Genomic DNA, 130,268 nt, shown 5'->3' on the forward strand with positions numbered 1-130,268 from the left:
GGAGCTGAACTGATTAAAATTTTTATAAATTTTAAGGATCAGGCAAGAATTCTTTAACATCTCTCCAAACTCTAATAATGTTTTTACCCAAATAACCTTATAAAATCTTTATTTTTACAGCATAAAGAGTATTTTTATTGCAAACTCCTCCCAGTGTGAATTTCGACACATGAATTAGAAGGACGGTGTAGTAACAGTGTAATAATTATCAGGACCTTCCGGCAGGCAACCAATCAGAATAAGACACTGTGTGAATATTCATGAGGTCTTGCTAGTACACAACCTGCCATAGGGGGCGCTAGGGTGATACACAAATTATACACAAAATGAGGTCAATGTGTATACAATGGACATCTTGTTTTTTTTGCATTTTTAGGGTTTATGGACCAATAGAAACCATTCTACATTGTCAGAATTGCATCGAAATTAGCAGGACACAGCTCCTGTCCTGTTAATACAAAATGTCCTTCTAGTGTGGTGTGTATTCTGACCAAATGTCCTGCTAAAACACATAGACCAACACACACACACACACACACACACACACACACACACACACACACACACACACACACACACACACTGATGGCGTCAAGCTCCATGGTGGACTTGGGGCTCAGTGAGTGAAGTGAGGCTGCCATACACAGGTACCAACAGGCCCTCTGGTAGGCAATGTGAGTGAATACGGTAATAGAAATTGATCGCGTTTCTTCATATCTGAAGATTTATATTCCACCTCTTTTGTATCTGTGAATAAAGATTCCCAGTAGTAGGTTGTATAATTTCTCAGGTCTTACTTTAGTTATTACAAAGCTTTCAACATGTCATACAAAAAGATCTTCTACAGAATGGTGACAAAACTGAAGTATTGGGAAACGCAGCTCTCTTTCACATAGAGTATCTTTTGTTTTCACAGATATCTTAAAAATGAAGGAGTTGGTGCTTTCAACCATCTAATACTTATTCTAAAGGAACCTATGACTTATTTTGATTGCATCAGTTGACAAATCCAGTACATCTAAAATTAGAAAAACACCATTTGTCATTTTCTCAAACTAAAATAGATAATATTCAAATGAGGATCTTACCACACCAGGCCTAATATCATTACATAATCTTATACACTGTACATAAGTTTATAACCTAAACCAGGGGTCGGCAACCCAAACTGCTCAAAGAGCCATATTGGAACAAAAAAGACAAAAATTCCCATCCCTGCATAGGAGCGCTACATGTTCGATCCTCAAATGGTTTGCCATGCTTATAACAAAACTAGCAGAAGTAATGGAGTTTGGGGATGCAGTCCACTTCTTAAATCTATCTCTGCTCTCCTCATAATTTATCTTCCCTGGATTATGTACTTCAATATTACCGTATTTTCCCGACTATAGAGCGCATCTCTATATAAGCCGCACCCGCTAAGTTTTTAAAAAAAACTAGAGAAGTACATATAAAAGCCGCATCGGGGTAAAAGCCGCTGATAACAACTGAAATGGTTACCGGTACCTCGTTTAACAGAACACAACTGAACAGATTAGTTTCGGAATGGTTTCTGTAGCACAAAAGTAAAAGTGCTGATCAAACAAAACAGAAAAGTTATTGATTGATTTATTCATCGTCCTCATGCGCACTGAAACCACTGAAGTCATCTTCTTCAGTGTCGGACTTGAACAGCATCAGAAGAGCTTCATCACATACCTTTTCTGTGTGGATATCAGAGTTGTTCTCTGTGTCGCTGTCATCCCGGGGTGAAGCTGGCTCTGAAGCTGCGGTGCCCTCTTCACGCAGCAGTCCGGCCTTTTGGAACCCGTTGGTGATCGTAGATTCCTTCACGCTGCTCCACGCTGTTAGGATCCACTGACAGACATCAGAAAATGATGCTCTTCGCATGCGGCCAGTTTTTGTGAAGGATTTTTCGCCGCTTGTCATCCAAGCCTGCCATTCACTCCGGAGTGCTGCTTTAAACGCTCGATTCACGCTGATGTCCAGAGGTTGCAAAAACTTTATTGTGCCTCCAGGAATCACAGCAGGAATTGAATTGGTTCTCTTGATGACAGCTTTCACTGAATCGGTGATGTGGGCCCTCATACTGTCCAAAACAAGAAGCGCCTTTTTCCGGTGAAAAAATCCTCCTGGGCGCTTTCCGTAGCATTCCGTTAACCAGTCCTTCATAAGACTTTCTACCATCCATCCTTTCTGGTTGACTTTAACCACTATGTCCTTCGGGAGCTGGTCTTTCGGCATAGTTTTGCGCTTAAAAATAACCATCGGGGGAAGCTTCTTTCCAGAGGCGGTGCAGCCCAGGACGCAGGTGAAATGAGTTCTCTCATGTCCGGTGGTTTTCACCATAATGGATGATGCACCTGTCTTGTTTACGGTCCTGGTCAGAGGCAGATCAAATGTTAATGGCACTTCATCCATATTTACAATCTCGTCTGGTCCTATAGCGTTCTCCGCAATCTTTGTTTCAACAAATTGTCGGAAATTTGCAACTTTTTCCTGGTAGTCTGGGGGGAGTTGCTGACAGAGAGTTGTCCGCACCCTGATGGACAGGTTCTTTCTTCTCATGAATCGAAAACACCAAGACGGTCCTCCGTTGAAATCCTCAATATTCATTTCGCGGGCGACTGATTTGGCTTTCAGCCGGATTTGCACGGTGGATACACCTCAGCCACCTGCTCTCTGAGTGTTAACCCAGTCCTCAAGAACATTTTCAAGTTCAGGCCACCTGCTTTTATGTCCTCTGAAAGCCTTTCTAGTTTTTTTACATTGGATGAGTTCTTCCCGCTGCCGTCTCCAGCGCCGAAACATGGATTCATTCACGTCAAGTTTACGTGCAGCAGCTCTATTTCCTTCCTGTACTGCCAGATCAATGGCCTTCAACTTAAAAGCGGCATCATACGAACTTCTTCGTGTGGTTTCCATGATGAGTGGGTATGGCTTTGAACAAAATTCTCCGTCGTCTCTGCTGCTAACAAGTGCTAAATAAAAATTAGCGCTATCTTCTTCTTTGATTTCCAACTTTGACTTCCCTACCGTCTCGTTTTTTTTTACTTTCTGCTAAAGCGCCCCCTGGCGGGTTGTGAAAAATCCACAGAAAAGCCGCACCACATTATAAACCGCATGGTTCCAAGTATGGGGAAAAAGTAGCGGCTTATAGTCGGGAAAATACGGTACTCTTTTTATGTTTTGATAACTTCTCATTACAAAGCAAAAATGCAGGCAATCCCTCTGTATTTATATAAAAAGTAAATAATTCGGTCCATTCTTGTCAGAATCATCTGCTCTGATCAGGTATCTTCCTTTTTTTCCCTTTGGGATCCATCGATCCAATGATCCACTTTTTAAAAAAAGATGAAATTGTCCAGCGGGTTGTTCCAAACGAAATTTCTTTTTGTTTTACACTGGTATAAACATAATGACAAATAAAATCTGTCTACGTCTAAGTCATGGTCCGAGACACACCCGCCACTTTGTTTGCCTGGCATCGCTCCGTGCTGAAACGTGTGTCGCAGGCGATGACCAATGATCTCTAAGGCTATGATGCAAATTTTCGTTGAAATTAAGCTCTAGCGGAAGTTCAATTGAAGAAACTCTGACTTACCTCCATCAATCAGAAGCCGATCCGTCTCTGAAGCGAGCAATCAGCTTCGAACTACTCCACCACGAAGTCCAATCAGCGTCCTGCTTCCACTTTATAAACTCCCTCAAATCTCACCCCAGCCGCTATCCTGCAATCGCAATGTCGGATTTCGATTCAGACGACAATTCTATTTTCCCTGCTCAGAGAAGCTCCCGTCTAGCCGCTCTCATCTCCTTCTTCCGCGTTACACTCCAAGGGTATATTGCCAGACTCCGACCTAGACTCTGCTCAGATGCCTTAACGAGCCTCCCTCTTACCTCCTCGTGATTCATCTCCCTCGCCTTCCGCTCTTCAATCTGCTCCGATTCCTGGCCGCAAAAAACATGCAAGTCCTCCGCTCCCCTCGCCAGGCGCAGAAGGCCTCCCGGATCTGTCCCAGCAGCAGTCACCACTACGCCCGCTCCTTCTCATCGTTTCCATGCAGCCTTGGACCTTCTTCAGCTTCCTGATTCATAACAGCTCCCCCGTCTAGCCCTTCTGGCGTTTAACAGCTCTCAGCCTCCCTCCGCTCCACCGGACTCTCTCACTCAATCCGTTTGACGCTGTCCGCACGCTCCAAACGTGGAAATCCCTGCACTGCCACGTCATCCCTGCCGCTGTCTGCTCAGACGGACCTCCCCCTCCCCTCATTCATATTAGGGAACGCCCGCCCCGGGCCAGCCTTAGGTAAGACGTATTCAACCATGTTTTCATTCATAATTTTCTATCTATTTGAGTTCGCTATTTATACTTTGCCTGCCTCTTATTCAGGCATACCTTATATTAACATGCATGCTGATATTTCCACTAGCCTCGTTCTAATTATTCAGGGGAAATATTTTAATTTAGTCTTTCTATTCTTCCCTCCCCTGAAGTCAATCAGCAGGTCGCTTCAGCAGGTGACGTCACAGTTTTCCTTAATCATCCGATCTCCGTCTATTCAGAGATCCTCTATTGGCAATTTCCTGCCGCATTCAGCATCTATCCATAACCATAGCTTCCGCAGGAGGCCATTCAATATCAGTCTATCCCCGCCGTGCACGCTTCATATATATCGTACCTCAGTCTTAGCAGCCCGTCATCTTACCACCCCTTATTATTACTTCTGATTATCGTTCTGTCTTCTTCATCAAAAAAAATAAATAAATACAAACTGATGTTCTCCATCAGTCATTTCTAAACGCCAATTGCGATCCTTGCTAGGTCAGCTAATTTGCTATGCGCTTATTTTTCAGGCCACTCTTTCATTTCCCAGTTGCTTGATCCGGCAATTTCCGTCCCTCTCCTTGGTCAGATTACTGAACGTAGGCTGCCGTTCGGATCTCCTGGTCAGACTGCTTCTAAATTGGAACAAAATTTTTCTTTCTATTTCGACATCATCTATCTCCTGCCATGCTCCAAAATTTTACGGATGCTGCATCCGTAGGTTTTGGGGGTTTCTTCAGGACAGGTGGTTCACGGTCATGGCCTCTTTTATTCACACCCAATTATCTGCTTGTGTGAGGTCTTCCCTTAGCTAGCTTGCCATCGTGGGGCTTTGGGAAGGTATCGCGTCCGCCCACTGCGATAACTTCGTAGTAGTTGAAGCCACTAATAAAGTCACTCCTCCTCCCAGTCTCTCATGCCCTTCATCAGAAGCATCACTGGCAGCAGTCACTAACGTTTCATCATCTCGGCGCGTCATGTTTCAGGCATTCTAAGCACTTTCATTTCGCCCAAGGGTTACCCTACGTCCACTCATGGTTCCTTCACCAACTCAGGATACTCTTAGAATCATGTGGCCTTCCCTCTAGTAGGTAATCTGGTCATTCGTTCTGGACCGAGCAGCTGCATCACAGCTACTCGCGGGGTTCTGAGGCTTCCCTCAGCTCTGGGCCGATGGTCATCAGCCTATACCTCATTCATCCGCCCAGAACTCTCACCAATTCTCGCAGCTCAGCGCTCTCTCTGCCTCTAGGTAACTCTATTACAAATACTGGTGGTGGTTCAACTCATTCTCATAATTTTCTGACCTAATCACGACCATCCTCTAACTCATTTTCTACTCCCACTCCTTATCAGTTTTCTTCATTATTCCCTGCTTCATGCAGTCTTCCATGCTGTCTCCTTGCTACATTCATGCTGTCTTCATTCTGGCTCGCATTCATGCAATCTCACCTTTATGTCAGGCATTTACATGCATTCTCCTGTGTGTCACGTCACGTCTGGTCTGTGTCTGTGTCTCGTCATGCATCCTTGTCACCATTTAGCATGCATTCCCTAATGCATCAATTGTTCATATATGTTATCATCCGCAAGAATCATCCGCAAGATTCATTATCAGACTCATCCGCAAGATTCATTCCCTAATGCATCACATGCTCCCTATCTGTGTCTCGTCGTGTCTCGTCATGCATCCTTTACGCCATTTTGCATGCATTTCCAATGCATCAATATGCACCATGTCTGCGTCTCGTCATGTGTCTGTATCCCGTCATGTTATATGTTCTATATGAACTCATCCGCAAGATTCATTATCAGACTCATCCGCAAGATCATTATCAGACTCATCCGCAAGATTCATCATCATCGTCATCATCATCGTCATCCGCAGGATTCATCGTTATCATCATCATCATCATGGGTAAGTCATCATCATCATGATGGGTAAGTCATCATCATCATCATCATCATGGGTAAATCATCATCATCATCATCGTCACCATGGGTAAATCATCATCATCATCATCATCATCATCATGGGTAAATCATCATCATCATCATCGTCACCATGGGTAAATCATCTTCATCATCATCATCATGGGTAAATCATCATCATCATCATGGGTAAATCATCTTCATCATCATCATCATGGGTAAATCATCTTCATCATCATCATCATGGGTAAATCATCTTCATCATCATCATCATGGGTAAATCATCATCATCATCATGGGTAAATCATCATCATCATCATCATCATCATCATCATCATGGGTAAATCATCATCATCATCATCATGGGTAAATCATCATCATCATCATCATGGGTAAATCATCATCATCATCATCATGGGTAAATCATCATCATCATCATCATCATCATGGGTAAATCATCATCATCATCATCATCATCATGGGATCATCATCATCATCATCATCATCATCATCATCATCATGTGTTCATCATCATCATCATCATGGGAACATCATCATCATCATGGGATCATCATCATCATCATGGGTTCATCATCATCATCATCATCATGTGTTCATCATCATCATCATCATGGGATCATCATCATCATCATCATGTGTTCATCATCATCATCATCATGGGATCATCATCATCATCATGTGTTCATCATCATCATCATCATCATGTGTTCATCATCATCATCATCATGGGATCATCATCATCATCATGTGTTCATCATCATCATCATGTGTTCATCATCATCATCATCATCATGTGTTCATCATCATCATCATCATCATGGGATCATCATCATCATGGGATCATCATCATCATCATGGGTTCATCATCATCATCATCATTATGGGTTCATCATCATCATCATCATTATGGGTTCATCATCATCATCATCATTATGGGTTCATCATCATCATCATCATCATCATCATGGGATCATCATCATCATCATCATGGGATCATCATCATCATGGGATCATCATCATCATCATCATCATGGGATCATCATCATCATCATGGGATCATCATCATCATCATGGGTTCATCATCATCATCATCATTATGGGTTCATCATCATCATCATCATCATCATGGGTTCATCATCATCATTATGGGTTCATCATCATCATCATCATCATCATCATGGGATCATCATCATCATCATCATGGGATCATCATCATCATCATGGGATCATCATCATCATCATCATGGGTTCATCATCATCATCATCATCATGGGTAAATAATCATCATCATGGGTTCATCATCATCATCATGGGTTCATCATCATCATCATTATGGGTTCATCATCATCATCATCATCATCATCATGGGATCATCATCATCATCATCATGGGATCATCATCATCATCATCATGGGTTCATCATCATCATCATCATGTGTTCATCATCATGGGTTCATCATCATCATCATTATGGGTTCATCATCATCATCATCATCATCATCATGGGATCATCATCATCATCATCATGGGATCATCATCATCATCATCATGGGTTCATCATCATCATCACCATGGGTTCATCATCATGGGTTCATCATCATCATCATTATGGGTTCATCATCATCATCATCATGGGATCATCATCATCATGGGATCATCATCATCATCATGGGTTCATCATCATCATCATCATCATCATGGGTAAATCATCATCATCATGGGTTCATCATCATCATCATTATGGGTTCATCATCATCATCATCATCATGGGATCATCATCATCATCATCATGGGATCATCATCATCATCATGGGTTCATCATCATCATCATCATCATGGGTTCATCATCATCATCATGGGTTCATCATCATCATCATTATGGGTTCATCATCATCATCATCATCATGGGATCATCATCATCATGGGATTATCATCATCATCATCATGGGTTAATCATCATCATCATCATGTGTTCATCATCATCATCATCATGGGATCATCATCATCATCATCATCATGTGTTCATCATCATCATCATCATGGGATCATCATCATCATCATGTGTTCATCGTCATGGGATCATCATCATCATCATCATGTGTTCATCATCATCATCATCATCATCATCATCATGTGTTCATCATCATCATCATCATGGGATCATCATCATCATCATGGGATCATCATCATCATCATGGGTTCATTATCATCATCATGGGTTCATCATCATGGGTTCATCATCATCATCATTATGGGTTCATCATCATCATCATTATGGGTTCATCATCATCATCATCATCATCATCATGGGATCATCATCATCATCATCATGGGATCATTATCATCATCATGGGTTCATCATCATGGGTTCATCATCATCATCATCATCATGGGATCATCATCATCATCATCATCATGGGTTCATCATCATGGGTTCATCATCATCATCATCATCATGGGATCATCATCATCATCATCATGGGTTCATTATCATCATCATGGGTTCATCATCATGGGTTCATCATCATCATCATTATGGGTTCATCATCATCATCATCATCATCATCATGGGATCATCATCATCATCATCATGGGATCATCATCATCATGGGTTCATCATCATCATCATTGGTTCATCATCATCATGGGTTCATCATCATCATCATCATCATGGGTAAATAATCATCATCATGGGTTCATTATCATCATCATGGGTTCATCATCATGGGTTCATCATCATCATCATTATGGGTTCATCATCATCATCATCATCATCATGGGATCATCATCATCATCATCATGGGATCATCATCATCATGGGTTCATCATCATCATCATGGGTTCATCATCATCATGGGTTCATCATCATCATCATCATGGGTAAATAATCATCATCATGGGTTCATCATCATCATCATGGGTTCATCATCATCATCATTATGGGTTCATCATCATCATCATCATCATCATCATGGGATCATCATCATCATCATCATGGGTTCATCATCATCATCATGGGTTCATCATCATCATGGGTTCATCATCATCATGGGTTCATCATCATCATCATCATGGGTAAATAATCATCATCATGGGTTCATCATCATCATCATCATCATCATCATGGGATCATCATCATCATCATCATGGGTTCATCATCATCATCATGGGTTCATCATCATCATGGGTTCATCATCATCATGGGTTCATCATCATCATCATGGGTAAATAATCATCATCATGGGTTCATCATCATCATGGGTTCATCATCATCATGGGTTCATCATCATCATCATGGGTAAATAATCATCATCATGGGTTCATCATCATCATCATGGGTTCATCATCATCATGGGTTCATCATCATCATGGGTTCATCATCATCATCATGGGTTCATCATCATCATCATGGGTTCATCATCATCCTGGATTCATCATCATCATCATCATCATGGGTTCATCATGGTTCATCATCATCGGTAAGTTTTCGCCGTCAACCGTGGTCGCCATCCTCATCAACAACCTGGCTCGGTAAGTTGTTCGCAAACCTTCTCAGCATTTCATTACGCATTCTTTATTCTGTCCCTAGTGTATGCCCTACGAGCATACGGACTCTCCGGCCTCGACCTCAGCTTTTTGGGGGGAACATCCCTATTCACATTCATCTACTCATGCATGTTAAAGCATAATTCAGCATGAATGTTCCTGCCGAGGTTTGAGCGCCAAAGACTATACTTTCTCATCAATAAATTCTTCTAATTATCTTTTCTCTCTGTGTGAGTTTTTCAGATTGAAATAAACGTTTACACTTTTTGTTTAAATTTATTTAATATACAAATGTTTACTGCATTTGAAACATAATGAATGTTTGTTTGTCCTCCTGCACAACATATCAAAATAAACAAAAAAGAAATGTATTTCATACATTTTTGTAAAAGCTCCAGGGAGCCGCAAGGGGGGCGGTAAAGAGCCGCATGTGGCTCCAGAGCCTTGGGTTGCCGACCCCTGACCTGATATCCATTAACCAATAACCTTTAATAAAACCATAGAGAGAAAACAGTAAAAAATGTGGAGATGGCGCTTTAAAAAATTCTACTGGTTAGCCTACATACAAAATACTTTACGTCATCCTAAATAAAACCTGCCCTTTGTAGGGATCGATTGAGGTGGGAAGATGGTTGAAACTCAATACAAGGCAGTCCTGTAAAAAAAACCTTATTGGAGAATTGAAAAGACTTCAGATTACATTTGAGGTCTATCTACCAAAAGAGAAATAGTTCTAAACCAAGAGATGGGGATGTTTTTTGCTCTAAGAATATCCATGTTATGGAGCTCAGCCAAAGCAAGACCGTAAATCAGTTTAAGAATCTGTGGCTAGACTGATCAGATAAACTCATAATCCCATAGAACTGAACTTGAGCTGTTTTGTAGCGAATGATTGTTTGATTATTTAACTTCCATTTGGGATAAATAGGCAGAAATAATGGTATCAAGAATTTTATTTGTAAACTGAATAAATTATTTCCCCAAATCAACCAAAATGTATGTAAAATATAATTGAGTTTGTGGCTTTAGGGTAAAAACATTTAAGGACAGTCCTGTTAGTGTGAACACATTATTAACTGTATAGGTATACAAGTTGGCCTGCGTTTGAATTCCTACAGCCTGTACACAGAACCCTCAATAACATGTCCTATTCACTGTCTGAGTTCAACCTAAACCGACACGTTCAGTACAGCTTGGAATTTTCTTCCGCCAAGAAAAAGTTTAGAGGCATGCCAACCCACGCCAGTCCTTGAAATGTATCCATCGTATTGACAGAAGAAAAATAAAAAGCTATGGCAAGCTTTACACCCACATTCATCTACAGCAAACCCTTTCAATTTCTGTAAATGTTTTATGGCTTCCTTACTTTTTTCCAGTCTTTTTTGTTACTTATTTTTGAATTAGCAAAACAGCAACCACTGAAAAATAAATTTTCAATGAATCAGCCTGTCTGTGTTGCTTTAGATGCATGCAGGTTTTTGTTTTACATTCTTGGATCAAACAATCTAGTCCAGATAAAATTAATCTATCAGAACAAAAATACAGAACGATACATTGATCTTAATTTTGCAATAAGCTGAAATTAGAAAGTTTCAAAGGACATAGTGATTGATTGACTTTATTAATCTCACAGTGGAGAAATTTACTCTTTAAATCGGCTCAAAGAGTCAAATGAGAAGAAAAAGACGTCAAAGGAAGAAAAAGGTGCATGAGGTACATACAGCACTTCCACATATGACAGCTTTCTTTCATTTTTTTTTTATAGTAGGATTATGATACAGGGTTATTGCACAGGGTGTTTACATTGGTATTTATATAAATGGGTAATTTATATATATATATATATATATATATATATATATATATATATATATATATATATATATATATATATATATATATACATAGTTATTACAGTGGGTGTCAAATATAGAGAAACAGGTTAGAGAAAAAAGTAAGAGAAATGTGGATGTAGAGATGTTTAGAAGGTGTTTACACATAAAAAAAAAGTAAGTTTATGATTATTGGTTCATACAAATGTACCTATTTAATATCCTTTGGATCGTATCTCTTTCAAGGGTATTTTGAAGAATACCCAAACTGTCACGGCTAGTGAGAAGCTGTCCTGTTAGGATTACCCAAATGTTAAAATCTCAAAGACTGAAGCTTGAACTGACAGCTGTTGGATTCCTGGTTACTGTTTACAGTGAAGCCCATTTACTAAGGCATTGATGAAGAAAGAAGATCAACCTGGCAGAAGGCGTCACAGACAAGCCAAGAGTTAGACAAGTGTGGAAACTAAACTCACATCTTTAAAATATATGTTCAGTGAAGACGAAGTCAGACTTTAAGAGGTTGAGATCACTGAAGGATTAAAAGGATTACCAAGAGAGGACATAAAAAGAAAATAAAAGTTAGTTGGAAAACCAGGAGGGATTAAAGGATAAGAAGGTGTTGACTGCAATAAGTCAGTAGGACTGAAAAAATATTTTTTTCCATACCTGTTCAAAATGACAAAACACAAGATTCAAGTTGTTTTGGACTGTGTAGGAAATATTTCTATAGTTGAAACTTTAAGACTGTATACAATTAAGAAAATCTAACCTCATACTGTATATTAATGATTTACATGAAGAAGTAATTTCAAATGATTAAAAGATGATAGTAAGATTACTACAATTAATATGTCTTCACCTCTGATTGCTACTGGAATGAGCTGTTATTGCTTTTATAGTCTGCTTATAATAATTAGGACTCCAGTGATGACTCAGAGGTCTATTAGGGACTGTAAATAGTACAACACATTTAAAGCCTGCAAACCCTGCAAAACATATGATGAGTAAAACACTTTAGGAGAAATAAAAAAAAATGCTTATGGGACTTACCCTTCATATCTTATAGCCACTTTGTAAGCCAAAGCCACTATGGCAGTGAGGATTAAACCGACAGGACTGGCTCCACTAAAGAGAAAAGAGAAAAGGAGAATATCTTATCATTAATCATTAACACAAAAGAGATTATTTTTAACTTTACGTAAACACAGAAATAAAAACAAAACAGCAAAGACGAACTGTCCTACATACCGCTGAAAAAAAACAAGACCCAGATTTAGTGAGAAATATGACGCATTATGAAGAGTTTTCAATATATGCGGGATCTGGCTGTAGCTTTAATAAAAAAGCAGCTGAATGACAAAATAAAAAAAAATAGTACAAAGGTAGACTCACAATGAAAAGGTGAGATTAGAGTGTGAAAATCATTACTTATGAAACAGCATTACATCAAAAAATACACTGTGTGCAGGATTAGGAAAAAAAAATATATATATATATATATATATATATATACCGTATATATATATATATATATATACCGTATATATATATATATATATATATATATATATATATATATATATATATATATATATATATATACACTATATTGCCAAAAGTATTTGCTCACCCATCCAAATTATTGGAATCAGGTGTTCCAATCACTTCCATGGCCACAGGTGTATAAATTCAAGCACCTAGGCATGCAGACTGTTTTTACAAACATTTGTGAAAGAATGGGTCGCTCTCAGGAGCTCAGTGAATTCCAGCGTGGAACTGTGATAGGATGCCACCTGTGCAACAAATCCAGTCGTGAAATTTCCTCGCTCCTAAATATTCCACAGTCAACTGTCAGCTGTATTATAAGAAAATGGAAGTGTTTGGGAACGACAGCAACTCAGCCACGAAGTGGTAGGCCACGTAAACTGACGGAGCGGGGTCAGCGGATGCTGACGCGCATAGTGCGAAGAGGTCGCCAACTTTCTGCAGAGTCAATCACTACAGACCTCCAAACTTCATGTGGCCTTCAGATTAGCTCAAGAACAGTGCGCAGAGAGCTTCATGGAATGGGTTTCCATGGTCGAGCAGCTGCATCCAAGCCATACATCACCAAGTGCAATGCAAAGCGTCGGATGCGGTGGTGTAAAGCACGCCGCCACTGGACTCTAGAGCAGTGGAGACGCGTTCTCTGGAGTGACGAATCGCGCTTCTCCATCTGGCAATCTGATGGACGGGTCTGGGTTTGGCGGTTGCCAGGAGAACGGTACTTGTCTGACTGCATTGTGCCAAGTGTAAAGTTTGGTGGAGGGGGGATTATGGTTCGGGGTTGTTTTTCAGGAGCTGGGCTTGGCCCCTTAGTTCCAGTGAAAGGAACTCTGAATGCTTCAGCATACCAAGACATTTTGGACAATTCCATGCTCCCAACTTTGTGGGAACAGTTTGGAGCTGGCCCCTTCCTCTTCCAACATGACTGTGCACCAGTGCACAAAGCAAGGTCCATAAAGACATGGATGACAGAGTCTGGTGTGGATGAACTTGACTGGCCTGCACAGAGTCCTGACCTCAACCCGATAGAACACCTTTGGGATGAATTAGAGCGGAGACTGAGAGCCAGGCCTTCTCGTCCAACATCAGTGTGCGACCTCACAAATGCGCTTCTGGAAGAATGGTCAAAAATTCCCATAAACACACTCCTAAACCTTGTGGACAGCCTTCCCAGAAGAGTTGAAGCTGTTCTAGCTGCAAAGGGTGGACCGACGTCATATTGAACCCTATGGATTAGGAACGGGATGTCACTTAAGCTCATATGTGAGTCAAGGCAGGTGAGCAAATACTTTTGGCAATATAGTGTATGTATATATATATATTTTTTTTTTTTTTTTTTACTTTTTTCAAGGCTGCATTTTTAAAAAGATGAAATTGTCCAGAGAGTTTTTCTGAACGAAATTGCTTTTTGTTTTACACTTGTGTAAACAAAATGACAAATAAGATCTGTCTAAGTCTAAGTCAAATGAGTATTTCAACCACATCACCCTGTCATACATGTTGTCCTACTCCAAGCTGCAAGGCTTTAGGGGTGGAACGGTTCACAAAATCCACGGTTCGGTTCACAGTTTCTTGGTCACGGTTTTCGGTTCAATTTGGTATGTGTTGATTGTTAGGAAAATCTATGATGTCTTGTATAGTACAACAGGTGTTGCACAATGCTTGCACACTGTTGCACTTTTATCCACAACTTTCTTTCTGCCGTCATCGTAGGTCACTCTAAATGCAAAGCGCTCCAATACAGCAGACCTATAAAGTGCTGCTGGCGCGTCTTCCAACTCCTGTTCTTTCCCACTCACCATACCCACACAATTCTCCACAACAACTGACTTTTTTCTGTTACACCCGGCTACGCTGCTTCGCTTCTTTTTCTTGTTTACTACTGGTGGTTGGCTTTGGTCGCAGTAATGCCACCTTCTGCTCTGGAGTGTAAACGCTTCTCCTGTGAGAAAATGGAGCAGCGCATGAACCGAATGCAACACACGTCCGAACCGAACGGTTCGGACAGTTTTCATTAACCGTTCCATCCCTAATGGGCTTGAAAGCCAACTACCAAATAAATCAGATGGTGTGCATCTCTGTAATGAGAAGGGGTGTGGCCTAATGACATCAACACCCTATATAAGGTGTGCTTAATTATTAGGCAACTTCCTTTCCTTTGGCAAAATGGGTTAGAAAATAGATTTGAAAAACTGAAAAGTCAAAAATTGTTAGATTTCTTTTAGAGGGGTGCAGCAGTTTGGAAATTGCCAAGCTGCTGAAGCGGGATCGTCGCACAATCAAGCGGTTCATGGCAAATAACCAACAGGGGCGCAAGAAGTGTGTTGAAAAAAGAAGATGCAAAATAACTCTCCATGAATTGAGAAGGATCAAGCGTGATGGAGTGAAGATCTCCTCCCAGACCTACTGCCAGTTTCTGGAAGAAAACTTCTTCAAACAGTGGTAAAAGAAGAAGTCGCCATCATTCAAGCAAAACATGATATTCATGCAGGACGATACTCCATCACACGCATCAAAATACACCACAGCGTGGCTGGCCAGAAAAAGTCTAAAAGGAGAAAAAATAATGACATGGCCCCCTTGTTCACCTGATCTGAACCCCATGGAGAACCTGTGGTCCTTCATGAAATGTGAGATCTACAGGGAGGGAAAACAGTGTCTGGGAGGCTGTGGTGGCTGCTGCACACAATGTGGATCACAAACAAATCAAGACACTGACAGAATCTACGGATGGAAGGCTTTAGAGCGTCATGGTGAAGAAAGGTGGGTATATGGTCACTGATTTGTTTTTTGTTTGTTTGTTTTTGAATGTCTCAAATGTTTATTTCTGAAATTTGAGTTGTTGTATTGGTTTACCTGGTGAAAATAAACAAGTGAGATGGGTATATTTTTGTTTTATATTACATTGTCTCATAATTCTGCACAGTAATATTTACTTGCACACACAGACATCCTCATAAAATGGCCAAATAACACATCAACTTCCAAAAATATGAAACTTTGATATTAAGGAGTCTTTTGGGTTGATTGAGAACACAATTGTGGCCCAATAATAAAAATAATCCTCACAAATACAACTTGCCTAATAATTCTGCACACAGTGTAGACGTTCATTGCAAAAAAGTTCAGTATTCCTTGTGCTATCAGAAAATCTCCTATTTAACAAAAATAACTGAAGAAACTGAAATGAATCAACATACAAAACTTATGGCTCATGTTTTAGAAAGTTATCCAACTGGGGCTGAGTTCTATATTGTCAAATATGAGCCTTTCATACTGGTTGATATAAACATAGATTCTTAACTATTGGAAATAACAGGGGCAAAAAATGGCCACATTTAAAATATAAATTATATAATAAAATGTAATCCTTAACCTTTAAAAAAGGTCAGGCCTGGTGCTAATTTTGCTTAGTTTGTCTGGGAAACTAAGCAAACTACTCTGCTTAAATCCCCCAGATTATAGATGGATTGAAGTTTAGTTTAATTATTAAGAATTTTATTGGAGGTATTGATATTGACCACCTGTCTATTATGATATAGATATTAACATTGATATATTAAAGACATTCCAAGTTTCAAAAACTCATTTCAGGGAGATGCTTAACGCCCTCCCCCTGGGTACAATGGATCAGCATCATGCCCCATACATACACACTTAAGGCCAGCAACTTTTCAACAACTGTTTATTAACTAATAGTAATTTCTTAAACACAAAACAGAACAGTATTGGTCTTTCATATTCAATTTACAACACTTTCAATCTTGTTGCCTTGAACATCAGTTGTGCTTTCTGTTTTTCATGGGACTTCAGCATACAGTGAACCTTGCCACGGTGTCAACATCCCTCACCATGGCCGGTTCTAGACAGGGGCCAGAAATTCTAATGATGATATGCGCTGGAATAGACATTGTTACTGATAGGTCCTTTTCAACAACTTCATTCTTTTTCTTTACAAATTCTATTTTAATAATTAAAAAACATTAAGGTGATAGCTTAGTGGGATTGAGATAGGAGCCCAGTTTTCATCTGCTAAATGTTTTTTTTTTTTTTTTCACAATAAAGAAAAACCAATACTAGAATTTTTACAGATGAATTTAAGAGTTTTTCTTGAGTTCTAATTCAAATTTTATAGAAATGGTAGTTTTAACTTCAATTAAGTCAAAAATATGTAAAAATCCTAAATTATAAATGTATATTGACCTAATAAGAAATAGAATTTCTATTGAACCTAATTGAAAAGAAATTTCACTTCATGCAGCTCTCTTAATATATTTGAATCCCTTGCCCTGTTTTTTTATTTCATGCTTTTCTGTGCCCCCCATGAAAACATGCTGGCCCCCTCCTGGCCCCCTGGTACATTTGGTCTAGATCCGCCACTGTTCCTCACCTTCACTAGACGTGGATATACTTTAGTATATTCTGCTGTCAAATTAGTCCTATATTTTCGTTTTACTCGAGGATTCAACCTCTGCTGTTTCACAGGATGCACAGCGTTCAGTGGTAACTAGGTGACTGCCAGAGAGTAACACGAAACTTATCAGACTGATCCAATCAGCTCTCTGATCAACCAGTCGCCTGGAACACTCGTTGAACAGAGCATCAGATACGCTGCACAGGTTTCACAAGTAACCTCCTCCCCACATCCCGCACTCTGATGTTTTTCTTATCCGCACATGAAGCATGAATTATTGCCTGCCCACTCTCACTCACATAAAAAACCTTGCAGAGTGTAAAATACGGGATAATTTATCAGACTCGCAGGCATCCGTGAACAACTATCTATATCAGGGAGAATCCCGGAAGTTCCGGGAGACTTGGGATGTCTGTTATTACCCAGCCCTAAAGTTCTGGAACCACTCAGTAAGGCCAATAAGATGGCCGTTCAAAAAGGTTCAGAAAAAAGTCACATGCCAACTGAAGAAGATGCTCAAATTGTTTCCAAATTTAGTTACAGTTGCTTGCAAAGGTAATCCCCTCTATCGGCATTTTTCTTGTTTTGCTGCTTTAAAACTAAGGCTTATCTGTATTGATATAGAGTTTGCATCGTTTCATTTACAGTACCAGCCTAGAGTTTTAAAGATCAACTGGGTTGTTTCTAGTAAAGCCAACACTAAATAGGACAAAAGAAAACTTCAACGTCCCAAACGATCGCATCTGAAATGAGGACTTTGTAGGGAAATATTTAACAAATACAGAGTGTTTCTTTAGATACATCTCTATTAACATGCCTCTCTCTGCAATTTGGATTTCAGGCCATTCTCTGTGGCAAAACTGCTCAGGCTCTTTTTTTCTTAACTCTGGTTATTCCAACACATTTTTCACTTTAAGCCACTCTAGTGTTGCTTTAGCTGTACAATATGCTCTGTGTTTGTCCGCCTAGAAAATGGACCTGTTGATCCATGTTGGTCGTCTTCCCCTCTTTACATAAAGTCATTGTTTATGTAAACTGTCTTGAGATGACGTGTTTTGAAGAAGCCGCGGTAGTATTTACAAAGTGAAGCAAGTCAATGATATTGCTAGCTTTTCTGACTTGTCATCGTGACTTAACTTGTTATCAGATGCTTTAAGTAGGTGAAAAGTTACCTAACTCACTACAGATATGACGTTGACATGGTAACTTATCAGATGGATTGTATAGGTAGAATACTGTAGCTATTGAAATTTAGGGTGGGTAAAGGTCACAATAACAAACTAAACAACCTTCGAGGGAACCTTAATAAATTCAGTAAACCAAAAGTACAATAACACCGTCTCTAACACAAACATCTAGATGTCCACTGGCAGCGGTCTCCCAAAAGACATGTGTAGCTGTAGCAGGCATAAAGTGACTCTCATGATCTGCAGATCTCATGATCTTTGTGCCCTAAATCTACTACTGCCAATAGTCAGTTTTGGGACACATCATTTTAACGTGTCTGCTTGTCTCTCAAAATCAATATTACACACACAAAATAATAAAACAGAATTTTTATGCATCAAAGCAGAGGTCTTCAATGTTTTCCAGGCCAAGGACCCCCAAGCTGATGGCAAGATGGAGCGAGGACCCTATAATTATAGATATTGCATGAAATTGTGTTATATCAAACTGTACCTATAGTCACTCTATTACAGATGGAGTAATGTAACGAAAGTAATTTTTAATAGTGACAGATTTTAATCCAGGCTGCTGGAGGCTACCAAAAACACTGCAGCTGTCCAGGATACAGAATAAACAGCTGGATCCATTTCATTTTATAGTTATTATTATGTAGAAAAAAAATACACTACTCAAAAAAATGAAAGGAACACTTTGTAATCAGAGTATAGCATCTAGTTAGTTAAACTTCTGGGATATTGTTTCCAGGAGACAGGAATGAAAGGGATAAAATCCTTGCAGCCATTGAAAGACCCTATGCTAATGCAGTGGGTCCTGGGTTCCTACTGATGCACAACAATGCCCGGCCTCATGTGGCGAGAGTATGTAGGCAGTTGCTGGAGGATGAAGGAATTGATACCATTGATTTGCCCCCACGCTCGCCTGACCTAAATTCAATAGAACACCTCTGGTACATTATGTTTCCATCCATCCGACGCCGCCAGGTTGCACCTCAGACTGTCCAGGAGCTCAGTGATGCCCCGGTCCAGATCTGGGAGGAGATACCCCAGGACGCCATCCGTCGTCTCATTAGGAGCATGCCCCGACGTTGTCAGGCATGCATACACGCACGTGGGGGCCATGCAAATTACTGAATACCATTTTGAGTTGCTGCAATGAATTTTCAGCTAAATGGACTAGCCTGCATTTTTTTCACTGTAATTTTTGGGGTGTCTTTGAATTCAGCCCTCGGTAGGTTGATAAATTTAATTTCCATCAAATGATGTGGCATCCCTTTGTTGCTAACACATCACCCAGTCAGGATAAATAAACAGCATGATGTTTTCCCTACTGAGATCTGATGTGTTTTCAAAGTATTCCTTTAATTTTTTTGAGCAGTGTCTAAGCTACTGGAACCAGAATTTCCCTGAAGGAGTAATCCCAAGGGATAAATAAAGTTGAGTCTAAGTCTTTTCTTCTCTAACAGGAACAGCATTCATTCTCCAGCTCTTGGCAGTGACTCCACCCTGGAGAGAAATATCAGCTGTTCTGTTGCCAACAACAACTTTGTTTACAGATGTTGGAGTTTGGCCTGTTTTTCAGTGTAGTCCTGTTTCTCTGACTGTGACTAACTGTATGTGCTCTCTTTATATACTGACATGGTAGCTGGCTCAGAGCCTTTTGTATATTTGCTTCTTTTCATTTTTTTTCATTTGCCCTAGTCACACTAAGCCCAGTTCGGCTGTAGGTTTCTTCCTCTAAAACGGGAGCTTTTTCTCTCAACTAAATATATGCTTGGTTTAAGGGATTGCTGAAAAGCCAATGAGTCGATGCAATAGGCCAGTTTTCCTTAGATAGAAAACTTTGAACTAATCTGACGGTATGATAAAGTGATAGTATGGTAAAGTGCCTTGAGTTTAGTGTGTTGTGAATTGGCGCTATATAGCTAAAATTAATCTATTCCGTAAAAGTAAAAAAAAAAAAAAACAATGCACGATTTGAAGACGTTTCGCTACCTCTCCAGGAAGCTTTCTCAATTCAAATATCTGGATCCGCAGTGAGTTTGAGTCTTTATATAAACAAGGCATTGTATTGCGTGCAAACATGCAAATGGAAACCGATGAGTGGGTCGTTTGGTTCCATTGTTAGCCTGTAATATCTGAAACCAATGGATGGAATGACTATGACCTGGATTACTGAGAATCTTTGTCAGTATAAATTAATCTAATTCTCACAGTCCAAACAGCATGCCCATCTGGTTAAGTGGTGACTCAAAATTCCCCTTAGGTGTGAGCTTTGGAGTTACATCCTTCACATCCATTTGAAGCATACAACTAATATGGAGGTATTTTCAAGACTTGTTTAAGAGTAAATGTTTTAACATACACTATATTGCCAAAAGTATTTGCTCACCTGCCTTGACTCACATATGAGCTTAAGTGACATCCCGTTCCTAATCCATAGGGTTCAATATGACGTCGGTCCACCCTTTGCAGCTAGAACAGCTTCAACTCTTCTGGGAAGGCTGTCCACAAGGTTTAGGAGTGTGTTTATGGGAATTTTTGACCATTCTTCCAGAAGCGCATTTGTGAGGTCGCACACTGATGTTGGACGAGAAGGCCTGGCTCTCAGTCTCCGCTCTAATTCATCCCAAAGGTGTTCTATCGGGTTGAGGTCAGGACTCTGTGCAGGCCAGTCAAGTTCATCCACACCAGACTCTGTCATCCATGTCTTTATGGACCTTGCTTTGTGCACTGGTGCACAGTCATGTTGGAAGAGGAAGGGGCCAGCTCCAAACTGTTCCCACAAAGTTGGGAGCATGGAATTGTCCAAAATGTCTTGGTATGCTGAAGCATTCAGAGTTCCTTTCACTGGAACTAAGGGGCCAAGCCCAGCTCCTGAAAAACAACCCCACACCATAATCCCCCCTCCACCAAACTTTACACTTGGCACAATGCAGTCAGACAAGTACCGTTCTCCTGGCAACCGCCAAACCCAGACCCGTCCATCAGATTGCCAGATGGAGAAGCGCGATTCGTCACTCCAGAGAACGCGTCTCCACTGCTCTAGAGTCCAGTGGCGGCGTGCTTTACACCACCGCATCCGACGCTTTGCATTGCACTTGGTGATGTATGGCTTGGATGCAGCTGCTCGACCATGGAAACCCATTCCATGAAGCTCTCTGCGCACTGTTCTTGAGCTAATCTGAAGGCCACATGAAGTTTGGAGGTCTGTAGTGATTGACTCTGCAGAAAGTTGGCGACCTCTTCGCACTATGCGCGTCAGCATCCGCTGACCCCGCTCCGTCAGTTTACGTGGCCTACCACTTCGTGGCTGAGTTGCTGTCGTTCCCAAACACTTCCATTTTCTTATCATACAGCTGACAGTTGACTGTGGAATATTTAGGAGCGAGGAAATTTCACGACTGGATTTGTTGCACAGGTGGCATCCTATCACAGTTCCACGCTGGAATTCACTGAGCTCCTGAGAGCGACCCATTCTTTCACAAATGTTTGTAAAAACAGTCTGCATGCCTAGGTGCTTGAATTTATACACCTGTGGCCATGGAAGTGATTGGAACACCTGATTCCAATAATTTGGATGGGTGAGCAAATACTTTTGGCAATATAGTGTAGCATGGAAGATGAATACTTGCGGTATTTATGTGTTCACAAAAACACAAGAATCCATCTCATACCGTTCCTGCTTAAAAGACTAGAAGACACGCCTAAAACATGTTGGCCAGTGCTATTACAGTATTATTGTCTAAGACAGTCTAGGACATCTAGTTGTGAGGAAAGCAGGAGCTGCCAAGACCGCAATTCAACCAATATAGACATGGCAGGGCAGAATGACATACAAGTAGATGCGGCCATCAAGTTTTTTCTGACAGAACCCACTAGTCCTTCAATGAATGAAGAATAGCAAAAGCGTTAGAAGCGTACTTTGCTGTGGTTTCTCATGGCGCCTGCTACTTAAGCCATTTGAATTTATTACTGCGATTGGTTAAAACCAAACTTTGGTAGGTGGACACTTGGCTGTTTTTTCACCCAATCAGCTCAGAAAGATTTGCTAAATGCCCATCTTTTCCCTGTAAGGATTTGCTGGGTGAAATCAGATTAATAATACTTGTGGAAATGAACATGATTTCTACACCTTAACAATCTGGTTTGAGAGAATAATTTGTTTGAACAGTTTGTAAAATTTAAAAGAGAGAAAACTATGTGGGGGTGTTTTTTCCTAAATGTGAAGTTATAATGTGAATTTTAGAAAATCCAGGAATGACAATCTTTTTCCAACCATACACAAAAAGCAACCAGCAGTTTGGCAACTGGCATTGACGTACAAGCAGTTTTGTTCTTGTACCTAATTTACTGATTTTTTATTATTATTTTTTTTACTTTGCCCACCACTTTCTGTGAAAGCATTACAATTCAGTTTTTAGCTATAACACCTAAGAAAAAGAACAAATCCACCTTTACTAAAAGCCTGTTTATTTATATCCGATTGTCTGGAATTGCACTTTTGATAAGGTGGTCAGCTGCTTTTATTGAATAAGACAGTGACACAGTTCACTGGCGGCGAACATCAGATTCTATCAACTCTTCCTTTAGATGTAATCCCTCACTCTAAGCAAGAGAAATAACTTTGGAAGAAAGAAAAAAAAAAAAGCCTCTTCTTATTAGAGCAAGGCTTGGGATGCTCTTCATAAATTGTCTGAAACCGCTAACAGAAAATGTTTACTTTGGATATATAAGTTCTTCAAAAATTTGTTTCAAAAATTATGTTTACACTTCTTCCCGTGAAAGGCAGACTTCAGCAGCACTGAAGATAAACTTCCAGGTTAGTGTAAATGTTTTCACATGACTTTGATTTCTATGTCATTTCCATGTAACAGGAATGATTACTTTCACCTCGAGGATTTCTTCAGCTTCAGATGTTTGCCTCCCACTGGATCAGATAGACCAATCTGACGCTGAGTCAGCTGACCCAGTTTCATGGTGCTTCTGTTCTGCTGACCCACTTCCAAACCCTCATCACTACCAACGTTATGACCAATTCTGGTCACCGTCGTGTCACACCATCTCCATTCAGTTGAAGGAAACACTTTACTTAATGGCCTAGAAGACTGGGATGAACGCATGATTGGAAATATCACACAACACAGATCTCCTTAGAATTTACCCCTTTGATTATCTTTAACGCTGGATGATTCCAAGTTGAAGTGCATTATCACCTGATACATAAAGAGCAGAGGTGCTATTTTAGTGTCAGATAAACAGAATAAATTGTTGCATTCTATGGTATAAGGTTTCTATATAAATGAATTATAGAAAGATCAATGTTTCAGTTCATTAATTAGTGTACTGTCTTTTTACATTTCTGCGAAAGTATATGTGCTGGCTGAATGAATTAGCACTCTTGGCCAAACTGATGGTAAATAATAACATCTAGGGCGTAAAGAAGAGGATGTGTTGTGGGAGATCTTCAAAGATTTTATATAAAACCTTTTCAGTCTGTTCAACTCTCAGACTGCACTACTGGCAGTCTGAGAGTGGCTGTAAAAAAAAAGTTAAGCTCTAAGCCAAGGATTTGGAGGTGATTGCGATAATAATGATGGAAAACTATTTAATGTGTACTTTATACTAGGTATGCAGAAGTGATATAAACAAAAGGAAATAAGATTTAAAGGATGAAAATGACAAAAAGTAAACTTAAAAGATAGAATATGAATCATAAACCTTAAAAAGGTGACTTTCCTTACCCGTCTATGAACCCAACTGACAAAGAAGAACCAAATGTCAGATTTGCAGCAGGATTAAGCTCTTATCAGCTAGATTTTGTGAAGGTAGATACAATTTATTTTTTTTCACTGTAATTTTTGGGGTGTCTTTGAATTCAGCCCTCGGTAGGTTGATAAATTTAATTTCCATCAAATGATGTGGCATCCCTTTGTTGCTAACACATCACCCAGTCAGGATAAATAAACAGCATGATGTTTTCCCTACTGAGATCTGATGTGTTTTCAAAGTATTCCTTTAATTTTTTTGAGCAGTGTCTAAGCTACTGGAACCAGAATTTCCCTGAAGGAGTAATCCCAAGGGATAAATAAAGTTGAGTCTAAGTCTTTTCTTCTCTAACAGGAACAGCATTCATTCTCCAGCTCTTGGCAGTGACTCCACCCTGGAGAGAAATATCAGCTGTTCTGTTGCCAACAACAACTTTGTTTACAGATGTTGGAGTTTGGCCTGTTTTTCAGTGTAGTCCTGTAAAACATTCATGGGTTTATTTTAGAGGTGAATATCTGTACATTTTAATGTGAGTATTCGCACAGGAAATATTTTTCTACTTATGCAGGGTTCTCACCAAGATCTTAAGTGAAGCAGTTTTTTTTTGCCTCTTTGCTATTTAAACATATTTCTGTTTCTTTTGTTCTTTTCCGCATATTGGGGCCTATATTCATATTGTATCTCCCTTAAATATACTGTAGAAACTATAAGACTGACCCAGTGAGACAATGCTCTGCTCAACCTGCAGCCAAAGTGCTATTCTTAAATACCTGCAATATTGGTGGTTCAACCCCTAACGTTATATTCCATCTGCTTTTTCAGTTGCTTCAGAACATATTTATTGTGCAGGTATAAGGTCTTAGCTCTGTTACACTGGTAGCCAAGTAATTGACATTTCGTTGTCAAGATTTACCTTGTGTTTTTTTGTGCAATGACAACAAAGGAAGTGTCTAAGATGTTATCATCCCTTTAAATGGACTTTATTACGATAAGGCAGGAGCACGGGGCCGCCAGTGTCCAGGCTACCGTCACTGGGTCGTGTTTGGTCGCTCCACCCCCTGCTGGCTCCCTGCCCCCATCAGCCAGGGTTCCTGGACCAGCCCCGGAGTTCACAGCTCGGTTCTGCTGCACTGTAGTCGACCAAAATCCGCGACGATTTTGAAATTCCCCCCAGACATTTTTTTAGTAATGAAAAGTTGGACATATCCGGGAAAAAGAGGAAGTCTGGTCACCCTACCATATTAACAATTTTGATGTTTCAGTGAGTGAGTGCTTGTTGCTATGATGCGTCTTTGCTCAGCAGATTCGCGAGTTGTAAACCAACCAATCAGTGCATCTAAATATTCATGAGCATACCATAAAAGTAAGAAAACCTGTCGTTTCAGTCTAGGGCTTTTAACCAGGCTGCATTAGGGCTCATAATACAGCAAATATGCCATTTTCAGCCCAATCAATGTTACACACCCTATTCAGAGACCTTAAGGACCAGCACCAAATACCCTATAGAATCATTCTATCACCCCTTTAATTATATTTAGCATGACTATTGGTTTTTGGGGAGAACGAAAGAAAGGGACAATTTAGAAAGAAAAAAGATGAGAAATTATAATTCAGAAAAGAATAAACTGCTTCCTTTTTTCAGAATTTTAGATTAATGTTTATTTGTCAATTATGACTGAAATGTGAAATATTGTTTTCTAACACAAACATAGCCAAGTCTTTTCTTTAATTACAAAGCCTAAAGCCCTTTTTACCGAATGATTTGTAAGGGGTACCTTAAGGCTTGTTATTAAAAGATGGTTTATGGTTTATTTATGTTGAAATCACAAATCTCCTTTTATTAAGTTAACATGGTATATTTGAGGTGAGAGAGTTAGGGTTAGTCTCCTCTTTTTATAAACCTTAAAATATGGGCGTGCAGGTGGCGCAGCGGTTAGTGCGCATGACCCCTGTACAGAGGCCTTAGTCCTCGATGCGGCCGACCTGGATTTGAATCCGACCTGTGGTCCTTTGTCCCCCCCCCCACCCCACCCCCAAAAACACCCTTTCCTGTCAGCCTACTGTCTAAATTTGCCACTAGTGCCGTAAAACAAAAAAAAAAAAAACAAAAAAAAAACATTGTCCTCCTAATTTCAGAAAGGCCAAATAACCTTACAATTAAACATTAGCTAAAACAATCTAATGTTCTGAGAGCAGTCCACTTTACCCTTGGTTCCTGTTCTCTGTGCCTCCTCTGCCCGTCTTTTGCTCTCCACCATCACACTGACGCTGTGAGTTTTTTCACATTTGGTTGCGTCTGCTTGTTTTTCAAGCAGCTTCTTTTTGAAACTCCTTTCAGATTTATCTCTTCATCTAAGATTGTAAAATTGTGCTGCAGGCCAGTTTTAATGTTCTCTGACTAAAGAGAATGTTACATGATCCTGTATAAAAAGCAGCCTTGTGTCAGCGAAGACAAACATTGGGCTACAGATTTTAATGAACCATCTGTGTCTGTCCCTGAATCAAACAAATATCACAGAAAGGTGGTTAAAAGCACCTTTTACCTTTTGCTTGTTAAAGGGAGGGCAATCCTTCTTAACAGCTGGCATAATAGTCCTCTTTTATGAGCAACAAGCTCCGTTTTGTACTCATGGCTGTGATAAAAGAGACTATATGCCACCTTTTTGATTCAAGTCATCAGATGTTGAAATTAGACATTTCCTGGATCAGATTAAGCCAGGGCCAGACCGGTGGACCAAAGCGGCTAGCAGTTAGTGTGGTCAAATTCAGCTAATGTCAACTTTATTCCTATAGCACATTAAAAAACAGCTACATCTGCTCAAACATCTGTACAACAAACTATATAAAGTGCAACAAATGAGTAAAAAGATAATTAAATAAAAAATAACATAAAATAATCTTAATAATTATAATAATACAAATAATAAAAATACATGAGACCTGCTCAGCTTATGTTGAAGGCCTAAGCAAAAAGGTGAGTTTTAAACGACTTAAAAACATGAATACACTGGGCCATTTTAACTTTCAACAGAAGAATGTTCCAGAGTCTTGGAGCTGCTAGGCAAAAGCCTGGTCTCCTCTGGTTTTCAGCTTAGATTTTGAAACTAATCTGCTAACAGATAGAAACATAAGTTCTCTCTTGGCAGTTTGGTGTAAGCAGGAGGCTAATATTTAAGTTAGAGGAAGATGGTTTAGTGAAGATAAGCTTTTTCAGTAAGTGCCCTGCACTACCCTTTAACAACAGAGATGGGAAGTAACGAAGTACAAATACTTCGTTACTGTACTCAAGTAGATTTTTCTGATATTTTTACTTTACTTTACTACTTATTTTTATGGCGACTTTTTACTTCTACTCCTTACATTTTTACACAAATATCTGTACTTTCTACTCCTTACATTTTAAAAAATTGGCTCGTTACTTTAGTTTTGAATCATTTCAATGGAGTTACCGTTATTATTTTTCACGTCATCAATACCAAATTCAATCTAATTGGATGGGAATCTACGTTGCATTTGACGCACCACTACAAGATGAATCGACAGATTCGGTGGTATTCATTCGCGGCAAATCATTGCAGCTTGGTGGCGGTGGCGTTAGCATAGTAGCATGGACGACGAGATGATTGAAAATGAACACAACGGAGATCTAGTCCTATTGGCAGACATCCATTTAAAATGTAGGCAACAGCATGAAAAAAGTGGTTTCTACTTTTACTTTTATACTTTAAGTAAATTTACAAGCCTGTACTTTGTTACTTTTACTTGAGTAAAGAAGTTTAATCAGTACTTCCACTTTTACCAGAGTATTTTTTAACACAAGTATCTGTACTTTTACTCAAGTACGGAAAGTGAGTACTTCTGCCATCTCTGTTTAACAGTTATATTTGTTTACTGCATTGAACTATTGTAGTCCAGCAAATTAATGGAGAACTGTTTTCCAGTCTTTGAGTATTATAACTTCTGTACAGCATTTAAATCTTTAGCTTTATCTTAATCTAACAAGCAGAAAAAATAAAGAAAACTATCATCACAGACACTAAGTTGGTGCAGACACAACCATGAATAACATCCTTGTCTTGGAAGTTATCTTAGGACAGATATTATGGTTATATGCCAGAAACCCTCCTTCTAGGTTCAATCCAGACTTCTGATCTGTTTACCCTGCAGTATGTAACAAGCACCTAAAGGGTAGTACAGAGTTTTTAGGGCAGAACATCTTTGTCCTGTCTTGTTTAGAGACCAAAGGCCCACCACATGATAAATTGCTTTGATGTACAAATTATCTGGAGGGATTTGTCAAATAAGTGTGAACAGGACTGAAGGGTAGGGAATATGCAGACAATTACACATTGTGTGGTGATTAATTTAAAAATTATAGCTAGCATAAATTATTAAGCTTAGTTCCCTTTTCTATTGCTTTATATGCTGTAAAATGATCCAATACTGTTATTCTGTGAAAGTTATCTGATTTTTTGTTTTTAAGGAAACAAACTATGGGGAGACCTGCTTTTTTCCTCATTTGGATTGCTTTCATTTGATTTCCTTTCAGGATCAATAAAGAATTTCTGAACTGGAGTACGTTTCAAAAAGCAGATTAAGTAAAAAAAGTTTTCTAAACCTGACATCAATGAAACTCTTGAGTTTTTTAGTTTCACTCAACCTCTGTTTCTGTCCTAACCTGGTTGGGAGCACGTTTTGTTCCGTAAACTCAGAGTGTCTTCTGTCTCAATCAGGTTGTTTTTTCCCCCCGATTTATTCAGGAGATTTTTGTTGTTGTGAATAAATTAAAAAAAATTATTCACTAGGTCCATTAAAGACATTAGGTTTTAAAAGAAAATATTGCATGTCCTTTTGATGAGGATCTCATTAAAGAATGATTGTTTTTTATAATTTATAGGGAGAGGATTACAACTCAGGTGACAGGATACAAGATTTATTTGGTTTTGGTTTGTTTAATATGAGTGACATGCTGATAATTTCTTAAATTTTCTTTTTACAGTACATGATGAACTATCAATCTATCCATCCATTTGTTGTCACGCTTATCCCAAGCAGCGTTGCAAGGGGTGCTGGTGCCTATCTCCAGCTGTCTATAGGCGAGAGATGGGGTACATCTTGGACAGGTGTCCAGTCTTTTCAGATTACACATAAATAGATTAATTAATTCTGCAGTGTAAAATGAATTACATAAAGGTTAGGATTAGGATTAATTTGGTTATAACAACCTACAGTGTACAGTACTGAGCCTACTGGTAAGTAGGAGGCAATCTAAAGCCAAACTATGGGACTGGTAACCGCTAATAATGGCCATTTATTGTGATGATAACATCCGAAGCGGCTGCAAACAGAAATTTAATATTGACTGTGCAATAAAAGACAGAATTAAAATGAGGAGGAACCCCATGAGATGATGCACAGGTCTTAGCTGTTTGAACAACATTTTTATAGTTTATCTTCTACTACTACCAGGGGATTTTTAAATAGATACATTGATCCACTACCATCCAAGCAATAAAGTAGTTTTCCCCTGCGTGATATTATTTTAGTTACAGCAGTCTGTGGTAGGCGGTTTTGATATGTCTTAGTTTGACTGAATATGTATTTTTCATATCTAAATAAAAATGTGTTCCTTGTAAAAATGATCATTTCTAACAAAAGGACATTCTTTCCGTATAAAACACACATTTTGGATGTTTTAAAATTAATATCAAATCAACATATACCTGTTGCTAATGGCGAGCATTTGAATTATTTGGACTATAAGGAAATATACTTCAGATATCATAAATACATATATTCAGTCAACCTGACAACAATCAAAATGGCCACTTTAAATGGTACACACATTTCTAAGTATATAAACTTAATTCTTTATAGTTTATTTCTTTTTTTTTTTTACTTTCAATTTTTGCTGAAAAACATTTATTTAAAAAAAATATTATTATTGTTCAGTCTAGGAATGTAACTTTGAACAGATCAAAAGTCTCAAAAGAAGAGTGGTGACTTAACGTGGATCCACATAAGATAAACATTTCAAGGTGTCCTTAAACTGGGAACCATGTGACCAAATGTCTCAGACTACAAGCTGAAAGGTAGTACTTTCTACAACACCTTTTAATTTCCTAGATTTTAAATCCACAAGAAGATAATACATGTTGATCATTAAATATAGTTGATGTTCAAATGGTCTGTTGGAACCATATGAGCTGTTGATTTAAAAAAGCCTTTACCACTGTGTTGATACAATCTAAAAATATATCTAGTCACTAAAAGGAAAAACAGCTATTTTTAGATTCCATTTCATCCCATAATGCAACAGTTTTAGTACATTTTCTAATATGTGTCAGCTAATATAATGGCCAGTTCACAAAAAGAGAAAAATGCAATATGTCTAATGTGCTGGAGAGAAAAAAAATCAGAAAGGTTGGCTGATGGTTGATGGATCCTGAGGGTGAACTAAGAGATTTATCTCTTTCAGAAACATCAGATCAGTTAAAAAAAAAAAAAAACTCCCTAGCTGAACCTCACGATATTCTTTAGTTTAACAAGTGATTAAAGAAAAACAAACATTTACAGTACTTTAGTAAATCTATAGAAAAACAACAACCTTACATTACTCAGCAGGTTTAATTACAATTTTGTTAAAACATATAAATAAATACATAAATGAATTGTAATACAGAAAAATACTTTTTAAAGTAGTAAGTGTTGGAAAAACATTTGTTTTTATTTCAAGAAAATAATGGGCTATAATCATTGAGTAGGCTACAGCAAGGAGTGGATATGATTCTTTAATATTATAAGTTTAAGTTTGTTGGTAAATGTCACTTTAATGTGCCTTTCTCTGTTTGTTTTCTCATCATCCCTTCACTTACAGTACACCCCTTTAAATAGACTTGTCACTAAAATATGCTATACATATTCAGTAACATGAAGCAGAGCTTTATGCACTGAGCTCCTTATCGAAAGAATGGCCCTAATTCAGCACAGCCTTACTAGCAAGGACAAAAGAATGATCCAAAAAAAAGGAACAAAAAATTCAATTACAATCTGGTTTATGAAATCCATAAAACTTGCCTGGCAACCACAGACAAACTAGCAGGCATGCTGACATTGTTGTCAAGGAGACGGGAGAGCACGTAAAACTTTATTTTACCCTGCCACTTTTTTTATCAGTTATTTGCTTTGAAAAGAACAAGATTTTGCATTTTAAGTTTGGGAGTTAATTAAGTATGCTTGCACTGTCTTTACTTAGAATGCCAATTGACGTACATCCGGGCTGTTCTTCCCAGCTAACACATTTAATCTGCAGAAGTTAGAATTATCTTGAGGCCACAAACCTTGGAAGTGGTTGTTAACAGAAAACCATTAGTAACACCTCTATCAGCTCAAATGGGCACATTTACTTACATGAGTGCAAGGCCGAAGTAGTTGGCGGTACTTCCCCAATACATCGGATTCTCAATGACGCTGAAGGGAAAACCCGTCACCTTCTCATCCATCAGTATGCCAAAGTAGTCACCTAAACAATGAAACACATCAACACTGGATTAAGAAGTTACTTCATACAAATTCTGTCAGATTTTACATCCCCCTTTCCCTACCCATTGACTTAAAAGTACTGAAAAAATGTTCTGGAAAGATATAGGCCAGACCTTGTGACGCAACAGTATCGCATCTGACTCCAGATCCAAAGGTTGCATGTTCATATCACGTCAGGGTCCCATTTTAGGGTTTATGGGTTAGAGCATTGCACATGGAATCCAGAGGTTCAGAGTTCATGCCCCACTCCCATAGACTGCCACTCTGGGTCCCTAAGCAAGACCCTCAACCCCACACTGCTCCCCGGGCGCCCCACAGTAGCAGCCCACTGCCTCCCAAGGGGATGGGTTAAATGCAGATATTTAAGTTTGTTGCTTTGTAGTTTTGACAGTGTAATGACAATACAAGTTGAGTTCTATTTTCAAACAGGCTTTGGATGAGTTGGAGAAACAGAGAAAGAGATACACAACTGGCCATAAAATGTAGTATGCCCAATTTCTGATTAGAATTTATGCATAATACTGTGGAGTCATTTTGCTTTAAGTTGCTTGGCACTTTAATCAAGTTACCATCCTTTGACCTGGCAAAACAGTGCTTAGACCCTGCTGCTCCCTCCTCCATGTTTAACAAATGATGTCACTCACTGTGAAACCATCCTTTGGCAAAATTTGAAGGATACAGAGATCTTTCATGAACCAAAAGTTTGAAAATTTTGAAACATCAGTTGACACTTTTTTCCAGTCAAAGGTGGTGTTTTATCGCCAAGGCAAGCCTCTCAGTCTAGTTGTGGTGTCTTAGCAACGGCCTTCTTGCTGCAGCTTGTTCTCTCAAACCTGCAGAGTGAAACCTCTTCACAGTTGAAACTAAAGATGCTTAAATATGTCATCCTCCTGCTGCTACCCTGTGAGCCCCCTATTACCTTAGCCATTAACTCTTAGAATGTTCTCTGATTCATCTGTAACTGACCTCTTCCTGTCAGTTTTCCCTGTTTTTGAGTGCCATTTGATTGTCAAAAAAAACATCACTCATTAACACCTTGACTTTCTTTGCAATTTCCCACAAATACATTTCTAAGCAATATACTAGGTTGTTCTCCCTAGTTTTGTGTAGTATAACATTGTTCAAACCGCCATGGCAGAGGTTATGATTAGCTGTAAAAGTATGGTTTTCCTTTACATAATATCCTTTTTTTTTCTGTAATCCAAATTATAGAATCATACTGACCAAATAGTGAAGGTCACCTTTGTGCCTAAAACTGAAAAAATCCAGTCTTCAAGTTACTAATTTGTTGCCTGAGTAAACTGTAATCATCCTTTAATAACAACTATAGATGCAGCTTATATTTACAGTTAATAGTCAATGAGTCAGGATATTTGTAGCTTTCTGTACCTTTAATTGGATCAAAATAAGAACAGTTTTCTTTTTTCTTTTAAGTAGCTTTAAAGTAGAGTTTTTAAGTAGAGTGTTAGATTAAAAAGCTTAATAAACACACATTAGTCAGCTATTTCCAATTTATTTAAAATTGGCTGCAGAGAGGGACGTCTGGGCCTCCCCACTGGATGGATGGATGGATGGATGGATGGATGGATGGATGGATGGATGGATGGATGGATGGATGGATGGATGGATGGATGGATGGATGGATGGATGGATGCTGAATAGTTTCTATTTCACTTCAGGCCTGGCTCTAATAAATTGGAGGCAGATACTCGAGTGAAACTTTAACTTATACAACTGATCACATGCTTTATTATCTAAAGGAAAAACATCAAATTCCGTGTCTTTCAGCAGTTTGTAACCTATACATACCTAACCCTTCTAATGAAACATCTAGTTTTTATTTTAGAAATACAACCTTATTAGAAAGAAATACTGCTTGTCTCAGACAAGAATTCCTCTTGGATAATGGTTACCATCAGCATAATAATCTAAATGCTGGATGTGACAGTAGATGTGGAAAAAGAAAAGAATAATAACTGAACAAGGTCTTAAAAGGATCTATTTTATCTATTAGTGGTCTACTCAAAGTCCAGACTTAAATACAAAATCTAAACAAAATTGTAAAAACACAAATGCTTTCCGCAAGTGAAGGAAAAAAAGGAGAAACCAATCTTTCTAAACGTATTAAGGTCTATTTAAGGTGTTTCTGTATCAGCTTATAAACTGTTTCGCATGGCTTTTGTTCAGTTTTCATCTGAAAGCTTATGTAAGACCTTGTAGATTTCTTCTATTCTGTTGTTAATGACTTATTTGAAAGTCGAAATAACCTGGAAGAATAAAATCTGTTTTTCTATTATGCATGTCTATTTGCAGATTATATTGTTGGATGTCAGGTCAGTCAAACTAGGACACTCCTCACAGTAACCTGTACACTTATGACATTATACTGTGTTATATGTCCCCCAAATTGTGTCGAAGCAAACAAACACAAATACTATCTGAGCGGTTTGGTGTGATGAAAGTAACAGGGTGTGCAGGTTTTAATATTTCTCTTACGTATCCCCTGCACACCTACATACAAATATTCATACACATACAAATATACATAAGCTGCTAGTACGTAAGAGGGGCTGAATTAAGCATTCGTACTGTTTGCCCTGTTTTGTGTTAAAAGGGAGCGCAGTGATGTCCAAATTACATAACACTTCTCATTATGGATGCTCATTTTGACGCCACAGAGAGTCCAAAGGATAGGTGATAATGTAAACATAACTGCTTGGCATTCAAAGGAAAACCAGAATTCTCTGCCTTTCTACAATTCAGCTAACCTCAATTCATGACCTGCCAGTTGATAAAAGGTTTTCTATTCAGATGTCAAAGCTCCTCTTTGTTTCATTTTTCACTCATCACTTTGTTTTCTTTGTTTTATAGAACAATAATGAGAAACTCTAGAAAATAGTGACTGTACTGTTCATCCAAGGCCAAACAGCTAGCAGAGCAGCACCATGATTTCATTTGAACTGGATATTTATCTTTGCCCTGGCGTGGAGCAGTTTGAATTGGTCACTGTTACTCATGTGATTTGATATGGAGCCCACATGATGTCCTGAATAACATGCAACGCATACCGGCTGGGTGTTAAATTATGCAGCTTTCACTCTATGAAGAATGGTTGCTGAAATGTTACAGGAGCTGAAGAGGAATATTTATATTCATACAAGCACTTATACTGAACATCTGGAGCACAGAGTTCAATCACTGAATTAACTTTTTCAAAGGCTGTTGGATATAATAGCATATTTTCACAGCCTTGTTTGCTATTGTCACGTTTGTTAGATATGAAGGTACCAAGAGCCAAAAAAAATTAAATAATTTATAATAAAATAAGAACTTACAGATATCTGCAGGAGGAACCAGTCTTGGAATATAGGGAGTAATTTGGTCAGTCAAATGAGCACTTAAGTACATAAGGGTTAAACGGAAGAATACAGTAATGAACAATGGAAACCATTACGCTTAAATAAAGAGGTAGGAGTGCATGGAATGCAGGGGAGTTTGTCAGTGATATATGAGGAACAGCTGAGGCAGACGTAAAAGAGGGGAACTGATGGATATAGACTGATAAACGAGAATTCAATTAAATTAAGACACAAAGAATCTATCAAACTAAGATAAAAAAGTATAGAAGTAATCCCACACTCTAAAGACTGCTGGGACACTGGATTATAATGTATACTATTTAAACTTACATGTGAGGTCATAAGCACCACAATAACATATTTGGTCACAATAAATGAGAAAAATCAATAGCTGTAACCAGTTGATAAATCCATCAAAATTAAGTGAGTTTTTTGAGGATTCTGTTGCTAAAAATAAAGCTTATATTAGTTTGAAAGGTTTTGCAATTTTGTGAAAGATTTGAGTCATACTTCTAATCATCTAAAAAAAAAAATTGATCGTTTTTTATTGAGTTGATCTTTCAAATATTCTACCTTGCCAAAACATAGTTTCTTTGTCTTAGCATTTTAGTTTCTACTCTTGTTCTCAATGACTTGCACTTAAGTAAATAAGAAAACACAATTTGGATACAGATCCGGGGGTCCTTTCCTCCAAATCAAAACCATACTGGGTGTACTGTGTTTGTTTGTTTTGTTTTTTCCACTGTGACATCAAACTACCACAGAATGATGATAGGGTCACAGAGAGGGATGCTGTCCAGGATACCCTAATGGTACACCAATTAAGTTGACGACTGTGTGAGAAAACAGTCAATGGGCACAGCTGGGGTGAGACAAGCAAATCCGATCCCAGTCCTCTGCCTTCCTGTGCAGGCTACTCCAGAGTAGAGGACAGTCCAGCCTCTCCTAGGGTACTGGATTCCAGAGGATGTAAAATTAACTCAAGTATTTCTGGAAGGTATCACTTAACCTCCAACAAAGGCTCAGGTGTTACCAAAGTCGAGGCAGGTGCTTCAGCAACAGGTTGGAGGACTCCATCTCTAACTGGTACCTGATCCTCCTCACACTGATCCCCTTTGATTCCAGCAAACTCCAATCCAAGGGTTGCTTCAAGGTAAGAGCCTGGTTCTGCCATACTTTATAATAACTTTAGGCTTGGTTTTCTCTTCATGAAGACTAAAACTTTATTTTAAATTAGCCCAAAAACTGTTTTTTCTAAGAACCATGAAAATGTTTCAAATCCTACACCTAAAAATGGTATGATTTTTACCCTCCATTTGTAAAGGCTTCAGTCATTTTAGGTTCAAAAAGAGTCAAATTAATTTCCTTAAACAAATTTCTGGTTTTCTCATTTCTATTGAAAGAGATATTCTAATAAAAATAGTGTCTGCCACTGTATGCTGCTGATGTGTTGAGAATGCACAGGTCAATAAATGTAACTACAACCCCTTTAAGATGCTTAAATTATAGAATTATACTTAAATGAATTATAAAAAGGCTTTAGGCTAAAATGTAAAAACATCATTATAAATATAGACATATTATTTTTAATATTTCGGTCATTCAGAAATACCAGCACCTATTTTTAGATTTCTAAATGATCACTCTGATGTATTATTGCCAAAACCACATCCACACTACTTCTGTTGTTAGATGTTTTACACACAGTTGACTTTCTGTTATGCTGCCCCCATATGAAAGAAACCAGTGATGGACACAGGCAATCCAGGACAGGCGTGGGACTGTCAGTCTGTGTCATGAACATGAGTCACTCCCACTCAGCTTGCTGACCTAGATAATACTTCTCATTCCTAGCAAATGGTCATCTGTCAACATTGTGCACGTGTTTATTTGCAATTTTGCCAGTTTATTTTCATTTGCATAAAAAAAAGAAAAAAAGTCATGGTCAGCTTGCCTCAGAGGCACGGGGCCGCCGGTGTCCAAGCTACCATCACCGGGTCAGGTTCAGTCGCTCTGTCCCCCGTCCAGGAGCTCATGGCTCGGGTTAGGCTGCACTGTAGTCGACCAAAATCCCAGACGATTTTGAAATTACCCCCAGACATTTTTTTAGGTATGAAAAGTAGGACATGTCCTTGAAAAAGAGGACGTCTGGTCACCCTTTTCCCACCTAAAGCAGCAAAAACTCGCGTGCTGCTTCCTTTTTGATGCTTGTACAAGTTTAGTTCTGATGCGCAGCTGAAGCATCTTTGCTGCTCTGGCTGCGCGGTGGAAAAAGTGGGTCTGATGCGTGTTGGGCGGACCTACCCTATCCTTTCTTTGCCGTTAACTGTTAGGAATCCAGTGTGTGGGCTGTGTTTGTTTTTTTGTGTTCTCTCCCTCAACCACCAGGTGGCGCCCCTTTCTCGTTGGTCCTCCCACACACCTGCAGCTGGTTGTGCTCATTACTGAGGACTCTGGACTGCCACTACCTCGTCGCCAGAGTGTTTGCCAGTTTTGGGTACTCTAGCCAAGCTAAGTTTAGCTGAGTCAAACTGAGTCTTTGTGTCTCTGTGTTCTAACCTTGTTTTGTTTTTGCCTTTTCTGCAGGAAGTCATTCTGCAAACTGGATTTTTGGCCTTCTCCCTCTGGAAGGATTGTTTTGAGCTTCACACTGAGCAGGGGATTAATCTCCACACGACCTGTTTAAGTTCTCCTGGAAATCTAAGTGGCAGTCCGCTTCATTGCTCCTCAAGGAACCAACCAAACCTAAAACCTGTCCGCCCTCCAATGAGCCCCCCAATCTCTGGATAAATCCACACCGACTGGAAGAGAACCTTTTTCTGCTAACGTGAGTCCCGTTCATCTCTGATTTTTGCAAGACGTTGTTCAAAATTCACACGGACCCTGAACTAACCTCTGACTTCCCTTCTCACTTCCAGCTCCGGTTCACCAGCTCTCTGAGTTACCCTGAATTAACCTTATTGATTATTTCATTCATTTCAGCTATATTTGCTGTGATCAGTGGGTAAAAAGTAGTTTGAATCTATTTTAAGTGAGAAAGTCCACCAGAAAAACATCCTCAGTGCAATCAGTTCATCCAGATTACCGCTCAGACCCCCGTACACCGGTGGTGTGTTGTCAATAGGAAACCCATTCAACAGCAGCCTCTGGCCCGGTCACCTCCTCGTGGTTCGCAGTGGCGGCAGGAAGGCCTTTTTTATGTACCTAATCCAAACTGCAGGCACCAGGATAATAAAAGCAAGCATGTTTTACCGGCAGATTTCGGCATTTTAAGTTAAGGCGTTAATAAATTGTTTTAGAGGAGTGATCAGACAGCATGCCCGTTTATATGTTTTGAAGGCATGGTTTCGAGGGGTTCGTAGGGAGAGGGCTATGTTGATGTTTCGCATTGTTGTTTAACATGGTACACTTTAAAACATACTGTAAGGATGGCTCTGGAAAATTATAACAAACTTACCTAAAAAAGTTCCAGTGAAGCCAAGAGCAAGAAAACTGCTGACCACCAGTACAGTTCCTAGAACTATGAGGGAGATCCCAAAGTAGAAAACATCTGTCCTCTCCAGCAGCTCCCATCTGGCTTGGTTCTTCATCACTACTGTAATACTGCAAAACAGATAAGGAATAACTTTATTTAGCAGTTCTTCCTAACTGAAACAGGTTACAACATTTTTCTCTAAGTTGCAGCCAATTAATAAAAACATTAAAATAAAAGTAGAAAAGTATGAAAACAATCTTAAGGTTTGATTACTTTCAGAAAAAAAAATAATCAAAATTAAAAGTTTATTGAATATTACAGGGTTAGCAGCCTAAGAAGAGAGCCCCAGACTTCCCTCTGCCCAGCCACCGTGGCCAGATCCTCAGAGGCCAAGGTGTTCCCACGCCAAGTGATACACTAAGTCCCTCCATTGTGTTCTGGGTCTTCTTCTGGGTCTGTTCCTGGTCAGAAGGGCCTGGAACGCCCAACCAGGCAGGTGTACAGGTGGCATCCAAACCAGTGTTGTTTTTGTCAACGATGCCGATAACGAAATTATTCCATTGATGCTTTTTTTTTTCATGAAGATAATGTGAAATTACGAGCTGAACATGGATCTTTGATGATGAAAACATGACTCATGGGTGAGTTTTCATTGATGGGACAAGACTGGGTGAAAATGTTAGCGTCATTGCATGCATCACTGTGCTGCAAACTGTTAGCGAAGCCAAGCAGTATCAGCCGTGCTGCTGCGTCCTGTTCGGTCACGCCGTCCACCTGGCGTGCAGCTGTGCACATTCTGCATGACCACAGATGGACCATGGCATTGGAGGCCGGGGTAAAAGTAATCTGGAATGGTCCGGTACTGAGTGCTCATCTCTGGCAAACTCTCCTCTTCCAGATGTGCTTGTGCAGAAATGCATCTTTAACCTCGCTTAGGTCAGAGTCTGCGGCTGCGCTCCACACCGATGATTCGCTCTCAGCACTATGGCTCTTCCTGCCCTTGCTACTTAAGAAACCATGTGTGGCTATTCATCATCCGTCAACCATAAAAAATCTATTTGTCTAACTATCAACATTTTACATCTTCTAGCTCACAAGAGGTGATTCAAAACCTTCTTTAACTTCTAACAAAATGAATCCCTAATTATAAGCAAATATTTCATTGCATACTGTTTATTTTTGGATAATGATCCAGATGAAAATGTGAAAAGAATACTGCTCTCTTTGTTCTTGTTTCTACCTATTCAGATATGATGTAATTGTTTCCTTGTATTTTTATTAAAACAGTTACTCTTTCCTTTGAATATTTTAACATTCCAATTCACATTGTCTTCAAATCTAGGTCCAGATTGCCATGGCATTACAAGGCAATTATGTAGGTTCTCTGTGTAATTTTTCACATCAGATATGATCCCAATTAATTCGAATGTACTTTGACCCCTGATCAGCGGTAACCAAGGGGAAAATTCTTAGAAATAAAAACAAAATTGCCAAAGTAGAAAGAAGAATGTTTTTGGTCTTTGCTTTTCTGGAGTAATGAAGATTTTATTGATCTGTGTGTAATGCATAATTTATAGTAGATCAGAAAGTGTTTACCTTTGGATGGAAACCTTGTAGGTCTAAAACCATTCCTTTATTGTAAATTTTTGCTAGCTTGTTTTTCCTGATATTTTAACCAATATGATGTGTTGAACTAGACACTTTCAGACATTTTTTTTATAAAGTAGGGCATTAAATTATTAAAAAGTTTACTTGAATTCTATTAATCAAAGTTTTCTGCCCAGCAGCAATGATGAACTGCACGGCAGCATTCTATAATCTGGTTGTTACTCGAAATTGTAGGCGTTAGCTTTTTATGAATTGACATAAAACTGACTAAAACTATAACTTAAAGTTATGACTAAAATCTGACTAAAACAAATAAAAGTTTTAGTCCTGAAGATGAAAACCAAGACTAAACCTAAGACGGCTGCCAAAAACAACCTTGATCCAAACCATATGGCCTAGCCACCTAAACTGGCTCCTTTCGACGTGTAAAAGGAGTAGCTATACACTAAGACCCTCCCAGCTGGCCAATCTTTTAGCTGCCTGTATCCACAATTTTGAGGCTGTAAACAAGAAAGTTCACGCAAACCTCAAATGCACATATGGTTGATTTTAGGCCTAGGTTTTATTCTAATTGGAGAAAATCTTCACTTAGGTAAAACTTATAAACAACACTTGCTTTTAAAACTAAAAGCTTGTTGTATCACCATTCTCAAATATGTTTTTTTTAAATCCCCAAGTTAAGACATCTGAGGTGACTGTTATTTGTGCTGTTTATCATGTTTATTCCTTCGTCTATTAGGCTGTGATAAGCTATTTTTATTTGACTATGAAATTCAACCTCGCACAGTGAAATAGGTTTAAATCAGCCCAATCAAAGTTGTTTCTTTTTTTAGATTCTGCATAAGGGAAGTCAATAAAGGTAAATTGCCATTCCACCTAATAAACATTTAGAAATCAGGCATCTGCACCCTATAAGGAGCTCCCATTATTAGAGGCCAGTTAATTAACACCCAACAGTAAAACAGTATTTGAGACTGGACTGAGTGCTAAAAAGGCATTCCACCATTACTCCTAAATAAGAGGAGAAGAAATAAGCTGCACATCTTTCAGCAACTGATCACCTTCATCCAGCTTTATGTTTTCCTCAACTCCCACAGTTTTCTTTCTATCTGTAAGTGTGTTTGCAAAATTCAGGAGGAAAGGAGAGGGCACGTTTGCTGGAGTGCATTTTAAGTTGTCTGACGTCACACTTGATTGCTCTCTCCGGATGATGTTAGGGCCGTGGGTTGTGTAAGTGCAGACATGCTCTAAAAGCACTTTCATTTTCTATTTAGTGCCTTTGAGTAAAGCTCGAAACTGAATAAAGGGTTAGGGTTAGGTGACTGCTCTAAAAACAGCTCCATTTGATTTTGGTGATGTCTGTTCGAAAACATGTTACCTGCTAATATGTTAAGCATTAAAAACTGATGCAGTTGTTGCTGGACATCAGTATGATTTGGAGCTCAGAAACATTGAACGTGTTGGAGAAATTTTATGGGTAATGACCAGATGTGCATTTCTTTTTCAGCAAGTTTAAAATAACTGACAAAAAAACTGGAGTTGCAACAATTGTTTTCAGAAAGGGCGGTCTAGTGGTTAGGTCATAGAGCTTGGAATCCTGAGCTTCTGAGTTCAAACCCCACTCCTACAGACTGCCAGTCTGGCTCTCCGAGCAAGACCGTTAACCACACACTGCTCCCCGGGTGGCCCATGATGGCAGCCCACTACTCCCCAAAGGGTTGGATTAAATGCAGAGGTACATTTCTCCAATGTGAGATCAATAAAGTCTTAATAATTATTATTATTAATTATCCCTGCCCTACATGTTCCTTCCTATTCTAGCCCAGCTGTCCCAAACAACTGCAGCATAAATTGCTGCAGAATCCTTTGGGTTACTCATAAAAATTTGTTGTGAGGAACCCATGTAGAGAAGGGTAGTCGAGGAGTAAAGGTCGTCAAGGTCACCAGATGTTATGACCCTCAAATAACTACAAAAAAAAATGTTATTTGCCCAAGATAGACAGAGATAGACTGATTATACAGTCAGATGACTGACTGTAGAGTGGCAAGATCCTGGAGAGGATGATATAATGCAATATGAGAGATATGAAAAAAAAAAAGACATTGCATGCATATAAAGCAGCCGTATGATGAGGTAGACATTAGTTCTTTAATCTTGGAGATATTCTTTAGGTCTCTTTTTTATGAGCCTCTGCAGGTTCAGGTCTAAGTCAATAACCACACCTAGATGTAATGCCTGATTGATGGTTTCTAGCTCTGTTAATTGAAGTTATTTGCTCATTTTTAAACACTCATCTTTTGGTCCAAAAACTAGCCTGGTCCTCTTTACTTCATGGTTTTACAGAGAAGAGCTCTTCATAAAATGGAGAACATCGTAAATAAACAACACTGAGCATCCTCTTCTAAAGCCTGGTAAACAACAGAGGGTCCTTGCTGTTATTGTAAACTTTGTTTATCAGGGTTCCTACAGCATAAGGCAAGTTAAATTCAAGACTTTTTAAGACTTTTTAATGCCACTAGAAATAAAAATTTAAGACCAAATTCACAAGAAAAACCTGCTTGTGACAACTTAACCCAAAGGTTCATTTTAACATTTATTATTATTTTATTATTATTTTCATAGGGTTGGACACACACCATGCATGGATGTGGGAAATGGTTTGCAGCTGCGTCTTCTGTGGCAACCAAAAATATCCCACAAGTCCAAAACTAGGTTTCTGGTTAATCAGAGAAAACTGGGTTACGGACTCAGTGCTGTGACAGGTATGGTGCTCTTCCTTTATTAAGGGTGACCAGGAAGTGAAATGTGATGTAGCGTTGTGTTCTGCCACGTCAGACACAAAGACCCTCTGCTGGGGAGGCTGTTGAATAACACAATCTGGAAAGGTGCACTGCTGGGATTTAGATTAGAAAAAACGACAGAAAAAGAGGTCTGGAGGACAGGGCGGTTGGTGGGGGTTAAGTGGTTCTAAATGGACGGACCACCATAACAGCAGGAGATGAGTCAGCTTTAATGAAAGAAAGAAATTCAGACATGTATGCCTGCATCCTCTATAGCTAGAGTAACATAATTGAATAAGGGAATAAGCTTTACATGAGAAAAAATACATTTATAGCATTGAGGGAGAAAAAAAAAAGAGAGATAAATGGTGAAATGAGGAGGAAGAGAACAAGGGTTAAGGGTCAAGGTAGGAAGCTTTTGATGTGAGTGAATGAAACGGCACTTATTCACAGCAGAGTGAAAACATTTGAACGTTTCAGGATTGGGATTTTAAACGAGAAGCATAACTTCTTTTTAATCTTTTTAGGTTGAGCAGGAGAATTGCAGTTAGCCTCCAAATCCAGTTTGTTTTACTGACAACGGGAATAAAATTTACAGATAACAAATATAAAACATACTATTAAGTATACTTTTTAGTGTACAAAAATAGGGCAGAAACGAGTATTTGCCCTCTTTTAACGTTTTTTTTTCTGACCCTGTAGAAAAAAAACAATGTTCTTTAGACCAAACTTGTTCAAAAAGGAAGTGGTCTAAAAATCCTGAACAAACTTAGGCTCACAAACACTTAAGAAAAATATTACTAATATCTATCAATCTGGAAAGGGCTAAAAACATGAGTGGGTTGATAGGAGCAAAATTACAACATTCATGATTAAACCATAAGAAAAATACTGGGCAAAGAATGCTCTAAAGGGGAGATCCAAGGCTAAACCTATTTCTGTCCATTGAGAATATTTGTATCAAACACAGTCTGAAGAAACTTTCAGGGGAAAAACACATGTGGGCAAAAGGGAAGTGATGATCTGAAGATCCTGAAGGAAATCATCTGGCCAAAAAAAAAACTGGTACTGCTAAGCTCAAACACGTTTGAGTTACGCAGATCTACAGGGAATTAAAACACAACAATCTGTCAACACTTGAATAAATAAGAAAAAGAAAGAAATAAGGTTGATAAGTTCGATCTAATATCTAATGAATGGATGAGTGACCTTAGAAGAGTCCATCGGGTTCAAAACTTCCCAGTTGGACAAAATAAAAAAGAAATTCTGCAAATAACAGTGTAGAGTACAAAAAAATCACCATACCGTGAAAAAGTATTACCATTCATCGCAACTACTTGATAACAGTTGTTGTTTTTGACTGATTAAGCAGCTGGTTATTAGTTTTGGGGAGAGCCAAATTTGTGGGCACTAAGGTTTTCTGTGTGTATTTAAATAATTTAGAATTATTTTACATGAATTGTATTTCTTAACCATAATGTTTTTTATGTAATTGGTATTGTAAATTTAGCTTGTGATTTTATACTTGTGTTTATTTTTAAGGTTGCCTTTTTTATATCTGGCTGAGGGAGTACTGATGAAAATTAGCACTCCTTAGCTAACTCGGGTATATTTACATTGTTTTAATGTTGATAAATGTACACTGTCCCTTTTCAAATAAACAATAAATAAAAATAATAATAAATATGCTCAGGAAGAACATGCAAACTCCATGCAGAAAGACCCCGGGCCGGGAATCGAACCCTTCCTGCTGCAAGGCGGCAATGTTACCCACTGTGTCACTGAGCAGCCCGCCTTCAAATTCATTTACAGTAAAAATTGCATTTTGGATTTCAGGTTAGTCTTAAATACTTTTTGAGAAAGTATTTAGTATTAACAAAAATAAAAACAAACAGACAAAAAAAGGAATCTATTTGGGGCAAATATACTCTTCACAGCACTCTCATTGGGCTAGAGATGGATATTTTCCGCTCATGTTTTTCTCTCAGCCCAATATCAATACCTAACAACAAATTTTCCATGAGGAGAAAGTTATTGCCCAGAAATAGAATATCAGCCCTGTTGAACTTCTTTTCTGTTATATCTAAGTAAATTTACCAAAGAATTCATTACTTTTTCTATTCATACCAGACATTGCCGCTGCTGCTACCGCTACATAAACAGAAAATAGAAACAATCACAAGGCAAGTCTTTTTCTTTAACATTTTTGAACTGGGACATATATGTATATTATTCTTTAACCCTCAACTTACTGTTTAACGCCTTGTTGTTGTTTCTAATCTGTACTCACACAATCTTTAAACTCTAAATCAAAGCATAGATTCAATTGCTAAATTTGTTACAGGGTTGACAACAAGCCTTTTTCTTAAGTTAGCACTTTTTTTTATTACTAGTGTCCAAAATGATGATTAAAAACAAAGCTTTAGTTTGGGCTAATCTTTATATTTCACAGTTTTTACTCCTTTTCATGTCATTCTGTCAAGGAGAGCAGCTAAACACCACATTTCCTTAATCACTCCCCTACACACAACGATCAGTTGATTGCAGCACTCTGGTTCGTGGTTTGTTTTGATGCTTAGCTCTGGGGAATTAAATCACTGATCTTTGGATTGCCAGGCAACTGCTTTCTTCACATGTCCTCTGAATCTTCTGCGTAATGCCCCTGTCATACTAATGCTTATATGCCCTGTGTTTCACTATAGCAGGACATGACGCCTTAAGAAAGGATCGCTTCCACAAAGGCCTTAAAACACTGTTGTTGTCGCAATTTGATTACTACTTTACTTCAGAGACAGATTTAGTTTGTCATTTTGTATACATGAGTGTAATATAAATATATGACTATATATGTACAGTTCTAACATTATCATTATTTATTTTTTTATTCAAATTTGATTACTAGGAATATACAATTAGGAAATGACTAATATATAAGCAGAGATGGCAAAAGTACTCACTTTCCGTACTTGAGTAAAAGTACAGATACTTTTGTTAAAAAATACTCTGGTAAAAGTGGAAGTACTGATTAAACTTCTTTACTCAAGTAAAAGTAACAAAGTACAGGCTTGTAAATTTAATTAAAGTATAAAAGTAAAAGTAGAAACCACTTTTTTCATGCCGTTGCCTACATTTTAAATGGATGTCTGCCAATAGGACTAGATCTCCGTTGTGTTCATTTTCAATCATCTCGTCGTCCATGCTACTATGCTAACGCCACCGCCACCAAGCTGCAATGATTTGCCGCGAATGAATTTGGTTGATATTTCTTTGAAAATACATACATTATAAATGGATGACAGAAGCACTACTCAACCCCAATTATAATTTGTATAGGCTCTCTTTTCACTATATTTAAAAACAGAAAAATGTGATATGAAGGAGTTTTACTCTTTATTCAGTCTAACCAAATTTAGTAAGCCCAATAATGAACTGTAGATAGGATTATGGCTGAGAATAAAAGGTCTAGGGATGCACTGAAATGAAAATCTTTGGCTGAAAGTAAAAAAACTGAAACACCGAAGGAAGTTATTATGTTCAATATTAATATCATAGAATCTTGAATTCCATGTGTACTAAGGGTGTGCAAAATAATCGTCATGACGATGCATCGCGATTCTAATTTTTGTGATCTACTGCATCGATTCTTGAAGGCAATAATCGACTATTAAAAAAAAAATGAATAAAATACATTAACGGTTGGCCCACATCAGCCAAATCAAGTGGAATACAACTTCCAGTCCAGCAGATGTCGCTGCGGATGTGTTGACGCCCGCTGCTTTGTGTCACAAGCATTTCCGGCCGTGGGATACTTTGACGAGTCATATGAAATAAAACATGGAGGACACAATGAAAATTCGCCCGGCTCCATCACATTTCAAGTCAGACGCTTGGATGCATTTTGGCTTTAAAAACAAAGAAGGTAAAAACGAAATTGATATGACGCACGTAATTTGCAAAAGGGGAAATGTCATACATTTGAATGTTTTCGTTTCATTGGTTTAAAGGACCACTGAGGCCATGTAAACGGCACTGATTATCCTTATTTTGTTATTTTAAGTTTGATGAATCCTAAGATCTTTTTGTCAGTGTGTCCACGCCAGTAATAGTAATATTTGTGTGCAGTATTTGTTTTCATGGCAACACCTCCAAAAGTCATTTCAATAAATACAGCTATGTATAAATTCAGTTGCTTTCAGTTATTTATCCATTGAAGACACTATCCAGATCATACCCAGCCAGTCAGCCACTGGTAAGGGCTGTATCTTTTTCTTACAGTGTTCAGTGAAAATATCGCGATGCATCGCAATATTTCAAGTATCATGATGCATCGTGATAGAAGTGCATCGTGGCATGTGAATCGTGATTCGAATCGAATCATGGCTTCTTTGCCAATACCCACCCATAATGTGTACCAACTCCTTTAAAAAAAAACTCTTTTTTTTTTTTACTCACAGGATTTCAATCAGTTACATAGCAAAAGTACCAAAATACTCATCTACCACTGATTGTTTTGTTATGAGCTTTATCTTAGAAGAATCAATAGGAGACTTTCTTCATTTTCAAACATCTTGGCCGCAGATGGAGTGTTCAGTGTCTTTTTCCTCGTGTGTGTGTGGAATTCTTCTCATATTTAGAACTGTGATGGAGATGTTTGGATCTCTATGGCACTTGTTCCACTGACCTCAGCGTGCAGTGAGCCCGATATGCAGTGTTTAAACTCACAAATCCTCACTCAGATCCTGTCTGCCGCTGCTCAGTTCTGATAAACTCTGCTCCACCATCTGGGTTCTCTTGCTTCAGTGCTTTACCTGTCACACTTTATAACTGCATCCTAGCTGTGCTGTTTGCTTGTTGTATTATTAAAAATTTTGGTCGTATCGGTTCGATGTTTAAAGTCTAAAACTGAAAATGCACTTTTCAGCTCAAAATTTTAATTGGCTGAATTTTTGGTCCATCCGTAAAAAGCATTTGATTTAATACACAGTTAGCCAGTTTCGCTGATGCTTGATAATCACATTAATGAGTGGAAAGTTCTGAGCCCTGACATATATAGTCATCCAATGCCTTTCTTCCCAAACCTGTGTGTAAGGACTTCCAGACAGCTGATAGAAACGCTTCTCAATTAGGGGTGGGTATTTCCAAAGAAGTCACGATTCGATCCGAATCACGATTCACATGCCACGATGCGATTCTATCACAATGCATCATGATACTTGAAATATTGCGATGCATCGCGATATTTTCACTGAACACTGTAAGAAAAAGACGCAGCCCTTACACACTGACAAAAAGATCTTAGGATTTATAAAACTTAAAATAACAGTGCTGTTTACATGGCCTCAGTGGTCCTTTAAACCAATGAAATGGAAACATTCAAATGTTTACACAAATTACGTGCGTCAAATCAATTTCGTCTTTACCTTCTTTGTTTTTAAAGCCAAAATGCATCCAAACATCTGACTTGGATTGTGATGGAGCTGGGCAAATTTTCTCAGTCTCCATGTTTTGTTTATAAATGACTGGTCGCAGTATCCGCAGCGACATCTACTGGACTGAAAGTTGTATTCCACTTGTTTTTGGCTGATGTGTGCCAACCATTCATGTATTTTATTTATTCCTTTTTGTTAATTAAGAATCGATACTTGGCATCAAGAATCGATGGAGCAGATCACAAAAATCAGAATCGCGATGCATCGCCATGACGATTATTTTGCACACCCGTTTTCTCAATGCTTTCTTCTCACACAAAAAAGACATCTATACTTTTAGTGAATTGATTTAGTTAAAAAGTACACACACAGATGGACACAATATAATCCTATGTGTCCATAAACACCCCTGCTGACAGTTAAATAAACCATCGGCCCTTTTCATAAACTGTTCTAACACAAGCTAAACCTTTTGTGAATAATATTTGCTACATTCCCTCTAGTTTACCAGACCTTCTTTTTAGTTTTAAACAGTTACTTAACATTTGCTGCTTTAGTTCTTTTGCTCTTTGGGTTTTTCTCTGTAGTCTCTAAGAAAGTTTATTTTCTTAATTAAGTTTTTTTATTGATGTCTGCATATTACATGCGATTAACGAGCCACTTTATCAAAACATGTAATTGCGATTACATAATAACAATAAGGACTCTTAACTCTTAAGTAACGAGGGAAATTATGAATATAACTGCTGATTTTCATTGAAATGAATAAGTTACAAGAATGAATAGAAAAAACAGCTCACTGTGTCGATTAGTAGTTTTCTGAACACCGCCTTGGTGAGGGGTGGTATTAATAAAACAACAAATGAATGACTAATCCGGGTGCTGGCGTTCTTGAAGAGCATACCCTCCAGACATATAAAAAATAAACACAAACAACTTCTACAAAGAATCATAGGTGAGGAATGTCATCAAACAGCTGAAGGAGAAAATGAAATAATGCTGTTTCCTTATCTGGCTACACTTAAGCTGCTTTTACACTCAGGGACAGATTAATTTGCCACATTAAAGAAGGCATCACCTATGCTGAAGGAAATGAGGGCATTTTTTAGGGGATTAGCTGTAAACGACAGGCCAAGTGATGACACAGAGGACAGTGACATGAGATAGGGGAAGGCAAAGACAGCATAGTCTCACAGATCCAGGGGGCCTCGTGAATGATGTCATCCATAGTTGCATCACAACAAAAACTACAATGATAATGTCCATAAATAGAAACCATTAGCTACTCATAGTAAAGATATTAGGATCTTATCTTTACACAAGTTAAAAAGTGGCCTTCTGGTTGTTACACAACAGAGTAGACTGGCAGATATACCAACCTTCTGACTAACGAATTTTCAAAGGTTGAGTCTTTTTGACCTTAGACTAAAGTCCAGCAAATAATAATAAGTAAATGTAAAAATACGTGAACAGAAAATGAATTTAGCAAAAGCAAAATTACTTTTTAAAGTTGAAAATATCTTTAAAATAGCTTTTTTTTTTGTCCATTTACAGCAAAAATATTGTTTAATGCCCAGACTGACACTTGAGTAGTTCAGCAATATTGCATTTAAAAGCCTGTGGGCTATTTTCCTGAAGTTAATTCCGATCAGAAGTTCTGTGCTTTTCTGCAGATGTGACGTCAAGCGTGTTTATGTTGAATCTGTCAAAATAGTCAAAGCGTTATATTCTAAATGGATTTTGTGGACCCTCAAAAGCAACCGGCATCCAGCTCAACTCAGACACCAATGGCAACTCACATGTGGCAGTATCATTTCAAAACTCCATCATTCCTCTTTAAATTAAAGTTAGAAAACTGTTCACAATAATTGTAGAAGTAAAATTTACTTTTGCACATAAAAAAGAAGCAAGAGAAACGGTTCATTTTGGTAGAAACAATAGAGGTTTGTTAAAAACCCGCTCTAGAAAATGTGGTATTCAAACAATACTGCCCATAAGAACTCAGAACTCAGGTTTGTAAGCCCCATTAGGGTCTGTGAATGTGATATGATACTATAATAATAACATTATCAGGCAAGAAGACGTGTCGATTTTAACCATTGTCTGAATCCTTTAATGAAAAGAAAAAAAGAGGATTCTTCCTCAACTAAAAAACCCGTAACTTTATCAGTGACCCCTCACACCCCACCATGGACTGTTCTCCCTGCTGCTCTCTGGGAAGAGACTTTGAAGCATTGGATGCAGGTCCAGCAGATTTCCTCAGCAGTTTCTTCCCCACTGCCATTAGATTGCTGAATGTGTTGTAAAATGGGTCATTTTATTGTATTGCATTATATTTTATTATTTATTAAAAAAGAAAAAACTGAAATGTTGGAGCTGTAAATATACAGTCATGTTTATGTTACTGTTTTTATGTTTTTTTTTTTTTACTGTTTTCAAGGCTGCACTTTAACAAAAAAAGAAATTGTCTGGGGTTCGGTTCTCAAATAAATTTATTTTTGTTTACATTCGTGTAATATTGTACTATTGACAACTGATGCTTTTAATGAGCTCTGAGATTAGAACACCTCCTTGCCTTCATCCTGATCTTTCTGTCTACATATGCAATAACATATTCAAGAAATAAGCTTCAGCCCCTTTGTGGTCCTGAAGAGCATTGGGCTAAAAGACACTTATGGTAACATTTCTAAGAGTAATCCATCACTTTTTTTTTTCTATAATCTTGATAACTAACTAACTAACTAACCAAACAAATCAAAACTGCCATTAACATTACATACTTTCTCTTATTCCTTTTTTTTATTTCTTCTTTCAGGTGAAAAAAGGAGAAACATATCCGGAATTAAATTGTCTATGGGAATTGAAAGAACGGGGACAAATATGTCAGAAGTATTGAAAGGAAGTGATATAAGGTGTCACTTTCCTCAAGGACAAAAGGCAGTGAGTCATCCTGGAGAATGTTGGCTCTTGAATAATAATACATCACTGTTGTAAAAGCAGAAACTGTCTTTAAGCTCAGATTTGATCGCCCATGTCTTAGGTAAAGCCTTGTTAATGTGGTGTTTCTTTATGCTTCTGTTGCACTATTTTTACTTATTCTATCTGTTTGATTAAACATTGGTATAGTGCTTTCCTAAACAATTTTGATATCCAATATTAAAATATTACTTTGAATATTGGATCTATAGACAACCACAGAGGTGATGTCTTTGGCACTTAACTGGTTTGGTCACATATTAAAGTATGTTCTAAGAGCCACAAAACAATTTGTGTAGAAGGGCTGGTACCAATTTCAGATGTGTAAAAAAGTAGACTGAAGCTGGACCTGGGCTTATATAGCAGCTTTTAAGTAAGCGTGTTCCGATTGATCAGTCACGGAACGTTATCGGCCGATAAAGGCTTTCAACAGTTTGATCTGCGGTCTCCATCAGATGGGCCGATGAGACGCACTACTTGTTGGATTCACTCCTCCGATTCCTCTAGGGGTGCTGTAGTTGCTCTGCATTGGTATGCGACTGGAAGTGGGGAAGAAGAAGAAAACGGACGGTGGCCCGGTAGTGCATTTAGGTAATCTACGCGCAGCTAAAATGGGCTGCTTTCTGATGTCCTTGCTACTGGACAGGAGCAGCAAAATGGTGAGGCAAGTATTGAAGCGACTGGCACCGAGCCCCCAGAGAAAGTACCACGAGCTGGCTCCTTACACGCTATGTATGCTGAGTTGTTGGATGAAGACGGGGAACATGGTGGCGGTGACATCAGCAGCTCAACATCATCGCATATGAACCTCTACCTATCAGAGCCAGTCATCCCACGGAGCGGACAGCCGCTTGTTTTTTGGGGAGACAATAAAAGTTGTTTCCCCGCTCTCGCACAAGCAGCACAAGCCTACCTCTGTGCTCCATGCACAAGTGTAGATAGTGAGCGACTTTTTAGCACAGCAAGGAATATTGTAGATGAGAAGAGGAACAAGCTGTCTGCCAAAAATGCAGAGATGCTTATATTTCTAAAGAAAAATCTGCCATTGATGCTTAACAAGTAAGCTTTAAGAGAAATGGCTTTACTAGTCTCTATTCCTCTTCTTTCTTTCTCATTGACTCATGATTTCCACGCTGTGCACTTTAAATGTATGTAGATTTAAAGGAGCTAAAAGAACATTTAAAGTTAGCATTTGTTTGAAATTTACAAAACTTTATTACTACTGAAAAATGTCTACAGTGATTAAAAGGACATTTTAGATTTTGAGCTAGGACAAAAAGCCAAACAATTACTGATATATTATCTAAAGATGTGTGACTGTTCCGTTATGGCTTCTATTTTCAGTTAATTACCGCAGGACAAGCCTAAAATACATACCTTATGCCTTTTTATCATGGCATCCCAAAATATTTGATTCTGTTTCCTTGCTCTGCACTTCAAGTTTAAGTACACTTTAAGTTTGTGTAAATTAACAATGACAGATTTTTTGTATCTTATTTAGAAATAAGGCTTATTTGTTAAGCTCTAAGCTGTTTAAAGGAATAGTACACCCAAAACATGATTAGCCTTCATTTTCTACTCACCCCCATGCTGAACAACACTCTGGAGTACTTTTTTGATATCTCAAATGCATCTGGAGATCTGGGAGGCTTCTTGCTGTCTGCTGACATTCAAATAATGGAGGTCTATGTTGCCCGAGGCAGAAAGGTCCATAAAAGTCCACAAAAAACGTGTCAATATTCCTCCATACTGCTCGTCCAATGTATTCCAAGTGTCCTGAGTGGGTAGCGTCCATAATTTACTCGAAACAAAGTCATTTAGAATGTTTTTAGAGCATAAACAGTAGTGTATAGGATTTCCTAAAAGCGCGCGCCTGTGAGTTCACGAGCCTACAGAAACCGCGGCAGACCAAACCAGATGAAAGTGCGCATTCAGCTCGGCAAAGAACTCATGCTCTTCCTCAATACTGAAGTCCTCAGACATTTTTCTTTCGTTGTTTCTTTCTTTGCACAGGTAAACAGCAAATTTCTTCTTCTACGCTTTCATTATCAAGAGCAGATGCTGAATGCGCACTTTCATCTGGCTTGGTCTGCCGCAGTTTCCGTAGGCTCGTGAACTCGCAGGCGCGCGCTTTTAGGAAATCCTATACACTACTGTTTATGCTCTAAAAACATTCTAAATGACTTTGTTTCGAGTAAATTATGGACGCTACCCACTCAGGACACTTGGAATACATTGGACGAGCAGTATGGAGGAATATTGACACGTTTTTTGTGGACTTTTATGGACCTTTCTGCCTCGGGCACCATAGACCTCCATTATTTGAATGTCAGCAGACAGCAAGAAGCCTCCCAGATCTCCAGATGCATTTGAGATATCAAAAAAGTACTCCAGAGTGTTGTTCAGCATGGGGGTGAGTAGAAAATGAAGGCTAATCATGTTTTGGATGTACTATTCCTTTAAGATGTTTCTAAGGAAGTAAAATTTTTAACGTTTTCTGTCAATAAAAGCATACAGTTGACAATTCACAATTCATTATCTTCTGTTAATTTTAATACATTTACATTATTGTTGTTGACATGATAAATAGAAGGCTTCAGATAGACCCAGTGATCGGTGACCGGTCATCCGTATCAACCAATACTGCTTTCAGCAATCAGTGATCGGCCCCAAAAATCCTGATCGGAGCACCCTTACTTTTAAGTTAGAGGCCTCCAAGGGACTTTACACTATATTTGGTTATTCACCCATCCGGAGAGATATTCTCACTTGGATGGTGCTACATTGTAGCCACAGCTGCCCTAGGGCTTACTGACAGAAGCAAGGCTGCTGTACACTGGTACAACCGACCCTTTAGCCACCATTGCTGCCAAGCTCGACCTGAGACACTATCTAGCTGCATGGATTATACCTAAAAATTAGTTTTGTGAAATCATGCTTAGTGTAAGCATTGTTATCAACTGATTGTTTATTTTCTTTTACACATTCCTGTAGTAACATTGTACCAGCTGGCCTGATCTGTTATCTGTCATCATGGCGATGTGTTTTTTCTTTTAGCAAGTGAAAGTGATGCATTGTGGGATTTTGTTATTTCACTAAAACAGTTTTGTGTTTTTTTTTTAACTATGTAAAACTAAACAGGTAAATTTTTACAATTCAGAATAATATCTACAAATATCAGTTATTGACCATGAGAGCAATATTTATATTGGAATAACATTAGTCCAAATAACATCCCTGTAGAACTAGTTCTAAAGATGTCATTAAAAGTTATTAGACTTTAGAAAGTTTAATGTAACATCCATCTAAAAATTAAAATGGTATGCCATACTAATGTCATGAGTTCTGATTTCTTGGTTAATGTGAAGTTGTCTTTACTAAGACATGTTAAACTTTTTTAACTTTGCATCAAATGTGTCATAATTTACTGAATCACACTTACTGACTGTAGTAGTAACTAAAGACTCCATCATGTTCATGACAGCTTTCAGTCATGTGTATGATGGCGTAATGTCTGTCTTATGCACACCCCTTCTAATAAAGTGCTTTCAGATCTCCTCTCTGTTTTACAATGATTCCAGGAAAGCCTCTAAAACACTGGTTCAAATCTGGATTAGGCCAACCAGTAGTGAAACTTAAGTCAAAAATAAGTGGGTCAGTGGTTGCCATTTTTTATGTTTCACAATTACATTTATCTAACTGGCTCTTTAAAGCTTTCACCACAGGGTGGCAGGACACAGATATAGGATTTACAGCTCAGTCATTCAGTAGAGGCTCAAAGTACTGCGCTTCTCCTCTACATGGATAAGAAGCACATCAACAACTTTGTTTAAAGAAGATGAAGTTTGGCCTGTTTTTCAGTGTAGTCCTGTTTCTCTGACTCTGACTAACTGGATGTGCTCTCTTTCATCCTCTGACATGGGAGCTGGCTAGGAGCTTGTCTGCCTGGCTGTGTGTTTCTTGGACGGGTCCGCATGTGGAGATGGTTGACAGTTGCCATTTGTATCTCTGCTGTCTCCTTGAACCCCCGTCGGCCTCGGCAGATAACCGCTCACACTGAGCCTGGTTCTGCTGGAGGTTTCATCCTGTTAAAGGGAATTTTTCCTCTCCCTTTTCACTACAAGCATGCTTAGTTCTAGGGATTGCCTTTGAGTCAATGAGTTGATGCAATCAGCCTTGAGATGACATGTTGTGAATTGGCGCTATATAAATTAACTGAATTGAATTAAGTCAGCTGAGGTGACTTGAACTTCTCTTTAAGATTCCCCTGGATGCCTCTCTCGTAGGAAATTCCAGGCAGGTCCCACTGGAGGAGACTCAAGAGATGATCCATGATAAGATGGAGGGACTATTTCTCTTGGCTGGACCGTAAGCGCCTCAGGCTTCCTCCAGCAGAGCAGCAGGAAGTGGCTGTAGACCTAGAAGTATGTCGAGACTGCTGCCCCAGTGACCCAGGCCCAGATGAAAGGGAGGACAACAAGTACGGGTACAAGTAATCTGGGTTTTGACTCTCCTAATCCATGTGTGTTTCCATCCCATTATGACATTCATAAAGCTGAAGGCTGTAAGCACAATAGTTCAAGCTTTCTTTCATACCCACTATAGCATCTGCTGTTGACCTTGGGAAAGAGAAAGTAATAAGATCTACAGTTTGCCCATTTACCAATCAGCCAGCCTTGACAGATTGATGAAGAGGATGTTCAGGGTTGTCATTAATCTTCTTCATGTTTTGAAGAATTTTTCTCTGTTAAGTAATCTTTAGAGATTTTTTAAAAATTATAAAACAGAGCCAGTCCTCTTTATTAGCTTACTGAACTTTAAGTTATGCTCTAATGTTGTAAATTTAATTCAAATCAGTTTATTTATATAGCGCCAATTCACAACATATGTCATCTCAAGGCACTTTACAGTTCACCAGATCATAGAGTCAGATTGATTCAAAGTTTTCTATCTAAGGAAAACCAGCTGATTGCACTGACTCATTGAGTCAAAGGCTTCACACTAAGCATGCTTGTAGCGACAGTGGAGAGGAAAAACTCCCTTTTAACATGAAAAAACCTCCAGCAGAACCAGGCTCAGTGTGAGCGGTCATCTGTCGAGTCCGACTGGGGTTCAAGGAGACAGAAGCAGACATACAAAAAACAACTGTAGAAGGCTGCCCCGTCCAGGAAACACAGCCAGGCAGGCGAGCTCCGAGCCAACTCCCATGTCAGAGGATGAAGAGAGCACATCCAGCCAGTCAGTGTTACCTTGTTATGTGCTGCGGGCACATTATTATTTCTTTTCTTTATTTAATTACATTAATTTGCGGCATTGTGGCCCGCCTATAAATAGGCTGGCGTTCAGAATGTGAGGCCGCCCCACTCCGCCCTGCTGAGACGCCGCTTTTTCTCTCGCTCCTGAGTTCGACCCGTGGTAGCGGACTGAGACTGAGACTCGAGGCTGCCATGTGGTAATTTTTATTATTTTCTGTGGTTTGCCGATTTTGGCCTGGTGGGACCGGTGGTCCTGTTTTCGATCTTTTCTTTAATATAGGTTTTTCCCTTTTTCCCTTTTTGCTTAGTCCGGCTTCAGCTGAGGCTTCGACGGCCCTGTATAGGGTTGGCCCTCGGCTGTGCCGTTTTGTTCTTTTTTGCCGGCTCACCAGGTCCATCTTTCTGTTAATACTTTTTGGAAGGTTTTGTTTCTCTTTTCTCTTTTTTTTCGATTCTTTTTTTTATGGGACACGGGATTTGAGGGCCAACTGACCATCTTTTTTCTTTTTCCCTTTTAGGAAAGATCAGAAAAGTGGAGAAGTTGAAAATAAAAACTGATTGAACCCTCATCTTCTTTTGTCTCGTGTCCTTAAATATGTTGTGTCTTGTGTGGACGTAACATACCTCAACAGATGATGGCAGAAGAGATTGCACTGTCCACATCAGACTTATACAAGATAAGAACTGCAGGACCTAATTTTTCCAATAGCTCCCTCTGTCGCTTCTTGTAGGCAGCTTCATGGTTTTTTCCTACAGTCCAGTCTGTTGTCCAGGTGAAGAGGGGTATTTATACCCATCTACCACTTCAATTTATTTTTATTTAGTTTATTCATATAGTGCCAATTCACATGACATTTCATCTCAAGCTAAGACAATTAAACCAAACCATAAAGTTCATTTTTTTAATCTAAGGAAAACCAGCTGACTGCATCCAGTCATTGACTTTGCAGGACTCGCTCTGCCTGGTTTAGCACGTGGCCACAGAAGACATTTGCTTACATTGTAATATGGACTCTTCAGCAATTCTTCACACCAGGCATTCATGCAGTGAAGAAGCAAAACTTCTTCCCCCAGTGCCCTTGGGTAGAAGATACAGGTCTATACAAAGTAATATCACCAGAGACCACAGGGACACAGAGTGTACCCTTAGTGAGTTAGATGAATTTGTCCCTCCTCCCTTCCTGATCCAGGAACACTAATACCTCACAATTAGGAGAGCTGTGAACTGGACTGTATTGTGTTAATATGTCCACTGATTCTTGCACTCTCTCTCTGTGTGTTATAATAATTGTGCCTGCACTGTAATTAGTCATTGCAAATTATGGTGTTTATTATGCTTATTTTATTGAAGGTGTTTATAAGATTTGGAGAAGGATCTCATTTATGACATTATTAGACTTGCATGGAATTAATGCTTGGAATAAAATTATTTTGTGTTTATCTATAAAACAATGATTATGAAGGACCAACTGATGAATTGAACCTAATAAGTCCTAATAAGACACATTTTGTTGTGTTTTTCTTTTATAGCAATTAGTTTCTTAACATTGTAACCGTTGGCATTTTTATGGGTTATTTTTCCAGATTGTGTTTTTTTTTTTTACCTGTGGCTTCGGAAAACATTGAGCAGAATGATAACAAGTCCTAGACTGCAACAGGCCAGGTAGGAGCTTCCAAAGAGTTTGGTGAGTCCACGAGTACGATGCTCCCATCGAGCCACCTGTAAGGTAAAAGAGGCCCGTTAGTTAATGAGCTTGAGTCTAAAACAAAATCTTTAATTTACAAATATATCCTGACTCAATTGAAAAAATAAACTGACATCAGTCGAGAGAAATAGGCAGGTTTGGGTTGGTATCTTTCCTGATAAGTTTTTAAAGTTAGTGAATGGCCTGGATTTGTATTGCTTTATCAAGTCCATAGGGTCCATGAAGTCATACATCTTGTCATTGACTTATTCTCACATACACACATTTACACCTTGATCAAGCTATACTATAGCCACAGCTGGCCTGGGTCGGACTGACAGAAGAAGGAAAGCTTCCATACAATTTGCCTGCAGTAATCCGTTTCACACAGACAGCATTTTCCCCTTCTAAAAGTATTCTACATGTGTTCATTCAAACAGTACAACTATGTTCACATGTTCCATTCACTTCCTGTCATTTCACCAATCCCTCCTTTCCAAGTCAGATGCAGACATTCTTTCTATGCCAATTCATTCGGCTGCCAAAAGCGCTAAATAAATACCCTGAAGCTTCACCTCCAGTTGTGTTCAAGAGTGCTAAATTGGATTACAGCTGGCCAGTATAACTGTTTATTATAATACCCTCTATCTCCATCTCTGTCTATTATATCACCAATAAAGCATAGAACATATCTGTGCTGAGGTTAAGATCCCAGAACCATTAACCATAGAAATAAGATACTAGAGAAGAGAGGGAAACATAGAACCACCAGTATTTGAAACAAGAACAGCTTCTGACCTGCACTGTTACATGTTGCTAAAGTGATTTACCTATGGGGAGGAAATGATGGTTCTCAATCTATTTCTTACACACACTAAGCTTCGGGTACAGTGTATCCTGGAGGTCTTACAAAAGACTGATTAATTATTGGCAGATAATAATTTAAGAGTGTTCTAAAAACAATGATAACAACAAGAAGAACATAGCAGAAATTCTTGTCCTTTAAAGACAAATTCTAAGTTAAATAAAAGTGAAACCTTGGCCAAGTGCCAGATTCAAACTTTTTCAAAGAACAAAACACACTAGTATTTCATTCTGAAATTCTTTTCGATTCATTTCATTAAAGAGTGTGTCAACAAAAGAATTTGAAAGTTTGGAGGCCCTCAAGTGCCATTCGCATTATCCATCTATTCAGTAATATCCTGTAGACTTAACTGTCTGATTAATAGAGCATAATAGAAAGAAGCTGCCCTAGATTCCTTTTGATAAGTAGCAGTTCTGATTTTAAGACCTTGACTCACTGAGACAATTTATCAACTACTTTGCTTCTTTTTCACATTTTCCTGTGCATCAATATGATGTCCCTGGTAAGTGGTTTTCTAATACATGAGAATAACTGTAAGAACTATTATAATTATCCATTGAATTTCATTTTTTCACCTTTTCCTTACATACAGTTAATGAAAACAACATTATACTTCTTACACATCCTATCATCTGTCATAAACAACATTAAAAAGTTATGTAATCTTAATTAGGGATGCACGATATAATCGGCCCCTATCGGTATCGGCCTGTATCGCTCTAAAACTGAATATCGGACATCGGCCACCCCACCGATATTTAACCCGATATTTGATCAGCTTCTGAGTTTCTAAAGTCTAAAAAAAATATACTACTACTTCTTCCTCAAAAACTTCTTTTTTACAGACTTAAAAACTTCTAAAGACGAGAGAAAAAATATTGATACATTAAAATATCCCAATATCTTCATATGCTGATATATTGCCATTTAAAAACACCATATCAATCTCTTTTACTAATGAAATATTGCTATATGTCATCGTCATGCTACGAAATCCCCCGAAAATCCACGAAATTTTGCCATATTTTTATATGTTGATATATTGACGCGGTATCGATCTATTTTACTAACAAAATCTCACAAGAATTTGCAAAATATCACGAGAGTTTGTAACAGAACGATTAAATTTCACGAGATTTTGAAAGTAAAATAGATCGATACCGCGTTTTTAAAAATCAATTTGATATCAGTATATGAAAATATATTTGAGTATATTATTTTTCAAAGTGTCAGAAATGGATAATAAAACTGGTATTTTCAATGACTACTTATTTTTGTCCAGCTTTAACATCGGCATCAATATCGGTTATCGGCTACATGAGTTTTAAAATATCGGCATATCGGATATCGGCCAAAATCCCAATATCGTGCATCCCTAATTTTAATGACTTTAAATTAGACATTGGCTAATAAAAAGATAAGAAATTCTTTCATTATATAACAGAGGGAAATGGGTGTGAGATTGAATAAAAACAACAATCATAAAAAAGCACAATATTAAATAGTATAAAATTAATGAAAGTTTAAAAGTTAAACCGAGTCTAAAAGGAGCTGGAAGGATCTAACAACCCCAAACTACATGTGCAGTGGTCAAAACTTTCTGCAAAGGCAACATAACGACCTTTAAACTTCATATAATGTTTAGAAATGTTGAAGAACAGAGAGCTTCATGATTCTGTTTCCATAAACTATATCTAGCAGTTGCTTATATAACAGCTAAAAGCATCCAGTGCGCTGGTTTAAAGCAAGCCGCAGCTGAACACCTATTGATCAACCCCTAATATTTGCCCCAACATTGTTTTTTTTTTTTTTTATTATGCCTAACTTTTTAATACCTTTATGGCTTTTATCCCTCAACTAAATATGTCTACTCACATCTAAAATACTGCAGCTGAATTAATAACACAATGTCTGTATAGATATTCTAGTGTTTATCATGTAGCTACATTTACTACCACAGGATTAACAACAAACTTCAAATCAGATTTGTTTTTAAGTTTTTTATCTACGGAAAAGCTGATTGCATCAAGTCATTGACTTTGCAGGATATTATATATATATATATATATATATATATATATATATATATATATATATATATATTTTCCCCCTGAATGAGCATATTTGTGCCAGTAGATGACTCTACAGCAATCCTACACTGAGGAGGCATTTGGAGAGAGTGGAGAGGAAAAAGAAGAGACCTCAGTAGAACCAGGGTCATTGTCCAGAACATAGTTTTCATGCAGATGTTTACTGTCTCCTTTCTTTTAATTATAGAGGTTTTAATTAATTACTTTAAATGGTGTCTGGCTTGTAGGATTTACTTTACTGGATACTAAAAATTGCACTGTTTCTAGGTTGAGAGTTCTAGTTAGTAAAACCTCTATGACAGAGATCACAGATTAGTGGACCGGGGTCCGGATCCGGACCCACCTGCTGGCTAATATGGTCCCAACCTGATTGAAAACACTTATAAATTATCGCATGTTGTCCAACGAAGTGGCTAATTTCATTTGCGGTACTACTCCTGTTAATACGGTAAAGCCCTCCGGAGCGTCCGGGACCAGGCTACACGTGATACAAATTAGCCAATGAGCTGCTGTCAGTCTGGGTTGCTGTTACTTTTAGACACAGCAGGCAAACCTACGGCAAGCCAGGAAATGGGAAAGAAGGAGAGGATGATGAGAAAAAGTGAAAGAGAGTTTGGATTGCTGGAAGAACTGCGATGATCTGGTGGCAGAAAAGAGAAATGGTGTGCTCAAAGATGACCCTGCACATTTTGAGTATGTTTGGCTCAACCTGTTAACCTGACTCCGCCAGATGGATTTGCTCCGCATAACCATTTGGAAACCTTCCGTTGAAGTAATTTTGGGAAGGGGCAAAAATACTGGTTAGCTGATTGATGGGCCAAATAAACCAATCAGATCAACGAAGCATATGACGTACTAACAGAGCGACAAGATGAGCCAATTGATAGATCAAACTCTTGCCGAAACCAGTCGGGAGAAGAGCAAAAACATCTTTCCCTCTGACAAAAGCCTCCAGAGCAGTGTTTTGCTCTTCTTTCAGTGAAGAAATACTCTGTAATTCCGATAAAACTTGCTCGATAGCCACGCTAACGCTAGTTTCATCGGCTGAAGCCGCCATGTTCTTTAGACTGAACTGTCGCACTTCTCGTTGCGTCACACCTCAACCCGCCTCAAAGCCAACGCTGATTGGACGTTCGTTTGGTGAACTGCTCCAAATTTTCTTTCATGGAAAGTAGCCAGACTGATCTGCGAGTGAAACCTTGAAAGCTCGCGAACAGAATTAAAAATAATAAATATCGATCCAGGCTAAGAATGACCACATTGATATGAGCTCTATAAAAGCCTTGAAGGTCAGCCAAAAGCCCACTTCTCTTATTAAGGCATAAAAAAGAAAGAAAAAAAAACGTTCAGGTGTTTTTTAAAATATGTGAATCAGGAAATTGTCTATATACCAAACTGAAAGATTGTTGTTCTCTACTTAAAAAATACTTTAGATAAATTGGAAACATTTTCTTAAAAAAATATATATATATTTTTATTGTTTAAAAAGTCAATGTATAACATGGATGCATAAACAACTTATTTTAATTCAGTGTTAAATTCTGTTTAAAGTAACAGATTATAATCAAAAATGTCTCTGGACCTTTACTGGTTGTTGATTTTCTTTATTCGGACCTCGCCGATTTTTTATTGGTTACCCCTGGTCTATGGTCTGTTTACTTTATGGAACCACTAACAGGTTAATGTTATGTGAATTAAACTGAGTGGAACTTCAGAAAAATAAAATAAATGATAAATAAAGTTTCTTTAACCCGATGCCTGCAGATTTCCTCATAGAAAAACACAGTACTAAGATCAGCATTTAAGCTTAATCCTTAATGATGTAACTTGATTTTATTATGAGAGGTAGGTCAAAATAAAACATAAACTGATCAACTAAAGATAGCTTGCCCTACCACAGCTCTGTTTGTAAATGTTAGCCCTCCACAGGGTTCAGATCTACAGATGCAAAATGCTGTCACCACTGTTGGATAAAATGCTTTTTTTTTTTAAAGAAATGACAAAAGTCTAATTAGTTACTGGCTGTGGGCAAAGGAAGTGCGTAGATCCCTGTCAGAGAAAGCAAAAAAAGACAAGTGTTTCTATGGAAACAGCTTTTCTATGTTTGGAGCTATAGGCAAAAGTTGAGATGGGTAAAGGTTAGAGGAAAGAACTTTTACACAAGAAGCAGAAAAAAGTAGCTAATTTAGGTGATATACTCCCACTGAAACTTTAGAGACAATAGTGAATGAATGATCCCTCTAGTTAGCCTCCTTTATGCAGCTCCTTTATGTTCATAGACTGTTCTCTTTTATACAAGCAGCCAGCTGACTCTAACGTATTGTTCTCTAACCTCTTCCTTTGAGCAAAATGATGATGTATGATTAGGCCCCAGCCTAAGGAGGCCTCTTTGGACCAGACTCATGCTTACATCCACATGCCGATTACATCAGAGTCTCCTCTGTGGGACACAAGGACACAGCAGTACACAACAAAGCAATACAAAGACGATTATAATAGAGGGAATAATTAATGATTAGCTTTCCAGATAGCACATTTGGGAACGTTACGTTTATGACGGCATGTATTCTACTGTCGCTGTGTGTGGCATTTTAGGATTGAGGGTCTTATGTAATAGCATCCTTCTTTGTTAATGGAAAAAAAAGGTCTTCACACTGAGCCTCAAACAAAGAAGAAGTGACTAAACAACCCGCTGAATTGCTCTCACACACCCTAACAACTGGTTGCACATGTCGGAGAAACCCATTCGCTCCAGCATTTAAAAGCAATTGTGACGTCTCAAGAGAAAGTAGCAAGAAGTTACTGGAGCTCAAATGGAAACAAAACAGGCAAAAATTTTAGAGGAAATAGTGATTTTTGTTTCCATGTAAAAATTCAAGATATAAAGAAACACCTTAATGCTTTCAATTACAATTTAGGAGGTTTTAAAAAAGGAAAACTCTGTGTTTACATGTGGCCTTTTTTTAGTGATAACCTCAACTGAATGGTGTTGTTCCGCAATATGTGACACTATTCTATGTCTACCGTATCTTAGGATTCCCCCTTGATCCAGTTCAGGTGGTTGGGAAATGAAAGAACTGTAGCGAAAATAACATCTATTGGACGAAGTCTTCCATCTCATGCATGAAGCTGTTGAAGAGCTGAATAGTTTGTTTGGTAGTAGACAGCTGCACCCCAAGAGCATGAAGGAGCATTATCATAGATCCTTCCTCCCAACAACTGCTTGTCCTTTCAACTGGCACCTTTCATAGAAACTCACCGAACAAAAGTTTACATCCCTGCTACAAGTCATTTGTTTTCAAGAACAGATTTACATGCACAAGATGTTTTTGTTTTTAATTACCCTCCACAATTTTTTCTATTCTATTCTAAAATATTCTATTGTAGACTTCAAGCACACCTTGCCCGAAAGGATGCATGTTGTTGAAAGAGACAGAAGCAAATATTTATCTGGCATTTTGTTCTTTTGGATCCCTTTAGTCTGAATAACAGCCCATCAGAACAAAATAAGCTCAAAAAAATTAGTCGGAGCTTACTGATCTGAAGTAATTAAATTAAAACTAATGTGGTTTAAATTGGGGGATTTTTGTCAGACTTTATAGAAGAGATAGAAGTGTCAGTGTGCCCAGGAATATTTTATTTTCAAGGGCTTTAAGATATTCAAATCCTATTTTACAATTTTTTTTACTGACATGCTGTATTTCTATATCAGAATAGCTGCATAAAAGCAACATTTTGCCCTTTATACAGTGTACATTCATGCACATATTTGAATGGTAAATTGATTTAATTCAAGTAAAGTAATTTTATGCATTTAACAACAGCTCTCAAGAGGACAGTTTACAGGTGCTGGTCATAAAATTAGAATATCATGAAAAAGTAGATTGATTTCAGTAATTCCATTTAAAAAGTGAAACTTGTATATTATATTCATACATTACATACAAACTCATATATTTCAGATGTTTATTTTGTTTAATTTTGATGATTACAAATGACAACAAATGAAAATCTCAAATTCATCATATCAGAAAATTAGAATATTGCTGAAGACCAATAAAAACAAAGGATTTATAGAAATGTTGGCCAACTGAAAAGTATGAACATGAAAAGTATGAGCATGTACAGCACTCAGTATTTAGTTGGGCCTCCTTTGGCCTGTATTACTGCAGCAATCCGGCGTGGCATGGAGTTGATCAGTCTGTGGCACTGCTCAGGTGTTATGATAGCCCAGGTTGCTCTAATAGTGGCTTTTAGCTCTTCTGAATTGTTGGGTCTGGTGTATTGCATCTTCTTCTTCACAATACCCCATAGATTTTCTATGGGGTTAAGGTCAGGAGAGTTTGCTGGCCAATTAAGAACAGGGATACCATGGTCCTTCAACCAGGTACTGGTAGCTTTGGCACTGTGTGCAGGTGCCAAGTCCTGTTGGAAAATGAAATCTGCATCTCCAAAAAGTTGGTCAGCTGCAGGAAGCATGAAGTGCTCTAAAACTTCCTGGTATGTGGCTGCGTTGACCCTGGACCTCAGAAAACACAATGGACCAACACCAGCAGATGACATGGCACCCCAAACCATCACTGACTGTGGAAACTTTACACTGGACTTCAAGCAACGTGGATGAAGTGCCTCTCTTCTTTTCCTCCAGACTCTGGGACCTTGATTTCCAAAGGAAATGCAAAATTTACTTTCATCAGAGAACATGACTTTGGACCACTCACCAGCAGTCCAGTCCTGTTTCTCTTTAGCCCAGGCAAGACGCTTCTGACGCTGTCTGTGGTTCAAGAGTGGCTTGACACAAGGAATGCGACAGCAGAAACCCATGTCTTTCATACGTCTGTGTGTGGTGGTTCTTGAAGCACTCACTCCAGCTGCAGTCCACTCTTTGTGAATCTCCCCCACATTTTTGAATGGGTTTTGTTTCACAATCCTCTCCAGGGTGCGGTTATCTCTCTTGCTTGTACACTTTTTTCGACCACATCTTTTCCTTCCCTTCGCCTCTCTATTAATGTGCTTGGACACTGAGCTCTGTGAACAGCCAGCCTCTTTAGCGATGACCTTTTGTGTCTTGCCCTCCTTGTGCAAGGTGTCGATGGTCGTCTTTTGGACAACTGTCAAGTCAGCAGTCTTCCCCATGATTGTGTAGCCTATAGAACTAGACTGAAAGACCATTTAAAGGCTTTTGCAGGTGGTTTGAGTTAATTAGCTGATTAGAGTGTGGCACCAGGGGCCATCAATTTTGAACCTTTTCACAATATTCTAATTTTCTGATATGATGAATTTGAGATTTTCATTTGTTGTCATTTGTAATCATCAAAATTAAACAAAATAAACATCTGAAATATATGAGTTTGTATGTAATGTATGAATATAATATACAAGTTTCACTTTTTAAATGGAATTACTGAAATCAATCTACTTTTTCATGATATTCTAATTTTATGACCAGCACCTGTATGTAAGGATTATAATACATACAACTTTCATGAATTTTTTAAAAGAAACTGCAACGCACCCGCAGACGAACTGGTTTCTGAGCAAAAACCTGGCTTTTGCCTTGTGGTAACAGCACAATCTTTTCTTCACAATCTTTTCTTTATTTCCCTTGGCATTTCTGCCTGTGTTGTTGCTAAATTCAGTTAAATATGTCAACATTTTAGAACTAGATATGTATTCTTGGTCAGCAGTTGCTTAGGGTGAACCATGAGGAGGGTGCTCTATAACCATTCTTGCTTTTTGGGCTTCAGCTGCGGTTATTCTGAATTCTGAGAAAAAAGACATTTTGACATAACAGACATAACATTTTAGACATAACATTTTGTTTTTTTTCAGTGGCCCTAATCCTCTTCCGTACATTTGATACGGTCACTTAATCTGTTATTTTTATACACTTTTAAGGTCCATATTGTGAGACCACTTTTGTTGTAATAATTCTGCAGCGGTAACACAATAATTTCCCCTTTGTGGGCCAATAAAGGGGTTTTCTATTTCTATCTATTTGGTCAGAGTGCTTTAAAGCCCAGTTTAAACCTGTACAGTCAATTCTTTTTAAAATAATTATTATTGTTGTAACCTGTATCGGCTTTAAACCCCTTAACAAGAAGTATTTAAAATCTAAACAAATGTTGGGACATTTAAGCAAATTATGGCTGAATGTGAATCCTGACTGGCGCTGATGTTTTTAGTTTGTATTGCTTGATTGTTGGAGAGCACATAATTATACCTCGCACTGGTACATTTCTTGAAACTATTAACGGCCACCATACCAGGAAGAAAATACTAAGGAAAATGGAGAGTTAAAGGGAAGGAAATCGGGTGGAAACTATAATTGGAGAAAGGGCAATCACATTATTTGCTCATCTCATTTTAACACCCATCACAGGTATATAACAAGAAATCTATGCGCCTCATCTTCAAACCTGTGAATACGTTTTTTTTGTTCTGCAGGAACCATAGCTTGCTTCCTCAGACATCAGCGCTCCGGGGACATTTTTTACTCTTCAAGTCTTTTCTAAGTACGAGGTAGAACGATGACTTTACACGTCATTCAAAAATCATTTGCACCCAGTGGATGCTGGAGCGTGCTAAAAATACGCAGGTGCTCTATGAACAGAACGCAGATGATGTGATCAAAGCAATCTCGGCAAATAACACAAGGCCTGGACGAGGGGAGTACAGGGAGTGGCGCCAGATTGGCAGAACTGGAAGCTCTTCAAGACTAATTTAATAAAGGCTTAACAAGCTCCTCCTGCACCCCCATCAGCCTATTTCTGTCCCACATAGAGGCACTGGAAAGACATCTTTCATGTACGATGAGAGGGAATTAGAACAACAGACATTTAAAGAAAAAATAAAGCTTGAAGTCGAATCTTTACAAAAAAAAAAAAACAATTATGGTATCAAACCTCAAATAAAAGGTATGTAATTAAGAAACTGTGAATATGTATTTTCTTTTAAAGTAATTTTATTTGTGTTAATTTGCAAAGCCCCAGGGGACCCAACTCAGGACTGTGATTCTTTCCACCTGATCAGCAGCTGATGGTTTATTGACTGTATTAATGTGCGGCTGTGTTTGATGGAGGACATTCTGCTCACAGGCACAGCCTAGTAATATGGGTAATAAGCAAAAGAGAACATTAATATAGAACAATCATATGCTTACATGCATTAAAACCACTTTAATGACAAAGCATCTTGAGTACAATTGATAATTGCTCATCCATGGCACAAAATGCAGACATTTAATGAACTGCGTCTATATGATTTACGACTCTTTCGGGTTGCTCATTCTTACTGTCCTTCTCTCCCTATTTTCATCATTTTCTATTATTTAATTTAACCAATATACCTTTAAAACAAAAATTAAGACAAAGTCACCTGGAACTAAGAGCTCAAGAAATGTTGGAGGGTAATAAAAAAAATCAAACAATTATCTGAGAAAAAAATAATTGTCTAATCCTAAAGGGAAATCAATTAAGACTGATCATCTTTATATCTCTGCTCATAAAGTTCAACAGGGACATCCGACATATCGTCAACAAGGACATCCAACTTTTCATCAACAGGGACATCCATCATATGATCAACAGGGACATCCAACATATGATCAACAGGGACATCCAACATATGATCAACAGGGACATCCAACATATGATCAACAGGGACATCCAACATATGATCAACAGGTACATCCATCATATGATCAACAGGGACATCCATCATATGATCAACAGGTACATCCATCATATGATCAACAGGGACATCCAACATATGATCAACAGGGACATCCAACATATGATCAACAGGGACATCCAACATATGATCAACAGGTAAATCCATCATATGATCAACAGGTACATCCAACATATGATCAACAGGGACATCCAACATATGATCAACAGGGACATCCAACATATGATCAACAGGGACATCCAACATATGATCAACAGGGACATCCAACATATGATCAACAGGTACATCCATCATATGATCAACAGGTACATCCATCATATGATCAACAGGTACATCCATCATATGATCAACAGGGACATCCAACATATGATCAACAGGTACATCCATCATATGATCAACAGGTACATCCATCATATGATCAACAGGTACATCCATCATATGATCAACAGGGACATCGAACATATGATCAACAGGTACATCCATCATATGATCAACAGGTACATCCAACATATGATCAACAGGTACATCCAACATATGATCAACAGGGACATCCAACATATGATCAACAGGGACATCCAACATATGATCAACAGGGACATCCAACATATGATCAACAGGGACATCCAACATATGATCAACAGGTACATCCATCATATGATCAACAGGTACATCCATCATATGATCAACAGGGACATCCAACATATGATCAACAGGGACATCCAACATATGATCAACAGGTACATCCATCATATGATCAACAGGGACATCCATCATATGATCAACAGGTACATCCATCATATGATCAACAGGGACATCCAACATATGATCAACAGGGACATCCAACATATGATCAACAGGGACATCCAACATATGATCAACAGGTAAATCCATCATATGATCAACAGGTACATCCAACATATGATCAACAGGGACATCCAACATATGATCAACAGGGACATCCAACATATGATCAACAGGGACATCCAACATATGATCAACAGGGACATCCAACATATGATCAACAGGTACATCCATCATATGATCAACAGGTACATCCATCATATGATCAACAGGGACATCCAACATATGATCAACAGGTACATCCATCATATGATCAACAGGTACATCCATCATATGATCAACAGGTACATCCATCATATGATCAACAGGGACATCGAACATATGATCAACAGGTACATCCATCATATGATCAACAGGTACATCCATCATATGATCAACAGGGACATCCAACATATGATCAACAGGGACATCCATCATATGATCAACAGGTACATCCATCATATGATCAACAGGGACATCCAACATATGATCAACAAGGACATCCAACATATCATCAACAGGGACATCCATCATATGATCAACAGGGACATCCAACATATGATCAACAGGTACATCCATCATATGATCAACAGGGACATCCAACATATGATCAACAGGTACATCAATCATATGATCAACAGGTACATCCATCATATGATCAACAGGGACATCCAACATATGATCAACAGGGACATCCAACATATGATCAACAGGGACATCCAACATATGATCAACAGGGACATCCAACATATGATCAACAGGGACATCCATCATATGATCAACAGGGACATCCAACATATGATCAACAGGGACATCCATCATATGATCAAAAGGTACATCCATCATATGATCAACAGGGACATCCAACATATCATCAACAGGGACATCCAACATATCATCAACAGGGACATCCAACATATCATCAACAGGGACATCCAACATATGATCAACAGTGACATCCAACATGTGATCAACAGGGACATCCAACATGTGATCAACAGGGACATCCAACATGTGATCAACAGGTACATCCATCATATGATCAACAGGGACATCCATCATATGATCAACAGGTACATCCATCATATGATCAACAGGTACATCCATCATATGATCAACAGGTACATCCATCATATGATCAACAGGGACATCCAACATATGATCAACAGGGACATCCAACATATCATCAACAGGGACATCCAACATATGATCAATAGGGACATCCAACATATGATCAACAGGGACATCCAACATATGATCAACAGGTACATCCATCATATGATCAACAGGGACATCCAACATATGATCAACAGGGACATCCAACATATGATCAACAGGTACATCCATCATATGATCAACAGGGACATCCAACATATGATCAACAGGGACATCCAACATATGATCAACAGGGACATCCAACATATGATCAACAGGTACATCCATCATATGATCAACAGGGACATCCAACATATGATCAACAGGTACATCCATCATATGATCAACAGGGACATCCAACATATGATCAACAGGTACATCCATCATATGATCAACAGGTACATCCATCATATGATCAACAGGGACATCCAACATATGATCAACAGGGACATCCATCTTATGATCAACAGGTACATCCATCATATGATCAACAGGGACATCCAACATATGATCAACAGGGACATCCAACATATCATCAACAGGGACATCCATCATATGATCAACAGGGACATCCAACATATGATCAACAGGTACATCCATCATATGATCAACAGGGACATCCAACATATGATCAACAGGTACATCCATCATATGATCAACAGGTACATCCATCATATGATCAACAGGGACATCCAACATATGATCAACAGGGACATCCAACATATGATCAACAGGGACATCCAACATATGATCAACAGGGACATCCAACATATGATCAACAGGGACATCCATCATATGATCAACAGGGACATCCAACATATGATCAACAGGGACATCCATCATATGATCAAAAGGTACATCCATCATATGATCAACAGGGACATCCAACATATCATCAACAGGGACATCCAACATATCATCAACAGGGACATCCAACATATGATCAACAGGGACATCCAACATATGATCAACAGTGACATCCAACATGTGATCAACAGGGACATCCAACATGTGATCAACAGGTACATCCATCATATGATCAACAGGGACATCCATCATATGATCAACAGGTACATCCATCATATGATCAACAGGGACATCCATCATATGATCAACAGGTACATCCATCATATGATCAACAGGGACATCCAACATATGATCAACAGGTACATCCATCATATGATCAACAGGTACATCCATCATATGATCAACAGGGACATCCAACATATGATCAACAGGGACATCCAACATATGATCAACAGGGACATCCAACATATGATCAACAGGTACATCCATCATATGATGAACAGGGACATCCAACATATGATCAACAGGTACATCCATCATATGATCAACAGGGACATCCAACATATGATCAACAGGTACATCCATCATATGATCAACAGGTACATCCATCATATGATCAACAGGTACATCCATCATATGATCAACAGGGACATCCAACATATGATCAGCAGGTACATCCATCATATGATCAACAGGTACATCCATCATATGATCAACAGGGACATCCAACATATGATCAACAGGGACATCCATCTTATGATCAACAGGTACATCCATCATATGATCAACAGGGACATCCAACATATGATCAACAAGGACATCCAACATATCATCAACAGGGACATCCATCATATGATCAACAGGGACATCCAACATATGATCAACAGGTACATCCATCATATGATCAACAGGGACATCCAACATATGATCAACAGGTACATCCATCATATGATCAACAGGTACATCCATCATATGATCAACAGGGACATCCAACATATGGTCAACAGGGACATCCAACATATGATCAACAGGGACATCCAACATATGATCAACAGGGATATCCAACATATGATCAACAGGGACATCCAACATATGATCAACAGGGACATCCATCATATGATCAACAGGGACATCCAACATATGATCAACAGGGACATCCATCATATGATCAAAAGGTACATCCATCATATGATCAACAGGGACATCCAACATATCATCAACAGGGACATCCAACATATCATCAACAGGGACATCCAACATATGATCAACAGGGACATCCAACATATGATCAACAGTGACATCCAACATGTGATCAACAGGGACATCCAACATGTGATCAACAGGTACATCCATCATATGATCAACAGGGACATCCATCATATGATCAACAGGTACATCCATCATATGATCAACAGGTACATCCATCATACGATCAACAGGTACATCCATCATATGATCAACAGGGACATCCAACATATGATCAACAGGGACATCCATCATATCATCAACAGGTACATCCATCATATGATCAACAGGGACATCCAACATATGATCAACAGGGACATCCAACATATGATCAACAGGGACATCCAACATATGATCAACAGGGACATCCAACATATGATCAACAGGGACATCCAACATATGATCAACAGGTACATCCATCATATGATCAACAGGTACATCCATCATATGATCAACAGGGACATCCAACATATGATCAACAGGGACATCCAACATATGATCAACAGGTACATCCATCATATGATCAACAGGTACATCCATCATATGATCAACAGGTACATCCATCATATGATCAACAGGGACATCCAACATATGATCAACAGGGACATCCAACATATGATCAACAGGTACATCCAACATATGATCAACAAGGACATCCAACATATCATCAACAGGGACATCCAACATATGATCAACAGGGACATCCAACATATGATCAACAGGGACATCCATCATATCATCAACAAGGACATCCAACATATGATCAACAGGGACATCCAACATATGATCAACAAGGACATCCATCATATGATCAACAGGGACATCCAACATATGATCAACAGGGACATCCAACATGTGATCAACAGGGACATCCAACATGTGATCAACAGGTACATCCATCATATGATCAACAGGGACATCCATCATATGATCAACAGGTACATCCATCATATGATCAACAGGTACATCCATCATATGATCAACAGGTACATCCATCATATGATCAACAGGGACATCCAACATATGATCAACAGGTACATCCATCATATGATCAACAGGTACATCAATCATATGATCAACAGGGACATCCAACATATGATCAACAGGGACATCCAACATATGATCAACAGGGACATCCAACATGTGATCAACAGGGACATCCAACATATGATCAACAGGGACATCCAACATATGATCAACAGGTACATCCAACATATGATCAACAGGGACATCCAACATATGATCAACAGGTACATCCAACATATGATCAACAGGTACATCCATCATATGATCAACAGGTACATCCATCATATGATCAACAGGTACATCCATCATATGATCAACAGGGACATCCAACATATGATCAACAGGTACATCCATCATATGACCAACAGGTACATCCATCATATGATCAACAGGTACATCCATCATATGATCAACAGGGACATCCAACATATGATCAACAGGTACATCCATCATATGATCAACAGGGACATCCATCATATGATCAACAGGTACATCCATCATATGATCAACAGGGAATTCCAACATATGATCAACAGGTACATCCATCATATGATCAACAGGTACATCCATCATATGATCAACAGGTACATCCATCATATGATCAACAGGGACATCCAACATATGATCAACAGGTACCTCCATCATATGATCAACAGGTACATCCATCATATGATCAACAGGTACATCCATCATATGATCAACAGGGACATCCAACATATGATCAACAGGTACATCCATCATATGATCAACAGGGACATCCATCATATGATCAACAGGTACATCCATCATATGATCAACAGGGACATCCAACATATGATCAACAGGTACATCCATCATATGATCAACAGGTACATCCATCATATGATCAACAGGGACATCCAACATATGATCTACAGGTACATCCATCATATGATCAACAGGTACATCCATCATATGATCAACAGGTACATCCATCATATGATCAACAGGGACATCCAACATATGATCAACAGGTACATCCATCATATGATCAACAGGTACATCCATCATATGATCAACAGGGACATCCAACATATGATCAACAGGGACATCCAACATATGATCAACAGGTACATCCATCATATGATCAACAGGTACATCCATCATATGATCAACAGGGACATCCAACATATGATCAACAGGGACATCCAACATATGATCAACAGGGACATCCAACATATGATCAACAGGTAAATCCAACATATGATCAACAGGTACATCCATCATATGATCAACAGGGACATCCAACATATGATCAACCGGTAAATCCAACATATGATCAACAGGGACATCCATCATATGATCAACAGGTAAATCCAACATATGATCAACAGGGACATCCAACATATGATCAACAGGGACATCCAACATATGATCAACAACGACATCCAACATATGATCAACAGGGACATCCAACATATGATCAACAAGGACATCCAACATATGATCAACAGGGAAATCCAACATATGATCAACGGGGACATCCAACATATGATCAACAGGGACATCCATTATATGATCAACAGGTACATCCAACATATGATCAACAAGGACATCCAACATATGATCAACAGGGACATCCAACATATGATCAACAGGGACATCCAACATATGATCAACAGGGACATCCAACATATGATCAACAAGGGCATCCAACATATGATCAACAGGGACATTCAACATATGATCAGCAGGGACATCCAACATATGATCAACAGGGACATCCAACATATGATCAACAAGGACATCCAACATATGATCAACAGGGACATCCAACATATGATCAACAAGGACATCCAACATATGATCAACAGGGACATCCAACATATGATCAACAGGGACATCCAACATATGATCAACAGGGACATCCAACATATGATCAACAAGGAGATCCAACATATGATCAACAAGGAGATCCAACATATCATCAACAAGGAGATCCAACATATGATCAACAAGGACATCCAATATATGATCCTGAGGCCCTGTTTCCGATAAACAAATGATATGGCATCCTTAATACTCAGCTGGGATTTGGGGATCTAATCCACAAGTACAAAATTACAAGAAACTAGCCTTTCAACTGCACAGCACTCATAAAAAACAGATTTGTCCAACAAATAACCATTTCAGTTTAAAATTGGGAAATATTTTCTTTTTTTTTTTTTTTTACTAAAGAAAAAAAAAAGTTAAATTAGTAAAATTGTTAAAAAATTTTACCAAATCACTTCAACCACAGCCTTTTCCCGGACAATTATTCGGTTACATCATTTAACTTTTTACAAGTTATCTGCAGAAAGGTTATTAAAAATAAAAATGATTTAATTGTATATAGGTACCAAGAAAGGGGACAAGATGAGGCAGAAGGAGCTTCAGTATCTTCTGGTTTGTACCAGTTTTCTACTAGCTGTGAGAAATATTTTTTTATAATCCAAACATTTACAAAGTATGCTTGGATATCTGTTTTTATCTCTTTTCTGTTTCCTTTGGCTCAGAATAATATGTTTACTCCCACATGATTCCCTTACCTCTCACAGCTTCAACTGTGGGAGACTTTCTGGTCAAGCAGTGTTAGACATTTGATGAGTACTTTGTTCCATTAAATGTGGGTCAGTGGGCGGATCAAACTGAGGTAACCATTGATTGGAATCATCTCCATATGTAGGGACAAGATCAGATGCTGTTTAATATGCTGTTTAATATGCTGTTTTCTCTGTCAGACTCACCTCTACAGACGGAGCAGCTGATAATGCATGAATGGAGTGGTTTGTTCAGACGACGCTGAACTCAAAGGTACTATGAATAATTACTTATATATCAAAAAGTCTCACTAATTGGATAAGTAGCCAGAAGCAACAGTGGAGAAGAAAGGAGCTGGTAATACTGTGCACTAAAATGACCATTAAAAAATGTTGGCAGCAATTCTCCCCATTGCCCTTCACCTGGGAAAATGCAGCCATTGTATTTTTCCATCTGAAACAATTAAATTTCATGTATTTTTACAATGAGTGTTATGTACTAGTTTGACCAAGACCCAGCAGAATAACTGCATGAATTCAAGAAATAATCTTTGTTTACATATGACAGGAGTATCGGGGTCACTTGGGGAAAAGCTAAAGGGTTGGTTTTTTTTGTGCCCTTTACTATTTAAGAATACAGTTTAAAAAAAGAGTCTACATTTGATGTTGAAAAAGATAGTCAGATTGTAGAGAAAATTTTTTTAATCATTTCAGTGATTAGAGAGAAATTATTGAGTATACAGAGGGGGGTATATCTTAAGGGAAGTGGCAGAATTCTTAAACAGCCTTTTCTCTTCCTAAATGTTTGCTTGATGAGTAATTGAAGAGGTCTTGGTTTTTTAGTGTTTACAGCCTTTAATCTGTTCATCTGTGAAGTCCATCATCTTACTTTATCTAGCTAAATTACACAAAACTGAAGCTTTTATCCTATTATTCTAAACAAGTCCTCGTACCAAAAGAGAAAAAGAGTTGTATATGTGGACAGCTAAACAAAAAAAAACAAACGAGAACCTTTTAAACAATTCAGCTGTAGATGATAAAATAACTTGAACTCTGAACTAGTGCATTAATAGAGCTTTATTTTGTCAGGTTAAAACCACAAACGTTGATGTGTGTTAGGATATTGGTGTGATATGCTAATGGTTAGCGTATCAAAGCCAAATTCTGCTACTTTCTCATTGATACTACGACTTTCTCAATGAGAAAGTAGCAGGTAGGGAGATGTGCTTTTTTGATCCAGAACATTCTACATGTATTTATTTTCTGGTTTCTGTGTTGATAGTTTATACCAGTGGTTCTCAAACTTTTTTGTCATTCCCCACTTTGGACACGGGGGAATTTTCAAGCCCCGCCTGTCCCCATCGCCCCAACACAATGCTAATGAATTATGCAACAATCTTAAAATGTTCCAATTTTATTGAAGTAACAAGTAGTATCTAAATACAAACTATCTACATCAAATAACAGCAAGCTCAAAAATAAAGAAAATAAAAATGCAGCTGTGTCAAAATTTGTATCAAGCTCAAATATAGAAAAAATTTAAGTGCCACTCTGCAATCTGTTAATAAAAGAAAAGAAGTGAAATCCATCTGGCAAGACAGGTCTATTTATCCCTGCATTAGTGGCTGCAATGAGCCTGTTTTGCATTGCACAGTTTCTCAAAACGGGGTTGCAGGCTTGATACTGCCACTCTCAAGTCATGCTCAATGTTCAGCTGAGATCTGTATTTTGTTTTCAGTGAAGCAACAGTTGAAAAGCCCATCTCACAGAGATATGATGTGGCAAAGGGAAGAAGAATGCACACAGCTCTCTGCCCGATGAGTGGATACTCCCTCTCCACTCCAAACCAGAATTCACTATTAGTCTGAGCATTAAACCTGAGCTTCAGGGTGGAGTCAGACGTCATTTCAATAAACTGGTCCTATTTATTTAAGATAAAATATTTCAAATTCAGTTATTTATGATCAACCTGCGCCGCCAATCCTGGCGCATGTGCGCTTTATTTGCAGTCTGGACGCTGAGGGTAAACATGCTGTGTCTCTGCAGCGCTGAGAGGGACTCCTGCGATAGCGGGGGAGAACGGGGTTGGGATGGGGGAGGCGCCCCACGGCAGCACCTGCCGCTGGAGGACAAGAAAAGGAACGATACGTGCTTTCACGTAAGAGTCTCCAAAAGTCGCTAGATTTGTCGCTAGTCGCTTTTTTGATAAAGAGTCGCTGGAGGGGTCTGAAATATAGCGACAAAGTCGCTGAGTTGGCAACACTGGGGCGCGAAAGTTTATTCCGTTACAAATAATATGCCGACGTCACGTCAATCATTATTTTGGCACTTCAGTTCCAGGTGAAATTTTTCTCATATCTAATGTTCTTTTAATTAGACTGCATGTAGGCTAGTAATGATTACTTTGTGGGTTTGATTGGTCTAAAAAGCGACAACATACAGCTATAAGGACAGTTTGCTCTCACACATTCTACATTTATAGTCACACACACACACACACACACACCGGAACTTGGCGCGCCCCACCTGTCACGTCTCAATTCCCCACCAGTGGGTCGCACCACACACTTTGAGAAACGCGGGTTTATACCCACTGTCTTTGTTCTTTGTCAGCTTCACACATCTACAGACAGACTCTGAATTAAAGTTGGATTTGACCAAAAGGAGTTTGTTTTAGGCCTGGACTTTGATTAGACCAAGTGTTAAGTTATTTTTTGCTTTTGGACAGTTAAACTCCCATTTGCAGCGAAAATGGAGTCGGTATGCAGGAGTTTGACCAGCAACAGAAGGGTTCAAGCATAAGCTTCGGCTCTCAACGTCGTCGTGTCCGTGGGCAAGATGGTTGAATGGTGGCAAGTAGGCCCGGTGGCACCTCCCTTAGCAAAAAGTAGTTTATTCAAGTATACTAAAAGTGCACTAATTTCATAATTAAAATCAGGCAGTACACTTAGAGTTTACTTATTCTAAACTATATTTCATATAATTAACAACAGTATAGTTAAGTGTACTTCAAGTGCACTATACTATTGATTAGTTTATTGTTTACTAAAGTAAACTTTAAATACACTTTAGTAAACTTAAAAATGTCCCAATTTAGTTCAAAGAAGTATTACTTTAGTAATACTTCAAGTTCACTAAAAGTACATTGTTTGGTATACTTTCTAAACTTATACTTAAGTATTCTTAATATAATTTACTTTAAGTATTCTACATTTTGCTATGGGCACCCTCTCTTGTTCAGTGAGGTAGCTATGGCTGCAACACAGCTGGACACCATCAGTGTGTGGATGAATGACTGGTTTGCACAGGCCTTTCACTTAAAGTGAGTCTTTTGGAGCCTCTAACCAGTCGGCGTACACAATTACTCTGTTCTTAACTGTATCAATATATTCTGACCAGCCTTTCATGCTGCCATTAAGATTTATTAAGATGTCATGGTAAAGTTAAGTTGTCCATTTCTAATTGTTACAATGAGGTCACAGACTGCAGAATTTTATATATGTTTGAGGAGCTTCCTTTAAAAAGAAAGAAAGAGGGGAAATTTATGGCTGAAATAACAGAAACATGAAGAGCTTTGGCTCCTAAACAGTCGTTTAAACAAGATTGGAACAATAAAACTGACAAAAATTAGCATAGGATACTTAAATGAACACACAATTCCTTTTATGCTGCATACATCTTCCAAAATGTACAGTGGGAAGAAAGGAGAAAATGAAAAAGTCTGACTGTAACAAACAGCCGCAGGTAGAAAGTCACACAGGAACCCACACAGTCACACACATCAGCAGCATACAACTCTGACACTTTAGTGCTCAGTCCTTGGCAGACGCATTGCCACTAATAATTATCCTGCCATTAAGTTTGTCTTCCAAAACCAACATTATTCCTCAATGTGCGCAAGTCTTGTACGTCAGACCTCAAAAATAACCCTACTGGGTGTTGAAAGTTGAATAAAAATGTGACCCAAGAAGAGAAATTTCAGCAAAATCTGCTTGAAGTTAAATCAAATAAACAGCGTTGGAAGACACATTTTAGTTTTCTTTTAGATCAAACATTTTATCTACAAAATGTATAAATTATACCTTAGAAAAGTAATGCATCAATTGCAAACACAGCATTTGTTAATTTTCAAAACAGTTTCAATTAACATGTTGTAAAATCTACATTCTAAAGAATGCAAAGCTAAATTTTACACTTAAACCTTCAGGTTAGTCTAATACTTAGTCAACAGGTGTTAACAACAAGGATGTAATTTGTCCCATTTCAGGCACTGGGCAACAAAATTACTAGGGAGAGAAATGCCAAAAGAATTTGTTAATACAACAAATGTGCAGGCTGACTACTTTGGAGGAATGAGACAAAGATAAATATTTAATTTAAATTTATTTCTTTGTTTAGAGATGAGTAACAGCTATAAAAAAGAAAAATATCAGCTTATGCCAACCCTAGTTTAGCTTAGGAGTCAGGCAACTATTATATAACATTTTAGACATAAAGAGTACAAAGAAAACTACATGCTATCTATGGAATCGCATAGTAGTGCCCATGTCCTTATGTGAGATGGGGTGCATGCTACTGGTGTCTGCATTTTAATTATGATATTGTTATATTTTCAGAGTTGTGGTGGTAAAAACCTGAAGGAGAAGATGGTTTTATCACTCTGCTCTTGGTCAACATCCACATTTTTGAACCTGACAAGGATCCAGAGAGCACATCTAAGGACATGGCTGCATTTTTAAAGAGTTTACTGAAATTCAGCAGATTTAATGAACAATAACGATAAAATACAGTAGCACCAGATAGACCTACCTTAAACAATTAAATACCAAAAAGTTGGTTTTGGGTTTATTTTAGTTTCCTTAATTTCATTTCGTAAGCAACTTTAAGAGTTGTTTTGCAAAAAATATCCAAATAAGTGGTCCTCCTAACTGTCAATCATTCTGCTGATAGGTTTACATAAGGCCATCCCATGATCTCATCCCCAAATTTTTTTTATGCGCAAGCACTTTTAGGCATGTATTTCTGGTGAGGGTCGTAAGAGAAAAAGTTTTAACAAAGTGTATGAGAGGAAGAGAAAGGCCTCAAAAGAGAGAAGCAAGACCAGAGTGTTTTTGGGAGATTCTTTCCTGCGATGGTGTACGCTGAAAGCAAAGATCGGGCTTCTCATTGATGCCTCGTTTGCAAAATATCCACTTGACGGGTGAAGTTTGGCATGCTATTTGGAGAAATCAATTTCACATAAATGCTGGTAAAAGTTATGTACCTCTATATTGTAACTCTCCATGGAAGATGAGTTTTTTAATTTTTTTATTTGCATCGTTAGTGGTTATACGGTGGCCACAGATCCTTATTTACCACACAAACATGTCTGTAGCACACACATACAAGTAGGTCATGATTTCTTTTAATGTAACTGTAGTCTTATTTAGGCTCAGGTTATCCTGAGCTATCTCTATAGTTATGCTGCTATAGGCTTAGACTTTTGGAGGACATAGGGACCCCCATTTCATCATTCTGCTTCATTCTCTCTCTGTTCTCCTATTCTGCAGAATCTGTTAGTTCAATCTCTAACCTTCTGCTCTCTCTGCTTTTCCTCAGAGTAGCTTTGCCTCGTCTGTTCCTGTTTGGCTGTGACGTCATCCTGGAAAAAACATCAGCTGTGCTGCTTCTATCAACACCCTTGTTAATAGATGTTGGAGATCGGCCTGTTTTCCAGTGTGGTCCTGTTTCTCTGACCGTGACTGAGTGGATGTGCTCTCTTCGTCCTCTGGCATGGGAGCTGCCTTGGAGCTCGTCTGCCTGGCTGTGTGTTTCCTGGACGGGGCCGCCTTTTACAGCTGCTTTTTGTATCTCTGCTTCTGTCTCCTTGAACCCCAGTCGGCCTCGGCAGATGGCCGCTCACACTGAGCCTGGTTCTGCTGGAGGTTTCTTCCTGTTAAAAGGGAGTTTTTCCTCTCCACTGTCGCTACAAGCATGCTTAGTGTGGGGGATTGTATTTGAGTCAATGAGTCAATGCAATCAACTGGTTTTCCTTAGATAGAAAACTTTGTATCAATTTGACTGTATGATCTGGTTGAACTGTAAAGTGCCTTGAGATGACATGTGTTGTGAATTTGGCGCTATATAAATAAACTGAATTGAATTGAATTGAATTATTTGTGGGGAAAGTTTTTATATATAAATATGGTTGAGATGAGATCCATCCGCACCTCCACAAGGAGAAATTGGCTCGTGCATGCTCTTGCACGTGTTTAAAGGGGAACGCCGCATTTTTATTTCTTTTTTACATTGGGCCCTTGATTTTACGTTATTACATCATGTTCTACCCACCCATATGAGTTTTGTGTCATTTGGAGCCGTTCTGAAGATATTACGTTAGGTTATATCCAGTAACGTCTTCCTAAGGGCAACGACTTGAAGACACTAACTAAACTGTTCATAATGTATTGTTTATGATACGCCAGCATTCATAACATGTAGGCGAATCACTGTCCCCCAGACATCCGCGGTTATATTTTTATATTTATATCTTTTAAAAACAAAGCGGCGCATGTATGACGTCATCCGTGTGCGCCGGCTACCATTCCTTCATCATGTCCGCTGAACTGCTGCTAGTTTTACTCACATGCATGGAAGATGTCTAGTGCTACTACCACAGATGATCTCACTCTTGAAATGGAATTGAACGATTCAGATTAGATAGCCGAATGAATAGAAGGAGTAGAGTGTAGCCGCCTGTGGCCCAAGCTGCTTGTTACGACTCCAGTCCGCATGCGCGGATGATGTCATACACACTCTGCTTTGTTTTTAAAACATATAAATATAAAAAATATAACCACGGATGTCTGGGAGACAGTGATTCGCCTACATGTTATGAATGCTGGCGAACCATAAAGAATAAATTATGAACAGTTCAGTTTGTGCCTTCAAGTCGTTGCCCATAGGAAGACGTTAATTGGATATACCCTAACGGAATATCTTCGGAACGGCTCCAAATGACACAAAACTCATATGGGTGAGTAGAACATGATGCAATAACGTAAAATCAAGGGCCAAATGTAAAAAAAAAAAAAAGGCATTCCATTTAATAGGCGTTTCCTCTCTGGAGCGGGCACAGGGATGTGCATTTAATTATTTTTTTTTTTTTAAGTGGAGAGGGGAGCAGGTCTTTTTAAAAATTTTCGAAAATCCTCCACCATACCTTTAAACAAAGAAATTAACAACACACTATTTCAGCAAATCATCAGGCGATCCTCTACATTTTCTCTCTCATATAATATGTTCTTCACCAGCTGCCTGCTTTCTTATTTAGACCACAGTTTGTAAGACTAAAGGGTCAGCTATTTAATCAAGTCGTCAGCAGCATAGGAGCACCACAGGGGACAATACTCTCTCCATTCCTTTTTACTCTGTACATGTCTGACTTCCAGAAACAGACAGAGTCCTGTCATCTGCAGAAGTACTTGGATTACTATGCAGTCATTGGGTAAATAAAAGATGGACAATAATCTGAGTACGGTGTGCAAACAATCATCTGATCCTGAATGTCAACAAAACAATGGAGATTATTGTAGATTTCAGAAGAATCAGGAACAAGCTGAAGGTGATTGGTGAGTATAGATACCTTGGTGTTGAAGAAGATGCTACATATCTTTTACAAGTCTGTTGTGGAGAGTGTGATCTCTTCCTCCATCATCTGCTGGGCATCACAGCATCACAGCAAATGATTTAAAAAAGCTCAACCAGCTAAACAGGAACTCCTCTGGAGATTATTACACAAAGGAGAATTCTTCATAAAGTGAAGAAGATTATGGACAACAGTCTTCATCAGACTATTAACTTTGCCAAGTGGCCTGGGGTCGCATTTGAAAAAATCAGATCTTTGTTGTTCAGACTGTCATTAAAAGAACAGATACAGGTCACATATGCGCAAAGAAAACTGATTTGGGTCACTTCAGGTTGCAGTGTGAATGTAGCCTTAGACTTCAAAGTTAAGCCTGCCCATTTGGGTTGTGTATGTCTGTTCAGCAGTTACATAAATGTTTCACTCATTTTTCAAGCATTTAAATTCTGGATTTTCACATTGACTCCACAATGCACTTCTCTTTGTTCAGACACAATAAGAGCCCCAACTGAGCGAGCTTTGTGAAAGTTTTACATAACCAGGCTATTTGACCTGCTGTGTCAATGTATGGCAAAGTATTTGGTGGGGACAATTTTACAGAAATATGCTACATCTGCGGGACTTTTAGGTTTTTGTGGGGGCCAACAACTGGTCCTCATCAGGAGAATTTCTCTCCCTGAAGTGGAGGTAATGTTTAGGACAAAGTAATGAATTGAGTTAAGGTTAAGTTTGGGGATGAATTGGGCGGCTTTCTACAGTACCACTGTTTTACTGCTGCGCCTTTTATTTCTGTCCGTTATCATCGCCTTCCCACCCCCTGTACAGGAGAGTGGAGGACCTCGTCTATTCAACCGGGCCAAAATCCCCTATAACGACTAACTTTTCAGACACTTAAATGGGTGTTTGGGCATTGCAGTCCAAAGAAGAAGCCAAACGACCCCCATTCCAAATGGCTGGACCCATTCGTCTGTTCAAATTTGCATGTATTCAAAAACAAAACAAAAAAAAGGATTAGTTGGGCTAATGTATAAAACCTCACGCTCAACACTATTCCTGACATTTAGAACTGAAAAAGCTTCCGGGATCTGAAGCGAAATGTCTTCAAACTTGGAAACAAAGTCCAGTGGCTTGTTTTTTATTTTATGTATTATGTATCCAAAAATACATATATAGATATAGCAACTCCTAAATCAATATAAGATATAAGATAAACAGTGCTTATTGCAGACCTCAGTTGCCTCAGGTTAAGGTTGCCGTTCAAGCATCTACCAACCAAAAGGAACACAAAAATTCATCTAATATGTTGACCATCAAAGAACCTATTTATTATTAAATTAATCTGTTGATTTATGGGACAAGAGGACATTTTTCGGAAGGTGTGCATCCAAGATATGTGGCATAAGCAACAGAACATCTTACTAAGTGGTCCCATGATTGTTGTATTTTATTGTTCAGGTTGTTTTTTTAGTCAAATTCTACACAATAAGCAGCAGAGTTCCTATTTTCTATCTCTATCTCGCACCTGATTTTAAGAGGCTTATTAGCAGGATTGTGGAGAATCTGATGCATACTGAAGAGGTAATTCAGCCATTTGATTCAGGTGTGAGAGGCATCTAAGAAGTGCAGAGCAGCAGACCTCAAGGGTTAAAATAAAGGAACCCTGGTGTTGAGAATATTAAACAGAATGAAGTTCTGATTACAAACTTTACTGAAAGGATTAGTTGAAAGAATCATTGGAAATAAAAGATTTAACGTGGGCTTGTAGGATTTCACACCCACTGTATATTCAGTCTCTTCTACAACCTGCTTGGTCTTAAATGTTACCTTGGTCCTTACCCGATTCTCCAGACGAGGAGGAATCATCCTGAGGAAGCAAAACCAAATTTGTCGAAATAAAAAGTTATCCTCACGTTACTGATCTATAGTCTTGTGTCGTGTTCATATGAGGCCATGTGAGATGTCAAACAATGAGATTTATAGCAAAAAAGAACATGCTGACCACAACTCTCCTTGAGCCTAAAACGTGTCACCATGACACGGGTCTAATGCTGCTCCAATCTAATCTCATTTTGGACCATATTCAACATTAAAACAGAGCAAGGATATCCTGGACTGAGTCAGTTTGTTATGACACTGCAAGAAGAGAAATTTCAATCTAAATTCGGTCTCATTCTTACAGCCTAAGTGCAGTGGAAAGTCTTATCACACATGCAGGATGCACACTTGATCAACTCTCCTCTGGTTACTGAACACACACACAGATATACACATACCTGCTGCCCTAGTAACCATTAGCTGTAAAATAAAACATATCAAAGATAATCAGACATTTGTATTATTTTTATATTTGCTGCATTTATATTCATTGATTAGGTTTCTGTGATAAGGGTTTCAAATGCTAAACAAGCATTGCTGACATTCAAACTCAAACTAACTCCACCCTCAAATGAAAGACAATGGTAATCAAGAGCAATAGCATATGTGATTCACCAACGACGATGACCAGCTCTAAGAAACTGGCTGTGCTGGTATTGTTAAAACAATGCTAAGAAGAAATAATGTCCACAATGACCTCAGATATGAAATTGTTGCTGCATCAACCTGCTGTAGTAATAAGGTCATTTTAAATGCAAGGAAGAAGAGAGCTGGCACTGATCCCAGAACAGGACGTCATTCCAAAGTCAGACGCTTCAAGACTCTAAAGGACTTTAATGTAAGTTTCTGCCATGACTGTTATAAAAAAATGCACTAGTAAGGTTGGAAGGGTTGCCACTGGAGGACATAACTCTTCAAAATAATATGGTGGTGCAGGTTAGGAAAGTTCCATCCAATTCCCAAAGAGGATTTCATGAACATGATAAAGCATATTTATGAGTCTAAAGATATGGAAATATCCCTTATTAACAAAACAAAACTACATTAATTTCTTAAGTTGTATTTTATTACTTTTATTCCTCTGGTTAATAGATTTTATTTTTTTAATGTTTGTAATACAACCAATAGTTTGGGTCATTAGTCCATTCTGGTAATAATTTGTGGGTCAAAAGCCTTAAATTTTGAGAGCCTCTGATCTAAATGAACCAAAGGCTTTAGGTACACAGGCCTTTGAAACAATGAAAACAATGTGAGGGATTGAGGTGGAAGGAAATGTTAGATCTTGCTTGCAACAAGATGACCTGCAGCCTGCAAGATGACAAAATCTTGCAAACACGGTTATAATCTATCTACAACAGAAAGGCTACAGAGGAGAAAGTCTGAGGTGTTGCCATGGTTCTGTAAAAGTTCAAGCCTTAGCTTGGTTGACATTGCAGTGGGACCTAAAGAGACAGACGAAGAATGGAATGCATGGAATACATCCCAAGGACTTAGAGATTTCTGCGGCAATGTTGTAATTAGTTTACAATAGTTCTCAAGGCTAAATATGTCTTTTAAACATTTGCAAGTCAAATAGAAAGCTAAGGATGCCAAATTCATCCAGCCTAATCTAATTTAAACATCTTCAAAATTTAGCTGTCTGGCGTTAGATCCATATACTGTGCAAGCCATCATAATGCCTCAAGGCTGGTATGGCCTCATCACATTTGGTCTCTTTGCAGCCAGATAAGTTATTTTCGACATTGAAGAGCTGAATCTGTGATTTCCCTGCATAAGACACCCCTACATTAGGAAAAAGACAATAAATGATTAGATAGATGGACTTAAAAATATCTGTGAAATTTGAAATATCTTAAGCACTGAAAAGAATCACCCGGCATAATTTAAGTCTTGAACTACTGCAGGGGGAAAAGAATCAAGAAGAGATGCACATATTAAAATGCATTAGAATATGCCTTAGATCACTAAAGATTTTTATTTTTAAACTATTACCTTTTATTAGAAAAGAAGAGCAATTTAAGAACAGGGTCCAAACAATGACAAACATGAATCTGAGAAATGACACTTCGGTCTTTGGGGAAGTGGCAAGAAGAGATACAAGTTTGTCATACATGGAGAAGAGAAAATTACAACTGTGATTCATGAATTTTCTTTTTGACAGACTTATTGAAAAGTGGGAACAGAAGAAAAGGCTGAAAGGGGAAAAACAGCAGGGGGCATGGAGAAAAAATAGCACAAGAGTGATAGACAGAGGAAATAAACAAAAAGAAGCAAGAAAGCAAATAAGGGGAACAAAGGGAAAATGGCCCCAGGATAACTGCTGAGAATACAAAATGAAACATTTGAAGCTGCAGTAATGTTTTCAAAATAAAGAACGTTGAGTCAACAGGAAGTGATCAATTATGTTTTTCTCCATCCATAGTCTATGACTTCTTGTTGCAGGGTCATCGGAGGGTTTGGGCTTCTGTTTACTATCTGCAGCAGGCACTATACCAGAGCCAGGGTATGCGTAGCAGAATAAGTGATATATAACAGCCAAATTAGATTAGAGGAATTCTCTGAGTGTTGGCCTCTATGGATGGCAGCGGTTTATGTTCATCTTTCCTGAATCACATCTATTTATTTCAGGACTTCAGTTCATTTAATGAACAGAACTGAACAATTTCTTATTTTATTCGAATGAAACATTTTCTTATCATAGCAGCCCTGTGGCGCACTTTGAAACCTTGTTGCCTTGCAGCAAAAAAGGTTTGGTTTCAATTCCCGGCCCGGGGTCTTTCTGCATTGAGTCTGCATGTTCTCCCTGTGCATGCTTATGTTCTCCCTAGGTACTCCCGCTTCCTCCCTCAGTCCATAAACATGACTGTTAGGTTGATTGCTGAGTTCCCCTTAGAACAAAGAACTGAGCACAATATAAAGAATTTGTACTAAAAAAACTCACAGAAGTGGCTATAAAATGAGGAAAAGAGAGCCAGTGGCATGCTGTACAAATGTTTGTGGGAACATGGGTTGAGGTAAATACCACAGACTTGGGACTATGGGAGAGGTTTACCTTCCAGGAAAAAAAAACACCCCAAAACATGCAATCAGAGTCACAATTGAATAGTTTATATCAAAGCATGTCATGTATTAGAATACCCCAGTCAAAGTCCAGAGCAGAGTCAAACTTTGAATCGATGGCAACACTTTAAACAGCTTTTCCATCCAGTCTGACTGAGCTCTTGCAAAAGAAAGAATGGCAAAAGGTCTGTAGCTGTGCAAACCTGGTTGAAATATACAAATAAAGAACTGCAGGTATACTGCAGTAAAATATGTTTTTATAAATTATTAACTCCAGGGAACTGGATATACAAAACAGTTTTGAAAGTTTGGCAGCTTCTAATGTAATCTACCTGATACCAATGAAATCAGGATGCAAGCTGTCATTAGCAACGACAGGTGCCTCACATTAAGCACATGTTCCTCTGTATACATGTCTACATGAAAGCGAAGAAAAATGAATCTGATCTTTCCTGAGACCTTTGGCTGCTTATGTTTAGTCCATGTATGAGTCACTGCAGATCACCTACACACTCACTTTTAGCACACATGATGCAGGTGCTGCTGAGGTGGGTTTAGCCTGCAGAGAATCCTAAATTCTGAACAAAGAAAGAGCACCATGCTCCTAATTGTGGATCCAGAGTTCCTGAGGCCTGACTGCGGGACTGGTGCTGTTCTTATTGCGAGGTCATTGTGTCACAGCAGCAGTGTGGCACACTGACCTTCTGGTCCTGCTGGACGTGTAACCCAGAAACCTCCTGTTTCCGTCCTATGATTCAGCCCCGGCTCTGGTTGTGCCACTGATTAAAAATGTCATAATAGGGGAACAGAATTCCACTATTACCATTAAGAGATGAGAATTTAACTTCATTTTGGCACGTCTAAGGCCCTTTTGCATATATTTTTTCAATACTTAAGTTGAATTTCTACAGAAAGACAGAACTTATGTAAGTTTGAAAAGCTAAACTAGTACATAGTAGCAGCCAAGGGGGTGGCATGTCCTAATCTGTTCCCACACTGAAAACCAAGAACTTGCTGTGTATTTGTCCGCCTTGGGACACTGTGTTCAGAGCTAATAAAAAGTATACCTCCATTATGAAAGAACATGTGTTGTGTGGTGACTCAAAACCAACATAATTGAACATTTTAAGTCATCCAAGGGTTCCCCTTCAACAAAGGTGCTATGAGACAAAAACAACACCTGACAAATGAAAGCAGGTCATTACTATGAACAATACCCAGCTAAAGTCATACCTTTTAGGTCACATTTTTAGTTGCATTTTATGGAAAAGACCAAGAAGTGCAAAGCTGTGAAGGAAAAAAAATGTTTGTCATGGTCTTCAGTAGGTTTGTGTGTCTTAAAATGGGTGCAAAGGTGTTTGTATGTGCAGAGCACGTCTTTAAAGCAGGTGCAAAGTGATACGCGTTCAGCAGACAGCATGTACAAACCTTTATTGCATGTGCATTCTTAATTATGGAGGTGATATTCTAAAGACTAAAGAGCACAAATTCATGGATAGAGGATATGCAAATGTTAACATTTAACACATGTAAAGTAATTTTCCAAATATAAAATTCAACTATGGCTGCAGATTTGCATTTTTTATTTAGTACTTAAGTGTACTAAAGTCAGATGCAAACTGACATGCAAAAGTATCTGCTGTCTGTTTTGCCAAAAACTAAACATTGGTACAAAGTATGGAGAGAGATTCTGTACACATTGAACATATCTTGACCATTAGAAATAACAATAGTTTAATGATATAAAAAATAAAAAACAGGTCAACACAAATTATTGCATAACAATGGCAGACAATGGGTCTCATCTAAGATGCAATTGTACGAACAAAATCATTCTTCAATGGTTTGTATGAGGGATTCAGGAGAAAATGTCGCATTCACCATTTTCTTTCAATTCTAATCTTCTCTCAGCTACAAACTAATTTTGATTCAGACCTGATGTAGGAGTCTTGTGCAACAAGTCAGCTGTAATCCAAACCTAGTTCTTATTTAAAGGGGTGATAGAATGATTCTATAGGGTATTTGGTGCTGGTCCTTAAGGTCTCTGAATAGGGTGTGTAACATTGATTGGGCGGAAAATGGCATATTTGCTGTTCTATGAGCCCTAATGCAAGCCTGGTTAAAAGCCCTAGAATGAAACGACAGGTTTTCTTCCTTTTATGGTATACACATAAATATATAGATGAGTTGTGCGCTGATTGGTCTGTTTACAATGAGCGAAGCTGCTGAGCAAAGACGCATCATAGACGCATGTTTCACTCACTGAAACATCAAATTGTTGATATGATAGGGTGACCAGGCGTCCTCCTTTTCCCGGACATGTCCTACTTTTCATACCTAAAAAATGTCCAAGGGGAATTTCAAAATCATCCGGAATTTTGGTTGACTACAGTGCAGCACGTAGTGGAAAACACAGAGGCTATTCGAACCGAGCCGTCAGCTCCGTGAACCTCGAAGCAGTTAAAACAAAATGTTTTCTTGACAAATTGAACAGTTTTCAACATATTGATTGATTTTTTATTCTTCCTCCTCTTCGACATACCAACCTTTTACTATTCTAGATTTGTTTTCTTCTGTACAACATCCTGATACACCGCTGACATACACTTGTTGTTAAATGAAGCTAAATTAAAGAAAAACACACATATATATAAATAAATAAACAAATACAAGCACAAATTGTGAGAAGATCCATTTGATCACTATGACAATATGAGCGATACAGGTTTTCATGGGCTGGACTCACATATATATGCCAGATCCCTGCAACAGTGTGGTGGCTGTGCGACCCGCAGTGTACAGCCATGGCTGTCCACTGTATAAAGAATTAGAAGGGTAAATGTTTCACTGAAGCTGCACCATAGGGGGATTAATGGTAAACCACCAGAAGGAGAAGGCTGTAATGATACTATGAAATGGGACATTGATCAAGTGCAGAGTCAATAGAAGACTAAAACAGAAATGCTACATGTCTTATTTTCTCTCTTTTCATGCACTCTTTCCTCTCTGTCCCTCTCCCACTCCCCTTAGTTATTATCCCCTTTTTTTTCTCTCCTCCCTTTCCATCTCCGTGTCCATTGTATACAATGTTACTTCCTAAATAATTTTCAATTAAAAAAAATATAATTGCTACAAAGTTTAATTTTAATAGAAATAGAATTGAGATATCTATGTATATTTAGGAAAGCAATGAAGGACTTTCACTAAATTTTTACCATTTGTCTGGCTGAGTTGTGACACCTCTCACTTATTACATGCACTATTAAAAGTTTAAGCAGCAATTTAGCAGTCCTTTATCTAAACATTTCAAGATTAGCTCCTTAGCCTCTTACACAAGCATCCTCAGTGCAGGATCTTGTCATATTCTTCCATTGTTACTACATGATACTTTTGGCTGATGCAGTGCTAGTACTCTACTACTAGGGCTGGGTATTTTTGCCAAAGTCCTGAATCGATTTGATTTTAATTTATACAGTTCTAAATCGATTAATTTTGATTCGATTTGTTTTTACAATAATGAAAGTGGTTCAACTGTGTTTCAAAATACTCATGTATTTTATTTTTTTCCTGTCATATTAAACCCAAAGTGCAAACTTGTAAATCGGACAGTTTAAACTTGAGATGTGAACAAAACAGTCTCAAAAGTGCAAACTTGTTTGTGAAAAGTGAAAAAGTGAAGCCTCACATGAGCGAGCAGACGTGACACAGCGGAGACACAGCAGACATGCATGAGCTGCATTATCTCCACTGTACAAACCATATGTGCAGCATTGTCTGCAACAACTACAGGGTGTTTGCTGGTCAGCTCCCATTTGTTAATGTCTTCAGTCAACCTATTGGCTATATTTGCATCTGTCTGGCTTGAAGTAATCTTGAGAGCATCTTTGCTGCTCATTTGAATGTAAACGTCACGCGCATCACTATAAAACGAATCGATCTCATCAATCTGGTCACCGTAGATATGCTAGCATTGCTATCAACAGCTTAGCAAAAAAAAAATAGTACTTAGAGCTTGCGGTTGTGATGGCCTTTAAGTACCCGTAAACATTAATCTAATTAATACTAATAACTCATTCTACAAAGCATATGAAGACATTTGTGATAGAAATTAGGATCAGCATTTATAGAAGCTACAGAGTTCTAAAAATGGTTGAAAAAAGACAGGATGTATCTGCATATCCATCCAAGGTGAACTTGGAAAAGTCCCAAGATCTTAGTTGGTATGCAAGAACTGGGGTTCGCTTAAAAATGTTTTAAAGAAATGGATCTGAGACAGTTTACTACTCTAATTGACTTCGGAACATTCAGAGAATTTAAATAGCTGAAGCTTGAAAAGCAGCTTATTCATTTCTAGAGACAACAGAGCTGTTAGAAGAGTGCAGTATTGAAAAGGTTTCTGGCACAATTCACTCAAACTAATGGTGAATGAAAAACTGTTTTTTTCTTCTTTTTTTCCCCTACTACTTCAACCATTGCTGGAGTATTCACCAGATAAGAGTAACTATTGAAAATCTATGTATTCGTGTTGAAGACATCATTTTCTTTTTTATTTACATATGGAATATAAAACCTCTCCTAGACAAGAAACTCTTTAAGCCTAAATGTTTTTGATTGTACATTGTTGCAGAATTTGGGAACACATCTCTAAGACCTTATTCTTAAAATATAGGAAATAAAAAATAAACTTTTTAGAACCTTTTAGTGGTCGTTTAATCAGGTGTTAAGGTTGTGCGACAGCTAATGGCATGGGGGAACAAAGGTGGAAAGAGATGCGCATTCTAATTTGCCTTAACTCAATTTATAAAAAGTAACATATTTGCTACCAACAGTTATTTTATATTTTACCATAGAATTAATGTTAGAATTATGTGTAGAATTGAAATATTCCCACCCCACCTACCCATTTAAGAATAGGTTGAACTAAATATCACAGAAGCTAACATTTTTCACCTGCAGATCATAACCAGGCCTCATAATAGTAGCCTCGTGAGACCATCCTGATCTCGCGAGCTTTCAAGGTTTCACTCGCTAATCAGTCTGGAGACTCTCCGTTAAAGAAAATTTTGAGCCGTTCACCAAACGAACGTCCAATCAGCAAGTTTCGAGCAAGTTTTATCGGAATTACAGAGTATTTCTTCACTGAAAGAAGAGCAAAACACTGCTCTGGAGGCTTTTCTCAGAGGAAAAGATGTTTTTGCTCTTCTCCCGACTGGTTTCGGCAAGAGTTTGATCTATCAATTGGCTCCTCTTCGTCATTGCTCTGTTAGTACGTCATATGCTTCGTTGATCTGATTGGTTTATTTGGCCCGTCTATCACAAACATAGGCCAATCAGCTAACCAGTATTTTCGCCCCTTCCCAAAATTACTTCAACGGAAGGTTTCCAGATGGATATGCGGAGCAAATCCATCTGGCGGAGTCAGGTTATCATAATAGACACCTTAGACTGAAATCGACAGTCTAGAAAGAAGAAAATCACACACACACCTCCATAACAGTCTCCTCTGAAACCATTATGCCCAAAACCATCATGATCTTGAGATAAACAGGAGGCCAATTCTAGAATGAAGTGCTCTTTTTACTTCGTACCTGACAGAGTGAGAGGAGCAAATCCTGTTATGACAGAGCTGCAATAATCTAGCTGTGAGGTTATATAAGCGTGGTCCCAAATTACAAGTTCAACCTTTTTCTTCATTAAACGGAAACAACAACAAACGAAACAAACAGTTAAGCACGTTGTTCATTTCTCAGGGAACTGAGGACTATGCTATCTTAATTATCATCTATTTTGAATCAATATAATAAAGCCTGTCAGCCAAGAACATGAAAGCAGGAAACAGTCCTCGGTAAATCACTATCTTTTAAAAGGAATTACTTTTTGTTTTTCTTCTCACTGTCAAACTCAGCAGCAGTAATTGACCAGCACACCCTTTGACGTTAAAAATTCAATCTGTTGTATCTCTTTATATCTGCAGGTGGCTGCTGTCAATTTCAGAGCCTTGCTGGGTAGAACTACAGTTGATAAATAGGGAGTTAGAGCTTCCAACTGTTTGCTTTTACATCACACAGGGAAACAGGAAGCTTTGGACCCTAACACATAGTAAATTAAAGTTTCACCTTTTGTAATATCATTGTTTTCAGGTAATCTTCAGGAAAAGTTAGAATACATACTGTCTCATTCTGGGTTAAGAATCAAGCAAAGTCAATGTTTGATTAGCCTCTAAATAATAGAGCACTGCAAAAATATTTGTATTAAAATGTATACAAAGATAAGTGTCCCATAGAAAGCAAAGCATTTACCTGCTGAACTCTCAGTGCCATGGTGTTCAAGATCCCAGCACAGCACAATGACTGCCATCACACAATGTCCATATGTGACCCGACACGACTGACATCTATGTTCATCAGTCATCCAGATCTTGGGCCAGAACAACATCAACTATTTCCTAATGCATAAACATTATAGGCTTAAGAAGCTCTTCCCCCTACCTGTAATTTTCTTTGATTTTTCCAGTGCATTTCACAAGATTTAGCCCAATTTATTGTACCGGTACTTTATGTACTATCAAAGAGGTGCATCAAAGATGGACAATAAGCTACAAACTGCTAAAGGTCAGTTCTGTTCTAAAAACTTCTCCAGAGCCACAGGAGATTATTTCACAAAGAAGAGTTTTTCATCACGAAAAGAGGATGTTCACTGTTGTGAGATGACTGTTGAAAAGTTAAACACCAACAGAGTGTCTCAAGTCAACACAGTTGGCTACAGGAGGTCCTTCCTAAATAAAAAACAAACCATACAACAACATTTAATTTCCCTTTGGTATTAATAAAGCAAATTTGAATTGAATTCCCAGCTGGGCCACCATCACCATACAGAAGAAGCCATGGAATCTACCAGTAAAGATATCCACCCATGGCCATGTCAGTCCAGTGACGGCTGGCCAAAAAAGGGCGCAAGGGTGCCACCCCACACACCCAATTACCTTGATTATGACATTTTTAAAAAAACGAAAAATTTGTTATACAAGTAAAGTATTTCAAAATATGTTAATATATATCTTTTAGATGTGCAAGATTTAATCTTTAATGACGAGTAAAGTTGTTTCGTTTCGTCGAATTGGTGATGTAATTTCCACCCTGCGGCGCAAAAAGGCCCATAGAGTCATTAAAAGTTGTCTATGCGCAGTAGCTCCTCTTCAATGCAAAAGATAGGACTGTCCTGGGGAGCATCTCTCCTGCGCTCACAGTTGAAAGAAATTTTACTTGCACACCACCTCCCGCCACAGTGCTGACGTCACATTTGTCTCCTATAAAGTGCTGCTGATTGACAGGTTTATATAAATATTTAGCAACAAGGTTTGGCTAACTGCATGCAGTTAGGCTAATGCTTTATTTTGCTTTCCTTGCCTCCTTTTTCAAACGTAAAGATCTGACCAAGCATAGATTAAGGTAGGTACGACTGTATTAAAGCACTTATCGGAAAATGTTTTAATGCTTTTTCTTGTGGCTATTCACATAAATATACTGGTGGGATACCTTAGTATACATTTGATTGGTTTTTGGTATACGTCTATTTTGAAGTCATAGCCCCCACCCCGGAGAAAACTCCACCCACCACAACTGTGTCAGTCACCAAATCAAAATCATATAGAAACGCTGTGAGTAAGAAAAAGAAAAGGTATTATAAGTAGAGCCAGGATGTTTGAGGCTTGGAACCTGGTAAAGTAACATGAAGGTAGAACCCAGTGGCTTAAGGGTTTTTTAGTATTGATCAATATAGCAGATATTTTTTTTTACGACTGAGGGACATTATAATGGTCATGATAAATATCAGGAGTTTATAGAATTTGTCCTTTTACAATAAATTTTGAGAAATTTAAAAACGGTACTTTTATTGATATTTAGTGTATAAATATATTACATAAAACCTCAACCTCAACACTGACACAAAGCCAACAGATGTGTTTATTACCATTATGTGTGAATGCTACCTTAGTTCTTCTTCTCTTTGCTCATACTATCTTACACTCATATTACAGCCATTTACACTCAGCTCCCGTCTCTGCACAATGCTGCAAATGGAGCAAATGGAGGCCAAAAGCTCCTCAGCTCCATTCTGTCTTATCATTGACTTCTTATATAGAGAATGGGGAGCTCACAGAGTGGACATCAAGTATTTCATCATAAAGAGGTACATAAAATGACCACCTTGAAATCAGACAGCTTAAGAGGGTGAAAATAGACTTGATGCAACCTGATAAATTACTGTAATGTAAGCCAGCAATCTCCACATTCAAACAAATATTGGGTCAAGAGATTATCAAAAAACTGACTATAATCATGATTAGGTCAGTGGTGATTATGAGTCATATGAGAGCAACTTCAACATACCTTATTTACCTCACATTAGGATTTAACCTTTAATCCTCCAATGAGTGTCTAAGCAGGTTAATTAATTTAGCCTTTAATATTAAGCAATGGGAGATCTGTATATAACATACTTGTTTCAAAATTAATGGCCAGAGCAACAAATAATTAAAGTGTTAAGTGGGTCATTGTTCCTTGATGCTGTATTATTCAGGAAATTGTTAGTGGTTTTATATTATTAGCTCATTAGTTGGTCTGATTAATGCTATATTGACACTTTTCAGCAGCAGTTATTTGTTACATCACTTCACTTCCTGTTTCAGATCAGAGAAAGATGACCTCAATAAGTGCAGTTTTAAAATGATGGTTTTATGTCTACATTGGAAGATATAAGGCTCCATGGGAGACAGATAAGGACAGCCCTTTGTTATTACATCACAAGAAGGGGAATCACTCAAGCAGAACCAATCAGACAACACAAAGCCGGAAAAATAGCACATAATGACACCATCTATCCCAGAATAGCTGGGAAACAGTTACTTAATACTATAACTCTTAAGAACAGAGCTCCAAAACCTATAAAAAAGTCATCATCTCACTGTAGTTGTGTGTATTTTTTCACAGTCCCAACAGAGACTTTGGATGCAGTATTTGTTAAAAATTTCTATCATCAGTGCCATGGATCCACATAAAAACAAAATTTCAATGCTACAGTATTGATGACCACATGTCCACTTTAGGTGGCCTAGATGCTAAAGCCCAGAGGTCTCAAGTAACAAAGTACAAATACTTAGTTACTGTACTTAAGTACACTTTTTAGGTATCTATATTTTACTCCATTACTTATTTTTCTTCCTACTTCTGACTTCTACTCATTACATTTTCACACAAGTATCTGTACTTTCTATTCCTTACATTTTTAAAACAAACGTAACTCGTTACTCTTGGCTTGGGTTTTATGTTTATAAATATTTTTTTACGTCATGTGTGCTATCCAATGCAGATCATTGGCACCATCTACATCTAGTTAAAAGAAGTGTAATTGGATGAGTCATATAACGCAAACACTCATTGGTTAACTCGTCAAATTTATGCTGACGCCAAAGAAAATCATCAGAAGCAAGCCGGTGTTCTACACACTGTAAACGTGAATTGCCTATGCCATGCTAAAATGTTGGATTAGGACAAAGATGTAGAAATGTCTGAAAAGTGGGACACAGGCGAGAGCGTATCGGGAGATGGAGGCGGAGACCAACAAGACCTCCCTCATCCTTGGGCCTATTTCAAAGAATTTTTAGTTGAAAAATTTAGCTCTCAATTCATATAGAGGTATCTGGCTGATTTTTAAAGGTTACTTTATACTTTTATACTTTAAGTAGATTTTGGAGAACATACTTTTTTATTTTACTTGAGTAAAGAGCGCAAGTTGATACTTCAACTTTTACCAGAGTTATTTTAAACAGCAGTATCTATACTTCTATTTAAGAAACTAATGTGTGTATTTTTGACACCACTGCTAAAGCCTATACAGAAATGAAGGTTAAAAATGAAAACATTAAGTGAAACGTTGGGAAATTTCAAATTATAACAGTATATTCTTAAAAAGGGTAAAAACAAATCTCTCTGGATTTGGGACGCTACTGCAGAGAAGCATTTTCTCCTTAAATGGCGACAATGTGGACTAGCTTCCAAGTAGCTACCAGCCTACAAAACATCAATATGGCATCAATGACTCATCCAGGGGGTTAAATAAGGACCCACAATAACACCTAAAGCTCTGCAGCCTGCATTTTCTTCATTTTTTAAGGTCATTTCAGGACTTAAAAACGAGAGAGAAAGAGACTAAGACACTAATTGGGGATGTACAAGGTTAGAACAACTGCTAACCAAACACAACTTCTGCTCATTCTATCTATTCTCCCATTCTGCAGAATTTGTTATTTCAATCTCTAATGTTCTACTCTCTCTGCTTTTTCTCATAGTAGCTTTATCTGGTCTGTTCCTGTTTGACACCATCCTGGAGAGAAATAGCAGCTGTGCTGCTGCCATCAACACCTTTGTTTATAGATGTTGGCCTGTTGTTCAGTGTAGTCCTGTTTCTCTGACTCTGACTAATTGGACGTGCTCTCTTCATTCACTGACATGGGAGCTGGTTCAGAATTCGTCTGCTTGGCTGTGTTTCCTGGACGGGGTTAGTGGAGCTGGTTCAGAATTCGTCTGCTTGGCTGTGTTTCCTGGACGGGGTTAGTGGAGCTGGTTGACAGTTGCCTTTTGTATCTCTGCTTCTCTCCGTATCTCTGCTTCTGTCTCCTTGAACCCCAGTCGGCCTCAGCAGATGGCCGCTCACACTGAACCTGGTTCTGCTGGAGGTTTCTTCCTGTTAAAAGGGAGTTTTTCCTCTCCACTGTCTCAGCATGCTTGCTGTAAAAGGCGGCCCCATCCAGGAAACACACAGCCAGGCAGACGAGCTCTGAGCCAGCTCCCATGTCAGAGGATGAAGAGAGCACATCCAGCCAGTCACGGTCAGAGAAACAGAACTACACTGGAAAACAGGCCCATCTCCAGCATCTAGAATAAAGGTGTTGATGGCAGCAGCACAGCTGCTATTTCTCTCCAGGATGGTGTCACAGCCAAACAGGAACAGACCAGATGAAGCTACTATGAGAAAAGGCAGAGAGAGCAGAAGGTTAGAGATTGAACTAACAGATTCTGCAGAGTGAGAGAATAGAGATAGAATGAAGCAGAGTGATGAAAAATTGGTCCCTATGTCCTCCAGAAGTCTAAGCCTATAGCAGCATAACTATAGAGATAGCTCAGGCTATCCCATCAAGCTATACAACTCCTCACTTGAAGGAAGGAGGAGGAGATAGAAAGAGGGAAGAGGGTCAGCACCCCCCTCCTTTGACATCATATGCAAAACATTACTTATTGTCACTAATGTGCAATACTCTAACCTCTCATAACACATGCCAACTACTGTGTAGATGTGTGTGTGTTTTTTTTAAACTTATTTCATAAGGTCAACACATCTCTGCAGTACAAGTGCAATAACCCAAGTCATCTGTTGTATAGTCTTTCCTCTGCTCTCTACTATGCAGATATTATTATACGTCAGGGTAAAATATTCCAGGACATTAAAACGTTTTTATTCTTTTATGCTGTTTTTGTACTATATACACTCTTTTTATATTGTCTGTTGTATTTTTATATTTAATGGCATCTTGCTTTAACTCTTTAACCAGAATTTCCATAAAGGAGTAATCCCAAGGGATAAATAAAGTTTAGTCTAAGTCTAAGTCTAGATAATCCTTCATTCTGCTTCCCTAAATGTATTCCTATCGGCTAAACTGCTAGTTTAGGTTAACAGATTTTCAGATAATCGATTAATTATTAAAGCCTAAGATATTTCTCATGACCTAACACAGCTTTGGATTGCTGCTCAACCTAAACTGTCTTCCTTCGTTGATATAGTTGATGCTGTTTCTTATGACTTCACATTGATATTAAATTTGGAAGCATCTGTTTTCTGACTTCTGAAGGCATGATGTTTCAATTAAGTTCAAGGTATCAAAGTAAAGTCGACCTAAATTAAGACTCATTCCAAATATTTTACAAGTATGTTCATAAAAAATATTACTTTAATACTTATTCTACAGCTGCATTGATTGGACAGTTGGTGTTGGATTTCCTGACTTAACTCTGAAACACTTTATGTGGTTGATTTTACCCCTAATTTTACATTAACAGCTTGTACTCACTGTAAAGTGGTAAGTGCATTAAAACTTTATAAAGCTTTAATACTAATAGTACATTCTTACCACATTCCAGAAGAGAGGGTTGAACACAATTGCAATCACTGCAACGCAAAAGCCTGGGTCATGAAAGTTAATGAGTTTTATGAAATCCTCTATCAGCATCAAGTCCATCTGTAAAAAAAGGCAAAAAAAACAACACAAATAAAATAATCATGAAAGTCTTACTTATTTTCTACAATAACACAGATAGAAAAGCCTTAGCGTAATTATTTATTGAATAACTAATAAAGGAGCCAGTAGTTTAATGAAGATTTAAAGTTTTTGGTTATTTGTTTACATTTTTTATTTGTTTAGACTTTTTCTAGAATGTTTTATTTTTGTCACTTCATGAAGAAGAGTTTAGAGTCTAGAGTTTATATAACAGACTTTACAGACAGGCTTATAAGTTCTTCAGTGGAAGAATAAAATTTTTAATATTTTGAGACATCCTATCTACACTCACCGGCCACTTTATTAGGTACCCCATGCTAGTAACGGGTCGGACCCCCTTTTGCCTTCAGAACTGCCTCAATTCTTCGTGGCATAGATTCAACAAGGTGCTGGAAGCATTCCTCAGGGAGTTTGGTCCATATTGACATGATGGCATCACACAGTTGCCGCAGATTTGTCGGCTGCACATCCATGATGCGAATGTCCCGTTCCACCACATCCCAAAGATGCTCTATTGGATTGAGATCTGGTGACTGTGGAGGCCATTGAGTACAGTGAACTCATTGTCATGTTCAAGAAACCAGTCTGAGATGATTCCAGCTTTATGACATGGCGCATTATCCTGCTGAAAGTAGCCATCAGAAGTTGGGTACAGTGTGGTCATAAAGGGATGGACATGGTCAGCAACAATACTCAGGTAGGCTGTGGCGTTGCAACGATGCTCAATTGGTACCAAGGGGCCCAAAGAGTGCCAAGAAAATATTCCCCACACCATGACACCACCACCACCAGCCTGAACCATTGATACAAGGCAGGATGGATCCATGCTTTCATGTTGTAGACGCCAAATTCTGACCCTACCATCCGAATGTCGCAGCAGAAATCGAGACTCATCAGACCAGGCAACGTTTTTCCAATCTTCTATTGTCCAATTTCCATGAGCTTGTGCAAATTGTAGCCTCAGTTTCCTGTTCTTAGCTGAAAGGAGTGGCACCCGGTGTGGTCTTCTGCTGCTGTAGCCCATCTGCCTCAAAGTTCGACGTACTGTGCGTTCAGAGATGCTCTTCTGCCCACCTTGGTTGTAATGGGTGGTTATTTGAGTCACTGTTGCCCTTCTATAAGCTCGAACCAGTCTGGTCATTCTCCTCTGACCTCTGGCATCAACAAGGCATTTCCGCCCACAGAACTGCCGCTCACTGGATGTTTTTTCTTTCTCGGACCATTCTCTGTAAACCCTAGAGATGGTTGTGCGTGAAAATCCCAGTAGATCAGCAGTTTCTGAAATACTCAGACCAGCCCTTCTGGCACCAACAATCATGCCACGTTCAAAGTCACTCAAATCACCTTTCTTCCCCATACTGATGCTCGGCTTGAACTGCAGGAGATTGTCTTGACCATGTCTACATGCCTAAATGCACTGAGTTGGCGCCATGTGATTGGCTGCTTAGAAATTAAGTGTTAACAAGCAGTTGGACAGGTGTACCTAATAAAGTGGCCGGTGAGTGTATATACTGCTTTGCTTTTTTTTATTAGAAAGGCCTCATTAATAAGACATCTTAAAAAGCTTAAAGTGACAATTTGATTTAAAAAATAAAATCATATTGATAAGTTAAAAAACCACCAAGATGTTTGCGTTAACCGAATCGCAAATTTTTTGCAAACAAAATGTCGAAGCGAAAGCTGTTCCTTCTCTGGTTCTGCATGGATTCTCAATACAATTAGGGCCTAATGCAATACAAGTTGTAAAACGGCAATGCAGTAAAATATACCACAGGGAATTCAAATGCTTTCCCCTGTCTGATAGAAGGCAACTGAAATATTCTGAAAACCACAAAAAATGTTTTCCATTCAATCAATCTTAAAAATATATCTGTTCTCACGAAAATGTGAAAAACAACTAATAAATCAGTTATGCTGGTAGAAATGGTGCTTTATCTTTGATAAATTTAGTACTTTACTAAGCAAGGCCAAAGTTGAGAAATCCAAGCTTAAAGTTTAGGAAAAAATAAATAAAAAAATAAAGATTGGAGGTTTGAATCACATTAAGTTATGCATGTTGGTCATTAAACAACACAATTACTTTTATTAACATCATCATTATAGGTAGAAGTAGGATCAGTAACTAGAACTATGAATGATATGTGTCATATTTTCCCTACTGTTTTTATAAATTTGTTATTGTATATATGTAAGAATAGTATAGTAGAGTATTCTGATATTGAAAAGTATAAGTGCATTGATGCTAAGACTTCTACAACCTGTTTCTTTTCTAGAATTTTCTTTCTTTCTTGTGGGAATTTTGTCCTAGCAAGTACTACTTTATATATAAATATACACACATTTTTAGAATGTTCGCTTCAATAAACTTGATAAACTTGGAATATATACTTTTTGCACATTTGAGTACACTTGGAACATAAAATTGAACTATACCTAGTTTTAGTAAGGGTTGGTTATACTGAGCTGTAGTGAATATTTTCAGTCGGTCCTAAATTAAACTAAAATCTAATTTTATTACAAGCCATTAGGAATCTTTTAATATCAAAACGTTGTAAGGAATACAGGTAAAAGCATCAATTTTTTAATGTTACAAAAAACATGTATTTGATCAGTTTTCCAGAACTACAAGCAAAATGTAATGGTTTTAAGTGTTTAATTTCACTGTTGTATAACAATAATCTGAAGAGCTGTAGGATAATAATCATCAACAATCATGATAGTTAAAATGATTGTGTGACAGCGGTACAACGTGTTAAAAATCGTGCTTTTATTTTGGAGAGGGGCTCCCAGCAGCCGGCTTCCGGCAGACTGAAGTCGCGCCGCAAGTTCCAACTTTCAGCGCTGTGCCGTCTCTCAGCCTGCCTTCCAGTTAGGGTGTTATTGCATTGCTGTTCGAGTCCGACATGATTGTTAGTGCTATTTTACCTTAGAATAATCCACGTTGTTCAGACCTCCACAACAGTCGAGCGGGGCGCGCTGGTTGCTTTGCTCAGCCGTCCGCTGTTTGTTCCGCTCATCAGCTGCTCGGCTGTCGCTCATTAACTGTGACGTGGCGGATAGAGCCGCTGTCAGCCGCGTCCACGAGATAACAAATACAGCTCAATAAAGAGGGCAAGGGTCCGGTTTAATCTGTGAGAACAGGCTGGTTGATAGCCTAGCTCATCTCCGTGTAACCTCTTACCTCGCTAGGTGCATTCTGGGAAATGTAGTTCTAATTTATTTCAATCCTTTCCTTAGTTTTGTTATATATTTTAATAGGATAATTTAAAGGTTTTCTGGATATTTCAACAAAATTGAGCATTTCAACTGGTATAAAGAAGCGACAGAACCAGAAGGAAACATTAAAAAGGGGAGAAATAATATGAAATATTTTCACCTAAAGTGACTTGACACACAGGCCTATCAGATAAGATGCACTTCATTAGAACTTTATTACTTATCTTAAAGGAGGTTTGATATAGCAAGTAATCAACAGATATGTGTTTAAGTGTTATTTTAACTATTATAAGGGTGAACACACCATAAGTATAGTACACTCTGACGCCTTCAAAATGAGACTGAAGCAGCTGTGAAGCATAGATTTGGATGAATAATGGTTTGATGGAACTTTCTTCCACTGTAATTTCTTCAGAGTATGACAGAGTGCCAATGTGAATGTCTGCAAAAACAAAAAACCCACTTAGAATTGTGGCTGGTCTGGGCCCTGCAACCTGACAAGTCCCAAAACACAACATTAATTCTGGCAATTCTCACTGATGTAAAGTACTGTGAAGTCTCTCCTTTGAAAAACAAAAACTTGAAAAATTGAAAGCTGGCTCCCTGATTTCATGTGGAGCTGGGCACTTTGAATCAAAATGGTAGGAAGCTGGAGAGAAAGTGGTGCTCTACATGCCTATGGTAATCCTACCTAATCTGTGAAAACAGTTTACTGCTGTATAAAATGACCCTTTTTTGAGCAGGAGTGGCATGTTGCTCCTCATTAATAGAACAGAATAAGAAAAATCCTAAATTTCTTTTTAATACAGTTGCCAAACTCACCCAGAGCCATGGCTCTGTTGAACTGTCCATGCCCCCTGCTATTAGCCGTAATGGTTTTATGGGAATCTTTATAGATAACACGGATTCTATTAAAAGTAAGGCCACTGGCACTCCTCTAAATATGATTGTGTCAGAACTCAGAACTGTGGACCGAGAATTTCAGGCAGACAGACTGGTGTAATTTACAAAAGCATTTATTGACATGTCAAATCTATGACTCAGGTGTAAGGACGAAAAAGGCCAGAATCTCTGTAGAGGGGAAAAGTCAGGTTAGTTGCCACATAAATCTGTTGGAGGACCATTACAAGTGTGTGACTCATTAACCTGGTATTAAGTTCAGTCCCAGCCCAGAAGAGGGAGTGGAATCCAGCAGGATGATTTCCCACAGCACGCGGTGGATGCTGCATAGAGAGTTCAAGGAGCAGAAGCCAAGAAGGGCTGGTTGAAGAGCAGAAGCAAACAGATGAGGGAAAGCAAGAGTTTTCTAGAGGGGGAAGCCAATGTCAATGAGGTAAACAGAACTCTAGGCCAGAAGCTCAGAGATCTGAAGAGGCACCGAAGGGAGATCCTGGTTGGGGTCAGGAAACAGATCCAAGGTTGTAAGCTGGCAGAATCGGGCAGGAGTCTGAAGACAGGTCAGGCAAACAGATCAGAACAGGAACAAGCAGGCTCAGAGGTCCAAAGGCAGAACTAGTCAGAATCAGGAAATCAAAACAACACGCAGGGTACACTAGAGAACTCTCACCACAGGCTCAAATAATCTGGCTCTGATGACTAGGGGCAAGGATCCTAAATAAAGGCAGGAGCAGGTGGATGAGATGATCAGTAATTACAAACAGGGCAGAGCTAGGCAGGTGAATGAAGGGAACAATTAAGCCAGTCATCAGTGCCAAGATTATGACAGATTGTTTTATCTTGCATGCCACACAATATGACATCTTACAGAATAACTGCGTAACACTTATACTTTTAGGTTAAAGGTTGTAGCTGTAGGCCAGCAACAAATTATGTTTAACCATTATTAATGGCTTTATCAGCTGTATGATATCTCTATTCAATTCCATGTATTTCAAATTCTATTTATCTATATAGCACCATTTCACTACACATCTGATCTCAAAGCACTTCACAGAGACAGTTCAATCAGATCATACCTTCAGATTAGTTTTCTGTCAAAGGAAAAGCTGATTGCGTTTATTCTCTCTCTGGAGGAGATAAAAAAGGAAGAGACTATTTAAAATCTGTGACTGTTATACCTGACGATGATCTGCTAAAGTAAGACCTTCTTTTGTGGAGGAGAATGTTGTTATTTTTATGGGATTTTTGCCTACAGTGTAGAGTGTGCACTTCCACAACCAGGTTATTGCAATTTTGTTTTTTATGTTTGTACTTTCTGCACTGCATAACATGTAAAACAATAGGAGTTTTAAAATGGTCTTAGGGCTTAGGTTTCAGCCTGTTTATTTTCGTTGATGATGCTGATGAAGCATCAATGCACTTTGGTTTTCTTTTCCTGTGCCTCATTCATTATTTTTGACTAACATTATAGTGTCTCATTTATCTCTTTTAAATTTTCAACAATTTGTTTTTCTTTTTTTTTTATCTCGTTTTACCCGACTTTTTCCATCTTAAAAGTAATGATTATTTTTCCTTCAATTCCTATTTGTTTTTCTTCTAGATCTTCGTTCAATTAATTTCTCTCCCACTTTGTATTTCTGTTATTGCTTTACTATAAATAGCCTTTAATTACTTGTTCCCAATCATCATTTATTCTGCAATAGTTTCCTGGCCTCCACATGTATAGCCCAATTTCTTTTCTACCTGCCAGAAAAAACACAGCCCCTTGCCAACCCACAATTTGAGTTGAGCATGTCAGATAAGTAGAGAGACCTCATGTGGAGGCAGACGCAGTGGCAGAACCAGCAGGCCTCCAAGCTTGTGATCAAGCATTATGTTGGTTTATTAAGGTGTCTGATTTGGATCATGTAGAGAAAAAAAAGCATGACATCCAGCCAGCAGGTGAAGATTATGGACAAGTTAAGTTTTGGTATATTATTCTTTATTAGGCTTTTTGTTTTTCCTTTATTCCATCCACATGAAACCAGATTGGACACATACAACATAGTGCAACCCATCAAGCAAAAACATTTAACAAAAATCTAAAATAAAAATTCTAGTCTTATGCCTGCACACTGAAAGTAGATTAGCCCTCACACTTGAAGGATTAACATCAGTCATGATGATTGCAGACTTAAATCAAAGATGGAAAGGGAAAATCTTAAATTAAAGAAGCTTTGGTAAAAAAAAAAAAAAAAAAGAAATGTCTATAACATGTCAATATCAAAAAGGCATCACAATGTTAAAGAATCATTCAAGGCCTGTCTGTTGTATACAACCTATAGGGATGTGCTGGCTACCAGATCATAATGTGGTTTAACTCTGGCTATGGTTGAAAAACTGGGTCTCAAAATACCTTTAGGTATTCTCAGAAGAAATTTGGGAATTAGTTACTTCCCAGCAAATTAACAGTTTTTTGCTGAGTGTAAAGAAAGAGTATAAAATAGTAAAAAGAGAGGTTAGTCAAGCATGTTGCAATAATGGCTCAATGTTCACCTATAAGAACAGAAGATGCAAAATACAGTCTATATAGATGCTGCCAATTTATCCATCTATTACTTCATCACAAGTAGGTTGGAAAATATTCAAGCAGTAAATGAGTCAGTAATCTTGCTTAATCCTGGATGAGGCATGTGTCTATCACAGGGAAGATGCCAAACAATTATACATCAAGAATTCATCATTAGCTTACTGTATAATGAAACATCTTTGAGACTCACAGCTTGGACTGTAGGCATAATACACAGACAGAAATCCATCCATCCATCCATCTATCCACCCATCCGTCCGTCCATCCATCCATCCATTTTCTGTCACGCTTATCCCAAGCGGGGTCGCGGGGGTTGCTGGTGCCTATCTCTACCTTTCTATGGGTGAGAGGCAGGCTACACCCTGGAAGGTCACCTAGTCCATCACAGGACAGGCAGAAATACAAAACAAAGAAATAATGAGAATCCATAAAATTCACTTTAACAGGAAGGAAAGCACATTCAGAGGATAGATTTATCTGTAAGATAAAAATTAAAATCACTTTTGAAAGATATAAGACACCTTTAGAAGAAAAAGTGTAAAAAAAATGTCATATTTACTATTTACGTAGTCCATTTTATAGAACTTGCCAGAGCAGTCTATGAAAAAGGTGGATGATGTTTTTGATAGTCGGAGGGGTGAGTTTGTTGTGGTCTTGTTTTTTGCATATGTCTGAGGAGCTGGCCATGTATGTGTTACTTAGTGGGGAAATTTCCCCAGAATTATGCCACATTTTGAGGACTTTTAGGTACTTGTAGGGACCAAGGACGGGTCCCCATGAGGAGAAGTTCTCTTCACGAGGTGGGGTTAGGTTAAGGCCTAAAGAGTGATCTGCTTAGGTCTGGTGAAGAGTTAGGTATGTGTTGGCAATGGTTAGGGTAAGGTTCAGGGTTAGGCCATAGAAATGAATACAATATGAATAGCATTAAATGAAAAGTCCCCACAAGGATAGTGTCACACAACATGTGTTTGGTAATATAGGATAAATCAGATTAGATGTGATCTGGGATTTCCAAAGAGATGAGCTGTGAAGCCTTGTATACTCCATAGATTGTTGCCTTCAGTTGACATCATTTTGCACTGAAGAACGCAAGACCAAAGAGTATAATGCAGTTGTGGTCAACAGATGAGAATGTCCTGGCAGTCGTTAGCTTGTCAAACATTTTGACTACCGTATTTTCACGACTATAAGGCGCACTTAAACGTCTTTTTTTTCCCTCAAAATGTGCGGTGCGCCCTTTGGTGCGGTGCGCCTTATGTGTGTTGTAACTGCGACTTTTGAGACCACCTCATTGAGGAGATGATGAAAGAGTGGCTGAATGTAAGGAGACCAGGTGTTTTTTTTCCACTCATCACCATCGCTGTTAATATGTAACTCCATGCGTGCCCATCTCACAGCTGATGTGAAAAACATGGGGAAACAAATTAACGCTGTGCTCGCTGTTCAACCGCTCGACATCGGTGTGAACCGGACCCAGCAGGTGCAGCAGAAGCAGCGAGTTTACATGCAAAGTCAATGGTTGACGCGCGTATAGGTGCAGCAAAAGGTCCCGCAGCGCGTTTTGAGCAGCAGGCGCAGCGCCTCGGGAGCGTTTAAGTATCTGACGCACCGCCAACGCGCTGCTGCTGCTCGAGATGGAAAAATTGAAGTTTTGCTGCTGGACGCGCCACATCAACCAATCAGAGAAGCTGATCTTGGAGCTAACAGCGAGACAGACACAGCGCTCTGATGACATATGATATTAAATGAAAAAGGCTGGATGGATGACGAGATAATGAAAGGCAGGTGTATGTGAGGAGACCAGGTGCTTTTTTCCACGCATCACCATCGCTGCGTGCCCATCTCACAGCCGATGTGGAAAAAAAAGGTGAATCAAATGAACGCTGTGCTCGCCGTTATCCCGGGGGTCTGACAAAGGAACTTCAACCGCTCGACATCAGTGTGAAGCGGCCGTTCAAAGTAAGGCTGCGAGCGGCGTGGGAGCGATGGATGACAGACTGAGACCACAGTTTCAGGATAAGTGGAAGGCAGCGCCGGGCAAGTTACGCCTCCGTTTGCGGATGGATTGTAGATGCTTGGGCAAACGTGTCTGCTGGCTCTGTTGTTCCAGCTTTCGCAAAAGCCGGCATTATTTCTGAGGAGCCGCCCGGCACGGAAAGTGACTCTGACAGCGAAGAAGGGGAAATTGGCATGTCTGATTTAGCGCAGCTGTTTAATTCAGAAACAGAGGATGATGACTTTGATGGGTTTGATTAATACTTTGTAATAAATACATGAATAAAGCACAATCATACTCAGTTTTGCTCCCGCTCTATTTTTCTACCTAAAAAACTTAATTCAACAGCAGCCTCTGGGCGGGTCTCCTCCTCTTCACCGCGGTGGCTGGCAGGTGTTTTTTCATCTAAATAATCTAAATCTTGCAGCTATATTTGCTGTGATCAGTGGGAATAAAGTAGTTTTAATATTTTTTTAAGTGAGAAAGGCCACCTGAAAACTTAATAATTGCAGTCAGTTCATCCAGATTATCTATTTCTGTCGGAGGCGCTCAGACCCCCACATACCAGTGGTGCACCGACAGTAGAAATCCCTTCAACAGCAGCCTCACCGCGGCGGCTGGCAGGTGTTTTTTCATCTAAATAATCTAAATCTTGCAGCTATATTTGCTGTGATCAGTGGGAATAAAGTAGTTTTAATATGTTTTTAAGTGAGAAAGTCCACCTGAAAACTTAATAATTGCAGTCAGTTCATCCAGATTATCTATTTCTGTCGGAGGCGCTCAGACCCCCACATACCAGTGGTGCACCGACAGTAGAAATCCCTTCAACAGCAGCCTCACCGCGGCGGCTGGCAGGTGTTTTTCATCTAAATAATTTAAACTGCAGGCACCAGGATACCGGCAATAAAAGCGAACATATTCCGTCGGCAGGCTTCAGGTTTTTAAGTTAATTTAGGAGTAATCACAGCGCTGTGTCATCTGCGATGTGTCTGTCTCATGGCCAGCTCGCAGGTTTGATTAATACTTTGCAATAAATACATGAATAAAGCACAGTCATACTCAGTTTTGGGCCCGCTGTATTTTTAAATACGCAGTAGAGGTATTTAAAGGTAGTAGAGGACATGTACCTGTATATAAAAAACGCGCCCTATAGTCCGGTGCGCCTTATGTGTGTGTTAAATACAGAAATGGCACACATAACTGAGACTGTGCCTTTTAGTACGGTGCGCCTTATGGTCGTGAAAATACGGTATATTCTAGCAGTCTCTCACATCCTTGCGAATGAATTTTGGCCCTTTATGTCAACATAGTTCTCTGCAGACATTTATTTCTGTGCAGCTCTCCTACTTTGATCTGCTTATTTAAATACCTTGATATGCTGCTAGCACTAAAGATCAAAGATGAAGATTTCATTTGGATCTTTTAAGATCACAGAAAGAAAAAACTCATTGTGTTAACCAAATTGTCCTCATCTTTATGATCAAAAATCAAAATCCTCAATAGATCTCTGAAATATGTGGGGTCTCTTCTTCCTTCAAAATGACCATAGTTAATCCTGGTCACTAAAGACACACCATCCCAGGATTCTGTTTGCTTAAAAGGCAACCATGTTGGGAGATGATGCAGTCAACATGGAACGAAGCTTCATCCCGCAACACTTTTCTGGCCTTCTTCAGCTTGGCCTCAACGGCATCAACCCATAGACAAATTGGGCCGACAGTGGCATATTATACTGGAGTTCATCCCTCAATCTCATGGATGCCGGTTTGAACCCCAGCTCCATCTGTCTCAGTTGTTGTGTTTTGGGAAAGAAACTCCACACACATTTCCTGGTAGCCATTTACAGCAACCTTGGTTCTCTCAGTGAGCCACAGGGAATCTGTGGCTAAGTGATAGCTAACTACCATCGGTGTGTGCATAAAGTGCTTTGGAGTTTCCCAACTTGAAAAGGTGCTATATAAGTACAGGCCATAGCCTTTAAACCAAGACATGCTCCAAAAAGAAGCTTCCTGACAGATTGACAGCAGCAGATGAGACTCAGGATCATATTATCCCATACAAGAGATATTAGCACTGCAAGTGCTCCGCTGTTCTTGTTTTGTCTATAAAAATGCACCCCTCTGTAGTCTGTAACATATCTGTGAGACTCCCAAATTTTGCAAATGCCACTGTGGTCTGATCCAGAAAAGGTGACGCTAAATGACAGCTAGAACAGGGCAGACATCCCAAGTCTCCCGAGAGTCTCCCTGATATAGATAGTTGTTCACGGATGCCCGCGAGTCAGATAAATTGTCCTGGATTTTAGACTATGCAAGATGTTTTTTTTAATGCGATTGAGTGCACGACGGCAATACAATAATTTGTGCATCATGTGTGGATTAGAGCTACTTGGATTGCACAGGCAGAGAGTGGGAGAGAGAGAGTGGGGTGTGGGGAGCAGGTTGCTTGTGAAACCTGTGTGAATCTGTCCAAAGCGATGCTTTCTTCAATGAGCGTTCCAGGCAACTGGTTGTCTGAGAGCACGCTGATTGGTTTAGTCAGAAAACTAGCCAATAAGTTTTGGTTTACTCACTTACAGTCACTTAGTTACCACTCAAAGCTGTGCATCCTGTGAAATAGGTAGAATCTTTAAGCACAAAGGCAAAAATATAAGACTAATTTTACAGCAGAATATACTTAAGTATAGTGAAGGTGAAGAATGAAGAAGTGTGTATGTATGGGGCACGGTGTGGGTCGGTTGTCTTCAGCGGCGGGGTGGTGTCCAGGGGGTTTGATAAGAATCTCCCTGAAATTAATTTTTGGAACTTGGGATGTCTGACAAGGGTCCTTGTTCTATCTGTCACTGAGAGAGGATCTCCTTGTTCAATCTCCTCACAAAAGTCCTTACAAAGCCACTGAGCTAAAAATTATTGGTGCATGTGTTAAGATAACATGTACATCTTTTCTAGCTTGATTTATTTTGTGATAAGACAAGGTTAGTGGATCATTCAAGACCTTGGTATAGGCCTAAGGGCCTAGGGTTGCAGAAGTCCGCCCCCCCACAGTACCACTGTGTCCCACTAGAGGATTAAATCATATTTGAAGACTCTTACCTTTAGGCTGGCAGACATAACAGTATTTTTAAAATCAAGCTGCTACAACTACAGTTTCTTTCCTAGGCTGTCTCTTCAAGAAACACAATTAACACCTCACAGCATACTGAAGTAACCTGTCATAACCCAGTAGTTCATTTTGAATTCTACACAGTATAGGTTCATTTCACTGCAGTCTGACCATTAGATGTCGCTGAAAATTACACACTGTAGCTATAAATAAAACAAATATATATATATATATATATATATATATATATATATATATATATATATATATATATATATATATATATATATATATATATATATATATATATATATATATATATATATATATATATATATATATACAAATAAAAGTACACATTGCTGCTTATTTTGATTTTCTTCTGTAAGGTTTTACACATTTTACTAGTGTAAGTACAGTGTGAAAAATGGTAATCAATGAGTAATTCCTTGTCTGTGTACGAAATTTATGGGGATTTTATTTATGGGGATAAAATTAAGGTTATGTTTCTTCAACATTGTCCAAATGATAATTCAAAATGTTAAATAAGTAAGTAATAAATAAATAAATAAATAAATAAGTATGTCCTAGGGTTCCTTCAAACGCAGCCTTGCAAACCTCCGACATTTTGTGAATTGTCTTTTAAATTTGAGAAAATTCCACCCTGTGGATCGGTGTGTGTGTGATTGTGGGTGGGTGTGTGTAGGTGTGTGTCTACTGTATGTGTGTTTGTTAGCCAGTTCTTAAGCTCTCTGGGCATTTTGCAGTGTAACTTTAGGGGAAATTCTGCAACAGCCACAGCTTAGCAGATTGACAGCTGTTTAAAGAATTTTACACATACTGTATGAATGATCTTTCTTACCAGCCGGCAGGTTAGTTAAAGATAGTCTTTAATCCAGAGTGATGAGGAGCAAGAATTGCTACTTTAAGATCATTCCTAATACATTTCCTTCAGAAAGTTGTTTTAGCAGAATTGGTTTTTACGTCAAAGCAGAAATTAGTCAATTTTTCTTCCTTCATAGATGAGGTCTTATTAATAGATCAGTCAAGCTGCTATTTCTACTCTTTAATATGACTGTGGTAGCAGGGATGTTGATTTTTTACAAGACTGCTTTAACGCTGTTCAGGTTTAACAACAAAATTGGTCCACATATTAAAAGGTTGCTACGCCTGTGTTCGAAGATATAAACCGCATTTAGCCTTTGCTCAACTTGAAAAGGACACTGGAGTAATTATCTAAAAATCAACCACCTGGAAGCACAGATTTTTCACAAGTGAGCAATAAAAGCAATGTTTTCTCTCATATAGACACTCCGATACATGTTCAAATGTTACATAAAGAAAGACACAGGATGTTTCATATAAATGTCTATAGTTAAAGGACAAAGACTGTTGTCATTTTGACTCCACCAGCTTTTTCTGCCTCATATTTCTTTTCTTAGAACATTTGTCCCTCTGCTTTCCTTTATCCTTTTTTCAAATCAGCTTACTTATTGTTAATTCTTCTGATTGGGGGCATATAAAATATATAGTACAATAAAGGGAATTGGCCCTAGCACCAATCCCCATGGAACTCTGCAGGTAACCCTGGGGCTTGAGGAAGATTTACCATGAACAAACTGAAATCTGTCAAAGAAATATTATTTAAAGGAGCCTAGTACAGTTCCCTTAATTCCTACAGAATCTTTCAAGCCTTTCTCAAAGAATATTATGGTCAACTGTATCAAATGCAGCACTGAGATCTAACAGGACAACTAGAGATTCAAGTCCATTATCTGAGGTCATGAGAATATCATTAGTGACTTTAACCAGAGCTGTTTCAGTACTATGATGAGCTCTAAAGCCAGACTGAAACTCTTCAAAAGGTTCATTATGGTGTAAGTGATCACACAACTGTTTAGCAAGTATTTTTTTTTTAATTTTAGTTGAGAAAGGAAGAATAGTACTATAATTGACCAAGTCATTTTGGTCAAGAGACGGTTTCTTAAGTAAAGGATTAATTACAGCCATCTTAAAAGACTTATGTACACACCATTGTAGCAGGGATAGGTTCATCATATCTACATTTGAGGTGGTCTTCAGAGGGAATACTTCCTTACATAGTTTGATTTGAACTGGATCTAACATAAAAGTGGAAGGCTTTGATGAAAATAATAATTTTGCTGACTCTGAAAGTTCAACTGGAACAAAACAGTCTAAACTCAGTTGAGATTCTATATTTTCGCCAGATGCTGCCTTACCTTACAGATATATAACAATCATATTTAGAAGGGTGCAAATTATCATATTTTTGAAAGAACTAATATTATTAGTAATGTAAGGAATTCCATAAGATCACACATCAAAACGTGTAAGAGGGATGGATGGTTCAACAGAGCTTTTGGTCTGGATGAGTTTGGCAACTGAATCAAAAAGAAATCTAGAATTATTCTGATTATTCACACTGTATTAATGAAGAGAAATATGCTGCTTTTGTTTTCCAGTGGGCCATTTTATAAAGCAAAAGGCTATTTTCCAGACTATGTTAAATTCTTGTGCTATGAGTGATATGTTCTCTCCAGTATCCTAGCTTTAATACTTAAACTATACTGCTCAGTGTAAACCCAAGGGGCCAGCTTTCTACTATTAAAGTTCTTCTTTTTCAAAGGGGATACATTGTCTAAAGCTGTGGGCAGTGAAGACACCATCAAAAAACGCAACAATTTGTGAATGGGAACAAATTAGATGTCCTTTATAGTATTGTTCATCGATAGAGAGGAAATTAAAAATGAAACAGATTATTTCAAATGTATCACGGCATTATCTGATGGGGATGTACTAAAGGGAGATTTTTTGGGGGGGGGGAGAAAGTCTGTTAATTTTGAGTTTCTAAAAAGTTATGAAGTTGTTTATTAAGAAATTGCTGCACTTCCTGACAAAAGATTAAAAAAAGAACTTGATATCGGGAAAACCCTAACCTTTTTATTTTCCTCCTTTTTTATGCTATGTTAGAAACTTGTAATGCATTACTGTGAGGAATCGTTGGTTTTAAAATTAATATGTTTAACCGCAGCTACATGCAAAACTTGTTCTATTTTGCCCAACAAGAAATCTTGGCTTTGGTTTAGGATGTGTAGACAGTTTTTATCTAAGAACAAAACGTTTCACAAAGCAATTAAATGTTTTTTACATGTATAGATTGAATCCATAAGCAGGCATACTCTAAGTTTCTATAAAACCTTTAGATGAATTCTATTCATGCAAATGTCTTAGGACCACAACACCCAAAATGCTAGAGAAAAGTTTGATTGATAATTTGGCTTAGATTCTAAATTAATAATTTAATTTGCTCCCCAGAAACTGACCCAAGAAACTTCAAACTGATCTGAAAAAGAGAAAACCACAGAAACAGAGGAGAATATCCAAAAAAAGTTTCCCACAATTGTGATTATGAAAAGTCTTTTCATAATTGGCATAACAGTAGAAATTAATCCTATGCATAGGTTTAATTTCTACTCTTATGCCGATTATACTCAGCTATATTTGTCAATAAACTAATATATCATATCAATGATATATGATATCATTGATATATGATATTATATATAAAAGTTGCACAACAGCAAAATGCAAGTAAATATCTCCTATTTGTTTTTGTGTTTGATGATCACTGAAATGCAGCTGTTATCACAGCTGTTTTTCTCGCTGCAATTTCTTCTTTTCGCCTCAGTCTCATACTCTGAATGTCTTTTTCTAGGCCTGTTTTTCTGCATGTAAAAAGTCATCCTTTTATTTCTTTGACTTTTCTTCAGCTAAGTGTTTTTCACAGAAAATAAAAAGGAGTTTGAAATCGGAGAAAAAATATAAATAGAGGGCCATTCTTTTTGATACGTTTGGTAAAAATCACAGGGGAACTATTAAATAAAAACATGGTTTTATTCAAAATAACAAACTCAATTCTCAAAAACAATCATGGTGAGCCTGGGAGGCTGGTATCTGCTGTAAACATGTAGTGCACGTGTAGGGTCACAGTCATAAGCTGCATCATGCTTGTGTTGCCAAGGAAACATTGTTCAGCATTTGAAGATACCTGGAAAATAAAGCACCAAAACATTTTCTTTGGATACTTAAGAATATACAGCTAGAAATAATTACCAGTGTTTTTTCAGGTATCTTTTTTATATCTCTTACATGAGTGCTGGTAAAAAAAAAAAAATTAATCTACTTTATTTCACATTTAGGCACATTACAACTATGAAAGGTCATTTTTAATTGACACTGAACTAAACTGTGTTTCATGGCTGCACGGTGGAGCAGTGGGTATCTCTGTTCTCTTGCAGCAAGAATGTTCTGGGTTCAAGTCCTGGCCTGGGAAGCAAGTGGGAAAAGATAAATGGATGGATAACATGAATTTCACATAAATAATTCTTAATCGCAAGGGGAAAATGTACAAAATGAAATATTCTATTAACAAATAAAATATAAAAGCATTTGTAACCCAACCTATTGAGCGAGTACTTTAAAGAACCACCAATTTGCCGCAATTCTAGTAGCAGGCCTTTATACACATCTCTATCAGCTTTGCACATCTAAAGGGCGAACAGTCTTTCCTTTGCGTTAAAATTGATCAAGCTCGGTTACACTGGAAAGATACTGTGAGTGAACATCAAATAAAAATAAAAAAATTATGGGATTTAGGTGAGGACTATGATGCAGCCTACCTTACACATGAAAATGTTTTAATCAAAATCCTTGCACAACACCCTGTGTGTTAAGGGATGCTGGGATTGATTTAGGTTCATCAGACTAAACCTAAATGCTGCGCTTTCAAGTCTTTTATTTGGAAAGCAATTTGACAATGTATGTATAATTTTCACTCTACTTTAACTCTGTATTGTGCTTTATGTTGGGCTTAACATGAATACCCGATAAGCTTTAGATGATAGTCATTTTTACATGAGAAAAGTTGGAAAATTTAAAGGACTATAAAAACTTTGCCAAGGCACAATAACTGTTATTTATTAAATTGTCACAGAGCTCACGATTCTATTTTCTGCCTCACCTGCACTAGCCTGGGTGGTCCTTTGGGGTCTGATTTAAAGGTTTTTACTTTGTATCTTATTAAATTTTTTTTATTTTGCTTTGTTTAAATTATGTTATATGACATACACCAGCTGTTTAGCCCTTGACACAAATGCCCCACCCACCACCATTTCAACATAAATCTTAACCTCATAATGTCGAAATAAAATTTGGGCCGATTGCCTGTGTTTTTTTTTTTTTTTGTATCAATCCTCTGAATTTAGCAAAAATTCTAATTCAGAGACTGAACCTCCCAGAAACAAGTACTACTTTTGATGCTTTGACCCACATCACCTCAACTTTATTCCTTTTACATATTTAACTAGCTGTACATAGTTTTTCTTTTATTACATTGGCTTAAAAACATAATTTTTTTCTTTCTTCTTTTGCCTTTTTTTCAAATTTGAAATATAATCTAAAAGAGGGGAATGTCTTATGCCATCTGAGCAGTGATTGGCAGTAGCGCCGCTACATGTAGCGAAGCTATTAGTTTAACTACATTTTCCAGTAGCTTGACCGTAGCGTCGCTGCTTTATTTATCAAGTAACTTTCCTGTAGCGACGTTATTGTTTTGATCAAGTAGCAACGTAGCGTCCACAAACGCTACAAAATCCAGGGCAAAACTAAGAAATGAAACCAGGTTTTCTATTTTGAAACAACAATCAGCCACAAGCTACTGTAAATAGCAGTTTCAGCTGACGCTCTTATAAGTGGCGTAGTAGAACAGGCACACTCCGTAGGGTTAAACAAGCGCACCCTTTCCCAGGCTGTCGTTCTATTGGCTGGGATGGTTGCTAGGCGACGATCCAACTGCAGTCCGAGAGAGCAAAACAAATCCGCAAGCAGAGCCTACGGGTATGCAAGCGTATCTGAGACTCGTTCAGAGCGCGGATTGTGCGCGAAGAGAAGGAGGCAAGTGAGAGGAGAAAATATCTGTGCAAGAAGCATTAAATCTGAGAGAAGAAACAAAGATTTGAGAGAGAAGAGAAAATATTTGAGAGAGAGCCCATGTTTTGAGTGTGAGCATTATAAGTTTTGAGTGCAAGAAGATGAAATTCTTTTCTCAAATTAAAACTATGTGCTCTTACATTATGGCAGGATAATTCTCCCATATGTGCCACTAAGATACTCTATTTAGAGAGCAGTAGTGAAACTTCGATATTGTATTTTCATGGCCTAGTTTACCTGACAGGATGTTTACATAAATCTGTTTTTAGGCTTTGCACAGATAAGATTTTTTATTTATGGAGGAACAGCTCTACCGTATATAAAATAAATACATAAATAAATAAATGCTCAATAAATAAATAAATAAGCATTCAATTAATTTCCCCCAAAAACACAATGAATAAATATGTAGGTAGAAATAAAATTATATGGTGAGACATAAATATATGTATCACTTAATTAGCTTCTTTATTTTTTCACCTTTTTTGTAAACAGTTTCATTTGTTACTTGAATCGACTGTTTAATTGAGGTCTGAAGAAGTTTTCTCTAAGGGAGACCCTAAAGAAATAAGATGCCTTTTGTAGGGTTTTGTTTTCCCTAGAGATATCCATTAAATACAAACTCATAGCCATGTCTCGATGTGTAGAAGACTACACAGTACCTTTCATTTAGTTCTAATAACAGCAGATTGTTTACTAGTTTGTCTATTAGTAATTACTTCAGTTTTTATTTTAATATGCTGATCATAAAGCAATGTTTACACTGTGTTATGTCATTGGCTGATCTTTAATAAATGTTTTAACCAGTGTGTCAGACTCATTTTGAATTGACATTAGCTTGGTACAACGTTAAGTAGCTTCTGATGTAGTTAAGCTACTTTTAACACATTAGTGTAACTTAGCTTGCTAGAATTCTTTAGGTGGTAGCTTTGGTGTAGTGAAGCTTAATTTATTGTTGAGTAACTGATAGCTTAGCTCACTACAATGGACAAGTAGCTTGCCCAACACTGCATCTGAGTATGTATCGAGTAGGTTGGAGGGAAACCATTGACTAATCTGTTGTTCACAGCTTCCCCGTCAGCTTTGGCAGTTTTTCTAAGCTGTGATGACGAGATGTTATTTTCTTAGCATAAGCAGGTCTCATTATAAGCTACATAAAAAATAGCCTCTGTGGCATTCAGCCGCAATCAACAGAGTTGATATCATGGATGGTCAACAGCCTTTTACTGACATTATCGCATCATAACAGCAGTCAAGGTCCATAAATATCAGTGTGCCCCTTTTTGAATCCTTCTGTTGAGATTTAAGAATAAAAAAGTTTTAAATTAATCTGTGGTTTGAGTGTGCAAACTCTCAGTCATCTGGGTGATGGTAGTTACACAACAGTTTTAAATAGGAGGCAACTAGACTTTCATTCAGTTTTTCTAAAGATGTTTCAACACCTATCCAGGAGTCTTGGACAGTTCTGTCGACTCTCACTAGAACCATTAGTAGTTGGAGAGCTGTTCTTTTAGGCACCATGGAGAGCGGTCCTCCTAAGCACATTCCAACTCAGATTAAAATCAAAGACCCGCTTGTCATTATCCTTGGTTGTGTTGGCTTTTTGTCGCCTATGGTTTTGTGTTTGGCCATTTAGATCATGATGAGTGGGATTTTGTAACCTCTCTTCAGAATGAATTCCAGGAGAATTATAGATGCTTGGAACCTGCTGGATCTCTGTTCAGGGATTTATTCTCTTTCAAGAAAGATAACTTCCTTTACTCCTCTTTCAAATCATCTTTCCTCTGTTTAAAATAAGAACATTTTGGTGTCTTTTGCTCTTGAGGTGCAAGTGTAAAACTCCGAAATTGTAGAAGATAAATTAGCAGATCTGGATTTGAAATTTAATTCCAACCGTCCTGTAAAAGTATTTGACACTTAGTAGTAATTTTGTGATACTTTTTAAATTAAATCAGTTCAACTGATTTATGTTTTCACTCCATGGTGAACAAGACATTTGAACTTAATTGCTATAATCACTCTGCGATCCACATGGTATTTTTTGTTTTACCAATTGTACCGTATGTGATCTTTTTGACCTGAAAACTGTCTCAGCTCTCATCTGCATAACTGTGGTTTGTCCTTAAATAAAGTCACTTATGGTGCTAGTATGCCATTATCTCCTTTAACACTGAAAATATTTCTAGAGTGCTCCTATGTTCTGCATGTGTGTGTTTATCCCCTCTTTTCAAACCCCCAGTGGGAGATGTGGCATTGACAGGAGTGAGGTCTGTAAAATTAGTGACTTGATGCATCAACTGGGTTCGTTTTTTAGCTTGAAAGCTAAAAAAAGCTTAAAGCTGTCTTTAAGATTTGATTGAAATAACGCCGTTAAGTGCCTTCTTATGACGGGTTGTGAATTAGCACTACATAAATAAACTTGCATTTTGTCATTGACTCTTCAGTAGTTCTTCAGACGAGCATGCAAGTAGCAACAGTGGAGAGAAAAGCTAATTTTTAACAGGAAGGAACCTCCAGCAAAACCAGACTCATAGGCCATACACTAGCTTTTCTATGTCATCCCGTTCCAGTATTCTGGGTAAATAAAATCTGTTTATATAGTCTGAAAATATATCACACCAGCAAGCTTACATTAAGTTTCCACACACAGAAATCATGCAGTATTTAAACAATTCAAGCGTGAAGTTAGAACTAATTTTCCTTTCGCCATATGCAAATGATGTGACTGTTAGCGTCCCACATATAGTTCAGACTAATAAGCGCATGGCGATTACTACGCCACAACGGTAGTGATGAGGCCGGCATGTAAACAAAGATGGCTGCGCCCGGTCACCGGCAGCGTGGATCGGATTATAGATATGAAAATCCTGCTTGCTGCATGCACATATTAGATAATTGTAGCGAAAATATCTGTGTTATAACTAGAGCTAGATGGGACACCTCAGAAAAATCGCAAAAGAGGGGATATCGCTAAAAGGGAGAGATTGCAATGCAATGTTGTCAATCGCACACACCTTGGTAGGGAGTATAATGAACTGGAAACACTGCCCTACTATCGTCCCTCCTGTTACAATCGACTTACAGACGAACGGCAAATGTTTTACGCCAGAAAAAGACAGCAACAAACACAACAATCAGCTGGTAATGGTGAGTGCATTCACATTATTGTTGAGATCTTGTGTAGCCTTCATAAAGCTGAACATAGGTCATCATCATGGTCATGGACCAGATTATGTACCTAGTACATGTGTATTTTTCGATTGGCCTAAAAAGGCAAGCAGGCAAGACATGTATGTATATGTTGTGGGATTTTTTGAATCATTGTGTCATGATGGGTTACTGAAAGGCCCAAGATGCAGAACACCACGGAGACTGAAGAAAAGTTTTACAAGTTTATTTGTTCACAAAGCACATGGAAATAACACTGGTACTGGTTCAGGCCTGGGGGCTGGTTCACTGGAGTCTGTGTAGGAGACAGTTCGGTTAGCGTTGAATCAGTAGAGCTTGATTTAGAGAGTTTCAGGTTTGTACCTTGAGAAGTCCGGTTAAAGCTTTGAGAGAGGCACTGTTGGGTCCAGAGATTGCTTTGTTCAGCAGAGTCCGAAAGCTGCTTCAGCCTCTTACTTCTAGCGTGAAGGCAGACCTTGGTTCTGAGTTTCCAGCTCTTAGTCCAGAGCTGCATGGGAATCCAGAGAAGAGTCTTCAGGTTGGGCTCAGAGGGCAGGCTCGGCAGGTTAAGCTCTTCCAGAGCTTCACAGGAGAAAAACAGGATTCCTGAAAGCAGAGACAAAGGGTTAGAATCCAATCTGGATTCAATGGAAACAAAGGTTCTCAGAAGATACTAGGCTTAGGTGCTAACCAACTGGTTTTAACACTGCGGCGTCGAGGCAAGGTCTTAAGGCAGCTTATATACTGTGGATCCTCTGATGATGAGATGCACCTCAGGTGTGTCGAAGGCTCAGCTCAGGAGGATCCATGGCGGACTCTGCTGGAGGAAGATGGAACTTCTCCAGCTCCCAACACATTGTCAAAATTTTAGCCTGCCACACAAAGATTATCCTTCTGATCATGCTGATACTGATCATTACTGACACAAATATATAAAGCGAAAAAGCGTAGGGTAGCAAATAAGACTACACTACAGTGAATGCTGTTGTTTTGCCTTTGAATTTGTAATGAAATAGTGCATGGATCATAATGGCAAACAGTTTGTTTTGTTCTATAGTACAGCTTCAGTTAGTGAATGATTTAACCTTTGAGAATAATGGCTGAAAGCTATTCATTATTTCATCTTAAATTAAATCTTTACTGGGTATTTCTGTTTAATTTCAGATAGTGCTGGTCCTTTTCCAAAGAGATGGCGTTCAAAAGATGACATACATGGCAATTCTACCTGAAATCTGTTTGATTTGCAAGAGGAAGGACCATTTCATTACACGCCAGGGGAAAAGAGTGAAGGACAAGTTAGCTAAAGCAGAAAAGGCTAATTATGGTAGGTTTATATCTTATATTGTACTTGGTGTGCCAGTCATCGTCGTACTCTGCAGGCAGTGATATCTGCACCATCACCAGATGGCCATGGTGGGAACATCCATGAAAAACAGCTTTCTATCAATTGGATGACCAATGATCCTGGTCCTAAAGAGGTGCTGAAACTTTTAAGCTGTAAATGCAAAACAGGACAATGTGATACTAAATGATGTTCATGTAAATCTTCTAACTTTAAATGTACAGAGTTGTGTGGGTGCAAGAACTGTCCAAATGTTACCGGAGAAGAGGAAATTCTCTCTAGTGATGATAGCGATGATGATGATTATACAATCTAGTCTGAAGATAATGACATTTGACACCGACCAATAGACATTGTAACCATCATTGACAATCATAATGATGCCTTATTAGACATTGTAGAATTTGTAAATATTTTCTTAATATTAATATTTAGTGCAGTGAGCATGGTGAGGCTTGTGAAAACCACTTTTCTCAGTATACAATGTCGGAGAATGAGCAAGGCAGTTATTGTTGGATCTTCTGTATTGATAAACCTGCTTGTAATTTTGTTTTATAATGCTGTACATAATTAGGATAATAAATATAGAGTATATGTAACATATTTGTTTTTAATTTTGTTCATAATCTAAACCTGATACTGTATGTTATCAATATGACAAATTAGATCCTGCTGTGTACTTGTTTAAATAGCACTGTGTTGGAAACAAAGCTGCTTTAGATTTTTAAATAAAGATTTCTTCACAACAATTGCTCATATCCTCATAATCTTTCATATTGGACATATGTGGGAATGTTTGTATCGATTGTGAAAATTGAAGTGTTTACCTTTATTGAGATAATTGAAGTTAAAGAGGCTATTATTGGAGGCCAAACATTTCAGGAATTTTCCAAATAAGTTTGAACCACTGCTCCAATCTGGCCGATATTTTAGGGATTGAATATTTTTAGGACCCTCCATAGACCTACCAAGTTTGAAGTGTTTGGCTTTATGACTTTTAGAGATAATTGGAGTCAAATATGCTATTAGAGGCCAGAAATGCAAACATTTCAGGAATTTTCCAAATAAGTTTCCTCTAGAACCACTGCTCCAATCCGGCTGATATTATAGGGATTGAATATTTGTAGGACCCTCCACAAATCTACCAAGATTGAAGTGTGTGGCTTTATTACTTTTAGAGATAATTGGAGTCAAAGATGCTATTAGAGGCTAAAATGTCAATTTTTTCATGTATTACCCAACTTTTTTTCAAAGAAGGTGAACTATTTTACTTCATAAAAACAATAATAAAAAGTATTACCCAAGATGCTGGAACGGAACTCACTTTCTAGCCACTTTCTGAGAGCCAGCCTATGGCCTATCAGTGTGAGCAGCTATCTACCGAGGCCAAATGGGGTTAGAGGGGACGAGAGAGAAACACACATACAAAAGGTAATTCTTAAAGGTCATATGACAAAAGGCAAAATGACTTGGAGGACACCCTCTAGTTGTATTGCTCATTCTGGTTTGTAGAGTGGGTTTGCTACTTTTTTTTTTTTTTTTTACTTGTTATTTTTTGCCATTTGCCGCATTTTTCTTCTTGTTTTTTTCTATGTTCTGAGAATGTAACATTTTTCTTATGCATGTTCTTGTCATCCATTGTTTTTTGTGTTTTTCTGCCAGATAACAAAGACCAACTTGCGAGTCAAATCATGGCTCACATGTAACAGTATGCAGTAAGGGGCAATGAAATAATGAAAGAAATTAGCCAAGCTCTGATCAACCTCATAAGGTCAAGTATAAATCATAAGTGATTGAACTGCAATGGGATTCTACAGGGAGTAAATCCACTGATACTAAAGGGTAGATTTTCCCAAAAGTGTCAAACATAGATCAGGCAGCTGCACCAAAATTTTCATTTATTTAAAAAAATGTAAAAAAAAATGTTAGCAGCTGCCAGTAATAAATGCATCAGCATCTGTTGTTGTGTGTACTGGCTTTCTAACTCCTTAGAGATAAGACCATTTGTGCAACAGCAGTCTATAAATGATGACAGTTACCAACATGGAAAAGAAAATGTTGGTAACCCTTGTTTGATGACAGAAAAACCCACAATGGTCACACAAATTCCTTTAGTCAAAAATAGCTATTTAACCACTTCTCAACAAAATGATTTAAAAAAAAAAACTCATGAAACAGACCTGGACATAAATGATGGAACCCCTTGGACTTGTGAAATCTAGTTGTGCCCATCAATAAGCATCACAGGTGGCAACAATCTTGCAATCAATGGACCATTAAATAGGGCTACCTGGAGAGGTGGATAACCCAGGTCCCGAAAGTAAAAAGCCTGTCCAGAGATTAGCTCCAACCATTTGCATTTCTAGCTCCACTAAACAGATTGGACAAATTATAGAAACACATTAAAGGTAAAGGCTATAAAACCATTTTCAAAGCAGCTGGATGTTCCTAGAGTTGCGTTTATTATTCAGATATTTAATATCCATGGGACTGTAGCCAACCTCCATAGGTGTGGTCACTAGAGGAAAAGTGATGACAAAAGACAGAGAAGGATCATACGAATGGTTGTAAAGAGTCTAGAAGCGTACTTTAAGTCAAGGATCATCAGTCTCAGATTGCACCATCCGTCCTCCTTTGAGCCGAAGTGGACTTAAAGGTATTGTGGAGGATATTCTTTTTCCGGGTGGATCATCAAAATAAGTGGTCCTACCAATTGTCAGTCCTTATGTAGGTGGGTCTTTTAAAAATTAGCAAAACTTCTCTGCTATACCTTTAATGTCAGTCAACCAAGGAGGAAATCATTGTTGAAAACACATCATAACAAAAGCTAGACCTGAATTTATCAAACTATCTTTAGGTGCAGAGGTCTCATTGACAGTTACAGGAATTGTTTGATCACAAACATTGACTTAAATAGAAGTAAAAAAAAAAAAAAGTTGTGAAACAAATATTAAGTTAAAGGTACTACATTTTTTTTTATCAAGCCCAGTGTTAAACAAAGGGAAACAGCAATTTTGTCCACATGAGTAAATGGCTTTAACAAGCAGCATAAACCAAAATCATACCTTAAAAGTTCACTGCAAATCCCCCCATTCACAGACTCAGTCTGAATCAATCACATAAATGTGGTTTAGCCTGAAGCAACAAGTTGCTAGTAATGCATAACCTCTTTGTGCATTCCAGATTAAGAATAAAAAAGTACAGATGGAGGGATTCCATAACTTTCTTTTTCCCTCCTAGAGGTTAAAGTATGTATTGATAGTTCATCTAATGATACACCTACACTATATTGCCAAAAGTATTTGCTCACCCATCCAAATTATTGGAATCAGGTGTTCCAATCACTTCCATGGCCACAGGTGTATAAATTCAAGCACCTAGGCATGCAGACTGTTTTTACAAACATTTGTGAAAGAATGGGTCGCTCTCAGGAGCTCAGTGAATTCCAGCGTGGAACTGTGATAGGATGCCACCTGTGCAACAAATCCAGTCGTGAAATTTCCTCGCTCCTAAATATTCCACAGTCAACTGTCAGCTGTATTATAAGAAAATGGAAGTGTTTGGGAACGACAGCAACTCAGCCACGAAGTGGTAGGCCACGTAAACTGACGGAGCGGGGTCAGCGGATGCTGACGCGCATAGTGCGAAGAGGTCGCCAACTTTCTGCAGAGTCAATCACTACAGACCTCCAAACTTCATGTGGCCTTCAGATTAGCTCAAGAACAGTGCGCAGAGAGCTTCATGGAATGGGTTTCCATGGTCGAGCAGCTGCATCCAAGCCATACATCACCAAGTGCAATGCAAAGCGTCGGATGCGGTGGTGTAAAGCACGCCGCCACTGGACTCTAGAGCAGTGGAGACGCGTTCTCTGGAGTGACGAATCGCGCTTCTCCATCTGGCAATCTGATGGACGGGTCTGGGTTTGGCGGTTGCCAGGAGAACGGTACTTGTCTGACTGCATTGTGCCAAGTGTAAAGTTTGGTGGAGGGGGGATTATGGTGTGGGGTTGTTTTTCAGGAGCTGGGCTTGGCCCCTTAGTTCCAGTGAAAGGAACTCTGAATGCTTCAGCATACCAAGACATTTTGGACAATTCCATGCTCCCAACTTTGTGGGAACAGTTTGGAGCTGGCCCCTTCCTCTTCCAACATGACTGTGCACCAGTGCACAAAGCAAGGTCCATAAAGACATGGATGACAGAGTCTGGTGTGGATGAACTTGACTGGCCTGCACAGAGTCCTGACCTCAACCCGATAGAACACCTTTGGGATGAATTAGAGCGGAGACTGAGAGCCAGGCCTTCTCGTCCAACATCAGTGTGCGACCTCACAAATGCGCTTCTGGAAGAATGGTCAAAAATTCCCATAAACACACTCCTAAACCTTGTGGACAGCCTTCCCAGAAGAGTTGAAGCTGTTCTAGCTGCAAAGGGTGGACCGACGTCATATTGAACCCTATGGATTAGGAACGGGATGTCACTTAAGCTCATATGTGAGTCAAGGCAGGTGAGCAAATACTTTTGGCAATATAGTGTATATAGTGTAAATCTTAGTGATATCTTTCATCCCTGGAGACCTGTTTAACTGCATACATCTATTTATTTTCTCTTTATCCATCCATCCCTCCAATTATAGAGCTACCAACAAGTCATTTGAGCGTTTTCTAATTCACTCATACATACACTCCTCCATGTGCACAGTAATAAATCATGACTACAGCCTCTTTCCCTACTGATCAGTCTGCTGAACTGCTTCCTGCCTGAAAGCCATGCATACAGTCTTTGATCACCAGCACAGGCGATCAGATAATACAGGACAGGAAATTATCCAATGCTGCAAATTTGTCAAGGCAATCAAAGGCGATAACCTTCTAGTCTGTGTCTAGGGCACTCCTACTGCTGCTGTCGTCAGCTCCAGCAGGGCAGTACTGAACACCTCGTACATTAATTAGTTACTATCTTGCGTTGGGCTAACTGTAACCTACGCATGTATCCCCTTCTTCTCCTTGCATACGCAAACTTACAGTTACATCAAGCAACAAGATGTCCTTGTACATCATGGCCTTCTGCTCAGGGTAACACGCATCACCCTGTTGAGTACAGCAGATTCCTGACATTAGTTTGCTGGTACAGGAGGTGGATCCAGGTTTGTGTTCCATTTTTATAGTAATCAAATATATTTGGATTGTTTAATTCAATTTTACAAACCCTTCCAATAAAGCCCAGAAGTGGAACAGGACACCTGCAAGTACATATGATGAGGTTTATGCAAAGAACATGGAAATGGATCCAAGAAGGACACAGGGTTGAAGGTCCCGGTATGTGCAATACAAGTATGCTCACATGTAAACCATAACTTGAGAAAGAATTTGAGATTAAGACGCATTCCGCCTTTCACCAATTAGACTGCTGGAGATAGACACCAACCTCACCTTGACCCTGGCTGATAAGCAGAAGAAGATGGATTCATTTAGAAAACAACGTGATAGAACAAGGTCAGTTGCTAAAAAACTATACATATAACATTAAACAAATGCTCAAATGTCATACTGATCACAAAATTTAGGCTGGTATAGTACAGTTATGTGCATTCCTCTGTATGCTATGTGATTTGTAATCAAATAACTTTTAAACTGTTATGCGTAGCTCTGTGAACACACACCCAATGACAACAGATGAATGTGTTAATCAAGCTGGAATAATGGTGAAACAGTTAACACATATGGATTAAAGTCACATCGAAATTCAAAATGAATTAACTTATTCACAAAATTAATTCAACAAATTATTCAAACACATTTCAGTTAAAGGTCTCTCATCTATGCAAATGAAACCTTTAAACTGAAAAGCGATGTACACTTAGAAGAAAAAGGCATATGAAAATGGCTGAAAACCATTATAAGTAGGACACAGCATTTATGTCACAGTTCTGCAGTTTATTCTAATCTTTAAAGATCTGACCTATAGTTTTTAATTATTAAATCAAGTTTTCTATTTCCTTTATTGTGTCAAATCAATCAACTTCTACTCGAAAAGAATTTGAAAAGGTGCAAGGATGTATAAATAAGGTATTTATAGTTATATAAAATAAAAGCACAGAAATAACTTATATCTATAAAGCAAACAAAGTGCCTAAACATC

General features: G+C 38.4%; 1 protein-coding gene across 1 annotated transcript; it reads right to left on the minus strand.

Annotated features, from left to right (window-relative positions):
- Positions 1-12,687: 12,687 nt before the first annotated feature.
- On the minus strand, positions 12,688-105,020 carry pemt (phosphatidylethanolamine N-methyltransferase). The gene is made up of 6 exons (XM_038291074.1): positions 104,756-105,020; positions 101,684-101,791; positions 58,603-58,718; positions 38,932-39,077; positions 31,984-32,095; positions 12,688-12,786 (listed from the first exon to the last, which is right to left on the minus strand). The coding sequence occupies exons 1-6, from the start codon at positions 104,867-104,869 to the stop codon at positions 12,708-12,710; spliced, it is 675 nt and encodes a 224-aa protein (XP_038147002.1). The 5' UTR covers positions 104,870-105,020; the 3' UTR covers positions 12,688-12,707.
- Positions 105,021-130,268: the final 25,248 nt, after the last annotated feature.

The sequence above is a fragment of the Cyprinodon tularosa genome, unplaced genomic scaffold (assembly GCF_016077235.1).
Source record: "Cyprinodon tularosa strain WSP-4 unplaced genomic scaffold, ASM1607723v1 ctg292, whole genome shotgun sequence".
Classification (NCBI taxonomy): Eukaryota; Metazoa; Chordata; class Actinopteri; order Cyprinodontiformes; family Cyprinodontidae; genus Cyprinodon; species Cyprinodon tularosa.

Coding starts and splice junctions, on each gene's coding strand:
- pemt (XM_038291074.1), bottom strand. CDS start 104,869: ATGAGCGACAGCCGAGCAGCTGATGAGCGGAACAAACAGCGGACGGCT. Junction 101,792..104,755: donor ACAACGTGGATTATTCTAAG/GTAAAATAGCAC, acceptor CTTTTTTTACAG/ATGGACTTGATGCTGATAGA. Junction 58,719..101,683: donor ACCCTCTCTTCTGGAATGTG/GTAAGAATGTAC, acceptor TTTACCTTACAG/GTGGCTCGATGGGAGCATCG.